Source organism: Muscardinus avellanarius (assembly GCF_963383645.1).
Source record: "Muscardinus avellanarius genome assembly, chromosome: 11".
Taxonomy (NCBI): domain Eukaryota; kingdom Metazoa; phylum Chordata; class Mammalia; order Rodentia; family Gliridae; genus Muscardinus; species Muscardinus avellanarius.
Genome location: NC_137797.1, coordinates 10,727,151 through 10,867,059, shown reverse-complemented (window position 1 = coordinate 10,867,059; position 139,909 = coordinate 10,727,151). Strand labels below are relative to the sequence as shown.

The 139,909-nt window shown below is 56.2% G+C and overlaps 4 protein-coding genes across 6 annotated transcripts; 1 reads left to right on the top strand and 3 right to left on the bottom strand.

The window, feature by feature from the left end:
• Positions 1 to 47,400: 47,400 nt before the first annotated feature.
• On the top strand, positions 47,401 to 63,529 carry PICK1 (protein interacting with PRKCA 1; the record flags this gene model as incomplete). Its single annotated transcript, XM_080706345.1, has 12 exons — positions 47,401 to 47,441; positions 48,734 to 48,845; positions 54,780 to 54,908; positions 56,898 to 56,964; positions 58,059 to 58,148; positions 60,101 to 60,154; positions 60,456 to 60,518; positions 61,042 to 61,175; positions 61,426 to 61,518; positions 62,203 to 62,253; positions 62,767 to 62,911; positions 63,261 to 63,529. 12 exons carry the CDS (start codon positions 47,401 to 47,403, stop codon positions 63,527 to 63,529), a joined length of 1,248 nt encoding a protein of 415 aa, XP_080562471.1.
• A 2,244-nt stretch (positions 63,530 to 65,773) lies between these two features.
• SLC16A8 (solute carrier family 16 member 8) lies at positions 65,774 to 69,611 on the bottom strand (the record flags this gene model as incomplete). Its single annotated transcript, XM_080704785.1, has 4 exons — positions 65,774 to 66,093; positions 67,704 to 68,468; positions 68,696 to 68,839; positions 69,398 to 69,611. The coding sequence occupies 4 exons, from the start codon at positions 69,609 to 69,611 to the stop codon at positions 65,774 to 65,776; spliced, it is 1,443 nt and encodes a 480-aa protein (XP_080560911.1).
• A 2,312-nt stretch (positions 69,612 to 71,923) lies between these two features.
• Positions 71,924 to 102,266, bottom strand: BAIAP2L2 (BAR/IMD domain containing adaptor protein 2 like 2; the record flags this gene model as incomplete). The annotated part of the gene is made up of 14 exons (XM_080706129.1): positions 71,924 to 71,999; positions 72,112 to 72,155; positions 72,624 to 72,831; positions 73,107 to 73,247; positions 75,331 to 75,535; positions 76,192 to 76,321; positions 76,589 to 76,741; positions 85,910 to 86,056; positions 86,492 to 86,608; positions 86,766 to 86,837; positions 99,848 to 99,909; positions 100,271 to 100,357; positions 101,145 to 101,220; positions 102,216 to 102,266. 14 exons carry the CDS (start codon positions 102,264 to 102,266, stop codon positions 71,924 to 71,926), a joined length of 1,569 nt encoding a protein of 522 aa, XP_080562255.1.
• A 1,339-nt stretch (positions 102,267 to 103,605) lies between these two features.
• Positions 103,606 to 137,201, bottom strand: PLA2G6 (phospholipase A2 group VI; the record flags this gene model as incomplete). Of its 3 annotated transcripts, XM_080705131.1 has the most annotated exons (16): positions 103,606 to 103,750; positions 103,902 to 103,975; positions 104,409 to 104,576; positions 105,996 to 106,150; positions 106,497 to 106,633; positions 108,562 to 108,712; positions 110,866 to 111,029; positions 111,901 to 111,979; positions 113,458 to 113,619; positions 114,507 to 114,615; positions 117,805 to 117,987; positions 118,935 to 119,031; positions 125,080 to 125,267; positions 127,779 to 127,962; positions 129,411 to 129,626; positions 136,920 to 137,201. In XM_080705131.1, 16 exons carry the CDS (start codon positions 137,126 to 137,128, stop codon positions 103,606 to 103,608), a joined length of 2,421 nt encoding a protein of 806 aa, XP_080561257.1. The 3 variants fall into 3 exon arrangements, with proteins under 3 accessions (XP_080561257.1, XP_080561255.1, XP_080561256.1); XM_080705129.1 differs by lacking the exon at positions 113,458 to 113,619 and having other exon boundaries at positions 136,920 to 137,128; XM_080705130.1 differs by lacking the exons at positions 113,458 to 113,619; positions 117,805 to 117,987 and having other exon boundaries at positions 136,920 to 137,128.
• Positions 137,202 to 139,909: the final 2,708 nt, after the last annotated feature.

Genomic DNA, 139,909 nt, shown 5'->3' with positions numbered 1-139,909 from the left:
GGCACATGCTTGTATTATGCATCCTTGGGAGGCTGAGACAGGAGGATCGCGCAGGTTCGAAGCCAGCCTCAGCCACTTAGTGAGGCTCTCAGCAACTTAGTGAGACCCTGTTTCCAAATAAAGTATAAAATAGGTCTAGGAGTGTAGACTGGAGGTAGAAAGGCCCCTGGGTTCCATACCCGGAACTACCAAAAATAAAATAAAATAAAATAAAAAGGCTGAGGGTGTCGTTCAGAGGTGGAATGCCCGGGAGGCTGAGACAGGAGGATGGCACAGGTTCGAAGCCAGCCTCAGCTACTTAGGAGGCTCTCAGCAACTTAGACCCGATTTCCAAATTAAATATAAAATAAGTCTGGGAGTATAGACTGGGGGTAGAAAAGCCCCTGAGTTCCACCCCCAGTGCCACCAGAAAAAAGAAAAGAAAAAAAAAGAAAAAAGAAAATATAGAGACAAAGGAACACTGCTGGGCGGCAAGGAACAGGATTTATTTGGGGGTAAAAGTCCAGGAGGGAACAACTGATGGGGAGAAAACCCCCAGTCACAAGCCCAGTCCCCACGGGCCGAGGCTTTTTATTGGGTTGGGACTAGGGGGTGTGCACGGGGTGCGTCAGTCGCTGGCGGGTAGGTTACAGGTGAGGAGTGGGGTAGGGAGAGCGGGGCTGTGTCGGCTACTGGTTGGTTGGTGAGTGTGAACTCACACAGTACTTCGTAAAGCCCTTGGCCGGAAGGCAGTGTGATGCTGAGGGGCATCGGTTTTTGTGCCCACAATTTCACACCACTGCTTTCTCTCATTTCCTCAGTCCCAGGTCTTGGGTAGCCTCTGGCCAGATTCCACGGCTCCCACAGTATGTGTCACTGGGGATTGAACCCAGGGCCCTTTTGCCTCTGAGCTTCTCCAAGCCTTTTTTATTTTTTGTTTTAAAGCAAGGTCTCGTTGAGGGTCTCGCTATGTTGGGAGGCTGTCCTTGAACCTCCAATCCTCCTGTCTCAGCCTCCCAAGTACTAGGATTACAGGCATGCGCCACCATGTCCAGTTTAATTTCCGGTCGTTTGCTGGTAGTATATAACCGATTTTTGTATAATGACCTCTGTCTTGTAACCTTGCTGAACTTATTACTGACGTATTATTTTTTTGTAGATTACTTAGTATTTTCTATGTAGATGATTGTGTTGTCTGAGAATACAGTGTTACTTCTTTCTTTCCAGTCTCGTGACTTTTATTTCATTTTCTTGCCTTATCCCACTGGCTAGGACTTCTAGTACGGTGTTGAATGGAAATGAGGTTGGACATTCTAGATGTGCTTTGAAGGTGGTGTTGACGGCGTTTCCTACAGAGTGGGAGATTAGTGATTATTATGAACCTCGGCCTCCTGTTAGAGAAAGAGTCAGTGCCCACGCGTGGATGGTTTATGGGGAGCAGAGAGGTGGTCAGAGTGCTGTCAGGAGGCCCCTTCTCCCCAGACAGAAGGCGTCTGAACAGGAGACTCTCCTGAGTCTTCCTTCAAACAGTTTGGGATTAAAAATAAAAGGACCAAGAGGATTTTTTAGGAAAGAGGACAGGCCGTAGTCTGTTTGGGATCAGCCCTGGCAGAGGTTGTTAGCATTTCTCTTTCCCGGATTCCTAGCTCTGGGTCCCCCACCCATCCCACAGCAGTTAAATGATCAGGAGATCCCTGGATTTGGGATTTGGAGGCCTGGATCGGGACCTTGCTTTGTTCTGTGACCCGAGGGAAGTCCCAGCCTCCATTGCCCACCTTTGGTCTGTGGTACGGACGGGGTGACGGTGAGAATCCCCAACAGAGAGTGTGCCTGTGGAACCTTACCATGCCGGGCTCTGTTGTAAGAACCCTGTTTATATTCACTCACGGAATCTTCCCAAGCCGGGTGAGATAGGTATTATCATTTCCATTTCCTAACGGGGGAGCTGTGGAGAAGCTCCCAGCTCCTGCGTGGTGGTGGTGGGGGTGTCTGTGGTGCTTTGCTTCCCCACCTCCTCTGCTCCCCGGGGCACTCCCCACCATCCTCCTGCCCACCTCTGCTGGCAGCTCTGAGCCCCTCCCTGGGCTCCCCCTCACCTGTTGCCGGTGCCCCTCCCCCACTGGGGACCCTGCTGCTCTTCCTTGTCCCCCTTGACTCTAGGGGGGACTCAGCACCTGTTATAGCATCATCAGCCACTCACGGTCCCCTTCAAAGGCACGGCTGGGGCGATAGCCTGGCTTGACATCCTCTCCGCCCAACGTGGGCTCTGGCCACACCTTAGGGGGTCACCAGGAACACCTTCTCCAGTGAGACCTTCACTCGTCACGGGACAAAGCCTGGGCCGAAGGCATCTGGGAGCCCACTCCCCCTGCGCACCACACCAGCCGGCCCAGCGCTCCAGGAAGTGCTCCGCCTGACCCCCGCCCCCAGGCGCCACCTCTCAGAGAAGGGACCATTGTGTCCGAAGGGTTAACGAGGGATGCAGGGAAGGGGCCCTTTAGCCATGATGCCCTCTGACCTTTCATAAATCAGAGGGGCTGGGGGCGAGGGGGCTGCTTGGCAGGGCTCGGTGGGGTGGGGGCTTAGAAGCAGCTGCGCGCGACGTTGACATTGTTCCCACCATTCTGAGGGCAACAAATCCCTCTATTGTGTTCCTGGTTTATCTGGTTCCTCTTGTTTATGAGCAGGGCTCCTTTGGCAGCGGTTCCAGCCCTGGGCGGGTGGAAAGAGTGCTGGCACGCACCGCGGGGGGAGGGGCGGAGGGGCCGCCGTCAATGCCCGCATTGTCCCCTGCTTTTGTTCCTACTGTAATGACATGTTGGAAGAGAGAGAGAGAGAGGGAGGGAAAAAAAAAAAGACAAGAACTAGGGAGGGAAGAGGAGGGCAGTAAAGAAAGCCGAGCAAGGGCCCTGGTGTAGATTGATGTCTGGGCCTGAGCGGATGTGCCGGCAGCTGGGCAGCCGGGCTGGAGGGAGCCAGGCCGGGGTGCCTGGGGGGCGGCACGAGGGGCCAGCCAGCCCCCAGCCCAGCCTCTGCCGCCTGGCACCAGGTCCCCCCACAATCCTGCTGCTCTCCTGGGGCAGCTGTGGGCCTGTGCTGGTGCGGGGTGGTGCCAGGGTCTGGGGTCTGCGCCCTGTGCCACTGGAGACAGCCCGCCTCGCCTCCCAGCCTCGGTGTCCGAGGTCTGAGGAACGGGGGTGCTGGGGGAGGAAGGCTGCTCTGGCATTTTGGAAAGCACTGTCTTTCTCAGTACCTCTGAGTTTGGGCAGAGTAGGGGACGCATGCTGGGTCAGAGTCGGAACCGGCCAAGGTGATGGGCACACCTGTAATCTGAGTACTAGGAAGGCTGAGACAGGAAGATCGCGGGTTTGAGGCCACCCTCGGCAACTTAGAGAGGCCTTGTTTCAAAATAAAAAATAACATAGGAGGTTGGGCATGGTGGCACAGGCTTGTAATCTCAGTACTTGGGAGGCTGAGACAGTAGGATCACAAGTCTGAAGCCAGCTTTGGCAATTTAGCAAGGCCCTCCACAACTTAGTGAGATCCTATTTCAAAATAAGAAATAAAATTGGGTTGAGGATCTATCTTGGAGGTAGAATGACTCTGAATTCCATCTTCAGTACCAAAAAAAAAAAAAAAAATAGGACTGGGTTTGTAGCTTAGATGTAGAATGTCCCCGGGTTCAATCCCCAGTCTCACACACACACACACACACACACACACACACGTACACACAAAGCCCTGAACTGCCCCTGAGTGACGGTGTTCACCACCAGCCTGGCTCTGAGGGCCTGGTCTCCCATCTGGGCCTGGAGAGTTGTAGGGGAGGGAGAGAGGAGCCTGGCATGGTTGGGTGGAACGCTGGTCCGGCCGGCTCTGCCCAGGGCTCCCAGGCAGCTCCGGTTGGTGGGTCTCCCCCTTTAGGTGTCCGGGTCCGGGGCCCTTCCAAATCTGGCCACCTGGACTCTTGTCAGATGGGGAGGAAGAGCTCGGGGCCCCCAAGTGAGTCAGAAGCCGCTGGACATCTCAGGACTGGGTGCCCTCCAAGGCCACGGCCTCTCTGCCACTTCCTGTGAGTGTCCCTGTGACACCAGCCAGGCGGTCATCTGCCTCTGCTGGCCTGCCTCCAGCCACGCGGAGCTCACGACTCCTCACACGGCCGGCCCAGCCTTGCCCGCTCCTGGGACACTTCCTGCAACCTGTTGCCCTAATGCTTCTACCTTCCAGCTCCCCTCTACCCAGTGGAGCCACGTGGACCCGTCATGCATCCCTGCGAGGGGGTTTCCTCACTGGGAAAGTGGAATTGGTTGTCCTGCCCTCCTGCCACACAGCCAGGGCCATCCTGTGTATCTCTGAGAGTTCTCCAGATCTTCCCAGGCTTTCGCTAGGAGCTCCTATCTGGGGAACCAGTGAGGCCAACCCTGTAGCCATCCCCCTAGGACCCCTACTGGCTCAGCCCCGTAGGGCAGAGTTTCCTGAGGGGACTGGCTTAGGGTTAGGACTCAGGATAGGCCAAGGCGCGGGCTCAGGTGGTGGCTAGATCAGGGCTCAGTCTAGGATTAGGATCAGCGCTTGATCTGGGGTCAGGATCTTGGCTCGGTCTGGGGCCAGGGACGAGGCTCAGTACATACTTGTAGTAAATGTCCATTCTGGAAGAGAGTGAGGCTTCAGTCTAGACCAGGGCTCAGGCATGGGCCAGGTTAAGGGGCCAGTCTAGGGTCAGGATCAGGATCAGTGTCAAATAGGGTGGAGAACAGGGCTCAGTTTATACAGCGTCAGAGAGGGTGAAGTTTATTCTAGATATAAAATAACGGTTCAGTCTGGGGTCAAGGCTCAAGCTATGACCAAGGTAAGTATTCACTTTGGGGGTCAGGACGAGGGTCCAGTCTGTCACCAAAATTAGGGCTGATGAATGTTCATTTGGGTTTAAGGTCAGGCTGCTGGTTGGGGGCAGGGCCAGGGCCAGGCCTCAGGCTGAGGCTGGGGTCAAGGCCTTTGGCTATCGCCCAGCTTTGACAGACAGTGTCTCTGCAGTGTCCAGGCCCCGGCTGTGGCTGGCGGGGGTCAGAGCTCTGTCCAAGGCTCTCTTTGACTGCTCGGTGATCCGGGTTGAGGTCGAAATCCTGAGCACACATTTTTTGCATCTCGGTCCCTATTGGCTCAGCCCGCGGAGGTTTCCCATGGTAGACTACAATTTCTGGAAGTCACTTCCAGAGCTGGCCACAGCAGAGCATGCTGGGTAGTGCAGCAGAGGGGACAGGATGAAGCCAGGGGACAGGAGAGTGTCCTCATTCCAGGTGGCCCCGGAAAGGCGGGTGTGGCATTTGTGAGGGGATCCTGGGGGTCTGAGCCAGGGCAGGGGCTGGCCCCTGGAGGATCTGGGTGGTGGGAGGAGAAATCCTCTCCCAGCCGGGTGTGGTGGCGCACGCTTGTAATCCCAGCATTTGGGAGGCAGAGACCGGAGGATTGCAGTTCGCAGACAGCCTCAGTTGCTTAGCGAGGCCCTTCGCAACTCAGTGAGGCCCTGTTTCAAAAATAAAGACTAAGGCCGGGCGGTGTATGCTTGTAATCCCAGCATTTGGGAAGCTGTGACAGGAGGATCGCGGTTCGCGGCCAGCCTCAGCTACTTAGTGAGGCCCTTTGCAACTCAGTGAGACCTTGCTTCACAATAAAGAATAAAAAATAGGGCTGGGGGTGTAGCTTGGAGATAGAGTGCCCCTGAAATCCACCCCCAGTACAGAAAAAAAAAAAAAAGAAAAAACTAAAAAATAGAGCTGGTGGTGTGGCTCAGAGGTATAATACCCCTGGGTTTCATCCCCAGTACCACAAAAAAAGAAAGAAAGAAAGAAAGAAAGAAAGAAAGAAAGAAAGAAAGAAAGAAAGAAAGAGAAAAAGAAATCCTCTCCCTTCAGTGAGAACCAGGCCACTGGCTTGTTGATTTGGGGGGACTGGGCGTTGGGGCGCACACCTGTAATCATAGTACTTGGGAGGCTGAGACAGGATGGCAGGTTCGAAGGCAACCTGCCTTACTCAGCAAGTAATGAGACTTTCATTAATCTCACAAGACCTTGTTTCAAAATAAAAATAGAGCTGGGAGTGTAGCTTCAAGGTAGAATGACCCTGAGTTCAATCCCCAGTACCAGGGTTTGGGGTTGACATGGCAGAGGTAGAAAACGGGCCCTGGAGCCGGGCGTAGGGGCACGCTTGTAATCCCAGCATTTGGGAGGCTGAGACCGGAGGATCGCGGTTCGCGGACAGCCTCAGCTACCTAGTGAGGCCCTCTGCAACTCAGCGAGACCCGATTTCAAAATAAAGAATAAGCCGGGCGTGGTGGCACACGCTTGTAATCCTGCGCTTGGGAGGCGGAGACAGGAGGATCGTGCCTCACTGGCTTAAGAGACCCTGTTTCCGAATAAAAATATAAAATAGGTCTGGGAGTGTAGCCCAGAGGTAGAAGGGCTTCCAGGAACCCCAATACCACCAAAAATAAATAAATAAATAAATAAATAAATAAATAAATAAATAAATAAAATAAATAGAACAGGGGGTGTAGCTCGGAGGTCAAATGCCCCTGGGTTCCATCTCCAGACCCGCAAAAAAAAAAAAAAAAAGAAAAAAAGAAAAAAGAAAACGGGCCCTGGAAGGAAGGGCAGAGAGGTCGGGAGGAGAGGAGGAGAGGAGGAGAGGCCTGGGGGACACTGGCCCTGGCTCCGGTGCACGTGTGCGGAGAGGCCTTGTAGGGTGGCACGTGTGTGCTGGCATGATGCCCGTGTGCGGACATTGCTGCGTCTGGGTGATGGTGCCTGCATGTGTGTTTGGGGCACATGTAATGGTGGGTGGGCCGGGTGGGTGAGATGACACCTTCTCCCTCCCCAGGGCTGAGCAGCGGGTGCTGTTTTTAGCTTCTGGGCGCTCTCCATCGAGGGTCTCAGCCATGCCTCATGACTGGCATCTGAACCCTCACGGCCATCAGCTGAGAGCCCGTGACCGCTGCCTGCAGCTGGAGATGTTCCCGCAGCGGCGAGCAATCCTGTGGCCTCGGGAGGACCTGCTCGGGGGCAGCTGGGGGTGACCCTTGTGGGTCCCACATTTCCCTCCCATACTGCCCGAGCAAGTCCCAAACACGGGCTTCAGGAGTCTGCCCAGGGCAGAGGGTGCGTTGGGAGAGGACAGGGAGGGGGCCATGGTCAGGAGAAGCATCCCTGCCTCACCTGGGTGGGGCCCGCACAGCCCCCATCTTCAGTGGCCTTTGAAGAAGTTGGTAGGAGCCTGGCATGGCGGCTCATGCCTGGAATTCCAGGACTTGGGAGGCCAAGTCTCAAAGCCAGCCTCAGCAACTTAGCGAGGCTCTCAACAACCTATGGAGACTCTGCTTCAAAAAATATAAGTGAAAAGGGCTGGGGGGTATAGCTCAGACATAGGCTATCCCTGGGTTCACTCCTCAGTACCTAAATACATAAAAGACTTGAAAGGAAAAAAGGAGTTAGCAGGATCCGACAGGCCCTGTCCCCACCCCCGCTCTCTGACCACCGCTTGCTTCTCCCGGTTCTTTTCTGCTATCAAAATCCAGGGGCTAACGCCGGGCGTGGTGGGCACGCTTGTCATCCCCGCGCTTGGGAGGCGGAGACAGGAGGATCGCGCAGGTTCGAAGCCAGCCGCGCGCGCTGGCTTAGGAGACCCTGTTTCCAAATACAAAATGTAAAAAGAGGTCTGGGAGTGTAGCCCGGAGGTAGAAGGGCTTCCAGGAACCCCAGTACCACCAAAAAATAAAAAATAAAAAATAAAATAAAATAAAATAAATCCAGGGGCTAAAGCCGGGCGTGGCGGCACACGCTTGTAATCCCCGCGCTTGGGAGGCTGAGACAGGAGGATCGCGCAGGTTCAAAGCCAGCCTCAGCTGGCTTAAGAGATCCTGTCTCCAAATAAAATATAAAATAGGTCTAGGAGTGTAGCCCAGAGGTAGAGGGCCCCTGGGTTCCATCCCCAGTACCACCACCATCAAAAAAAAAAAAAAAAAAAAAAAATCCAGGGGCTAAAGCCGGGCGTGGCGGCACACACTAATCCCAGCATTCAGGAGGCTGAGCCAGGAGGATCGCGGTTCGCGGCCAGCCTCAGCTACTTAGTGAGGCCCTTTGCAACTCAGGGAGACCCTGTTTCAAAATAAAGGGGAAAAAATAGGGCTGAGGGTGTAGCTCAGAGGTAGAATGCCCCTGGGTTCTATCCCCAGAACTGAAAAAAAAAAAAAAAAAAGTCCAGGAGTGAACGAGAGGGTGGAGGAGGACCCTGGGAGTCCCCCTCATCCCCCATCACTCAGTCTCCTTCCGCAGCCCCAGGCCGATAGGGTGGGGTTCTGGCCTGAGGCTCAGCTCATGGCAGGTGGGCGCCATGGAAGGTGTTGGCACCAGAAGGGGCCTGAGGGACCTCCGGGCCTCACACCCTCGAGTGAGTGTCCACCGTGTACCACTGTGGGGAGCCAGGGAGCACGGGAAGGCGGCTGTGGGAGGGCCTGGCGGGCGGGGAAGTGACGGGGAGGACTTGGTGGAGCACTCTCCCAGAGGCCTCGAGATGAGGCACGTGTGTCCATGTGGGGCCGGACCTGAGCTGCCGAGGAGGGCACGTGGCCGCGGGCTGGTCTTGCCAAGCTCTTCCGGGAACGGCACAGTCAGGGGGAGACCCCGGTGGTCTCACCTTGCTTCCCAGCCTTGTCCTTTGAGAAGCTTACGGATCTCTCGGCTCCGCTGGTTCATCATGAGCGACGGACAGCAGCTCTCTCAGGCCCCAGGAGGTGCTGGGGCCTCAGTCCTCCTGTCTGTTTAATGGGGCCATACGCCGGACGTGGTGGCACACACTTGTAATCCCGGCGCTTGGGAGGCTGAGACAGGAGGATCGCGTAGGTTCGAAACCAGCCTCAGCTACTTGATGGGGCCATAGACTTCTCCCCACCGTGGTCTAAGCAGGCGTCTCTGATTTAGCTGATTGTCAGTGCGAATGTAAGAACATTAAGCTCCAGAATGTGTACAAATAGTCTTCCTGGGCAGTGATTTGGCTCCTGCGTTTGAAGAAGAAGGATCAGATGCCAGTTTGTTTGTTGTTTGTTTTTGCTCGTTTTCGCAGTGGCGAGGATGGAACGCAGGGCCTCGCACACGCTGGGTGCGTGCGGCACCACCGAGCCACACACGGCCCCGCTTGATTGTCAGATGCCGGTTTGGTTACTGGAGGTATAACTGCAATAGGTTTGGGCCCTGTGCTTTGAACGCTCCACGGACATACTTTGCCGGACACCCATTCTACTGGAGGCACGCAGATGGTGAGCTAGCACACCTGCCGGAAGGAGGCCGGGGCACCCGCTCATCTGCTTCTACTCTCAGGAACAGGCCGCACAGCAAGAATGCTTTCTTAAAATCGATACAAGGGCGCCGGGCGTGGGGGCGCACGCTTGTCATCCCAGCATTCGGGAGGCTGAGACAGGAAGATCTGGGTTTGCGGACGGTTTCGGCTACTTAGCGAGGCCCTTTACAACTCAGTGAGACCCTGTTTCAAAATAAAGAATAAAAAAATAGGGCAGGGGATGTAGCTCGGAGGTCAAATGCCCCTGGGTTCCATCCCCAGACCCACACACACACACACACACAAATCTATAAAAGGGATGGGTATGGTGGCGCACATCTGTTATCTTAGTACTTAAGAAGCTGAGCTAGGAGGATCCTAGGTTAGAGGCTAACTTCAGCAACTTAGTGAGACTCTCTTTCAAAATAAAAAACAAGCCGGGCGTGGTGGCGCACGCTTGTAATTCCCACGCTTGGGAGGCTGAGACAGGAGGATCGCGCAGGTTCGAAGCCAGCCTCAGCTCTTAGGCTGTCAGCAACTTAGTGAGACCCTATTTCCAAATAAAATATAAAATAGGGCTGGGGGTATAGCCTGGAGGTAGAAAGCTCCTGGGTTCTACCCCCAGTACCACCAAAATAAATAAATAAATAAATAAATAAATAAATAACAAAAATGTACTGGGGTTATAGCTTAGAAGTAGAACACCCCTGTTCAATCTTCAGTTTCAAAAGCCAAAACCAAAATCAACTCCCCACTCCAAAAAAAAAAAAAAAAAAAAAAAAATCTATAAGACTGCCTGTGTCTGTTACCTTTTTAAAAGTTTTCAGGCAGCCAGGTGTGGTGGTGCATGTTTGTAATCACAGTACTTGGGAGGCTGAGACAGAAGGATGGTAGGTTTGAGGCCACGCCTCAGCAACTTGTGAGGCCCTCTGCAACCTAATAATTTCAAAATAAAGAATAAAATAGGGTTGGGGGTATAGCTTGGAGGTAGAATGCCCCTGGGTTCCATCCCCGTACCACATACACAAAAAAAAGTTATGTGGCTAGGGGTACAGTTCAGTTCAGTTCAAAGTCTGTGCATAGCCTGCATGAGGGCCTGGGTTCAAGCCCCAGGCCCCACCCCCAGTGTGGGCTACAGATATATAATAGAACATGAACTTTTTTTTTTTTTTTTTTTTTGCGGGTCTGGGGTTGGAACCCAGGGGCATTTGACCTCCGAGCTACAGCCCCTGCCCTATTTTTTTATTCTTTATTTTGAAACAAGGTCTCACTGAGTTGCAGAGGGGCTCACTAAGTAGCTGAGGCTGTCCGCGAACCACAATCCTCCGGTCTCAGCCTCCCAAATGCTGGGATTACAAGCGTGCGCCATCACGCCCGGCTCGAACATTAACTATTTTAACCACACGCTTGTAAACCTAGGACTTGGGAGGCTGAGACGGGACAATCACAGGTTTGTGGCCAGCCTCAGCTCCTTAGTGAGGCCCTCCACTACTCAGTGAGAACTTGTTTCAAAATAAAGAATAAAAATAGGGCTGGGAAGCTAGACGTGGTGGCGCACGCTTGTAATCCCAGCACGTGGGAGGCTAAGACTGGAGGATCATGGTTCGCTGACAGCCTCAGTTACTTTTTTTGTGTGTGTGGTACTGGGGGTGGAACCCAGAGGCTTTTCTACCTCTGGGCTATCCTCCCAGACCTATTTTCTATTTTATTTGGAAACAGGGTCTCACTAAGTTGCTGAGAGCCTCACTAAGTAGTTGAGGCTGGCTTTGAACCTGTGCGATCCTCCTGTCTCAGCCTCCCAAGCACGGGGATTACAAGCGTGCACCACCACGCCCGGCTTTCAGCTACTGCTTAGTGAGGCCCTCTGCAACTCAGTGAGACCCTGTTTTAAAATAGAGAATAAAAAGTAGGGTGGGGGTGTAGCTCGGAGGTCGAATGCCCTGGGTTCCATCCCTAGTACCACACATACACACACACTCATACACACACACACACACACACTCACACACACACACTCACGCACACACACACACACACACACACACGGCTGGGTGTAGCTCGGAGGTCGAATGCCCTGGGTTCCATCCCTAGTACCACACACACACACACACTCATACACACACACACACACACACACACACACACACACACGGCTGGGTGTAGCTCGGAGGTCGAATGCCCTGGGTTCCATCCCTAGTACCACACTCACACACACACACACTCACACACACTCTCACACACTCACACTCACACACACTCACATACACACTCACACACACACTCACACACACTCACACACACGGCTGGGTGTAGCTTGGCACAGTAGCACTGAGCATGTTCACTTCCACTGCGAAGCCGTCCCCGCCGTCACCCAGAAGGCTCTGGCCGCCAGCTGAGCCTCTCGCTGCCCGCACCGCCCTGGGTCCTCCACGCTGCGCCTGTCATCTGCCCGTGCCAGGGAGCCTGTGGAGGTGGAATCACAGTATCTGCCCTTTTGCTTCTGGCGTCCATCACTCAGCCTAGTGTCTTCAAGGCACTTCCGTGTCGAGGCCCGTGTCAGAAGTCCCTCCCTCTTACGGCTCGTAGGTCCGTCGCCCACTGTGCGGACGCGGCGTCGGCTTAGCCGCTCATGTCCCGGCGGGCGCTGGGGGCTTCCTACACGAAGCGTGCCGCGCTGAACTTGTGTGCTCACACACCTGCCTGGGTCCCTGCTTTCCATTCTGGGGGCTTTCTTAGAGAAAAGTGGGATTTTATTTTTGGTACTTGGGGTTGAACCCAGGGCCATTCTTTTTCTGAGCCACACCCCCCGCCCCAGCCCTACTTTTTATTGTTTATTTTGAAACAGGGTCTAATTTGGTTGATGGAAGTCTAGCAGAGTTGCTGAGGCTGGCCTCGAATCTGCAATCCTCCTGTCTCAGCCTCCCGAGTGCTGGGATTCTAGGTGTGCACCATCACACCTGGCCGAGAGACGTCTTTTACGTGTTTTCCTGTGGTGTGGGGTGAGTGGTCGCAGTTCTGTGAACTACAGCCTGCCAGGACCGCGATGGGGAAGAGACCTGGCAAGGTGGGTGCTTGGCGGCTGACTTGGGTCCCTAAGGCAGCCGAGGAGGTGGGGAGGGAGGACATGGGCGAGGGCTGGGGGGCAGGCTGTGTGGGAGGTGACTAGACCTGGCCCCGTGCAGGGCATCGAGGAGCTGACGCCATGGGGGTGGCTGCCCCTGCTGAGGGGTCTGGCCTGCTGCAGGGAAGAGGAAGCCAGGACGATTCTAGAATGTGTGAGTGTGGGGGTCTGGCTCAGCTGCTGGTGCACCGGGAGCAGAGGGAGGGGGCCTCCACCCGCGGTCTCTGCTGTCTCCCAGGGTCCTTTCCGCTACCCTGGCGGCGCAGGAGGACTCCGCAGGCCGCTGTCCCCTCCCTGCACTTGGACTCAAGGCCGGCTCGGTCCCTTTCCAAGGAGCACTCCCAAATGTGTCCCTCCGTGGCAACACACACGTGCGCACGCTCACAGTCACGACACTCACACGTGTGCATGCACCCAGTCACCACACACACATGCCCACAACTCAGACACGCGTGCACGTATATTCACTCATATGCCCGCACACACATGCTCTCATGAACACACACTCATACACACTCGCGACACGCAGACACACACAACCACACAACCCACACACATTCTTGTAGGCAACCACAACACGCATTCGCACACACGTCACACCCTAGCTCATACATACACACAATCAGCACAGACTCACACTCACGGGCACACGCCTGGAAAACTCACACTCACTCTGGCACGTGTACACACACGACTCACCTGCCCCACACCCGCCCGGGTGCTGCCTGCTGGGCCTGAGCAAAGGCTCGGCTCCTGCTGTCTGCGACCGACTTCCCGTGGCCGCCCTGCCCAGTCGGTGCCACCCATGGCACGGGGCGCACGCTGAGCCCGGTTGCCCCGCGGGCCGAATGCGGGGCCCCAGGCCTGCAGCTCACCCTCTCTTGGGCGCTTTCCCCAGGCAGCTCGGCGCTGTGTTCTATGCGGGAAACTTTTCTAAGCCAATGGGCACAACCCGGGTTAGGGTTGCGCCTCCCCCGTGTCTCCTACGCAGATGGACTCGGGATTCTTTAAGGCCAACGAGTCCGAGTCAGGTGTCAAAGGGGGGCTCCCAGGGACCCTGGCTGTGTCCCTCTGCCCGGAAAGCCCCCCACTCCACCTGTCATGGCCCAGCCTTGAGCCCCTCCTCGCGAAGCCCTCCTCCATCCCGCCTCCCCGCGTTGGGCGGCTGCTTGAACTTGTCTTGGGGCCGCGCTCAGTGGGACGCTTTCATTAAGGTCGTTTACTTACTTATCTGTCTCCCCTGAGGACTGGGCGCTCCTTGGGGACAGGGCTGGGTCTGATTCATCTTTGGGAGCCTGGTGATGCTCTGGGGCCCACAGAGAGCTGGTCTAGGATGGCGAACCCCATAGAACCCTGGAATCTTCTCCCCTGCACTGAGCTCCGTGGCCACCCCTGGGAGAAGGCTGGGTGGGGCCTGAGAGGTGGGACAGGTTGGGCGGAGTGGCTGGCTGGGTGGCTTGTCCACCTGCCTGGGCACAGGAACCCTTGGGGGGGCAGTTTTGGGGCTGAGACACCCATTTCTCCTCTCCCTCTTTTCCACGCCCAGGGCAGCTGGCGTGGTTGACCTCACGGACCCCGTGTCCCTCTCCTGCACACGTGGACAAAGCGGCGGGAAGAGATGAAAGAGGCCGAGAGACCTCGCTCTGCCACCAGCCACCACTCACTCTGCAGCGTAAGCTGAGGCTGATCACGCCACGGCTCTGGGCCTCAGTTTCCCCGTCACGCCAGGGCAGCGGTCTCCCTGGCCCCGGGACCCTCCCCAGCTGTGTCCTTCTGGGACTGTGGGATTCTGAGCACAGAGGCGGGAAGGCAAGATGGCCCTTCTTTCCCCACCTCCTCTCCCTGTCCCCCAGGGTCACCCCAAAGCCACCCCTCCCCAGCTTCTGGGACTTCCCTGCAGCTGCAGGCTGGGGAGACAATTGGGTGCTTTAGAGAAATACATTTTTGGGCTAATTTGCCATGCGTAAGTGTTTCTCTTACCCTTTAAAGGCAGAGAACAAAGAGGCCTTTCTGTGCCCAGGCAGGCGGCTGGGGAGGGGACCGCAGCTGTACGGGGCTGGCGACCCTCCTCCCCCCCTCCATCCCTGCGAGCGCCCCGCCACACCGCCCCCAACCCCGGGAGGGACAGCCTGGACTTTCCCAGCCTCCCCCAGTCCCTGCATGGCCCAGCCCCCCTCCCACCAGCTGCCCCAGGCAAGAGGGAAAGTGTGCGTGGGTGGTGGCTGGGTGGGGAGGGGCGGGAGGGTGAGCTCCATGGCTCCGTGGAGGAGCGAGGAGCGGCCGGTGTGTCGGTGTTTGCGGGCTGTGTGCTGTGGTCACGGATGCCGGCTGGCATGGGTCATCGGGTGACTCACTGGCATCTGGGGGCATGCGAGTGACTTCATTCACTTTCTTTCAACTGTTTTTTATGGGGTTCCCCTACATGTGGGTCTCAGGGTGCTCCTATCCTGATGGGAGACAGAGGCTCCCACGAGGATGTAAAAGCTGGGTTCACCTGCTCCTCGGGCAGCGACACCTTTGGGAGGGGGCTGCATGACTGGGACACAGAGGCGGGGACTCATACGTGTTGAGGGGACGGGATCATGGCCGGCTCCCGAAGCCAGGCCTGCCCTTTTGCTGGGCCGTAACTGTTCTCCGGCCGGTGGGCTCCACGGCGCGCCCCCCTGGCTTCCACCTGGAACCCCCTCCTCTCCTCTTTCTGTTCTGGGGACCACTTTTCTTTTTTCGGGTTTCTCATAGCTTCTAAACCTCTGTCAGGGCTCGGCTCCGTGATGGTCCTCCCGGTCTCCCCTGTCCATTCCCACAAGCACATGCAGAGGCCTGGACCTCCGTGTCTGGCCCCCTCTTGGTGAGCGCCCAGGGCGCTAGTGTTCAGAGGCCAGGGTGCCTCCCTTCCATCCTTGTGACGACAGCAGCTAAGACACATGTTTATCGAGCAGGTACTGCAAGCCGGACACTGGTCGGCATCTGTAAACTCCTATCTGCTCCTGGGGGGGGGCACTATTACCTGCCACTGTACAGACAGGACAAGTGAGATGTTCGGATTTGCCGAAGACCACACAGCTCTCGGGGCAGGAGGTGATGGCTCTTAGCCATTGTATCTGCGCGGCCCTGAGAGCCACCGCCCCCTGGACCCTTTGGGGTCTCCTGGCCCAAGCTGGGGCCTCCTTTAACATCCTGCAGCTTGCTCTGTGGGTCTGCATGGGCCCTGACTTTCTGCCCCCAGGCTCAAGAAAGACAAAGAGAGACTGAGGTAGGGGTGTAGGAAGTTACTGCATGAGAAAACGAAAATATAAGGAGTAGTGGGGACAGAGAGGCAGAGCCAGGGCCGGCTCCTCCCTGCTGCAGGATGCGGCCTCTGGGGGGACGTCTGGGGTTTCAAGACCCCGGAGGGATCAGGAGTCTGTGGTCTTGTGGTCAGCACACCTGGACGGGACACCATTTTCTGCCCGCGCTCCCCAAGTGTGGGGGGCAGACATGAGGCTCACGGGTGTGCGTCCATGTTTGCTTCCGTCTCTGGGGTGCTTGGGAGGTGGAGGAAGTTGGGGAGATGAGAGGGGATGGGCCACGGGCCGCCACAGCCTCTCCGTGGGCTGGGAGGAAGGGCCTCAGCGTGCCCTGCATGTGGTCCTCTGAGGTTTGGAGTGAAACAGGCAGAGAATGGCATGTGTCTGTTTGCCCTGGGGGGCTGGGGGAAGCTCCCCCCGCCCCACTGTGATAGGCAGGCAGCTCCTGGGCCTGTCTGAACAGGGACTCTGCCAACTCACCAAAGGCCCTGCAAGCCCGGCCACACCATCACAGCCGGCGGATGGCACTTCCCGGAGCCGTGTCCCCTAGGTGACAGGGCAGGCTGGGGGCGGGCAGGTGGGCCTTGGCCCTTTCAGCAGAGCCCACAGTCTGAGGGAAGGGGGACCCTAAGAAGTGGAGCTCAGGACTCCAGGGCCCTGCGGGTGGGGGTGGGGTGCAGGCAGTGGAGGAAGGGGCGGCCCTTCTGTAAGGCTGGGAGCCTAGGAACAGAGACTTGAAGGTTGGTACCTGGGGGGGATCTTCACAGAATCCTAGGATGTGAGGGGTAGCAGGTCTACGGAGACTACCTAGTCTAAGGCCAGGTTATAAAGAGGGGTAAACTGAGTCCCACAGAGAGGGCATGACTTGCCCAAGACAGTCAACTCAGGATATTCAACAGGCAGTTCTTAAGCCTGCTGGGCACGAGGCTGAGGACTCAGCCTTAAATAAATCTCTGCTTTAATTGGCTGTGGCTTAGCAGGGCGACAGACAGATGAACAGATAAGTGTCTTCGTGCCCTGAGTAAAACGGAGCGTGAGCAGGGCAAAGGCAAGAGCTCTCCGTGGAAGGGCGTCTGGGTTGGGTTGTGAAGGGTGCAGAGGACTTCGAGAGACTGGCCAGGGAACGGAGGGGCCGGTTTCCAGGTGGCCTGGGCGGTTCCCGTTTAGCCACTCCGCAAACCAGCGGCCAGGGGCTCCTCCATTAACAACCAGTCTCTCTGGAGACTGAGCCAGCGAGGGAAGGCGGAGGAGCTTCAGAGCTGCCTGTCCCGAGGCAGGGGCCTGGTTTCAGAGTTCGCCATGGCCCCACCCCCCATCAAGGCACAGGCCCACCCTGGTTATGGACCCTCAATCCCACTCCCCTTCATTCTAACCCGTGAGCTGACCCCCGGCTGTGCCTAAGCCTCACCGGGTGGGAGGGTTTCAGGAGCAAGGCCAGGCCCAGCAGGTGTGTGCCTGACAGCAGCTCTCCTTGTGGCCTGGCTTGGGGGGACACGAGGCCCCTGAACACACGGCTGGAAGCGCAGGCGGACATGGTGTGGGGCTAGAAAGCTCAGGCCGAGAGTCGGGGGCTTCTTGGAGGGCTCAAGTGGCAGTCACTAGTGGATTTTAAGCAACCCAAGACCAGGCTGTAAGCTTGAGAGAGCCCGGAAGCCTCCCGGACACCGGGCATTAGGGACGTCTAGACGGCGGTGTGCTGGGGACCTCTAGGCAGTGGTGTGCTGGGGACGTCTAGACAGCGGTGTGCTGGGGACGTCTAGACGGTGGTGTGCTGGGGACGTCTACACAGCGGTGTGCTGGGGACCTCTAGGCAGTGGTGTGCTGGGGACCTCTAGACGGCGGTGTGCTGGGGACGTCTAGACAGTGGTGTGCTGGGGACGTCTAGACGGCGGTGTGCTGGGGACGTCTAGACAGCGGTGTGCTGGGGACTTCTAGACGGCGGTATGCTGGGGACCTCTAGGCAGTGGTGTACTGGGGACTTCTAGACAGCGGTGTGCTGGGGACGTCTAGACAGTTGGTGTGCTGGGGACGTCTAGACAGCGGTGTGCTGGGGACGTCTAGACAGCGGTGTGCTGGGGACCTCTAGGCAGCGGTGTGCTGGGGACGTCTAGACAGCGGTGTGCTGGGGACGTCTAGGCAGCGGTGTGCTGGGGACCTCTAGACAGCGGTGTGCTGGGGACGTCTAGGCAGCGGTGTGCTGGGGACCTCTAGACAGCGGTGTGCTGGGGACGTCTAGACAGCGGTGTGCTGGGGACCTCTAGACAGTGGTGTGCTGGCAAGTGCCCCACAAGCAGTTCTGTCTCAGGGAGTGGGGTGACAGAGGCGCAGACATGGTGATTGTCACCACGGAAAATCTCCCATGGGGGCTGGTTTCAGGTTTCCAAGGTAATAAATAGTGCAGTGGGCTTGGAAGTTTGCAGAAAATGGAATAATTAGCTCTTGGGAGCTGGTGGGAGCCGACCCCAGCACCCCATGGCATCTGAGTCGTAAGCTGTAGCTGCCCACTGTGGTCGGGGCTCAGAGCTCCTCCTTCCCTGGCTGTAAGTGGAAAAGCGCTGTGCTAGTCCTGCCATGGCCTGAGCCTGGCTCAGAATGCGGGGCCACCAGGGCAGCGCCTCACCCCTGGGGGCCATCTTGCCGAGCAGGACCAGCCTGGGAAGAGGAGTGGGGAGGGTGGGGGGGCGGGATGGCGGGGGGCAAGAAAAGAATGAGGCAGAGAGGTGGGCTACAGACCACCAAGGCCTCTACCTGCCTGAGGGACGGGTCTCTGGGCTTCGGTGCGTGCTGGCGGGGCCCCTCCCACCCCATCGCTGGGAAAACTCCACTGCGTCCGGCCTGTTCAGCACATCCCTTCTGACGAGCTTGGGCTTCAGCGTGGAAGCTTGGGCATCATTAGACCTGTGAGCCCCTGGACGGTCGCTCCATCTTCCTCGAGCTTACCTCTACAGCTTCACCCTTGCAGGAGGGTTGCAAGGATTAAATGAGATGTGCTCGGCACGGAGAAACCTGCTCCCTGGAAACACTGTTCCTCCTTGGCCTCCCTCCCTGCCCCCCACATCCAGTCCCGGCTGCCAGGCCTGTGTGTACCCCTCAGACTGAGTTGTAATTATGGCCGGGTCTGTCTGACCCTCAGAACTGCAGAGTCCTGAGGGTGGGATAGGGTCTGAGTCACCACCGGGTCCCCCAGCCCAGCCCAGGGCCTGGCCTGGCACTGGTCTCACTCCCTGCGCCCCTGGCGGGCCCCCACCCAACCCTGACATCAGGCTGCCCGTCTCCTGACAAGTGTCCTGGCCAGTGGCGCTCAGGCCTGGGTGTCCTGGATGACCTGGGTGACCTCTAAGGTTCCCTCCAGCCTAACATGCCTGCACCCCAAACCCGCGTCACCCTCCTGCCCCCAAACTGGCCCCCACGCCGCTGCCTCATCCCGTCAACAGCCCCACTGTCCTCCAGTGACCTGGCGTGGAGCTGGAGGGACGCCGTGACTCGTCTTCCCGGTCACCCCACGCTAGTCGCCTGCCACGGCAGCTTTTCCTGCGGTGCGTGGCTCACGCCTGCGCCCCCTCCCCAGGAGTCTGGCCCCCTCTTCCTGGCCTCTGCTTTCGCCTGCAGTCTGGACACGCTGTTTACTTTCTTGCTGGCCAGTGTCCCCTCCTGTCATGGTTGGCACCCAGCACAGCTCTGATCCACAGACAGGGCGCCCCCTAGAAGCACACCCGGCTGGCAGGGGCAAGGACCGGCGCCCCTCAGCTTCCCCTGGAGAAGCTGGGCTACGGCCTGGACCATCTCATCTGCGGGGAGGAGGGCCCTGATGAGGAAAGGGGTATCACATCCACACATCACATGTGTGTGTGTGTGTGTGTGTGTGTGTGTGTGTGTGGTACTGGGGATTGAACTCACAGGAATTCTACCTTTGAGCTACACCCCAGACCAATTTTATTTCTTATTTGGAAACAGTATCTCACTAAGTTAATTAGAGTCTCACTATTTACTGAGGCTGTCCTCAAACCTGTGAGCCTCCTGTCTCAGCCTCCCAAATACTGGGATTACAGGTGTGTACCACCACGCCTGGCTCAGCCTTCACCTTCTGAAGGTGTGGTTGCTGGTCTCCGGAGCCAGTTCCTCCTGCACAGGACCAATCCCTCTCACTTCTCTTACACACACACATACACACACACACACACACACACACACACACACACACACACGACTGTGTTCTGCTGCCTCTCCAGGGTGATTAAGATGTGCACCGGAGTAGCCAGGTGTGGTGGTCCACACCTTAATCCCAGTATTTGGGAGGCTGAGCCAGGAGGAGCACAGGTTCAAGGCCAGCCTTAGCAACTTGCCAAGACCCTGTTTAAAAATTAAAAAATAAGCCGGGCGTGGTGGCGCACGCTTGTAATCCCCGCGCTTGGGAGGCGGAGACAGGAGGATCGCGCAGGTTTGAAGCCAGTCGCGCGTTGGCTTAGGAGACCCTGTTTCCAAATAAAAATGTAAAAATAGGTCTGGGAGTGTAGCCTGGAGGTAGAAGGGCTTCCAGGAACCCCAGTACCACAAAAAAAAAAAAAAAATTAAAAATAGCTGGGCTTGGTGGCACACGCTTGTAATCCCCATGCTTGGGAGGCTGAGACAGGAGGATCATGCAGGTTCCAAGCCAGCCTCAGCTACTTAGTGAGGCTCTCAGCAACTTAGTGAGACCCTGTTTCCAAATGAAATATAAAATAGGTCTGGGAGGATAGCCCGGAGGTAGAAAGCCTCTGGGTTCCACCCCCAGTGCCACCCAAAATAAATAAATAAAATAAAATAATTAAAAGGGCTGCAGGTACAGATGTAGCCTCTGGGTTCAATCCCCAGTACCCTGCACACGCTCATACACACACAAGATAAAAATAATAAAATAGAGCTGGGGGTGCAGCTCAGAGGTAAAATGCTCCTGGGTTTGATCCTCAGTACCAAAAACATCTGCATCCAGCCAACACGGCGCTTAGACACTTTGTGGGACGCTGCCAGATACTGCCACATCCGGACAGGGCCTGCACCGCAGACTCAGGGGGCAGTGGGTGCTGCTCCTCGCGGGATGGGGAGCTTGGCAGAGGACAGACGGCAGAGGACAGAAGCTGAGCTGGGCCTTGAAGGGTGCGGACACAGGCTTCTGTCCTGGAGCCATGTTTTGGGCAGGGGAAGCGCTAGGCACGGGGTTATAAGACCCATCGAGGGGTAGGGACGTGCCCAGGGCCAGCTGCTGCAATGGCCCTGGCCCTGGGTCCCTGGGTCCCTGGGCCCCACCGTCTGGAGGCTTGGTGAGGGGTGAGGGAGAGCCTGGTGTCCCAGGTCCCTCTGGGGAGGAGCAGGCAGGTGATGGCCCAGCTTCTGGGAACCCTGGGAGGAGCAGCAGTGCCGCGGGGCCTGGCCAGGGCAGGCCACTGGGCTGGCGCAGCCTCCTGTATGGGGGCTGGGGGGCCTGGCCCCAGGGAGCGGGAGGGACAGGGTGGCGGGTGTGTGTTTCCACTTGATTTCCTCAGTTATTTTCCAAACGTGGTGGCCGGATCCTGAGGGGCGGGGTGGAGGCGGGGAAGGCGCCGGAAGGCGCCAGGGCCCCCATGTGAATCAGCCTTCTGACGACAGAGCCACGTGGAGGGGCCTAGAGGCTTCCTTCCGCCTGGGCTGCCCGGCGAGGGCGCCAGCCCGTACACACGTGACCCACTGTCTGCAAATGGTCTGCCCCTTGGGCACGGGGCCCTTTGATCCTGCGAGATAAGAGTGGTGGTGACTGAGGCCGGGGTCACGGCAGGAGGGGGGAGTGACACCTGGAAGGTTGGGGTGTCCTGAGCCTCGGGGCACAGCCTCCTCTTGGGTCCCTCCCAGGCCCCAGCTGCCTCTTCTCAGCTCCTTCCCGCAGTTGAGGCTCTGGCCCACCATTCCTGGCCTTGCTGTCCAGCACCTTCTGTCCATCCGGGGCTCCCGGGCCCCACTGGTGTCTCTCCTGCCTTCCCGGGCTGCCCCACGGTCTGCGTGGGCGCTCAGCAGTGGCCTCCTTCCTTCTGCTCACTTCTGTATCCTCAGAAGTGGCCCTGCCTCAGGATCTGCTCGGCCACTTCCCGACTGGGCGGCCACTGAGGGTCCCAGCCCTGCTCCGGCTCCCAGCTTCCCCCTCTGAGACGCGTGTGTATGGGGCGAGGGGGCTAGCGACCTCCCAGCAGCAGATCCACAAGCGAGAAGTGCCTGGCCCTGGGCAGGGGATGGGAGCAGGGAAGGGCTTGTCCATGCAACCCCGGACAGCTCTCTGAGCCTCATCCCCCCTCCATCAGATTGAGATGATGGCAAAGCTTCCCCTTGGGATGGAATAAACACATCCCAGGCAGAGACTCCAGCCCAGGCTTCCTAGAGGGGCCTGAGCCTTTGGGGCTCCAATCAGAGAGGCAGAATCAGCCACTGGGGAGATATTTTTAAAAATTAACTGAAGCTGGGTGTGGTGGCACACACTTGTAATCCCAGCATTCGGGAGGCTGAGACAGGATGATCCGGGTTTGCGACCAGCCTCAGCTACTTAGTGAAGCCCTTTGCAACTCTGTGAGACCCTATTTCAAAATAAAGAATAAAAAATAGGGCTGGGGCTATAGCTCAGAGGTGGAATGCCCCTGGGTTCCATCTCCAGTACAAAAAAGAAGGGGAAAAAAAACTGGTTGGGCTTGGTGGCGCATGTTTATAATCCCAGTATTTAAGAGGCTAAAACAGGAGGATTGCAGGTTTGTGGCCAGCTTCAGCTACTTAGTGAGCCCTCCACAACTTCCTGAGATCCCGTTTCAAAATAAAGAATAAAAAAATAGGACTGAGTCGGGCGTGGTGATGCATGCTTGTAATCCCAGCATTTGGGAGGCTGAGACCGGAGGATCACGGTTCGCAGACAGCCTCAGCTACTTAGTGAGGCTCTCCGCAACTTAGTGAGACCCTGTTTCAAAATAAAGAATAAAAATCAGGGCAGGAGGTGTAGCTCGGAGGTCAAATGCCCCTGGGTTCCATCCCCAGACCTGCAAAAAAAAAAAAAAAAAAAAAAAAATAGGACTGGGGGTATATCTTGGAGGAAGAATGCCCCTGATTCAATACCCTGAGAAATAATTCAAACTGAAAAATAATTAATTCAACTCGAATTCAATTCAATAATAAATTCAATTCAAACCAAAAACTAATTAATTAGACGCCGGGCGTGGTGACGCACGCTTGTAATCCCCATGCTTGGGAGGCTGAGACAGGAGGATCGCGCAGGTTCAAAGCCCCTAGCTGGCTTAAGAGACCCTATTTCCAAATAAAAATATAAAATAGGTCTGGGAGTGTAGTCTGGACATAAAAGATTTCCATCCCCAGTACCACACACAAAAAAATTTAACTGTTTTTAATAGGAACTTATTTATTTATTTATTTGGTGGTACTGGGGTTCCTGGAAGCCCTTCTACTTCCGGGCTACACTCCCAGACCTATTTTATTTTTGGAAACAGGGTCTCTTAAGCCAGAGCGGCTGGCTTCAAACCTACGCGATCCTCCTGTCTCCGCCTCCCAAGCGCGGGGATTACAAGCGTGCGCCACCACGCCCGGCTTATTTTATTTTTGTTTTTGTTTTTTGCAGTACTGGGGATGGAACCCAGGGGCGTTTTACCTCTGAGCTATATCCCCAGCCCTAATTTTTATTCTTTATTTTGAAGCAGGATCTCACTGAGCTGCAAAGGGCCTCACTAAGTAGCTGAGGCTGTCCGCGAACTGCGATCCTCCTGTCTCAGCCTCCCGAACGCTGGGATGACAAGCGTGCGCCCCCACGCCTGGCAGGGACTAATCTATTTTATATCAGCATCAGGCATGACAGCGAAATCGAAGCTTATTATCATTTGTGTGTGTGGTGCTGAGGACGGAACCCACAGCCTCATATGCTAGGCCTTCTACACGGAGCCACATCCCCTCCTTGACATTTATTTTATTGGGCAATTCTGTGAGAAGGGTGTCACTACGTCTCCATTTGATAGATAAAAATGACAACAACAACAAAAATTAGCTGGGCATGGAGGTGTATGCCTGCAATGCCAGTACTCGGGAGGCTGAGACAGGAGGATTGCAGGTTTGAGACCTGCCTCGGCAACTTAGCAAGACCTTGTTTCAAAATGAAAAACAGAAAGGGCTGGGGGTGTAGCTCAGAAATAGAATGCCACTGGGTTCAATCCCAGTACCACAAAATGAGTGAATGAATCAATGAATGAATGAAGCCCGGGATATGGTCTGGAGGTAGGATTGTTCCTAGATTCAATCCCTAGTGCTAAAAACATTTTTTTTTTTTTTTTTTTTTTTGGTGGTGCAACCCAGGGGCTTTTCTACCTCCGGGCTATCCTCCCAGACCTATTTTATACTTTATTTGGAAACAGGATCTCACTAAGTTGCTGAGAGCCTCACTAAGTAGCTGAGGCTGGCTTTGAACCTGGGTAATCCCCTGTCTCGGCCTCCCAAGCGCTGGGATTATAAGCGTGCATCATCACGCCCGGCTACAACAAGTTTTTAAAGTCAGCCGGGCGTGGTGGGCGCACTTGTCATCCCAGCATTTGGGAGGCAGAGACCGGAGGATCGCGGTTCGCGGACAGCCTCAGCTACTTAATGAGGCTCTTTGCAACTCAGTGAGACCTTGTTTCAAAATAAATAAATAAAAAGGGCGTGGTGGCGCACGCTTGTAATCCCCGCGCTTGGGAGGCGGAGACAGGAGGATCGGGCAGGTTCGAAGCCAGCCGTGCTGGCGTAAGAGACCCTGTTTCCAAATAAAAAAGTTTAAAATAGGTCTGGGAGTGTAGCCCAGAGGTAAAAGGGCTTCCAGGAACCCCAGTACCACCCCCCCAGAAAAAATTATATATATATAGTAGGTCTGGGAGTGTAGCCCGGAAGTAGGAGGGTTTCCAGGAACCCCAGTACCACCAAAAATAAATAAATAAATAGCCGGGCATGGTGGTGCACGCTAGTAATCCCCGCGCTTGGGAGGCTGAGACAGGAGGATCGCATGGGTTCAAAGCCAGCCTCAGCTGTGAGGCTCTCAGCAACTTAGTGAGACCCTGTTTCCAAATAAAATATAAAAATGGTCTGGGAGTATAGCCCGGAGGTAGAAAGCCTCTGGGTTCCACCCCCAGTACCACCAAAAAATAAATAAATAAATAAGACTAAAAATTAGGACAGGGGTGTAGCTCAGAGGTAGAATGCCCTGGGTTCCACCCCCAGTACTGCCAAAAAAGAAAAAAAGAAAAGAAAAAAGCAAATGAAAACTTAGAGAGGTCAGAGCTTGCTGAAAGTCACAGTTTAGTAAATGACCTAAAATGAGAAGCCGGCAGAGCCTCCAGCTGGGAGCACTGAGCCCGAGGCGGGCGGCCCCGGCCGGGCTTTCCTGGGGGCTGACCCGCTCTGCTCGCGATCCCGGTTCTGCCTTCCCATTTTGGCCCTTCCACCTGTGGGCCTGGCCCTCGGCCTGCGGGTCCTCTGGGTCCATACACATCAGCTTCGGCCTTGCTTCCTGGGGCTTCGGCTTCCTGCCCTGTGCCCTGGCCGTCCCTCTCCTTCCTGCTGTCTCTGCCCACGGCACGAAGTCACCGTGCTGGACTCTTGCAAATGGTGCCTGGACCCCCCAGCGCGGCCACCAGGGTTTTCCCTCCTCCGCTCGTCCACACCGGCTCTCGCCTCCATCTTGTGGCCTGGCCCCTCCTGACAGAGGAGGATGCCCAAGCCCTGGGGGCCAGCAGCTGCCTGAGGGCCCAGAGAAAGTTGGGGGGCAGGCAGGAGCCAGACAGTTCCTTTCACTAAGTTTGGGGCCCCCAGGGTGCTCCACTCCTGTCCTCGGGAGCCCTCCTCTCCTGAGCACTGGCCTCTCTGATGCCCCCCACACTTGCTGAGTCTGGCCTTGAAACTTCAGCCCTCCGGTCTTGGCCTCCCAAGTATTGGGATTACAGGCATATGCCACCATGCCCAGCTAGCTGGTGTGTGCGTATGTATGTGTGTGTTGCTGAGGCTTGAACCCAGGGACATTCTACCTCTGGGCTAAACCCCCAATCTTATTTTATTTTCCAAACAGGGTCTCACTAGGTTGATGAGAGTCTCACTACTTGCTGAGGCTGTCCTTGAACCTGTGATCTTCCTGCCTCAGCTTCCTGAGTACTGGGATTACCAGTTTGCCCAGCTTAGCTTTCTTTCTTTTTTAATGCATCTGACAGGTGGGTGGGATTTTACAGATAAGGAAACTGAGGTTTGGGGGGGCCAGGGACCAGCCTGAGGCGGAAGGTGGAGCACCGGACCCCTGGTCCTCTGGGCCATTTGCCGATGTCGCTAATTTGTGGAGGGCCTTACTAAATTGCTGAGGCTGGCTGTGAACCAGCAATCCTCCTCCCTCAGCCTCCCAAGTACTGGGAGCACAAGTGTGTGCCACCTGGGCCTGCTTTGGACCACCGCTCCAATGTCTCTCCCGTCCTCCTCACTCCTTTGTGTGTTATCCCAGAGCGTGTGGCTGCCTGACATTACCTTGCAGGTTTGTTTATGTCTTGTCCATCTCACTGATGCGAATACCCACTCCCCGAGGGCAAGGGAGGCCTGCTCTGTCCGCTCCTGTAGCCCCGGGGTTGGAGCCATGCCGGGCACAGGGCCAGAGCGCCATCAGTGTTGGAGGACAGAAGGAAGTTCCCTTGCCCTGTTAGCAGAGATAGTGTCTAGGGGCCTGGGCACCAGAGTTGGTGAGTAGAAGGGGGAAAGCTGGCTGAGAATGAAGGGATTTGATTACATTTTAGGGAAAACTTCCTACAGGACCAAATCGTGCAAAAAAGGGAGGGACTTTTTCAGGAAGAGGTATGCTCCCCCTCAGCATGAAGAGGAAGAGGAGGCGGGTAGCCCTGGAGCTGGGACCCGAGGCGAGGAGGTTCAGAGGTCCCCTGGAGGTTGGGGTGGGCCAGGCCCTGGAACTTGAAGGGCATCACCCATCTGGCCAGGCCTCGGCACGTAGGAGCCTGTCCGCGGCTCCAGGCCCCAGTCCAAAGGCTGCTGGGATTTGGCCAAGCGGCCATGTTGGGTCTCTGGTCCTGTCCACCGCAGACCAAGACCAGGAGACAGGAGGTCGCGCTGCTCGGCGGGCGCAAAGGCCCCAGGATGCCCTTGCTTCCCACCCCCCCGCCGTGGCCGCAGGCCCCTGCGCCCGCGCCCATGGGGTTAAATCCCTGTCTCTCTCTGCTCCAAGTTGTTTTCCAAGCGAGGCAGAGAATGGCTCTCTTGTTACCAACATGGCTTCTGGGTATTGGGTAATACGCTCCCTCTTCTCCCTGCCCAGCGCCACAAAGGGACCTTTTGTTCCCCTCCCGGCCCCTCTCTCTGGCTCTTCCCCGGCCCCCCACCCACCCCAACTCCCTCCTCCCCACGCCTCCCTCCCCACTCTGCACCCCTGGGCTGTGAGGACTGACCGTGGCCTGGCCGTGGCGCCCTCCCTCTCCCAAGGCGCCCTGGGAGGAGAAGGGGCCTTGGCGGCCGCGGCGGCCATTTTGAGAGCTGCCCTTCTAGGCTGTCCCTGGCTTTTCAGAGGCCCTGGGGGTCAGAGAGGCCACACTGGGTGTCGCTGGGGCTTAGGGTGGTGACCTGGGGCCTGCCTCCTGTCTTCCAGAGAGAGGTGGGACCCTCCTCTCCCCAAGCCCCCAGCCAGGCCGCCTCCCTGCACTGGCACAAGACCTTCCTGCCGCCATCTCACCTGATCCACACAGCGCCTCCACGGGCCAGTGGGCGCCTGTCTTGGGAGGTGGAGACGGGGCTCAGAGGGTAAGTGTCCCAGGGTCTCGGTGAGCAGGTGCTGTAGCTGGGGCCAAGCCCCGGGTTCCCCCCACGCCAACATCTCCAGAAAGTCTCTGAATAGGCCCTGGCCCGTGGAACACCCACGCTGGGTATAGAGAAAAGCAAGCCAATTTTACTGGGAGGTTTTGTTTACCTCTCAAAATGAAAGAGTATGTCCGAGATGTGACTGTCAGGAAGCTGGACAGACAACGGTGTCTGCTCTCTGAAAAGACGGCTCTGTCACCGTCACCGTCCCCGCCCGTAGGCCCACACAGCCGCGGCATGGCAGGCCGGGATGGCTGATGGTGCTGTCTTTCAGATGAGGAAACCGAGGCTCAGAGGGCTGCACATGCTGGGTGTGGTGGCGCACGCCTGCCATCCCAGTACTCGGGAGGCTGAGATTGGAGGACTGCAGGTTGGAGGCCAGCCTTAGCACACGTTGGCTATGCAGTCAGGGCCTGGAGCTCACCAGCTCTGGTGGTCTCTCTAGGGCCTCGCCTCCCCCGTCCCTCCTTGAGAGGGCGTGGAGCTCAGGGAGGGAATGGACACACAGGCAGGCCATGGCCCCCCAGCCCTGGTCTGGAAACTCAGAAGCCAGAGCCCTGGGGAGGCTGAGCTCGGGCACCCCTACACTCAGAGATCCCCACGTAAACTCAGCCCCGTTAGCGAGAACGTGAGGTGGTTCAGAGTGCGCGCTCCTGTGACACTCACGGTGACCGCTGGGCTGGGCCCAGGACCGGAGGCCGAGGGGATGTGAAGCCCCAAGGCCTGGTGGTGGACGGGACGGAGAGGGAGAGGCCAGAGTGAAAGACCCCTCAGGTCCTCGAGGAGGAGAGACAGATCTCAGGTGCTACAGGATGGGGGCCAGGAAGCCCCAAGGGCTCCAACCCGGGCCTGGGAGCCGGGGAAAGAGGGCTTCCTGGAGGAGGTCCCCGGGAATGGAGCCTCGGAGGAGCTTAGCAGGCAGACACTGAGAGGAAGGCGGGAAAGGAGTGGCCCTGGGGAGGGGCTAGGAAGGAGAAGGTACAGGGTGCTTGCAGGGGGAAGGGGTCCCACACAGCCCTGTGCTGGAGTGGGGTGGGCAGAGGGGGCTCCCGAGGGCCCAGGGTGCCTGACAAGCTATACAGGGGCAGCAAGGTACTCACTGATTTTATTTATTTATTTATTTATTTATTTATTTATTTATTTATTTATTTTTGTGGTACTGGGGTTCCTGGAAGCCCTTCTACCTCCGGGCTACACTTCCAGACCTATTTTATATTTTTGAAACAGGGTCTCTTACGCCAGCGCGGCTGGCTTCGAACCTGCGCGATCCTCCTGTCTCCGCCTCCGAAGCGCGGGGATTACAAGCGTGCGCCACCACGCCCGGCTGGTCACTGATTTTAGAGGGGTGTGACTTGTGTTCTGGAAGGACCACTACCCCTCGGGCTGGGTCTGTGCCCATCTGTCTTCTGGTTGTCTGCCCAGCACCAAGCTCAGTGCCTGGCACACATCCGATAAATGTTTCGAATCGATGCGTAGATGCCCTAAGGGCAGCGGTTACCTCCAGCTGTGGGATGTGGGCCTCAGTTTCCTCATTTGTGAAATGAGGGCACCATGGGAATGTCGTGGCTTAGGGAGCACAGCGGCCTAGCTCCGTGTCCTGCGTACGGTCAGCATTCCACATCTGGGCGCCGTGCACTGGCTCGGCAGCCTCATCCAGGCGAGAGAACTCGGAGCACCAGCGACACTTATCAGGGGCTCAAGCTCTTCATCCGTTTTATTCTTAGACCCCTGCAAACAAGTGAGGAAGAAGGGGCTGTCGTCCCTATTTTATCATCCAGGAAACAGGCTCAGGGAGTGAGTGGGGAGTGGACCTGCATCGGACGCCAGAGCCCGGCTGGCGGCACTGCTGGGATGGAGATGTGGGGCCGCGCTGGGACTGATGGGCCAGGTGGAGGGGCGGGCCCCACGTGGCCAGCTGGACAGCCATTCCAGTTCCCAAGCCAGGACCCAGCAGGGCCGTCAGGCTCGGGGAGGGGCTGCGGGCTGTCTGGTGGAGATGCTGGGAGGTCTGGAGTCCTGAGAGCCTCTGTGCTGGGGAGGGGGCGCGATGAGCTCATAGGGCAGTGGGAAGGCTGTGGCGGGCAGGGCGGCGGGGCCCCGCCCCAGCCAGGGAGGGAGACAGACATTGCATAGTGCGTCCTCGGCCCCAGGCATCGTCCTAAGCCCTTATATAACTCATTCGACTCCTCCCCACAAATCATTTTAAATGGGGGGGACCATTATCACTCCATTTCATAGATGGGGAAACTGAGACAAGAGAAATTAAATTTGGAATGTCTCAAAGAGGCAAACTATAGAGACAGGAAGTAGGTTAGCGGTTTCCAGGAGCTGGTGGTTGTGGGGTGATGGCCAGCGGGTACAGGGTTTCTTCATTCTTTTTGGGGGTCACTGGGGATTGAACCCAGTGTCATTTTACCTCTGAGAGTAAGACCTGGATGTTTCCTGGGGTTCATTGGTCTGCATGCCTGGTGATGTCTCCTAGCCCGGCGTGGGGTGCATGTTGTAATCCCAATACTTGGGAGGCTGAGACAGGAGGGTCACAGGTTCGTGGCCAGCCTTAGGAAATGAGGCCCTTTGCAACATAGTGAGACCCCGTTTCAAAATAAAAGAATATAATAGGGCTGGGGGGCGTAGCTCAGTGGTAGAATGCCCCCGGGTTCCATCTCTAGTACCACAAGAAAATAAAAATTAAAAATTAAAAAATTAGCCGGGCGCGGTGGCCCACACTTGTAATCCCCGCACTTGGAAGGTGGAGACAGGAGGATCTCACAGGTTCGAAGCCAGCCTCGCTGGCTTAAGAGACTCTGTTTCCAAATAAAAATATAAAATCAGTTTGGGAGTGTATCCCGGAGGTAGAAGGGTTTCTAGGAACCCGGTACCACAAAAAATATAAATAAATAAAATTAAAAATTAAAAAAAATTAAAAAGAAAGAGGTAGCGTTCTAATCCCTGCTGGTGGGTGGGCACTTCTGGTGAACGTCTCCTGGGAGAACATCATCTCTGTGCACCTGGGCACTTTTTTTGTGTGTGTGTGGTACTGGGGGTATCGTCCTGGACACTATTTTTTTGTGGCACTAGGGGTAGAACCCAGGGGCTTTTCTACTTCTTGGCTACACTCCCAGACCTTTTTTCTACTTTATTTGGAAACAGGGTCTCACTAAGTTGCTGAGAGCCTCACTAAGTAGCTGAGGCTGGCTTCGAACCTGCGCAATCCTCCTGTCTCAGCCTCCCAAGCGCTGGGATCACAAGCGTGCGCCACACACCCAGCCCAGCTCCGCTGGACACTTTTGTGTCTAGAGAGTCTTCATATCAGAGAACAGTAAACCCTAACCACCAAGTTATTTTATTATATTATTTATATTTTAAATTTATTTTATTAATTTTTATTTTGTTTATATTCTATTATTTATTTATTTTTACTTTTTTTTTTTGCAGTCCTGGGGATGGAACCCCAGGGGCATTCTACCTCTGAGCTACACCCCCAGCCCTAGTTTTTAATTCTTTATTTTGAAACAGGGTCTCACTGAGTTGCAGAGGGCCTCACTAGTTACAATCGCTGAGGCTGTCCTTGAACCCAGATCCTCCTGTCTCAGCCTCTCAAATGCTGGGATTGCCAGGCACGGTGGCACATGCTTGTAATCCCAGCATTCGGGAGGCTGAGACAGTAGGATTGTGGTTTGCAGATAGCCTCAGCTCTTGGTGAGGCCCCCTGGAACTTAGTGAGATCCTGTTTCCAAGTAAAAAATAAAAAATAGGGTTGGGGGTTTAGCTCAAGTAGAATGCCCCTGGGTTGTTCCATTCCCAGGACCACACACAAAAAAACAAACAAAAACAAAACAAAACAAAACAAAAAAAAAAATCAAACTGGGATTACAAGCGTGTGCCACCATGCCCAGCTGTTCATTTTTACATTTTATTGTCTATTCTATTAATTTATTTACTTCTATTGTATTATTTATCCTGTTTATTTGATTTTAATTCTTATTACTTTATCTATTTTCACCATGTTTTCCAGACTGTCCTCAAACTCCTGGGCTCAAGCGATCTACCTGCCTCCGTCTCCTGAGTGGCTGGGGCTGTAGGTGTACCACTGCACCTGGCTTCCACCCATCAGCCTTGTGAGGCCTGCTGCCCACGCTGTGGGGGGGCAGGGGTAGGAAAGGGCCCCGCTGCTCTTCCTGGAAGGACACGACCCCAGCCAGCGGGTCACCTCGCAGCTCGGTACTTCAGCCTCCCCCACTGAAGGACCTCGGGGTCTGCTAGGCTCTGGGCCCCCATGGGTGCTGATGGGAAGCTGGGGATGACGGGCCACCCCCTCCCAGCATTCCTGGTCCTTACAGGTAGTGGCCAGAGGCCCTGGCAGTGCAGTTGTCATGGTTACCATCGGGCCAACACCTGGCTCCTCACTCCACATCCCGACTGTGAGCATGAGCCCGCCTGCCTGGGGTCTAGGCAGTGACTGTCCATGGCGGAGGCCAAGGATGGGCGCACAGGGTGATAACTGAGCGAGGAGGGGACGAGGCAGCCGAGCTGCCTCACCGAGGAGAAGGGCACAGAGGGCGGGGCAGGGTCTGCAGAGCCAGGGTCTGCAAGAGGACTCAGGAGAGAAGGGCCTCGTGCCACAGGCCTTGCCAGAGCAGGGAGGCCCTCTGCCAGGAAGAGTGGGGAGATGCGGGGCGATAGCCTATGGGGTAAGAGGCATGGGGGTACGCCAAGGGGGGGTCCCTCTGAGGTTGGGGCCCCTAAGCAGGGAGGGGAACTGGGGGCTGAGCACACCCATAAATTCCTGCAGGCAGGCTGAGGGCTCCTGTCCAAAGTCCTTTCTGCAGCAGGAGGAACAGAAGGGCAGGGTGCTTAGGGGTCCTGAGGGTTTGTGTCTCCCCAGAAGGCCACAGAAGAATGCCTCGGGGCTCAGAGGGGTGGGAGCTGCTGGGCTGTCCCCTCTCTTCTGAGGGCCCTGAGTGCTGGCCATGTGCCGCGGCCTGGGGAGCTGCTGACCCGCCCTCCGTGGACTTCTGGACAGCTTTCAGAGGTACCCCGCCTGGTCCTCAGCAGCTGTCACCACCCCACACCATGTGCACGCCAGAGAGCCAGGGCAGAGTGGTGCCCGGTGCCTCTCCAGCCCCACCTTTGGTGTGGACTGACTCTGCCCAAGACATTGCACACAGTAGGACCTCAGTCAGGGTTTGCCCTGTGCTTGTGCGCTCCTGGCAGATTTCAAAGTGCCATCCCTCCTGGATCCCCGCAGGACCCCATGCCTCTGCCAACGCGCAGGGCCCCGATCCCAGGAGACTGGCGTGCAGGTGTACGGCGCTCCTTGCCCGTCCTGGCCTCCTGGTCCACGGTCGGGGGCAGCTCTCCTCGCCCCACACCAAAGTCGGGCACCTTCGCCCCAAGAAGCCTCCCTGTGCCTCCTGAGTCCACTCAAAGTGCATTTTTAGATTGGGGCAGAATAAAAGGAAGACCGTTCGAGCGGTGTGCGGAAGCGGGAGGAGCGCCCAGGCTGAGGGCTGAACTGCTCATCATCTGCGGCTCCTGTCACAGGGGCCACGGAGCCTCTATGCATCACGGACGAGACGCCCGCAGGGCGCTGCTGGATGCGCTGCTTGTGAAAGGGCACGTGGACAAGCTGCAGGCTCAGCCCCCGGCTGACCGGGTGAACTGGAGGCTGAATTCTTTCGGCACTGCTGAAACAGGTGAATATAAGACTTTCAAGCCCAGTGGTGTTTGCTGCACACGGGCACCTCTGCTTCCACCAACAGCACACGGCGGTGCAGTTGATAAAAGAGACGCTTCTAGCCAGGCAAGGTGGCACAGGCCTGTAGCCCCAGGACTTGGGAGGCTGAGACAAGAGGATCTCAGGTTTGCGGACAGCCTCAGCAAGTAGTGAGACTCTCATCAACCCAGTGAGGCCCTGTTTCAAAATAAAAATAAAAATAAAATGGGAAGCCAGGGGGGTGGCGCACGCTTGTAATCCCAGTACTTGGGAGGCTGAGACAGGAGGATCACACAGGTTCAAAGCCAGCCTCAGCTACTTAGTGAGGCTCTCAGCAACTTAGTGAGAGCCTGTTTCCAAATAAAATATAAAAATAGGTCTGGGAGTGTAACCCAGAAGTAACTGCCCCCCCTGGGTTCCATCCCCAGTACCACATACTAAATAAATAAACAAACTGATTAATTGAAAAACCCAAAATGTAACTAACATACTACTTAAAAATTATTCTAAGCTGGGCATCATGGCGCATGCCTGTAATCCCAGCCCTTGGGAGGCTGAGACAGGAGGATCACACAGGTTCGAAGCCAGCCTCAGCTACTTAGTGAGGCTCTCAGCAACTTAGTGAGACCCTGTTTCCAAATAAAGTAGAAAATAGGTCTGGGAGTATAGCTTGGAGGAAACAAACAAACAAACAAACAAACAAACAAAAAACCCTGGGCTCCACCCCCAATACCACACACTAAATAAATAAATAAATAAAGCAATCAAGCAAGCATGCTGGGTGTAGAATTTCCCTGGGTTCCATCCCCAGTACTCCCCCCTATCCCCCCAAAAAATGCCATGGGGAGCCGGGTGTGGTGACTCACACTTGTCATCCCCGTGCTTGGGAGGTGGAGACAGGAGATCGCGCAGGTTCGAAGCCAGCCCCGCGCGCTGGCTTAAGAGACCCTGTTTCAAAAAAAAAAAAAAAAAGGTCTGGGAGTGTAGCCCGGAGGTAGAAGGGCTTCCAGGAACCCCAGTACCACCAAAAAAAAAGCCATGGGGAATGTTTTGGGTATAACCAAAGAAAGAACAGAATGTAAAATGATATATGCATATAGGTAATGTCAATAAAAAGCAAAAAACCCACTATATGTTGTCAGCTCAACCTCATTTAATTTTTTGGGTGTGTGTGTGTGTGTGTGTGTGTGTGTGTGTGTGTGTGGTATTGGGGATGGAACCCAGGAACATTCTACCTCTGAGCCACATCCCCAGCCCTATTTTTTATTTATTTTGAAACAAGGTCTCACTGAGTTGCAAAGGGCCTCGCTAAGTTGCTGAGGCTGTCCGCGAACTGTGATCCTCCTGTCTCAGCCTCCCAAGTACTGGGATTACAAGCGTGCGCCACCATGCCTGGCATCAACCTTATTTAAAAATGTATAGAAAAAACTAAAAGACAACACACAAAAATTTGAACTTTAATTATTTCTAGGTAATTGAATTTTGAATTATTTAAAAAATTTTAGTGCTTTGTCTTTTACTGTGTTTCCAATTTTCTACAATAAATGTCCCTTCTTTCCTTCCTTCCTTCCTCCCTTCTTTTTATTTTTGGCACTGGAGATTGAACCCAGGGGCATTCTATCTTTGAGCTACATCCCCAGCCCTTTTTTATTTTGAAACAGGGTCTTGCTAGGTTTCTGAGGCTGGTCTAGAACCTGACATCCTCCTGTTTTAGCCTCACAAGCACTTGGGATTACAGGTGTGTACAACTGTGCACCCTCTCCCCCCACCTCTCTCTTCTTCTCCCTCTCTCTCTCCTGCTCCCTCTCTCTCTCTCTCTCCTTTTTCTTCCTAAACCCAGGGATATATTACCACTGAGCTACACCCCTAGCACTTTTTTCTTTTTAAAATTTGATCTGGGCATGGGGGCACATGCTTGTATTCCTGTACTTGGGAGACTGAGACAGGAGGATCATGGGTTTGCAGCCAGCCTTTGCTACTTGATGAGGCCCTCTGCAACTTAGTGAGACCCTGTTCCAAAGTAAAAGATAAAAAAATAAAAGGGCTGGGGGTGTAGCTCAGAGGTAGAATGCCCCTGGGTTCAATCCCCAGTAATGAAAAACAAAATTGAGCCAGGCATGGTGGTGGACACTTGTAATCCCAGTACTTAGGAGGCTGAGACAGGAGGATCTCAGGCTCAGAGCCAGCCTCAGCAACTCAGTGAGGCTCTCAGCAGCCTAGTGAGACCCTGTTTCCAAATGAGAAGCAAAATCGGGCTGGGGGTGTAGCTTGTAGGTAGAAGGCCTCTGGGTTCAATTCCCAGTATATAAAAAAAATTAAAGCAGGAGCTTAATAAATTACCAATCTGTCCGCGAGCTTGCAGTCTTCCCGTCTCATCCTCCTGCGTAGCTGGGATTATAGGTGTGCCCTATTGCATCTGCCCTTCTTGTTTAATTTTTTATTCTGCAGTGCTGGGGACGGAGCCTCCAGTGCGCAGAGCCATGTTCTACCACTGCGCTACAGCCCCAGTTCCGCTCGCCGATTTTAAAGTCATTGGAAATGAGCCGGGCGTGGTGGCGCACGCTTGTAATCCCCGCGCTTGGGAGGCAGAGACAGGAGGATCGCGCAGGTTCGAAGCCAGCCATGCACGCTAGCTTAGGAGACCCTGTTTCCAAATAAAAATGTAAAAATATGTCTGGGAGTGTAGCCCGGAGGTAGAAGGGCTTCCAGGAACCCCAGTACCATCAAAATAATAATAATAATAAAGTCATTGGAAATGAAGGTGAGGAGCATGTTCCATACTTAAGAAAGAACCTCCTAGCCAGGTGTGGTGGTGCAGGCCTGGAATCCCAGGACATGGGGAGACTGAGACAGGAGGATGGCAGGTTCAAGGCCAGCCTAGCAATTTGGCAAGACTCTGTTCAAAGTAAAAAATAAAAAGTCTGGGCTCAGAAGTAGAACACCCCGGGGTTCAATACCCAGTACTAAAAAAAAAAAAAAAAGAACCTTGTGTCTTTGGGAAGACAGACAGACAAGTTTTTGGAATGTATTCATATGTTTTCTACTTAAACCCCAGCAAGAAAGCCATTTTACTACAGATAACAGAAAACCCAATTCTCACACTGAGGTTTATCCCCCACCAAATCCAGCCGGCCCAGCCCCCGCTGTGTGGAGGTGATCTTTGGGGAGCCTCTGTGCCCTGGGCCTGCGCTGCCTGCTGGCCGGCCTCCTGAGGCTGGGTGCGGGAGCCTGAGCTCGCCTGCCGCTGCCGGACCAGCCTGTGCAGGACTGTGCACCAGAACTGACCTGCTCAGACCCACACTGCTGCTCCCTGAACGGTGAATAGAGGCAGAGTTAGAACCAGGCTCCTGCCTCTGTCCCCACCCGTGTGACAGAGCCTGGCCCTGGGAGGCTACCTGCCTGGCCTCTCACCACTGACCTGCGGAGGCTCACACACACCACCGCTGGGTTTACTCTGTCCCTTTTTGCCTACACTGTTCCCCAGCCTGGAACACTTTTACCCACCGCCCACTTTGGTCTAGCTTCTATCCATCCCCCAAAGAATCAGCCCCAGCGTCATCTCCTGGCCTTCTCCCTGACGTCCTGGCTGGGCCAGGGAATCCTTCTCTGGTACTCATAGTCCTCTATGCTTCTCAAAGTTATTACACTTTCTTCTTGGCGCTGGAGATTCAACCCAGGGCATTCTACCTCCGAGCTGCATCCCCAACCCTTTTTAAAAAAATTTTTGAAACAGGGTCTCCATAAATTGCTGAGGGTCCCACTACATTACTCAGGTTGGCTTTGAACCTGCAATCCTCCTGTCTCAGCTGCCCAAGCTCTGGCATTACCAAGCCTGGTGCAAACTTACCGGGGTTATAGTTTTCAGTGCACACAGCCTGCGAGGCCCTGGAGACGGGCACTGTTTGGTTGGGGTCAGCGTCGCCGTTGCTGGCCCTGTCCTGGTACACTGAGCAGGAAGTCACAGGACCTGGCTCTGCTCCTGGCTGTGTCCCTGACCAAGTCATGCCTCAGTTTCCCCATCCGAAGCAGAAAAGAGCTGAGCCTCACCAGGTCCCTTCCAAGGACCGATTGTGGGACAGCCCTGGCGGGGTCCCTGAGGGCTGGGACCCGGGTCTGACCTTCCTTGTCAGGCCCCGGGGCCCCCGCCCCTCCCCCGCCTTGCAGCCCCCTGGTGCTGGAGAATGGGTGGAGGCGGCAGAGGCGGCGCAGGGCCACCTTCTGGTGTTGGCCTGGCTTCCCTACCGCAGTTCGGGTGGGCCCACGGGGACCCCCTCCACTGACATGGGTGGGAGGAGGAGGGGTCTCCGCTCTGCCACTGACAAGCCGGGCATCCATCAGCCCTGAGCACAATGGGCTTGTTAACCCCTGGCCCCTGACCTCTGACCCTTCTTAGCCACTTCCTCTGGAGGGCGGGGGGGCACTGAGCAAGAGTGGGGGGCACTTCTGTCAAACCTTCTTTTTCAGTGAGGGGCCAGCTGGCTGGTTGGGGGTCCCGGCTCTCAGACGCTGGCTGCCTCGAGTCTGACGGTGTCTCTTGCATGCTGCCATCTCGGAAGCACCCATGGGCGGGCTGCTCCAAGGGCGTGTGCATGGCGGGGGCAGAGTCCCCAAGAGAGACAGTGTAGACTGGGAGATGGCTCTTTTCCGTCTGCAAAGGTCATTCAGAGGAGGAGAGAGACCAGCCCTGCCTAGGAAATGAAGTTCAAGAATCCTAAGGATTACCAGGCATAAATATTACTGCTCATACCTATAATCCCTGTACTTGGAGGCTGAGACAGGAAGATTGCGGCAGGACTTCAGCAACTTAATGAGATCTTGTTTCAAAATAAAAGATAAGCCGGGTGTGGTGGCGCACGCTTGTAATCCCAGCTCTTGGGAGACAGGAGGATCGCACAGGTTCAAAGCCAGCTTCAGCTACTTAGTAAGGCTCTCTGCAACTCAGACCCTGTTTCAAAATAAAGAATAAAAGAAATCAGGCTGGGGTGATTACTGTCTACATTCAATGGATCCTGATTCATGGCCCCAAGGGGTTTTTGTGGCGCTTAGAGCCCCTGGGGAGGGTGGGCTCTAGGCTGGGCCAGGGTGGACGCCCCGCTGCAGAGTTGGACCCCGAGGCCGGCGGGATGGCACCAAGCCTGGCGCAGACCCCGGCCAGGTGAGGCAAAGACAAAAGAGGAAAGGGCCCTCGCATCCATCTTCCCTGTGGCCTCAGAGCCTCGTGGGGTGCCCGGCTTCTAGGTTCTCAGGTCTCATTCCCACTGGAACTCACTGAGGCTCAGAGAAAATGCGCAGTGTCCAAGGTCCTCTGGCTCTGGCCCCGGCTCTTCCCAAAGTGGGGTCCCACCAGACTCCCTAGACCCTGTGAGGCACGCACCCCAAGCCAGATTGCAGATCATGATGTCCCAGAGTGGGGTGCGGGTAGGGTGCCTGGCATTGACCTGGGTAATAACTCCCCAAACTTCCCATTGGAGAGAGAGAGAGAGAGAGAGAGAGAGAGAGAGAGAGAAAGAAGAAGAAGAAGAAGAAGAAGAAGAAGAAGAAGAAGGAGGAGGAGGAGGAGGAGGAGGAGGAGGAGGAGGGAGGAGGAGGGGAGAGGAGAGGAGAAGAAGAAGAAGAAGAAGAAGAAGAAGAAGAAGAAGAAGAAGAAGGAGGAGGAGGAGGAGGAGGAGGAGGAAGAGGAGAAGGAGGAGAAGAAGGAGAAGGAGAAGAGGAGGATGAGGAGGAGAGGAGGAGGAGGAGAAGAGGAGGAGGAGGAAGAGGAGGAGGAGGAGAAGAGGAGGAGGAGGAAGAAGAGGAGGAGGAAGAGGAGGAGAAGAAGAGGAGGAGGAAGAGGAGGAGGAGGAGGGGAGAAGGAGGAGGAGAAGGAGAGGAGGAGGAGGAGGAGGAGAGGAGGAGGAGAAAGAGGAGGAGGAGAGGAGGAGGAGGAGAAGAGGAGGAGGAGGAAGAGGAGGAGGAAGAGGAGGAGAAAGAGGAGGAGGAGAGGAGGAGGAGGAGGAGAAGAGGAGGAGGAGGAAGAGGAGGAGGAGGAGGAGGAGGAGGAGGGAGGAAGAATGCAGGGGAGCACTTGAAAGGCCAGGCCACCCTCAGCCTGTCTGCTGGGCGGGAACAATCAGGCACTGTCCCCCTCACCCCCTGGGCTCACAGCGACTTTCATCGCTGACCTAACCCAGAGGGCAGAGTGCAGGGGGGCGGGGGGGGCAGGGGAAGGTCAGAGGTCAGACCATTACATGCCAAGCTGAGCCAGGAATAGAGCCTATTAGAGGGGCTGGGGCCCACCTCTGCCAGTGAGAAGAGATGAGAGGGTTTCCTTGGACCCAAGGGCGGGGAGGTCCAGGGCTTCCTCAAAACCAGGGCTCTCAGAGGAGGCAAATGCCTGGGGCAGCTCTCATCTCCCCGCCCAGCATGTGCCGCCCCCACCCCCAGGGAGGCACTCTCCTGTCCCTAGGGAATCTGGCCCCTCAGACCCACTGTCCCCGGGGCTGGCCACCTGGCCAGGGTTCCCTTCTTGCTTTCCGACCCAGCTTCCCCATCTTGCAGCCCCAGAACCCTGTCCTCCCCCATCCCCTTCAGCAGGCTGCAGCGGAAGAGACAGTGCCCCCCACCCCCAAGAATGGGCCTCCTGGGTCCCTCAGTCGGATTGTCCCCTCGCTCCCCTGCTAGAGTCTGCTGTGGTTCCCAGTGCACCACGGCCGGCCCCTCCCCGGACCCCTCCTCTCCGTGACAGTTGTTCATTCACCCAGAGAATGTTGCCTGGGAGTTGGGGACAGCAGGGTGACCCCAACAGTTTAGCTTCCTGCCGTCTGGCAACTTTCAGTTTGGTGGGAGACAGGCAAGAAGCTGGCTAGCAAGCAAGCGTCTCGTGCCTGCACACAGGAACCCCCGGCCCTGCCACCTCCCAACCTCTTCTCATTCTGGGGCCCCCAAAGTATCAGGGTGCGTTGGCTGCAGACCTGGCCTTTGAAAGCCAGCTCTTCACAGGCGCCTCCGGCACATCCTTGGAGCGGTCCTCCCAGCCGGCCACAGGGAAGAGCCCCTCCCAGCTCTGCCCGCCCATGATGGTTGCAGTCTCTTGAGTGCTGCGGGGTGGAATTAGCCTCTTTCCTTGTTCATCCATTTTGTGCCCGTCTGTCCTGCTCAGGAGAGCTGGGCAGGACCTCACTCGCCTCCAACTCCGTGTCCTTGTAACCTGAACATGGTAGGCGCTCAATAATATTTTATGGAATGAATGCCAGACATGGTGGCGCATGTCTGTAATTCCAGCACTGGGGAAGCTGAGACAGGAGGATCACAGGTTTAAAAGCCCCCTCAGAAACTTAGTGAGACTCCCAGCAATCTAGGAAGAACCTGTTTCAAAACAACAACAACAACAAATAATAATAATAATAATAATAATAATAATAATAATAATTTTTAAAAAGGACTTGGAGATAGAGTGCCCCTCGGTTGAATCTCCAGTACCACAAAAATAAATAATAAGAAATATAAAAAGAAGCTGGGCATGGTGGTGCACACTTGTCATCCCAGTACTTGGGAGGCTGAGACAGGAGGATCACAGGTTCACAGCCAGCTTCAGCTACTTAGTTAAGCTCTCAGCAACTTAGTGAGACTGTTTCAAAATAAAGAATAAAAAATGGGCCTGGGGGTGTAGCTCGGAGGTAGAATGCTCCTGGGTTCCATACCCAGTACTGAAAAAAGAAAAGAAAAAGAACAGGAAGTGTACTTTGCTGTTAAAACTACCCCCCCACTTTAATCCAAATTTATTATTATTATTATTATTATTATTATTATTATTATTATTATTATTATTATTTTGGTGGTACTGGGGCTCCTGGAAACCCTTCTACCTCCAGGATACACTCCCAGACACCCATTTTTTATATTTTTATTTGGAAACAGGGTCTCTTAAGCCAGCAAGGCTGGCATCGAACATGTGCAATCCTCCTGTCTCCGCCTCCCAAGCTCGGGGATTACAAGCGTGCGCCACCACGCCCGGCTCAAAATTTATTTTTTGAATGAATGTGTCACTCTGAAAGGCTGTCACATGTCAGTGAATGTAAAGAGCCCGCAAGCAGCTCTGCTAGCTGCTACTGTTATTGTTACTGTCTGTTTGATTTGAAAAACCTGTGCTCTCCATTGCTCTGTTGCTGATAAAATGAACCGAATCCTTCCAACCGACCCTTGGTTTCTTGACCTTTTCAGTGGTCTCCGATGGATGGCTGTGGGTCAAATAGTGAGGACCGCAGGCCTTGTCAAGGAAGAAGCCGCCCCGGGCAGGCAGGTCAGGTTCAGCCCGGCGTGCACGTGAGCATCCTCACCCGCAGCCCACAATCTACAGATCTCTGGGCACCACATTCTGCCCCGAGTCCGCGATGGGGACCGCGGCCGGTGGCGGTATTTCTCAAAATTGCCACCAGGTGGCAGCACTTCCCCAGCAAAAGGGTTTAGGGGTGGGGGGTGGGGGTGTGCTCTGCCCACTGAACAGGAGGTGGGGAGCCAGAAAGGATGGAATCCTAGAAGACACAGGTTAGAGAAGGGTTGGGACTAGATCAGGTTCACACAGTTTCAGTGACAGAGATGGATGGGTAAAAGTCCACCCACCAGCCTGGAGAAACTCAGGGGCAGCCGGAGGAGGAGCAGGAAAGGCAGCGGGTTCAGCCTCCTGCAGTGGATCCATGTCCTCACCTGGGTCCATCCTCCAGAATCCCACCCATCCTGAGGAGGGCACTCTAAGACTCCCCTCCGACGCCCCTGTGCCAGGCTGTGATTCCCCAGAACAGGGCCTGGTCCTTATATCCCTACCTCCTGCTCCAGGAGGGCTTTGTACCTGCCCTCCCTCAGCCCGGGCACCACAGCATGTCCCTCAGGCCTCTGTGGAGAAGCCCCTTCCTGCAGGAAGCCTCCCTGGCCTGCAGCCTCTGTAGGAGCCCCTCCTCTGGGCCCACACAACATCCTGGCTCTGCTGGGGATGGCGAGGCCCCTGGACGGGGGTTGTTGGTGCCCTAAACAGGCCCACCCGCGCTGTGCAGATGCTGTGAGTTCTGAGCCTCTGCCACGGGGCTCCCCAGACTGCAGGTGGCATTGATGACACCCACAGATCCCTGTGAGACCGCAGCCCCCAGGGGCTCTCCTTCCCCAGAGATGCGGATCCCACGGGTCTGAGATGGAGCCAGGAGTCTGAGGTAGGATGCTTCCCAGATGAGTCTGAGGTGAGTGCTGAGCGGCGCCGGCCCTGCCTCCGCAGCGTTTGGGCAGAACCGTCATCCCTCGGAGCCACAGTGAGCCCCTTGGACGCATGTGCGGGAGCCTCACGTAGGGGCCTCCGCACCACGTCCCATTTCGTCTCTTGGGGTTCCTTGCTCTCTTGCGGTCCTCACTCTACAGACACCTGAGGCTCAGAGACTTGCCCGATTCCCCAGCTGAAGCCATGGGACTCAGGTTTGAGCAGGACCCCTGGAGGTATAGTCTGTGTTAAAGCTTCCAGGCCTGGAGGATGCTGGTCCCCAAAGCCAAACATTAAGGCCTCTCCCTGGCCTGGTAGAGGAAATTCAAGCCATTGCCATTGTCCAGATCAGACCCTTACCTCTTCCTTGAGACCTCCCCTGAACTGCCCAGATTCTTCTGGGCTCCCCCAAGCTTCTTCTGTGCCCACTGAGAGTCCCATCCCCTGTATAAGTCAAAGGGATTTTTTTTGGGGGGTGTGGTACTGGGGATTGGACCAGGGGCATTCTACCTCTGAGTGACACCCCCAGCTCTATTTATTTTTATTTATTTTGAAATAGGATCTCACTGAGTTGCAGAGGGCCTCAATACATAGCCGAGGCTGTCCACAAACCTACAACCCTCCTCTCAGCCTCCCAAGTACTAGGAAGCAAGTGTGTGCCACCACTCCCAGCCACAGTGATTTCCTGACACATTTTATTAGTGGCCAGGTATGGTGCTAGGCTCTGTGGGCAGTTCCGAGAGGGCAGGGTGAGGTCCTGCCCTCCAGAGGTTTCTTTTTTAGCTAGAGGGTCAAGTGCATGCCAGGCATGGTGGTGCATGCTTGTAATCCCAGTGCTTGGGAGGCTGAGACAGGAGGATCGCACAGGTTCAAAGTCAGCCTCGGCTATTGAGTGAGGCTCTCAGCAACTAAGTGAGACCCTGTTTCCAAATAAAGTATAAAGTAGGTCTGGGAGTATAGCCCCGAGGTAGAAAAGCCCCTGGGCTCCACCCCCAGTACCACAAAGAAGAAGAAGAAGAAGAAGAAGAAGAAGAAGAAGAAGAAGAGGAGGAGGAGGAGGAGGAGGAGGAGGAGGAGGAGGAGGAGGAGGAGGAGGAGGGGGAGGAGGAGGAGGAGGAGGAGGAGGAGGAGGAGGAGGAGGAGGAGGGAGGGAAGGAGAAGAAGACGTCAAAGTGCCTACTTTGCTGATGCAATAAGGTATTCAAAACTTCTTTCTCCTCAGATAAATTATGGTCCCAACCAGACCTCCTCAATTTTCTGAAATAGGTTCCCATGCTGGATGGGCAGACGCAAGTGACCCCCTCTACTAAAAAAAATGAAGTGAGTCATGATATTTTCATGCTAACAGGTATTATCTAACAGCAATTTGATTTTCTTGTGTGTCGTCGACACCTGTTGATGGTGTCCTAGCTGGGATCACCAGGGATTATAAAGTCAGTAAAGAAAGGGAGCCCACGAAAGAGAGGGGCGGGCAGAGCATTTTAGAAGTTGTCAGCATATGGACCTGAAGACCTGGTTTTCATTATTCTCATTTTTGTTCAGTCCTGGGAAATCAAACCAGGGCCTCACACATGCTAAGCAAGCACTCTGCAAGTGAACTCTAAGCCCTGGTTTTAAAGGGGGAGGGAGCCCCTTCCCAGACAAAAAACAAGTATGTAATGAGCCAATCCCCACACAGATGGCTCAGGAAACTATGAAGGGATTTCTTGAGCCAATACATCACAAATTGCCAAATGAATGATCCAAATAACAGTCGCCCCAGGAGCTCAGAGAAAGGAGCACGATTTGTGGGCTGGAGTTGTCTAGGAAGGCAGCTGGAAGAGGGATTACAGCTGACACTGGGGGTGGGGCGAGCAGAAAAGAAGGGAACGGGCATCGCTCCCTCAGCCGGGAGGAGGTACCAGAGTGGGTTTGTGGTTTGGAAGGTCTAGAGACCTTCGCGCCCTGCAAATTACAAAGCACTAATATCTCTTTCTCATCATCATCATCATTATGATGATGACGGTGATGGTGATGGTACCGGGGATAGAACCCAGGGTCGTTCTACCTCCGAGCTACACCCCCAGCCCTATTTTTCAGTCTTTTTATTTTTCAAGAGTTCTCACTGAGTTGCAAAGGGCCTTGCTAAGTAGCCGAGGCTGTCCCCAAACCACCATCCTCTGGTCTCAGCCTCCCGAATGCTGGGGTTACAAGCATGTGCCACCCCACCCGGCTTCTGCTTCTCCTTATAATCATGGCCTTCACAAATATCTGTTGGATAGGTGTCTGAGGCTCAGAGTTGGCCAATGACTTATCCAAGATCCTCTGTTATGAAATGGCAGACCCCAGGCTTGCTAGGGCTGGGTGGGGTAAAAGAGCCACAATTCATGTTAAAGAAGCTGGGCTTGGAGGGCTGCTGTTCTTCAAAACAAACTCTGGCCTGAAACAAGGCTTGGTGGTCCCAGGCCCTGCCACTGAACACCTATAATAAAGGGGAGGCTGTTTTTATGGGCCTCACTTTCCCTGCCTACACAATGTGGCTGACAATCCTTGTTCTAGTCTTACAGGGTGGAGGTGAACCTTCAAATCCTGTGGAAGTGATCTGATTTCAGAGCAGTGGGTGCGGGAGAAGGTTGTTGCTATGGCAATCTGCACATCCGCTGAATGGGGATCGCTCCCTAAGGAAGAACAGGAGGGCTTCCATAGGCTCTGGGACTTGTGAATAATCATCCTCTCCTTCCTTTATGTCCCAGGGGAAGGACACTGGAGAAGCCTGTCCCCATGCTGCCTGATCCCGGGGGCTGCTAGGGCTGAGGACCCAGGAGGGCCAGCCTCCTCAGAGAACCTGTTTTACACACAGTGACAGAGGTCGGTTGGGTGATGAGGTTGGGACTCTGGCCGGGAAGCACTGGTGGTGTCTGAGTCTCAGGGATGTGGGTGCTGGGCCCTCATGAGACCTTGGTCTACTCAGAACTAAGGAAGGGAGGGGATGAGGACTCTTTAACCAAAGGCCATGGAAAGCATCTACTCAATGTCATTCGTTTGCATGCAGGGAAACTGAGGCACATAGGCAAGGTGACAAGTCCAATCTGTCCTTGACATCAGATACACTGAATATACCTCTCCTGGACCCCAGGTTAGTGCAGCTGTTTTATTTTGTTTTTGTTTGTTTGCTTTTTGGCAGAACCTGGGATGAAATCCAGGGGCATTCTATCTCAGAGCTACACCCCCAGCCCTATTTTTTTTATTCTTTATTTTATTTTGGTGGTACTGGGGTTCCTGGAAACCCTTCTACCTCCAGGCTACACTCCCAGACCTATTTTATACTTTTTAAATTTGGAAACAGGGTCTCTTAAGACCTGCTAATGCAGCTGTTCTCAGAGCACAGGAGTAGGCAGCAGGGGTCTCTGGGCCAAGATCTCTTAAGCACAGCTGGCTTCGAACCTGCCCGATCTTCCTGTCTCCGCCTCCCAAGCGTGGGGATTACAAGCCTGCACCACCACGCCCGGCTTTTATTCTTTATTTTTTTTTTTATTTTTGGTGGTACTGGGGTTCCTGGAAGCCCTTTTACCTCCAGGCTACACTCCCAGGTTTATATATATATATATATATATATATATATATATATATATATACATATATATATATATATATATATATGTATATATAAATTTTTTTTTTTAAACAGGGTCTCTTAAGCCAGCACGGCTGGCTTCTAACCTGCGCGATCCTCCTGTCTCCGCCTCCCAAGCGCGGGGATTACAAACTTGCGCCACCCGGCCCGGCTTATTCTTTATTTTGAAACAACGTCTCACTAAATTGCAGAAGGCCTCACTAAGTAGCTGAGGCTGGCCACGAACCATGATCCTCCTGTCTCCGCCTCCTAAATACTGGGAGTACAAGTGTGATCCTCGACGCCGGCTAATGCAGCTGTTCTCAGAGCACAGGAGTAGGCAGCAGGGGTCTCTGGGCCAAGATCTAGAGCTTAAACCAACTATATGTGGTCCCAGACAAAATCGCTTTCTCTCCCTGGCTCTGAGTTTCCCGGTGGGCAACACTGGGATTGGGCTGGTAATCTGGAGCGGCCCTTCCCGCTCTGACAGTATCATTTTAGCTGAGAAGTTACTGGCTTTTTCCGGGACTACGTCATAAGAAGTTCCCGGGTTTGTAGTCCACTGAACTCGGCCGGAGGTAACCCCGGCTCAGGGATGCTCTCGTTGCCAAGGCAACCGCCAGGCCCGCGTGGTCCCCAGCGTGCCGCTGAGGAAGCTGGGAAGAACACTGCCCTGCCCAGGATGGCGGCGGCGCCGGGGCGAAGGGCGGGGTTCAGCGCTGTCATCCTGCCAGACCTTTCCTTTGTTTCCGCTTTTTCATACCCTCGGCGAGCTTCCACCAATACTTGTTCTCTTTCCTGATTCTGAGAGTCCCGGGAGCGAAACGGAAAGGTTGCCTACAGGAATTGGGGCAGATGCCCAGCGGGGAGGGCGGGACTTCCGCGCCCCGCCGGAAGTGACGCGACAGTCGCGGCCGCGCCAGGTGGAACGGCAGGTGGCTTCAGGTGCCAGCCTGGCCGGGGCCGGCGGTGCGATCGGCTCTTCCGGTGAGCGACAGAGGCAGCTCCCCACGGCCTGGAGGCCCGCGGGGTGAGCTCTGGGATCTGAGCCCAGCGCCCTGGCCTGGAGTCCCCCCCCCTGTACCTAGTAAGGACCACCTACCCACCTGAGACTCCCGTGCCACAGCGGAGTCCAGAGGGGAGGAGGGCCTGCTGTCCGAGCCGGGGCACGGGGCGGGGGTGCTTGGGACTGACATCTGGGCACTTTGGTTTTCTAAACCCTATGCTTTTTTCTCCCGGATCCAGTTTCCGTTTCCCCTAACTAGCCGGGCAGTTAACCAGCCCACCCCAACTCTCGGAACCATGTTTGCAGACTTGGATTATGACATTGAGGAGGATAAACTGTGAGTACTTTGTTTCCCCAAGACATGGGAGTTCGAGAGCCCCAGGCCTTCCATTTCTTTGCAGTTCGGGTTCCACCAACCCTTGCCCCTCAGTAGGGGCTCAGGTGTTCGGTTGCAGCAGACATGGACCCTGACCTTGCAGGAGCTCATCTTCTGCAGGGGGCTGTGGATGCATTATTATTATTATTATTATTATTATTATTATTATTAATTATTGTGGTACTGGGGGTGGAACCCAGAGGCTTTCTACCTCCGGGCTGTACTCCCAGACTTTTTTTTTATTTTTTATTTATTTGGAAACAGGGTCTCACTAAGTTGCTGAGAGCCTCACTAAGTAGCTGAGGCTGGCTTCGAACCCGTGCGATCTTCCTGTCTCAGCCTCCCAAGTGCGGGGATAACAAGCGTGCGCCACTATGCCCGGCTGTGGATGCCTTATTAGACAGTTACCGTTCAGGGCCCTAAGGACACTAATATCATGCCCCAGGGGGAGAAAGCAGAGCAGATGGGGCCGTGCTTCTGCTGGGGCGCTCAGGGAAGGCTCAGAGGAGGGGCAAGTGAGCAGGTTTTGAAGAATGAACGGGAACATCATAAATATACCTTCTTCCCCAGCATTAGGCGGTTAGTAGGACAGAGCTTCAAAAATTAGGGTTGTCTGCCCATTAGAATATATTCTCAGAGTGAAGTCTACACCTAATACCTTTCTGTGCCCTAAGCACTTAGTAAGGTTCTGGACATCAGTAGGTGGTTAGCAAACATTTTTGAATGAATTAACTCATCTATGAAACTCTTTACCAGAGACCATAAGTAAGTACTAATCAATAGTGAACACGGAGAGGGTAGTCGAGGGATGGCAGGAGGATAATTGAATAACGGGAAGGCTTCCTAGCGGGATGGCCGTGATGCCCCACGGGTGCCTGAGAGGTGACACGGTCAGAGCCCCGCAGCATCTTTTGAAGGTTTGAAGTCAGGGCCTGGGTTGGCCTCCGTGCCTTCCGTGCACACTTATAAGAACCCCATTAAGGGAACCGCATTTCCATTTTATGAATGAAGAAATGGCGATGCATAGAAGCTGATTTACTCAAGTCCCTTGGGAGATAAACTGCAGCGCTGGGGTTCAGTCCCAACATGTGCCTGACGATAGAGCAGTTCATGTTCGATTATAAGTTGCCATCTCTGACCAAGTGAGGAAGAAAACAGGCTCTCAGACCCGGGGCTTCTTGGGCTTCTTTTGGAGGACTCCCCCTCCGTCATCCTCCTCTGGGAGGCTCGGCCTCACCTGCTTCTCTTCCTAGGGGAATCCCCACTGTGCCCGGGAAGGTGACCCTGCAGAAGGATGCTCAGAACCTGATCGGGATCAGCATAGGAGGAGGGGCCCAGTACTGTCCCTGCCTCTACATCGTCCAGGTATTGGGCACTCTGGAGATGGGGCGGGGTATTGGACGCGGTGAGTCACCTCCTCGGGTATGAGAGAGGCAGGTTCATTTCTTCCTAACGAGGAAGCCCGTTTCTGAGGTCTGACCTCCGCAACGCCTCCCGACCACCCACTCGGGGTGAGTAGGGCCACCCCTGTTTTTCTCTGCCATTTGCATCTGTTCTTTGCCATCTTGGCACTTAACCACTGGCTGGAATCATTTGCCTGCTATTGTTCTACACCTGGCTGTTTTGCCAACGCTTGGCATTGTGAGGACAGGTAGCAGTTTACTTTTTCAATGTAGTTAGTTCCAGGGACAATGTCTTGCAAAGAGTGGATATTCAATACAGATGCATCTATTTATTTACTTTGTGGTACTGAGGGTTGAATCCAGGGCATTTTTTCTCTGAGCTACACCTCCAGCACTATCTACTTATTTATTTATTTCCTTTGGAAACAAGGTCTCACTAAGTTGCAGAGGGCCCTAAGTTGCTGAGGCTGACTGTGAACCTGCGATCCTCCTGTTTCCGCCTCCCCAGTAGTGGGATTACAGGCATGCACCACCAAGCCCTGCTTCAGAATGCCTGTAACCACCAGGAGGGCCACAAGCCTTGGTGGCTAGCCCAAATGGAGTAAGGAGAATCTGAAATAGTCTGAATTCAAATGCAAGCTTCCCTGCTTACTAGCATGTTCTTCAACCTCTCTGGACCTCAGTTTCTGTTTCCCCAAAATGAGTTTAAATTCATAAGTATTGCCAGGCGTGGTGGCGCATGCTTGTAACCCCAGTACTTGGGAGGCTGAGACAGGAGGATCTCAGGTTCACGGCCAGCCTCGGCAACTTAGGGAGGCCCTCTGCAACTTAGTGAGACCCTGTTCCAAAGTAAAGAATATAATAAAATTGGGCTGGAGGTGTAGCTCAAAGGTAGAATGCCCCTGGGTTCCGTCTCTAGTACCACAAAAACAAAGACAAAATCAAAGAAAACACACAGGCATTAGCATCTTTGGGTTCTCCTGGAAATTCAGCACATCGTAGCGTATTGCTTGGCGCTTTAGACCTCACTGAATGGCAGCTGCTGGTATTTCTGGCAGCTGTGCCTCACCCAGATGTTCTGCCAGCCATCATAAACAGCTTCACAGTTCTGCTGAGGGCGCTGCCCTGCTGGTGCTCTGCCAGCTGTGTTAGGAGAGTGGGCACAGGCCGGCTGAGAGGTCCCCTTCACCATGTAGCTGGTCAGTCTGACTTGTCTGAGGCCTTGGGAGGACCGGCTTGCACCTGCCCTAAGCCTCCCAGCTGCGTCGCCATTGGTGGAAGTGGGAGGCCCGCTGGCCTCGCCTCTGTCCAGGGTGCTGCTTTCACGAGCAGGTTGGCCTCCTTGTCATGTGACTGTCAGGCACTCTGACACCGCCTCTTCTTCCTCCTCATCTGTTGGGGTGCTAGGGGGCAGGTTTGTTTAGTGATTATAAAAGAATATAATTTATTTTCTAAAGTTCGGTTGTTTCTCATGCGGGACCGTGTGACCCACCTCTAACAATATTAAGGGCACTGGGGAGGCCTGGGGCCTTGCAGCAGAGCGCTGCCCTGCGCTTCCAGCCCGCCTGCTCAGCCGGTTCCGCAGCCGGCTCCACGCCTCAGGGTGCGCGCCCTGTCCCTTCCTCACCCGTCATTTGCAGCCCTCGCTCCACCTTTCCTGGTCCAGCGGGTGAGAAGTTAGTTCTCTTCCAGAACCACTCAGCCTTTTCACCCCATTTTGTCATCTTGACATTTTTAGCTAAATCTTTACTAGTACAACAGATATTTTGCTCAGAAATTTTTTACAAATGCCTGAAAAGCACTGTTGTAGGCACCAAGGTTCAGGAAAGGAAGAAAATGGGCCCCTACCCTCAAAGAGTTCTCATTCTGGTAGAGACAGTGCTTGGTTTAACTTTTCATGTTTAACTGTGTGTGTGTGTGTGTGTGTGTGTGTGTGTGTGTGTGTGTGTGTGTAGTACTGGGAATTGAACCCAGGGGCATTCTACTTCTGAGCTTTTCCCCTAACTATATTATATTATATTATATTACATTACATTATATTATTTATTGATTTATTTATGGTACTGGGGATGGGAATTGAACCCAGGGGCATTCTACTTCTGAGCTTTTCCCCTAACTATATTATATTATATTATATTACATTACATTATATTATTTATTGATTTATTTATGGTACTGGGGATGGAACCCGGGGGCATTGTACCTCCGAGCTACACCCTCATCCCTATTTTTTATTCTTTATTTTGAAACAGGGTCTCACTAAGTTGTGGAGAGGCCACTGTGCCTAGGCCAGTCAGGAAACTGCAATCCTCAGGCTTGCAAGTACTGGGACTACAGGTGTGCGCCAGCATGCTGGCCCTTTCTGTCTTTTTTTGTTATTGTTGTTCCCATGTACCTTTAATTGACATTTTAGCTCCTTACACTCAAGCATGAATGTCAACTGGGTGCTGTGGCACATCCTGTGATCCCAGCACTTGGGAGGCTGAGACAGGAGGATCATGGTTCATGGGCAGCCTCAGCTAACTAGTGAGGCCCTCTGCAACTTAGTGAGACCCTGTTTCAAAAGAATACAAAATAGGGCTGTGGGTGTTGCTAAGAGGTAGAATGCCCTAGGTTTAATGCCTGGTACTACAAAGTGTGTGTGTGTGTGTGTGTGTGTGTGTGTGTGTGTATTTATTACTTATCGGGCTGGGAGTGCTGCGTGGAGGCAGAATGCCCTTGGTCACATTAGACACTGGATGGCCTCATCCCACTGTCCTTTGCCGTCAGCGTTGTTGCCTCTGTTGTTCGAGAGGCTGCACTTGAGCAGTGCCTGCTCTTGGTCTGTCAAGACTTTGGGAGCTCCTCTTCATCCTTGTGGGTGTCGTGGAGCCGGCTGCTGGTCCAGGCCTTCTGCTGCCTGCGCCGGCCCTCAGGGCGGCTCTTTCGGGAGCAGAGTCCTTCTCCCCCACAGGAGCCCTGTGCCTCGCTCCTGGGTGGCATCCTGCCTCCGTGGCCTCTGCTTTCTTTCGTCTCTCAGTGTTTTACTTGTGAAGATACGTAACAAAAGCAACCATCTTGACCATGTTTAAGTTCACAGCTCATAATATTGGGCGACATCTTCTGTCCTCAGAACTCTTCATCTTGTGAAATTTAAACTCTGTGCCCATTGAACATGGGACTCCCGGTTCACCCCAAGCCACTGGCGAGCCCCACTTTACTTTCTGTCTGACTTTGACTGCTCGAGGCACCTCACGTAAGTGGACTCGGGCAGCACTGGTTTTCTGTTGTTATTACTGGCGTATTCCACTGAGCGTAGTGTCCTCAAGGTTTATCCATGATTAGCGTGTGTGAGAATGTCCTTCCTTTTTAAGGCCGAGTCACATTCCATTGTATAGAAAGACATTTTGTTTACCATTTGTCTGTCAGTGGACATTTGGGTTGCTTCTACCTTTGCGCTATTGTGAGTAGTGCTACTCTGAATGTGGTTGTGAAAATATCTCTTTAGGACCCTGTTTTCGCCAGGCATGGTAGCACATGCTTGTTCCTGGTATTTGGGAGGCTGACACAGGAGGATCACAGGTTTGGGACCCGCATTGGTAACTTAGCAAGACCTTGTTTCAACATAAAAATAAAATTGGGATGGGGATATAGCTCAGACGTAGAGTGTCCCTGGCTTCAATCCCAGTGCCATTAAAAACAAACAAACAGACCAACAAAAACAAACCAAACCCTGCTTTCAAGCCAGGCCTGGTAAATGCCTAGCATCCCAGTATTTGGGAGGCTGAGACGGGATCGCAGATTTGGGGGCTACTTGTCAATGTAGCAAGTCTCTCATTAATCTAGTGGGACCCTATTTCAAAACAAAACAAGAAATAAATAGATAAAAAAAAGAACCGGGGGTATATCTTGGAGGTAGAAATATCCCTGGGTTCAGTCCTCACAACCAAAAGACTTTGCTTTCGGTTCTTTTGGCTATTTACCTAGCAGTAGAATTGCTGGGTCACATGGGAATTCTATTTCTAATCTTCTGAGGAACCGCCATGCTCTCCCACGGCAGCTATGACATTTTACATTACCACCAATAGCGCACGAGGGTTTCAGTTTCTCCACATCCTTACCAACACTGGTTTGTTTTTTGTTTTGTTTTGTTTTGTTGCTTTTTTTTTGATAATAGTAGCCATCCTAATGGATGTGTGGTGGTAATTCTTTATAGCTGTGATTTTCATTTCCCTAATGACTAGTGATACTGAGCATCCTCTGTACTCTTCAGTCGTTTGTATACCTTCCTTGGAGAAATGTCTATTCGAGCCCTTCACCTTTGTTTGTGTTGGGTTGTTTGGGTGTTCTCTGTATATTTTGGATATTAATGCCTTATCAAATACATGATTTGCAAATATTCCCCCCTTTTGTGGGTTGACTTTATATACTACTGATAGGCTATTTGTGTGTGTGTGTGTGTGTTTTGATACACAAAGTTTTATAATTTTTATGAAGTCCAATTTGCCTTTTTCTTTTCTACCTCTTTGGTGTCAAATCCAAGAAATCCTTGCCAGATCCATATGGCGACACTTTTATTCTTTTTTCTCCTATGTTTTATAGTTTTAGTCTTACATTTAGGCCTCTGATCCATTTTGAGTTAGTGTTCTGTATGTGGTTTCAGGTAAGAGTTCCACTACTTTAGCATGTGGATATCTTTTTTCCCTGGAACCTGTTGTTGAAAAGATATTCCTTTCCCCATTGAGTGTTCTGGGCACACTTGTCAAAAGTCATTTGACTGTTAATACAGGGGTTTATTTCTGGGCCCTCATTCTGTTCCATTGGTCTGTATGTCTGTCTTGATGCCAGTGCCACACTGTTTTGATTACTGTAACTTTGTAGGAAGTTTGTAAGTCAGGAAGTATGAGTCTCCTAGTTTTGTTCTTCTTTTTCAAGATTGTTTTGGCTATTCAAGGTTCACTGAGATTTTATATATACTTAAAATAAAGACCTCATTGGGATTTGAATAGTGTTGACATTGAATCTACAGACTGCTTTGGTATTATTGACATCTTAACAATGTTAAATCTTCCAGTCCATGAACATGGGATGTATTTCCATTCATGTATATATTTATTTTAGAGATATCTTATAGTTTTTAATGTACTTGTCTTTCATTGCTGTTACTGTGTTTTTAGTGTGATTCTGGAATGTAGCAGGAACTATTTCATTTTCTTCTTGAAATATTACAAACTTTATGAAGCACTCTTTCCACTGATTTTTGTAGAAAATTTAGCAACTTAAGGCAAGGTAAGGGAACACAGTATCAGAACCACTGATATTGTAGCTCAGCTAATACTTTTGGTATCTGTCCTAGTGGGTTTTGGGATAGTTTTACATTCTCGTGTCTGTGTGCCCTCATGTAACTGACTTTCCCTTCCCTCTAGCACCCATGCATCTGGTCTTGGATAGACACACACAACCTCACAGCCAGGGGGTGTGGACCCTGAGTGAAACATGAGTTCACAGGCATTGTGGGGCTCTTGCTCAGACAGCCCTGGGTCATTCTTTGGGAAATAAGTGAGGTGTAGAAATTGATAAAAGGTGCTTTAGAGCACTGAGTTAGCTTGGAACAGCGCTGTTGGAAAAACCTCTTAAAGAAATTACAGTGGAGGAGCAAACCTTCACGGTGTGAGGTCAGTGCGTTTGCTGTCAGAGAAGGAAAGCCTCCTCAGCTGGGATTCGCGTCCTGACCTCCTCCCCTGCCCTCCAGGATTTGGGGTCGCCCATTTCTGCCTGTTGACTTCTTCCCCTGCCCTGTGCTGGCTCCACCTAAGAGGGCAGAGGGCAGAGATAAGACGGAGCCAGCAGTGGGTGGGTGGAGGGCAGCCAGGTCTCACTTAGCCCTCCTCTCTGACCGTCTCCTTGTGCACCGCAGGTGTTTGACAACACCCCTGCAGCCTTGGACGGCACGGTGGCAGCTGGCGACGAGATCACCGGGGTCAATGGCAGGTCCATCAAAGGGAAAACTAAGGTGGAGGTGGCAAAGATGATTCAGGAGGTGAAGGTAAGGGCCGCTGCCGCAGGGGGTGCTGGGAGGCAGCCAGGCCCACTTCCGGCCCTCTGTGCTGCCAGGCTCGCAGGCCTGGGATTGGGACCACCGCTCCCTCCCCGGGACAGCAGTGTCAGCGGCACGCTCCTGTTCCCCTTGGCCTCCCCCCGTCATTCAGGAAACACTAATTGTGCTGGCCCGGGTAAGAGCCACAGGCTGCAGGGTCCCCGGAACTCAGAGGGGACTGACACCCTTGGGTGAGCCAGGGTGTCCCTGGGCGGGGCGAGAGCCCACGGTGACCCTCCCTGGTCCAGGGATGCCACAGTGTCAGCTGGGCCTGGGGTGAGGAGGAAGAGGAGCGCCCCTTCCTCATCTCTGCGGCAGCTCCCAGGCCAGCTGGGCTCCTGTTCTACAGCCACAGCCCCATGCTGCCTGCTCTGCTCCCCGCTCCCATTGTCCAAGGCCCCTCCTTCCCACGGGCCACTCTTCTGCCACCTAGAGGTCGGCTGCCAGGAACCCTCGGGAATCCAGGGCAGTGAGAAAGCCAGTGAAGGAGACTTGAAGCCATGGGCTGATTTACAGGCTCTCGGGGGGCCAAGTGATTGAGCCCCCATCCCCGCACACATGCCCCCCAGCCTCTTTCTTGCCCCCACCTAGGCAGCCCCTTCTCGGGCTTCTCCATCACACCCTGGCCACTCCCGAGCCTCACCGCTGCTCGCTCCTCCGAGGGAGAGAGTTCCAGCCACAGCCCCTCCTGCCAGGGTCCCTTTAGCGAGGGGACAAACTGGGGCTGGGTCTCGGGGCTCCACTCTGGGAAAGGAAGCGATGAGGTCCATTGAGCCCCGATTCCCCGTCTGGGTATCGCTGCCCCGGGCGTCACCTGCCGGGCACGGCCGCCAGTCGAGGGAAGGCAGGGCAGGGCAGGGCTGGGTTGACCAGCCCCTTGCTCCTGACCAGCGCAGGCCCAGGCCCAGCTCCGCCAGCCCTGACCTCCCGTGAGGACAAGCGCGCTCCTTGTCTGTATAGTCTTGACATGAACCCAAGATTCCTCAGCGCCCAAGTTTTGGTGCCCGGCAGGGATTTCTGCCCCATTTCACTGCTGTCCGGAGCAGGAAATGACCTGCCTGAGTCCAGGCCGATACCCCCCACCCCCAGCATTCTTTCATTGACCCTGGCCCTTCTGGCAATTCTTTTTTTTTTTTTTTTCAGTACTGGGGATGGAACCCAGAGGCATTCTACCTCTGAGCTACACCCCCAGCCCTACTTTTTATTGTTTATCTTGAAACAGGGTCTCATTTAGTTACGGAGGGACTCACTAAGTAGCTGAGGCTGTCCACGAACTGTGATCCTCCCATCTCAGCCTCCCGAATGCTGGGATTACAAGTGTGCGCCTCCACACCCGATTCTCCTGGTGACTGACGCTCTGTGCTGCGCCCCAGGAAGCGGTTCCCCTCCCGCCCTGGATCTGATGGCGCTGGCGTGTTGTATCCCCTTCAGGGCTGGGTTTTAAAGTCCCGTTTTATATTTGGATGGATTCAGCCCCATGTTCAAGAACTTGAGGATGGGCTGAGACGGGAGGAGCACAGGTTTGAGGCCAGCCTCACTTACTTAGCTAGATTCTGTTTCAAATTTTTTAACAATGAAGAAAGTGACTTAAGATGTAGCTCAGAGGTAGAATGCCCCTGGGTCAAATTCCCAGTATCAAATAAATAAAAGGACCTGAGGCTGACAAGGACAAGAGGGGCCGCAGTAGCCTCCTGTGGTCAGGAAAGGCTGCGTGGAGGAGCCCCAGCCTCTGCTCAGAAGCCCCCTCCCAGCCGGGAGCAGCCATTGAATGCAACTCCTGCGACTCCCTGTTCACCTTGGCCACCTTGCTGGACAGGGCCCAGGGCCGGCCGCCCCGTCCATTCTTGCTGTCCTAGCTCCAAGCACAAAGAACGTGCTCACCGTGGGGCCTGGGGTGCAGGAGACTCCGTCGCAGCTCGACCCGTGCCGCTCTTGCAGGGGGAAGTGACCATTCACTACAACAAGCTGCAGGCCGACCCCAAGCAGGGCATGTCCCTGGACATCGGTAAGCCCACACGGCCCGGGCCTGCGCCTGCGATCACGGCCTGCCAGTGCGGGGTCCAGGGCTGCGACCCCGACTCTGCCCGAGGGGCCGGGGAGGGCCTGGGTGCCCGCCTGTGGCTGCCCTGCGTCTCGCCCCTCGTCCCTCGCCTGGCCGCCTGCTCTGGGGCCTGGCCGTCCTAGGGCTGTCCTTGTAGCCGGCTTTGGCTTACCTCAGCCCAGAAAGGGAGGGGCCAGCCCCGGCCTGTGCCTCTCACCCACTGCACCCCTCCTCCTGGCCCCTCTGCCGTCTTCTCCCAGGAAGGAGCAAGGTGGGAAAGGACCTTAGGCATCGGGCATCGGGCCACAGCCCGGCTACCCATAGCACCCATAGGTTGCTGCTGCAGGGGCCAGGCCTTGGCCCTGTAGACGCTTTGACAGGGAGGGCGGTGGCTTTGGGTCCTCTGGATTAGCCCCTCGCCTTTAAATCGAAGCCTGAGGCCTAGAGCAGGCTCGGTGGTCCCTGAGGGGCAGATGCCCAGGGACGCACACTGGACTCAGCACAGCCCTCAACAGCCAGGGCCAGAGCCACCTCTGGCCCCTCAGGAAAGAGGCTAAGAGCTGAACCAGTCGCCCTGGAGGTTCTTCCTCCAGAACCCTTTGGTTCCAACCCAGAATTCCCTCCAAGAACTAAGCTGGTGTGTGTGGTAACAGACTGGGGCCTGACGGCTGTGGTGCTTGACAGTGCCCGGGGCTTTGAAGTAAGCGGCCTGGGAACTGGCCCTCCCTCCTCTGCCTCATAGGGCTCACCCAGGTCCTCATGGGAAGAGAGAAGGCCTCCCTGCTGGCTGCCGGCCATCGCCGGGCCTGGGCAGCCCCGACCTAAGCTTTTGGTATTCACCTCCTCAGCCCACTGACCCCTCTGAGGTAGGGAGAGTAGGACAGGCCCACACCCCTCCACTGGGACGCTCCCCAGTTCATAGCCAGTCCAGCAGCCAGGCCCTGTTCAGCCCCGGTCCCCACGGGTCACTCCTTCCCAGCTAGTCGCCATGGGCTGCGGGCCGGGACGGCCTGGGGTCCTGAAGCAAACCTGCTGGGTCCTTTCTCTCCTGGCCCCAGTGCTGAAGAAGGTCAAGCACCGGCTGGTGGAGAACATGAGCTCAGGGACGGCTGATGCCCTGGGACTGAGCCGGGCCATCCTGTGCAACGGTGAGCCCCCCCCCCCCGCTCAACTCTGGCCGAGCTGCTGTGGGTCCTGCAGACAGTGGGCCAGTGCCTCCCCCTCCCAGGCTGGCCTCAGTTCCCCACCTGCCCCTTCTCACCTGTCGCCCTGAGCGCAGGGTGCTCCCGCCGTCCGCTGGGCCTGCTCTCCTCCACGAGGTGGCGCTGCTGCCCTGGCCTCAGCGGTTCCCGCCCAGGGCCCTCGAGGTGCTGCCCAGGCAGGGGCGAAGCCATGTCTACACACACGCACATGCGCGCACCCTCTCTTCCCAGAGGCCAATAAAACCTGCGATCCTGCTCCTCGCATTGCCAGCCCAGCTTATAAATAGCACTGCTCTGCCGTGTGCGTGGGGGAGATATAAATACCTATATAAACTGTGGGCTCAGCTGGGCAGACTGGCTTTATTGGCTCGGGAGGTGGGGGTGGGGTCTGAGCTTGTTCCAAATGGGGTACAAAAGTGGCGGCTGCTATTTTCAGCCTCTTGGTGCCTATAAATCCTTGTTACTGTAGTTACCGTGCGCTGAGATTAAATTAGAACTGGTTGTTGTGTTTTTCCCCCCAAACCTTGCAATTTCCCCAGCCATAAATAGGGTTTCTATAATTGAAGCTATCATGATGTCCCATGACCCAGCTGAAAAAAAAAAAGCGTGGCGCTTACGTGGCTCCTGTCCTGCGGCTGGCCACGTGCTGGGGCTCCAGAGTCAGGGCTTGCGGCTGCTAGTAGCCACGGCCTCCCCAGACCTCCAAGGTGCTCCCTCCTCCGATAGCTCATCATACAGCCGTCATACCTCCCTGGCCAGAGAGGCTCAGCCTGGCCGTGCCACCCCCGCCCTGCTGCAGAGGCCCCTGGGATCCGCCTGGGACCCGCTTGGGACTCAGGCCCAGCTGTGTGCCTTCGGAACAAGTTGCTTCACATCTCAGACTCTTGGTTTTAACATGAGAAAAGTAGCCTCTGCCCCAGAGGGTCAGACCAAGGAAGGACAGAGACTTCTCTGGCAGGCCTCTGGCCCTGGGAGGCGGAGGGGCGGAGGAGCCGCAGCGTGGGCCCTGCGTGTAGGTGTGTGCGCCTCGACCTCGCCAGGAGCCTGTGGGAGCCCTGGCAGTGGGTGGCTCCCCCTGCGGGAGCCAAGTATCCTAGCTCCCCGCGGGTGCCTTGCTGGCCCTATTTGCCCCTAGTCTCCCTCCCCCAATCTAGTATGCCTGCTGATCCTCAATCCTCGACCCTCGGTACTGGGCTTCCTCCCATTTTGAACCCCTGAGGGAGATAGCTGCCCCACCCATTCCCGTCACTGCCCGGTGCTGCTAGACTCGGAGCCCCAAGGGCAGGACTTGGATCACCTCCACCTCGGTCACTCCCCAGTCCCCCCCGCAGCTGGGCTCATTGGTTGGCACACAGTGGACACCCAGCAAGCACTGTCCAGCCAGCGGCTGTGATCAGGAGCCCCGCCTCTCGCACGCTGTCTCCTTCCCCAAGTCCAGTCCTCCCTCCATGTGCACTGCTGTGGCCCTGAGTGCGGCCAGCTCACCTCAGTCAAGGTCGAGACGGCGCCTCTCCTGTGCTCTCTGCGGGCCCCCTCCCCAGGGTCGGCAGAGGCCGTACATGTTAGAAGCCGCCTCCTGCAGGCGGTGGGGAGCCACCCACGGGTTTGGCTTTGTTGACGCTCAGGTGTTTTGTACTCATGACCTTTGGAAGGATCTGGGCCAGCATTGCCCACCTGCCCTGCATTTGCCCCAGCCAGGGGTGGGGGGTCATCTCAGGAGTGTGTCCCCCATTCTCTTGTTTGTGGGCGGGGCTCTTTACAAATGACCTGGAACCCAGCTGACCTGCGGTGCCCCACGCCTGCCCGGGCGCTGTTCTGTGCTGAGCCAGTTCTCTGAGGCCGCGCCCCCTCCCCGCACCTGCCCTGGCTCGGTGTCACCTGCTCTCTGGACCCCACAGATGGGCTCGTGAAGAGGCTGGAGGAGCTGGAGCGGACAGCCGAGCTGTACAAAGGTGGGTGGGGACCTGGGTCCTGGCTCTGCCCAGGGCAGCCTGGCGCTAAGTTGGTGGCAGGGTCAGGACGTACCCTTGGACATTCTAGACCTGTAAACTTAGTGAGAGTCCCCAGAGACAAAGCCCCTAGGAGACCTTGTCCACCTGCGTCATCCAAAGTCCTGCTCTCTGTCATGGTGGGGTTGGGCTGGTGGAGCTGTGGGAAAGCTGATAGACCCAGCGAGGGCCTACCGTGGCTTGGGAGGGGCCTGGGGAGGTCCCTGATGTGTGTCCTCATCTTCCTCTCGGGTCTCTTCCACAGGAATGACAGAACACACCAAGAACCTCCTACGGGCCTTTTATGAGCTGTCGCAGACACACCGGGGTAACAGCCTCCCCAGACCTGCTGCGTGGACCTGGGCCATCCCGGCCTCTCTCTGGGCTCAGTAGCCCTGTGCAGGGAGGGAGTGTCCAGGGTCCTCCTGGGGCCCTCTCACACCTGCTAAGGCGGAGCCTGGCCTAGTCGGCCTCTCCAGGGCCCGTCCCATCTTGTGTGGCTTTACACCTTACCGGTCCTATGGCTGGGCAACATGGCCATGGGCAGATGGCTGGGGCAGAGCTGGCATCAAGACCCAGGTGCCCAGGCCAGCGCTCCGCCTCCTACGGCATGGCCTCAGTCTCTTCGGCCTCCTCCCATGGTCTGGCACTGGCCCCTTCAGGGGCCCGGCTTGCTGGGGTGTGCAGACCCAGCCCCCCTGAGAGTGCAGGTCAGCTGCCTTGAAGATATAGAATCACCTCCCTGGGCGGAGGCCCCGCCTGCCAGCCCTGCCCTGCTTCTCCCCAGCCAGCCCCCGGCCTCTCCCTTGGGGATCCGGTGGGGCGGCCTTCAGGGCATGCTTGCCATGCAGCCTTTGGGGACGTGTTCTCTGTGATCGGGGTGCGGGAGCCCCAGCCAGCAGCAAGCGGAGCTTTTGTGAAGTTTGCCGACGCCCACCGCAGCATCGAGAAATTTGGCATCCGGCTGCTGAAGACCATCAAGCCGGTAGGTCCCGTCGAGCTGCGTGTCCCGTGCGTGGGGGCGAGGACTCCCGAACTGCTCCTGCCGGGGTGCCCAGCCTCAGCGCTCACCTGTGTGGCTGGCCCTTGGCCCGGACTTCATCTTCCAAGCCTGCAGTGGCACAAGCCACTGAGCAGGGCCCTTCGGCTCCGATAGCCCGAATCAGATGATGCCTTAGGCCTTCTCGGCCCGGCCGCCGCCTGCCGCGATGGCCTAAGCTGACCCCACCCCCCAGATGCTGACGGACCTGAACACGTACCTCAACAAGGCCATCCCTGACACCCGCCTCACCATCAAGAAGTACCTGGACGTGAAGTTCGAGTACCTGGTGCGTGGTCGCAGGCGAGGCCGCTGGCCATGGGACCCTGCCGCGCATGATCAGGCCGGCTGGCGCTCAGCGGCCCGGGCCTCACCTGGGCGCCAGAGCTCTTGCTCTGTGCAGCTCTGGCCCTTGGGAACTTCTTGTCGCCTTTAACAGTGGGTTAGACTAGGGCTGGACTGTTGGAATGAGTGCCAAGGAAGGCTCCCGGGTGTGACATCCTGACTCTGGTCAGAAGGGCCAAGAAGATGCTCCTTGAGCTTTCCTCCTTGGTGCAGGGCTTCTCAGAGCCCAGAGGCGCCTGAGTGCAGCCTGTCTTCAGGGGCCGCCCAAGGTCCTTTTACCAAGGAACTTTTTCTAGAGGGTCTTTTTCTTTGGTAAAAGGGGTGCTTGCGATTGAATCTGGGGCATCAGGCATGCCAGGCAAGACCTCTACCACTGAGCCACAACCCCCTCTCCACGGCACCCCTAAGACTTGAAGGTGGTTGACGGGGCTTCCCAGGCCTCCCGGCTGCTGCCCCCGCTCCCTGGCGAGTCTCAGCGTAGGCCAGCACCAGGAGGCCTGGTGGGGCCGCTGTTCTTTGGATGGGCCCAGCTTCCTGGTGTCGCCCGGCGTGGCCTGGGGGTGCTGGGGCATGGGTGGGGTGGTGTCCAGGCGGCTGCAGCCCTGACTTTGGCTTCACCGCCCTGCAGTCGTACTGTCTGAAGGTGAAGGAGATGGACGACGAGGAGTACAGCTGCATCGTGAGTACCGGCTGTTCTGGGTCAGCCAGGTGGGTCGGGGCAACCAGGGGAGACCAGGGGGCTTGGAGGGCCTCTTGCTCCTGGAGCGTGGGGCCACCCACCCCCACGCCACCCCTCCAGGCCTCGGGGAGCTGGCTGGCTTGCCGTGCCTGGGGCCAGTCCCCATCCTGACCCAGGCCGCCCCCTGCCCGGCATCTGCGAGACTCCTGCAGGGAAAAACTGCCCCACTCTGCCCCAGGTGGCGCTTTCGTGTGTCCAACCTGGAGCGCGTCTGCTGTCTGTCAGGACCCTCTGATGCCCCGTGTTCATGTATTGAATGTGACAGAGGTTTGGGTGTTTCGTTGTTGATTTTCCTTATCCAGACTATTGCCACATGAACAATCACTGGTGTCTCAGAAACGAGGGACCCTGGCTTTGAAACCGCAGCGTGGCGCGGGGCCCTGCGCTGGCGGGCCCGCCCTGCAGCCCCCCCGTTCCGCCCGTTCCACCCAGGCTCCCTAATGTGTCCCCCAGGCCCTCGGGGAGCCCCTCTATCGAGTGAGCACCGGCAACTACGAGTACCGCCTGATCCTGCGCTGCCGCCAGGAGGCCCGGGCCCGCTTCTCCCAGATGCGCAAGGATGTGCTCGAGAAGATGGAGCTGCTGGACCAGAAGCACGGTGAGGGCAGCCACCTTCCACCCTGCTGAGGGTTGGTACCAGCATCTCCCCATTTCAGAGAAGGCAAGACTGAGGCCCAGAGGGCTAAGCACCTAACTCAGGTCCCAGGGCCGGTAGCTGGCAGCAGCCTACCAGCTTCCCCAGAGCCTGGTCTGGGTGCACCGGGGTGGGTCCTGTCCCGAGCTGGGAGCCAGGACACTAGGTCCTCTGGGCTGGCCTGCTGTGGAGACGGGCAGCCCTGGCCTCTCCCAGGTCTGAGGGGTCGGGTTGTGCCGAGCAGGGAGCTCCAGGGTCCCTACTGGGTGGGCCACCACAGCTGCTGGACCTGCCCTCCTGCCTCCTGCCCCAGTCCAGGACATCGTGTTCCAGCTGCAGCGGTTCGTGTCCACCATGTCCAAGTACTACAACGACTGTTACTCGGTGCTGCGTGACGCGGACGTCTTCCCCATCGAGGTGGACCTGGCGCACACCACGCTGGCCTACGGCCTCAGCCAGGGCGAGTTCACCGACGGGGAGGACGAGGAAGAGGAGGAGGACTCAGCGGCCCGGGAGCCGTGCGGGGATGCCCGCGGGGCTGCTGGGCCCCAGGACAAGGGGGGAAGCTGGTGTGACTCCTGAGTGCCAGCGGTGCAGTTCGAAGTGGGGCAGCGGGGGGACCACGGCGGGCGGGTGGGCGGGCATGGCAGGGTGGCGCATAAAGGCCTGCTGGCTCGGGCGCCTGCCTCCCTGCCCCTCTGTCCTCGCACAGCGCCCGGGCAGGCGGGCGGCCCCAGGGCTGTGCCCCCCCCCCAAGCCGGGGAGAGCTTGGCTGCTCGACCTGCCTTAGGAAGGAGAGGGCAGGAGGAAGAGGGGCTGGGGTGGCAGTGTCCAGGACTTGCTCCTCGCAGCACCTCTGCTGGTCCCCGAGCCTGCTGCAACGGGGCTGGATGGACGGCCGAGGCTGGGGCCAGGGCCTCAGCATACCCCACCCCGGGCCAGCGCCCCTAGTCCCCACGCACACCTCGGCGGCCTTTATTTATTTTGTTCCCCAAGCTCAGCCATTTCTGGAAAAGGGCTGGGCACTGGGCCTGTACTGAATAAACAACCCAGATGGAGCCAGACTGCAGTGGCCTCTCCTTGGCTCCGTCTCTCTTCATCTGCCTCTTGGCCGAGGGGCCGAGGGGACTGGCTACTCCCTCCCCACACGCTATTGATCCCGCACGGCGCCCCTGGGATTAGCACGGTTGGCCCCCCAGCATCTTACTCTAGGCCACCCGCCTAGGGGTCAGCGTGGGATCCGGAGCCTGGCCCCACAGCTGCCTCCGCCACACCTGCTCAGGGCGCCCCGCCACGCCCCCTCTTCAACCCTCAGTGCTTCTCGGCGTGAAATGACCCTTGATTTGGGGCCCTGCGGCCTCAGGTGGAGGGGGCGGCATTGGCATCGGTGTGCCTGTGCCCCTGGGGTGGGGACGGGCTCAGGGAGATGCCCCCTGTGCTCTGTGTCCCTGCAAAGTGGAGGATGGGGTGACCACATGTCCTGCTTCGCCTGGCCAGTTCCAGAACACACCTGTGGCCCCTGCACACTAAAGTGCCCTGTTAGGACAATAAACACGGTCATGGGGGGTGCGGGTGAGAGTCAACAACAGATAGCAGGCTCTGCTTGGCCCTGGGCATGCCCGTCCCGCCAGGAACCCCTGTCCCGACTGCAGTGTGGGGAAAGGCACCACCCCACTCGGTTGTTAGGCGGACTCCTTGAATCAACACTTGTAATGGGCTTAGAAGGGTGTTTGGCCCAGAGTAAGTACTCAGTGTTAAGTAAATTGCAGTCATTGCTCTGGCAGCCTGGGGGAGCCACAGATATAAAATAAGCCTTGGCCAGGCACCTGCAGCCTCCCCAGACTCTCTGGGAGCTCCCGCAGGAGCGGGGGGGGGGGGGTCCTTGTACCTGGTAAGATACGGGAGGGGGACCCCTGTGGGGGAGCACTGCCGGGCTCAGTGACACCCAGGCCGACCCCAAAGCACACAGCATCCAGAGCAGAGCCACAGGGCTCTGACCCCAGGACAGCCCAGCTTATCACCTCAGGACCACAGGGCGCGCACCTGGGAGGCCGCAGGCCGTGTGTTACTGAGCTCTGGCCCCCACGCTCCTTCAAGTGTGTGAAGCTGAGGATAAATTGCAGGCATAGGGCAGACTCCGGCGCTGGCCCAACCCTGGGACCTGCGCTTCCTCGAAGGCTGCTCTGGCCCCGCCTGGGAACCCCATCCTCAAGCCAGGAACTGCCACTCCTGGGCACCCTGTCACCTGCGTGGGGAGAAGCAGATGGCCGCACTGGACTTCAGCACACAGCTGGCCGCCAGCCACTGGCATCTCTTGGGAACATCCATCTCTGATACTTCCGCCCTCAGCTTTTTTTTTTTTTTAATTTTTACTGGGCATTGAACCCAGGGACACTCTACTACTGGGCTACACTCCCCCCCCCCCGGCCCTTTATTTTTTATCTTGAGACAGGAGCTTACTAAGTTGCTGAGGATGGCTTTGAACCCATACTCCTCCAGCCTCAGTCTCCCAAGTAGCTGACATTGACGCCAGGTGTGCTCCACTGTGGCTCCAGTGCTCGAGGCCCTGAAGAGACCCCTCCAGCCCCCACCCATCCCCCAACTCGCATGGCAGCCAGGGCCCTGGAGGAAGTGAGGCGCAGGAACAGAACTTGTCTTTCAGCTGAGCTTTATGGATTTGAGTTCCGTCGGTCCACCACAGCTTCTCTAGGACATCCCAGGGCACCCAAGGGCTCAGATGCAGCCTGGACTTGCGGGAGGGATCATCCCGCCCCACCTCCCAGTGTGCCCTCAGAGAGGGCGAGCCACGTCCCGCGGGCCACCCACCTAGGCTACTGACTCCTGGGCCGTTTCCGAATCGGCCTCCCCTCCCAGCTCTGTGGATCCAGCTCGGAGGTTCAGCACCTCCAGGGCCTGGAGGCTGCCCGGCTCCTTGGTGCCAGCGGGTGGGGGTTCAGAGTCACCCTCGGCCTCTGCGTCCTCCGCGTCGCTGGCCCCACCCTCATTGGCTGGGCCTGGAGGTGCGTCCCGAGGGCGCCGCAGGCAACAGTAGGTGGCAACAGCCATGAAGAGCCCGGCCAGCGCCACCTCTGAGCCGGCCAGGTAGAAGATGATCTCGTAGTTCTTGAGTGCGTCCACCAGGCGCCCTGGGGGAGGACAGGTGGTCAGGGCCTTCCGGGGACCCCTTTGTTCACCCCTGCATCCTCAGATAAAGGTCAGTGCTGCCGATTTGGGCCTGCTGGACACACACACATGCACACACGCCCCTGCCTTTATTCCTGTCCCACAGACTGAAAACCCTGTGGGTTCTGCCATTTGAGATTTTAGAACTGGGAGGCTGATGCAGGAGGATGGTAGGTTTGAGGGACAGCCTCTGCAAGTAGCAACAGTCATCAACCTAGCGAGACTCTGTTTCAGAATTAAAATAGGCCTGGAGAGTAGCTCAGAGGTAGAATGCCCTGGATTCAATCCCCTGTTCCTCCCCCCCCCCCCGACCCACACGTGCTGCTGTACTTACTCAACAGAAAACGTGTGTGTGTGTGTGTGTGTGTGTGTGTGTGTGTGTGCGCGCTGAACCAGGGACTCACATGTTAAATGCGCCTGCCCCAGCCCCTGGAAAATCTTTTAACTACAAATACACATTCCTCTAGAGTGTGGGTCTTCCAGGGGGTCCACCCTCTCTCTGGGGCATTCCTGCGGCTGACCACACCAGGCGGTGACCTTCAGGATGTTTCTAGTGTCCCCCAAGCCGCTGTCCTACCTAAGCCCCTCTGAGCAGCCTTCCCCCAAGCATCCTGGTCCCTGCCCAACCAGCCAGCCCTGTCCCTGTGCCCCGCACTCGGCCGTGCAGTGACCCGCACTCGGCCGTGCAGTGACCTGGCCTTCCCAACCCAGGTGCACCCTCCACCCATGAAACCCACCCCAGCACCGTGCAAGAAATGCAGGCGGGCCCCCGAGCCTCTGGAAAGGCGGCTTCAGGCTCTGGCTGTTGGGTTTGAGGGTGCGCACTGTCTTGCTGGGCTCAGGTGAGATCACAAAGCTCGCTGAGGGCGCCGTCTCAGCACAGCCTCCCCGTGGCTGGCAGTGATCCAGCCCGGCCTGACCCCAGGCCCCTCCCTGCTTCACGCACCCCAGGAAGACCCTGTGTTCCTGCCGGCCACCTTTCCGATCTTAGTTCCTGTCTCACTTTAGGGCAGGACAAGCCCTAAATCTCCCTAAGCTGTGCCCTCCCCGGTGGGCTCTGCCAGGCACCGTCCCTGGGGGTCCTCATGATGGCAACTGCCCAAGGCAAGCCTGAGTGGAGAGGCCTAGCAGGGAGCGGCCTCTCCTCCTCAGCTGCCCCGGAGCACCTCTGCTCAGCTCCTGGCCCTGGGGGTTCCCAAAGACACTGTCCCTGTCCCCCTTCCCAGGTGGGGGCCTAGAACATATATGCACTGTTTCAAGGTCTGAGCACTTAGCACCAGCAGATCATGGCTCTCACTCTGCAGTTTGTGCTGGGCCCTCCTGCCTCAGTTTCCCCATCTTCAAAATAAGAATAAGGCCTCCCACTTCTCGAGGAGGCCCTCCATTTCTTCCAGGTACCCTCCGTCCCTCACTTTTGCGACCGGGCCCACAGTGAGTGGTCCCTGCCTGGGGGAGGGGACAGCTGGCCATGAAGGAGGTCCACCCACCAGCTGCCCCTTCTCTTCTCCCGGGACGCTCCGCCTGGGACGGGGAGGTGGCTTCCCTAGACTAAGTGGCACTAGGCCGGTGGCACCTGCAGAGGGCGGTCCGATGAGCACGGCCACGGCCTCCACGAGCAGCACCAGGCCCAGCGCGCTGGGGAAGCGGGGCGCGCCCACCGTCGCCATGAGCACCTCGAACTGCAGCGCGCCCACCATGCCGTAGGACAGGCCGAAGGCGACGCAGAAGGCCACCAGGGCGTCGTAGGAGCGCGCGCGCGCGCTGCTCAGGTCGGTGACCCCGTTGGCCAGCAGGGCCAGGCTGAAGAGGTAGGGGACGTGCGGGCGCAGGCGCGCCAGGCCCGCCAGGGCCCCGCACGCCGGCCGCGCCACGATGTCCACGAAGCCCACGATGGACAGCAGGAAGGCGGCCTCGGCGTCGGGCACGCCCGCGTCCTTGGCGTAGTTCACCAGCAGGATGGCGGGCACGAAGAGCCCGAGCGCCATCAGGAACTTGGTGACCACGTACACGGCGAAGGCGCGGTCCGCGCACACGGCCACGTCCAGCAGGCGCCGGCCGCCAGGGGGCGCGCCCCGGGGCCCGGCGGCGCGGGGCGGGGGCCCGGGCGGGGGCCGCATGACCGCGCCGCACGCGCAGCAGTGCAGCAGGAGGCCGCCGAACAGCAGGAAGCCGCCGCGCCAGCCGAAGCGCTCCAGCAGCAGCTGGCCGAGCGGCGACAGCGCGGACAGGAACACCGGGCTGCCCGCCGCCGCCAGCCCGTTGGCCAGAGGCCGCCGCCGCTCGAAGTACAGCCCCAGCATGACGAGCGATGGCTGGAAGTTGAGGGCCAGGCCCAGGCCTGCGGGCGGGCGGGCGGGGAGGGGCGCTGTGCGGGGCTCCCAGGGCCGCCCGCCCCGCCCCCAGCTGGAGGGAGGGCCCGGCCCCGGGGGCCACAGGACCCCCACCCCCGCAACCCGGCAGGGTGCCTCCAAGAGCATCCCTCGGGAGACTGAAGACAAGAGGTCTTCCAGGAAGCCCCCCCCAGCCCCCCAGCCTGCAGGGGAGAGGGGCGGTGGGCAGCCTCACCTGTGAGCACCCCCGCCGTCAGATACAGCTCCAGGAGGCGCGTGGCGAAGGAAGCTAGGATCATGCCCGCAGAGGCCAGCAGCCCACCGGCCAGCATCACCGGGCGACACCCAAAGCGGGTCACGAGGATGCTGGACACGGGGCCTGTGGGCAGGGTGAGGGATTGGTCCAGTCCAGGGGGTGACCTTCCACCTGGACTGGACCAACCTCTGCCCCTCAGCTCTAGAAATATGGGATAAGGGGAATAAGGTCCCCTCCAGCCTTCTGCGTGCCACCCAGAGGGGGCAGTGTGTGGCCAAGATCAAGCAGCTTAGCCAGGACCCACCAGAGGTGGCGTGAGAGAGGAGGGAGGACTGAGTCCTGGCCCAGGGCCGCCCAGCTCTCCCCTTCTGGACACCCCAGAGAGTGGCTTCTGCTCCCTGTACATCTTCCTGGCCTCCCCCACCCCAGCAGGCCGAGGTGGTTAGGGTGGGGGACTGGCGCAAACCAAGTGGGCGCCCGATGGCAGAGGCCTGTCTGGTGTGCAGGAGGCCCTGGGTTCCACCCCCAGCACCACAAAACAAAAATCACCTGGGCTGGCTCCTCTGTTGCTGCCCCTGTCCTGCCCCTGCCTCTCTGCTTTCTTGTGCCAGGCTTCCCAGAGGAGGGGGCATGTCCAAGGGCCCTGGGGCCTCCTCCTTCGGGACCCCCCCCAGTGCTGACCTGTGCCGTAGAGCATGGCCAGCATGATGGAGGACACCCAGGCCGTGTCGCTGTAGCCGGCTCCGAAGTCTCGCATGAGCGCGCGGAAGAAGACGCTCACGGCCTTGGGGAAGCCGTAGGCGAAGCCGGTGACCACGAAGCAGGCGCCCAGCACCACCCAGCCCCAGCCACCGTCTGGGGGGCCTGCGCCTGGTCGGGGGCCACCAGCGCCCATCGCCTCTGCTGCTGGGGGGGGGGACAAGAGGGAGTGGCGGGTCTGTAACCCAGAGAAGGGGGTTGGAGAGCTGCAACAGGAAACTGAGGCACTGGGCCACCCACTAGCCCCCTCCCCAGGTCCTGGAGCCCGGAGAGACCGTAGGAGGTACACCCACGTCTCCCTTCCCGCAAGGGGCTGGAAAGGGCAGGGAGCTGGAGGTGGTTCCCACCTGGGACGTGACTTCAGGAAGGCTCCCTCTGGAAGGAGCTTCCCCCCGGGACCTAGTGGTGGTGCGAGAGTCTGGAAGCCAGTGGGTGCCCAGCGCTGTGCTTGGAGACCGCTAGTGTCTCCGGCGAGTACACGTGCGATCCCTGGACAAACAGAACACTTGGCAGGACAGGTGCTTCTGCAGAGTGGGCCTGGGTGAGCTTGTTTTCCTCTGGGGCCTTGCAAGCAAAAATTGTTCTTAGCAATCAGGGATGACTATTGTCATCAGAATTAGAGGGGGAAAGCCAGGCGTGGTGGCGCACACTTGTAATCCCAGCATTTGGGAGGCTGAGACGGGAGGATCATGGTTCGCGGACAGCCTCAGCTACTTAGTGAGGCCCTCTGCAACTCAGTAATAAAGACTAAAAAAAAAAAAAAATAGGGCTGGGAGGTGTAGCTCCGAGGTAGAATGCCACTGGGTTCCCAGTACCACACACACACACACACACACACACACACACACACACACACACATGAATTAGAGGGGGAACCATCTTACAACAGCACACCAGCACACCAGCCTTGTCTCTGAAGCCCGGGAGCTGGGGTCCAGCTGAGCCATGCACCTGCTCTGTGAGTGGGCAGAACCCCTCCCTTGCTGAGTGTGACCTCCCCCGTGTAAGGTGTGGTCACCCCTAGGCTAGTGCAAGCCTTAGGGGAGGGGCTCTAGCTCCCACTGGACAGGTAAGGGCTTTTGAGGGGGCACTGGGAGACAGATCTGCTCTCCAAACCCCAGCAGCGCTCACCCCTCCATCTGCAGACAACTGCCCGTCTCCCAAACCTGGAACATCAGCCAGGGTTTCTCCTGCTGCCCCAAGCATCCCGTTAGGTGAGGGAGTGGCCCAGCCTCAAGGGGTGGCAGGAACCCAGGTCTCCAACTGCAACACCAGGACCCCTCCCTGGGGGTGCTGGGACTCTGCCCTCCTCCCCCAGCCCCAGGCTGGCTCTACCTGCCCCCTCTCCAACTCACCGGAGCCACTCTCTGATTTGGGCGCCTGGCTTCACATCTCCGGAGGCTGGCAGGGAGGGGCCGCCTTCCAGACTCCCTGCTTCCCAGCCAGCAGCCTAGGTTCCCCGCCAGTGGCAGGCCAAGGCTTTCCTGAGGACTCCCTCCCCAGAGCCTGGGGCTTAGAGCGTCCTCTGCCCCACCCAGTCTAAGAGGCTTTTGCCCAGGAAGGGGACGGAGCCATTGGTGACCATGAACGCAGGGCCAGCTGGCACCCACAGTGGGATGACCCGTCCCAGCCAGAACAGAAGGACCAAGAAGATCCCCTGCACCTCCCAGGCCCTTGGGTGAACAGGTGCAGCCCTGCAGCAGGGACCTAGCCTGGTGCTGGGGTCCTGGCCCTGTCCTGGAGAGACCCCACCAGCCCTGGGCTGCCCCACATTCCCAGGCCGCATTCCAGGGGCTCCTGGCTTTCCCTGGATAAGGCTAATCCGGGCCTGAGAGCCTGGGAGGGTGGGGGTGGAGGGCCAGAACAAAGGGTACTGTGTCCCTGGCGGCCTGGTGGTCCCTGCCTCGGACCTCTCCCCTCACTCAGGAGCACCACTGTTTCCTGGGCTGCGAGTGGGGATGAGGGAGGCAGCCGTAAAGAGGGAGCAAGAGGGGTCTCCTAGGGGACAGCGTCATTGGGGGTCTCCATCGCAGCCTCCCGCCCTGTCCCCCAAAACAGACACCACAGTCCCGGCTGACACATCTGCTTGCTTTATTTCTCATGGTTTGCTAAGTTAAACAGGGCGACGTGCCCGGGAAACGGGGTGGTACACGGGGCTCCTCCCCACTGGGACAGAGGAGGGGAAAGAAGCTGGGGCAGGTCAGCCCCCCAAGGGAGAGTCCAGGGGCCCCTGGAAGGGAGAGATTGCTCTGTTCCCCAGTTCCACCTGCTCTACTCTGAAGGCCCAGACTGCAGGCCAGTGCCCTGGAGCTGCTCAGGCTGGGGGCGTGGGGAAGGATGGCGCCCGGTGTCAGGGCCCAGCATCTTGGATCCATGGTAGCGCCAGCTCCAAATGGCCTCCGAGCAGGCGGCGTCAGTGCGACCTCAGACCCCGCTGAGGAAGGCGCCTCAGCGGATGAGGGGGGCTGAGCGGTCGTTGGTGACGGTGGGACGCAGCTTCACGGTGGCAAAGGGATTCGTGCCCCTGTGTGGAGGGAGGTCAGGATGAGAGGGCAGCGGCCAGCGCCGGCGTCCACCCCTGCCCCCTCGCCGGTCACCTGCTCACTCCCTTCCACCCGGGAGGGAGGGGGGCTCACCGCGGGAAGAGCTCCGGGGGTTGCTGCTCCCAGGACATGAGCTTCTAGGGTGGGGCGGAAGCAGGTTAGTGGGGAAGGGCACATGGCCTCTAACTGTCACTCTCTCTGCCCCAGGAGGGCAGGGGACTGGCCAGAGAGCCCTGCCGTGCCAAGCTTCAGGGACAGAAAGCCTGGCGTGGCCAAGGCAGAACTCTGTGGTTTCAGGTCTGAGCCGGCTCTGGGCTCTGCAGAGTACCAGGTCTCAGGACTAGCTGCCCCTCCATAGGATTGGTGGTCTCGCGGGTAGTGTCCTCCAGGCCACCCTGCCCACCCAGTGGCCGCAGCCTGCTCTGGCCCAGGCCCCTGGTGCGGGAAGGTGTGTCTTTATCAGTTCTGGGGTGCTCCTGGGCTGCGGCCTGAGGCGGACTTCCTTGGCCTCCCTTGGCCTCCCTGAGACTCGGCCCCCTCCCCTGCAGAGAGGCGGGGTGACTGGTCCAGCCTCCCGCCCAGGCCGGAGGGCAGTCCCTGCTCACCTTGACGTCACTGGCGCCCCCTGTGCTGCCCATGCTGCTCCGGCGGCTGCCGGGCAAGGGTGTGGGCGCAGGGCTGGGGGCGCGGCTGGGGACCCGGCTCGGGGTGCGGGAGCGCGGCTGGCCATCCCAGTACTCCGGGGAAGCTGTGGAGTTGCCTGGTCGGTCCAAGAGGTCATCGAGGCTGTGGCTGCCCCGGAGCGGGTAGGACCTGAGTCCAGAGGAAGAGAGGGAGAGGATCGGGGCTAGGCCCTGTGTCTCCAATCCCATCTGTGGGCCCCTGGGCCTCCCACATCTGGGGAAAGGAGGTTGTTGGCCTCAGAGAGGTCGAGGGGAGGCAGAGGGATGGACACATGACCTTCAGTATAGAAATGGGAGTCCTTGAGTGTGGCTCCCCAGGGGCTGAAGAGGCCAGGCTGAGACTGCACCTCACAGGTGCCTCCCTGGCAGGGGGGACACCCACCGGAGCCCCCCACACCCAGGTACCTGGAAGGTAGCTCATTCATAGGGTTCATGGAGGCCATGGGGCTCAGGGGGGTCATGGAGGTCATGGAGTTCACAGGGGTCATGGGGCTCATGGGCACCTCCTCTACCGGCTTCACATAGGCCTCAGGGAACCAGCCACTCCTGCAGGGCAGAGGGGAGGGTCCCTTGAGCAAGGCCCCAGGGCAGTGGTGGAAAGAGCCACTCCAAGAAGGGCAGAGTCGCAGTGTCCTGTGCACTGCTGTGTGCCTGCGGAGGCCTTGCCCGACGTTCAAGGCCTTTCAGAGTCCAGCACCAGCCCGCCCTTCCAACTTCACAGTCCACCAGGAGTCAGGGAAGCCAAGAGAGGAAGAACTGGAGGCCCGAGAGGACAGCAGTCTGTCCGAGGGTGTGAGGTGACCTGGCTGGAGCGCCACCCTGCGCCAGGCACCGGGCCTCCTCCCCAGAAGCTCCCGGCCTGGAGCCAGATGTGCAAACATGATCAGCCAAGCTAAGGCAAGAGCGACAGTGGAGACAGCGAAGGGGGCGGGGGCGGCACGGGGAGGTGCCCAAGGCAGGGGCCCGATTCCCAGCTCGGTGCCCTTCCCACCCCAGGTCCTCCTGTCCCCGGGGGCCTGCACCCTTGCCCTGGGCTGCACCCTGCCCACGGTGCTCTGCACCTGTGCTCAGTCGCTGTGCCTCTAGAGCAGCGGTGGGAGGTCACAGCCTGCGACCTTTTCGGACTCCCTCCACTGTTTTTTTTTTTTTTTTTTTTTAGAACCAGAGATTGAATCCAGGGGCATTCCATGTCTGAGCTATGTTCATAGCCCTTCTTATGTTTTATTTTGAAACAGGGTCTCACTAAGTTGCTGAGGCTAGCCTTGAATCCTCCTGTCTCAGCTTCTCAAGTACTGGGATTACAGGTGTGCGCTGCCACACCCAGCTCAGAAGCCACAAGATTCTTGCAGGACACCTGGGAAAATGTTCTCCAAAGAGCTGCCTTACAGCTCAGCTAAGCCAATCGGCGCAGGCTCCCCTCTGCAACCCACGGGATAGAACCATCTCCCTGCTCCTGGGTTTCTTTTTTTTCTTTTTTCTTTTTCTTTTTTATTATTTATTTTGTGTTATTTGGGATGGAACCCAGAGGCATTCTGTCCCCAAGCTACACCCCCAGCCCTATACTTTATTTTGTAACAGGGTCTCACTAGGGCCTCACTGAGTAGCGGCTGTGAACCTGCGATCCTCCTGTCTCAGCCTCCCAAGCACTGGGGTTACAGGCATGCGCCACCACGCCCGGCTCCTACATCACCAGCGAGTGCCCACAGGTGACGTGTGTGCTGTTGTCCCTCCCCCTGACCTGGGAGTCACAGCGAGAGCAATGGCGTTTCCAGTGCGCGTGGTTTGACTGCGCTGGTCTAGAAGGCTGTGTTACCAGGTTCCAGGGAGTTCACACCACTGTGGACCTGCAAGGTGGTCCCTGGGGCCCCTGCCAGCCCGTGACCTTTGCACTTAACTCAGGACGGCCCATGCATGTGCAGGCCTGGACTCGCCCACCCATGATGCAGGAGATCAGGAGCCTCCCCAGGCATCCCCAGTCCATGCAGGCGCCACATCCACGTAGTGGGTCTCCTGCCCATCTGCCCACCGCTCACATGGACAGACACACCCTGGCCACACAACCATCCTGATCCAACCTCACACCTGCCCGCCATCCTCTGCCACACAACCATCCGCTGCCCGCCCTCCACCACACACCCACTCATTCCTCACGCCCTCTCCGCCTTCCTTCCTTCCTTCCTTCTGGGGCAGTAGTGGGGTGGGCGCCCACGCTGTCCTGCTACAGAGCCCTGGGGGGGACACTGCCTGGCCCAGCAGCCCCTTCCCCCTCTGCAGGAGGCAGAACACCCTTGGCGGCCAGGGCAGGCTCTGGGCAGGGCAACTCGCAGGAGAGTGGGCCCTCCCCTGGGTGTCAGAAGGGCAGCTGGGGTGCTTTAGGGCTTTCCACCGTGGGCTTCGGCCCCTGCGGTGAGGCCAGCTCGGGCGAGGCTTTGGAGCAAGCCTGCTCGTCCCGTCCACCTCGGGGGACTTGGTGGGGCTCTTCCTACCCCCATGGAAGGGAAACCGAGGCAGCGTGAGGAGAGGAAGAAGGGGAGAGTTGTGGGAGACCCCCAAAGGAGGCCAGGAAACTGAGTGGAGGTCGCAGTCGGCAGGTGCCCGGCCCGCCCGCCTGCCCCCCAGGACCACTCACGCGGACGAGCCCTCCAGCTTGCCGTAGAGCCAGCCGTTCTGGGCCTCGGGCACCAGCACCTCCACCACGTCCCCGGCCGAGAAGCGCAGCAGCGTGTGGTTGGCGCCCTCGGAGTGCGAGACCAGGGCGCGGACTCTCCGGGCGCCCCCGCCGCCCCCGAAGGAGTTGGAGCGGGAGCGCTGGGTGCCGCCGGCGTAGAGCGAGGCTGCGGGCGGCAGAGCGCGGTGGGCGGGGGTCCTCCCCAGTCCTCCCCCATGCCCGCTGCAGCCGGATCCCCCGCCCACCCGCGCACGCCCAGACCCCGGCCCACCCAGACCCCCGCCCCCCCCAAGCACGCCCAGACCCCCTGGCCCACCCGCGCACGCCCAGACCCCCGTCAACCCCAAGCACGCCCAGACCCCCTGGCCCACCCAAGCACGCCCAGACCCCCGGCCCACCCCAAGCACGCCCAGACCCCCTGGCCCACCCGCGCACGCCCAGACCCCCGCCCACCCCAAGCACGCCCAGACCCCCGGCCCACCCAAGCACGCCCAGACCCCCGGCCCACCCCAAGCACGCCCAGACCCCCGCCCACCCCAAGCACGCCCAGACCCCCTGGCCCACCCGCGCACGCCCAGACCCCAGCCCACCCCAAGCACGCCCAGACCCCCGGCCCACCCAAGCACGCCCAGACCCCCGGCCCACCCAAGCACGCCCAGACCCCAGCCCCACCCCAAGCACGCCCAGACCCCCTGGCCCACCCCAAGCACGCCCAGACCCCCGGCCCACCCAAGCACGCCCAGACCCCCGGCCCACCCCAAGCACGCCCAGGCCCCCGCCCACCCCAAGCACGCCCAGACCCCCGCCCACCCCAGCACTCACAGGCCGACGGCGTCCGGGGCAGGGGGCGGCGCTCGGGCTCCAGCTGGGACGCGGGCCTGGCCTCGGTGGGCTCGGGGCCGTAGGAGCCGGAGCCGTGCCGGCTGCGCGGGGAGCTGAGCGGCCTGGGGGGCTGCGGGGCAGAGGGCGGGCGGGTGGGGGGGCGGCCGCCCTAGCCCAGCCCCCACCCCCCGCCCCAGCCGTCGGCGTAGGGGTTCGGGGGCCGCCGGGGCCACCACGGGGGCGCGGAGACGGCGCGGGCCCGCGGGCCGAGGGGCGCGAAGAGCGGGAGCCCGGGGGGCGGCAGGCTCCAGGCGGGGGGCCCCGGGCCCCAGGGCCCCGCGAAGAGCTGCAGGGGCGGCGGGGGCGCGAGGGGCGGCGGGGGCGCCCAGGGCCTCACCATGTCCAGGCGGGTGGGCGTCAGGCGGCCCGAGGGGTGGGGCGGCCCCAGCACCGGGCCCAGCAGGCCGGGGGAGTGGGCGCGCGACGGGCCGCGGCTGGCCTCCACCTGCTCCTTCCACAGCAGCACGCGGTTCTGCAGCGTCCCCCGGGCCTGCCAGAGGGCAGGAGTCAGGCCCCAGCCTCCCCCAGGACAGGGCGGGAAGGAGCCCGCGGCTTCTGGAGGTGCCCCCGGCACCCTGGCGCTGGCTCCTCTGCAGCTTCGCGGGTTGGGGAAGAGCCCGGGCTTGGCCACCCAGAACCCTCCTGGCTCTACCGATGGGCACCAGCGTGGCGCTCTCCCCAACACAGCGACCGAAGAACCCGGTCCAAGTACTTACCCTGCCACAGCTGGGAAAAGCACGCTTCATGGGGTTTGCTAAACAAGCCACCACCGGCAGCTCAAACCTCGGCGACAGGTCGGATCCAGTGGCATCTTTTTGTGCCCTGGATCCAGTTCTAGCTGAAGTTACTTTAACTTGTCGGTGTTCTAAAGTAATGCCTTTTAAGTCTAAGCCAGTTTGAGTAGGTTTCTAAAAGTGACCTTTCAAATACAGGGTTCCAGTTTCTCTCTGAAGCCCTCAAAGCATCTCTTTCAGTGTGCCCCGCACACAGCTGTCTGTCCTCTGCTGCAATCCTGCTGGGCAGAGAGCTCAGCATCACACAGCCCATGCCCCTGGGGTGGGAGGGCTGTCAGTGTCAGACCTACTGTGTGCATGGTGGCTTGGGGGGAGGCTGAGGTCACACCCAGAGGTGTCCTACCACCCAGCACACCCCCAGCCTTTTTTATTTATTTTGAAACAGGGTCTCACTAAACTGCTACGGCTGGCCTCAGATCTGCCATCTTCCTGTCTCAGCCTCCCCAGTACTGTGATTACAGGCTACCATGCCACCACTCCAGGCCCGATGGGTGGTTTTTATTTCCTGTATTGTAGAACCCTAAACTCTTGGGGATTTGCTAATCCTGGAGACACTGCCCCTCCCAGGGACAGTCTGCAACTTGTTGGGAACCTGCCTTCGGTTTGTAAACCAACCATTCCAAACCCACAGCCCCAACCTCCATTGTCTGGGTCCCGCTCACCAAGACGATATCCCCCTTCCCTCAATCCCAGAGCCCTGGAAGAGTCCGCTCTGGCTCAGCTCCCAGGCCCTGGGTGGTACTGGTGTGTCTCTATTTCTTGGGAACTGCAAAGAGTAAAACTTCTTTCAAAGACATTGGCTTGTCTATACTGTCTCCAGTCACCTGCAAACAGTGAGCCCAGGTCCAGTCGAAAAGCCAGTGCTCCCCGGCTCTCCGCCTCTGTCCCTTCTCCAGTCAAGCAGCGGGACCCCCAGACCTAGCTCTAAAGGGTCACTTGGGGAATAAGGAAAGCTGCTCTTTCCTGGGAACATGCACTCTGCCGGGCCGGTGTTCAGGGCTTTTTCTGCATCATCTCACTTGAGTCTCTGGCAGCCCTGGGAGCAGGTGCAGTTATCATCTCTGTCTTACAGAAGAAGATGCTGAGATCAGAGAAATTCAGTGACTAGCTCAAGGTCTCACATCCAGTGAGTAGTGGAGTGGCCTGTAGGGTCCATCTAGCTCCCTTATGAGGGTGTGTGTGTGTGTGTGTGTGTGTTTCTGAGGATCTAACCCAGGAGCATTCTAGCTCTGAGCTACACCCCTAGACCTGTTTATTTTATTTTTTCAAATAGCTAAATTGCAGACGGCCTTGCTAGGGTGCTGAGACTGGCCTCAAATCTGGGCTCCTCCTGTTTCAGCCTCCCAAGTACTGAGCTTATAGGTTCGTCTCACAGTGCCTGACTTGCACACATTTATCTATCATTCTATCTCCTCTCCCTCTCTCCTCTCTCTCTCTCTCTCTCTCTCTCTCTATATATATATATATATATATATATATATATTCTATCATCCATCTCTCTATCATCCATCTATCTCTCTATCATCTATTATCTATTTATTTATTGGCACCAGGGATGGAACCCAGGGACAGTCTACCTCTGAGTTATACCCCCAGCCTAATTTTATTTCTTATTTGGAAGCAGGGTCTCACTAAGTTGTAGAGGGCCTTGCTTAGTTGCCGAGACTGGCCGTGAACCCGCAATCCTCCTGTCTTAGCCTCCCAAGCACTGAGATTATTATGGTGTGCACAGGTGCCTGGCTTGCACACCATAATTTAAGAGGGATTTTTGTCTCCATTTGGTGGAGAGCACCCGGCAGGGAGCAGTGACCACAGCAGGACAGCATCGGCTGCCTCCCCGGCCCTGCCCGGGCGGGCTGGGCTTGTGGACACGGGGAAGGAATGCTGCACTGGGATTTCTAAACCATATTTATGATGGCCGGGCGTGGTGGCACACACTTGTTTGAATCTCTGCTCTTGGGAGGCCGAGACAGGAGGATCGCGCAGTGGGAGGCCGAGACAGGAGGATCGCGCAGGTTAGAAGCCAGCCTCAGCTGGCTTAAGAGACCCTGTTTCCAAATTAAAAAGTATAAAATTAGGTCTGGGAGTGTATCCCGGAGGTAGAAGGGTTTCCAGGAACCCTAGTACCATATATATATATTTCATGATAGCCAGGTGTGATGGCACACACTTGTAACCCCAGGAGGCCGAGACAGGAGGATTGAGGGTTCAGAGCCAGCCTCAGCAACCAAGTAAGGCCCTCCGCAACATAGTGAGACCCTGCTTCCAAATAAAATTTAAATAGGTCTGGGGGTGAAGCCCAGAGGTAGAAGGCCCCTTGGTTCCATCCCCCATCTCTCTCTCTCACACACACACACACACACACACGCACGCACGCACGCACAGCAGAGATCGAATGCTAAATGACAACTGGTGAAAGCAGTTGCAACTCATCACTGACATATTTATATATTTATCCCAGGAACTCGTTAAAGCTCCTACAAGTTAATAAGTGGAAGAGCTGATCCTGCCATGTCCCAGTAAAGATAATCATATGGCTTTGAAATCTGACACAGAGCCAGTCTCACATGTAAGACAGTATGAAGCCGGGCGTGGTGGCGCACACCTGCAATCCCAGCACTTGGGAGTCCAAGCCAGGAGGGTCACAGGTTTAAGAACAGCCTCAACAATTTAGCAAGGCCCTCAGCAACCTATTGAGACCTTGTTTTAAAAATATGTGTGTGTGTGTGTGTGTGTGTGTGTGTGTGTGTGTGTGTGTATGGATGCCCTTGGATTCAATTCCTAGAACAGAAACAAAAAAGGTAATACAAGACACAACTATACTGTAATAGCCTTTACCTTTGTGGTGGGCCAAGATCTAGACGTCTGCCTGCACACCACTGTAGGACACAGAGCCCCAGGCCCATGTCCACTGCCTCCCTTTCTAGGAATATATCCCTTGCAACACAGCACTAAGTGCAGTGGGAAGGGTATTCAGGACCACCTGATTATCAGCCACAAGGGAGAAAGAAGCCTTTCTATGCTCACAGGCTTGCAATTCTTGTTCTGTGTATTCTACTCACAAACATAGTAACAAAAAAATATCTATGCTTAGCCATCTTAAGGGTTAGATCTTAGATGCCCCAAAGCCCCGGTGGTCAGAAGACCTGTCACCTGCTGCCATCCGCTCGGCACCGCTCCTTCCTGAGGGGTGGTCACCGCAGTGGGGAGCGGTCAGCTCTCTTAGCTCAGAGGCTAACTGTTCAGGTGAGAAGGAGCTTCCGCTGGAGCAGATAAGCAAGCGGCCACTAAGCCCAGGAGACGGTCTGCCAGCAGGGAAGTGGGAAATCTGCGGCTCAGGGAGGTGCCCTTCACACCCAGCAGGACGGCCGTGGGCAAAGGACAGCAATAGGTGTCAGCGGGGTGTGGGGCAAGGGGACCCTCAGGGGCTGCTCATGGGAATGTAACGTGGTACGGCCACTTCGGACAAGTGTCCAGAAGGTCCTGAAGCTGTTAAACGTAGAGGCACCATGTGACCCAGCAGTTGCCCTCCTGGATAGGAGAGAGAGAGAGAAGAGAAGAGAAGAGAAGAGAAGAGAAGAGAGAGGGAGGGAGAGAGAGAGAGAGAGAGAGAGAGAGAGAGATGTGTCCACACAGAAACTTGCCCGTGGATAGTCAAATCAACGTAATTCCTAGCAGCCTAAACCACCCAGATGCTCACCACATGGCGACACAACCAAGGGGCCCTCGCCATCTGGCCCTCGCCTGAGCTAGATGAACCCCTTCATCTTTATACATCACCCAGCCTGGGGGACTTTGTTATAGCAGCAGGAAGCAAACTGGTCAGTATGTAAACTACATCTCAGTAGAACTGTTCTGTTTAAAAAGCTGATCCTCTCTAGAGGATCAGTGTGTGGGAGAGAGAGAGGAGGGGGTGAGAAGGCCGAGCTGGGCTGGCATGGTGGGGAGGGGCACACAGCCTGGGCTGAGGTCAGTCACTGCGCCCAGCCATGTCCCTCAGATCAGATACAGACTCAGCGAGGGCCTGGTGGGGAAGGACTCTGAGCCAGTGTGAGCACTCTGTGGGGTTGCTGGAGAGCTCGGGGTGAGTAGCGCCTCTCCAGAGGGAGCCCCGGCTTTTGCCCTGGCAGGGGAGGAGCAGCCCCAGATTTCACTGGGCTCCTTCCTAGACCAGCTGGTCACGGCGTTGACCCCAGGACGATTCGTCCGTGCTAGAATCTGCTGCAGAATGTTGGTTGAGAAACTGACCAAGAATACAAAGAAATAGAGTGACAGGAAGAACAATGAGTCTAGGGGGGCATACATGTTGCATGAGCAATCTGCGGGGGGTCAGGGCCTCATGCTCATGTACAACATAGAGCCGGGACCTGGAATGCCATCTGGGCTAAAATTAAAGTTGTTGCTGGGCATGGTGGCGCACGCTTGTAATCCCCACGCTTGGGAGGCTGAGACAGGAGGATCGCATGGGTTCGAAGCCAGCCTCAGCTACTTAGTGAGGCTTTCAGCAACTTTGTGAGACCCTGTTTCCAAATAAAAATATTTTAAAAATGTCTGGGAGTAGGGCCTGGAGGTAGAAAGCCTCTGGGTTCCACACCCAGTACCACCAAAAAAATAAATAAATAAAATAAAAAAGTTGTTGCTGGGCAAAGTGGCACACACCTATAATCCCAGTACCTGGCAGCCTGAGACAGGAGGATTGCAGGTTCAGGGACAGCCTCAGCAATGTAGTGAGACTGTCAGCAACCTAGTGAGACCCTGTTTCAAAAAAAAGGGGGGTGGCTGGAGGTGTAGCTTGGAGGTAGAATCCTCTGGGTTCAATTCCTAGTACCATAAAAAGATAAATAGTTGAAGCTGGGCGTGGTGGCACACGCTTGTAATCCCAGTACTTGGGAGGCTGAGATAGGAGGATCACAGTTCATGGACAGCCTCAGCTACTTAGTGAGGCCCTTTGCAACTTAGTGAGACCTTGTTTCAAATAAAGAATAAAAATAGGGCTGTGGGTGTAGCTTGGAGGTAGATGCCCCTGGGTTCCATCCCCAGTACTGCAAAAAAGTAAATCAATAATAATTGTTGAATGAATGAATGAATGAATGAATGAATGAATGAATGCCACTGGAGAACTTAAGGGGCAAAGCCATCAGTTCGGAAGGGACTGGAGAGAAGACGGCACCCGGGGCTCCCGGCCTTTCCCCTGCAACTCCCGCCACCCCCTCTGCAGCCACCAGCTGGGTCAGGCCAGATCAGGACGTGTCCCTGTGCCAGGTGGGTGATGGTGCAGCTCCGGCTCCTGCTGGGCTTCTCAGGAGAGAGCAGGTTGTGACCACTGCTGGGCTGGCAGGGGCCTGAGGCCCTCCACAAATGGGGCCAGCCGGGGCTTGGCATGCATGCAGAAACGCCGGACAGCATGACTGTCCTTCTGGAGTGGGCATGGGAGGGGCTGCCAGCTTTCCTGAGCTCCAGGAGCTACTTAGGGCTCCTCTGTGTGATTCAGCATGGTGAATAGACCTGGAGCACACGCCACTAGTGAGAGGATGACCTCTTTGTGCAGAGCAAAGGCGCTCCTTCTCCTAGGCAAACGCAGGCGGCACCGGTGTGTCCAGCCTGAGCTGAGCCCAGCCTCCGCGTTCGCCTGGCACTCTGTGCGGTGCATAACCGGACAGCCTTCCTACAGCCTTGGCCACTGCAGTCGAGGTCAGTTAGCCGTGGAGGCCGAACAGGAGTGACTTGTGATGGGGAGGCAGAGGGGCCCTCCCTGTGCCACAGTGGAAAGTTGGCTGTGGACGGTTGGACAAAGAAGCCCAGTGACTGAGTGGAGAATGCACGTGCATACACACACACACACACACACACACACACACACACACACACACACAGCAGGGCTACCTGAGGTCCTTGCAGCTCCACTCCACCCAGAATAAGGAGAGGGTCAGGCAGACACAGAGGAAAGAGGAACTTAGGAGGGTCTAGGGGTCGAGGAGAACTCGGGACCCTCCTGCGGGGCTGGGAGGAAGAGGCAGGCTGCTGGGGTTTGGCAGGAGGCCTTGCTGCAGAACAAAGGCCCTCTTAGCCTGACAAAGCACAGTTTGGCTTGGTTTGGTGCTGGAGATGGAACCCAGGGGCATTCTACCTTTGAGCTACACCCCAGCCTGATTTTATGTTTATTTGGAAACAGGGTCTCACTAGGTTGATGAGAGTTTTGCTAATTGCTGAGCCTGTCCTTGAACCTGTGACCCTCCTGTCGTAGCCTCCCAAGTGCTGGGATTACAGGTGTGCATCACCATGCTTGGCTGGCGTTTGGGGTTGTTTTTTGTGTTCAATACTAGGGACCAAATCCGGAGGCATTCTACCTCTGAGCTATATCCTCAGCTCTTTTTATTTATATATATTTCATTTTTATTTTTTGGTGGTACTGGGTTCCTGGAAGCCCTTCTACCTCTGGGCTACACTCCCAGACCCATTTTTTTATATTTTTATTTGGAAACAGGGTCCCTTAAGCCAGAGCGCGCGGCTGGCTTCGAACCTGCGCGATCCTCCTGTCTCCGCCGCCTCCCAAGCGCGGGGATGACAAGCGTGCGCCACCACGCCCGGCTCAGCTCTTTTTATTTTTAACTTGACACAGGGGCTTGCTAAGTAGCTGAGGCTGGTCTTGAACCTGCAACCCTCCTGTCTCAGCCTCCCAAGTACTGGGATTATAGGCGTATGTCACCACGCCTGGCTCCACAAAGCATTTTTTTTTTTTTTTTTGGTACTGGGGTTCCTGGAAGCCCTTCTACCTCTGGGCTACACTCCCAGACCTACTATATATATATATATATATATATATATATATATATATATATATATATATATATATATATATATTTTTTTTTTTTTTTTTGAAACAGGGTCTCTTAAGCCAGTGTGGCTGGCTTTGAACCTGCGTGATCCTCCTGTCTCTGCCTCCCAAGCGCGGGGATTACAAGTGTGTGCCACCACGCCCGGCCAAAGCATGGTTTTAAGACTGAAAATTGAAGAAATAAACCAAAAGGGACAACAGGCCCCTCGAGTGGAATCAGCAGCCTGACAGCTTGAGGGCAAGAACTATCTCAACCTGGGTCAAAGATCACTGCGGTCGACAAGGTGAGAGGGTCGTAGAGCGAGGCCCAAGCGACTGGCATCCAGGAGATCACGGCAAGGTGGAGAGGCCATCATTGAAGCAACAGAAGGGAACATCACTCCCTGCCCAGCCTGCAGCCTGAAGGAGCCCCGACCACGGCTGCCACTGAGGCGCCCGGACATGCTGCTGGGTCTCGGGGTCAAAGAAAGACTCCAGGCATCCACGGAGAAAGAGCCAGGATTCAGCCCAGCACCAAACTCCATGTCCACGACGCCAAGCACTACAGAGCAGGGAGTACCATCCTGGAGCGCAAGACAAGGGCTGTAGCTCCGAGCCCTTTGACCAGCCACTGTGCCGCGCTGCAGGGCGGGAGCCAGCCATCTACAGGAACTCGGGCTGCGGGAGGCTCAGGAGAGCTCTCTAGCCAAGCCACTGAATCTGAATAGAGACCTCCGGGCAGGGGAGACGGAAGGGTGGAGGGGTGAGCTGTGCATCCATCACGTGAGCAGTCAGCGTGCTGGAGGGTGACGCTGCTCGGGCAAGGACATGCAGGCAACCCAAGCAAAGGGCGAGGCTGCAGAGGGCTACGAAGGGCCTCTGGAACTCAAGTCCTGAGCCGTCTTGCAAAACCGAGATGAGAATGGGGGAAGGCTGGGAAATACTTCTCAAGGTCTCATCTCACGAGGCACGGGAGCACCACACCGGGGAGTGTGTGCATTGCGCGGGAGTTGGCGTTTTTTGGATAAGACAGTGGCTAGGCAGTATTTGGGAGGCTGAGACAGGAGGATGGCAGGTTTGAGACCAGCATCAGTAACTTGGAGAGGCCCCCGGCAACTTAGGGAGACTCTGTTTCCAAATAAAACACGGCCGGGGAAGTAGCTCAGAGGAAGAATGCCGCTGCGTTCAATCCCTCGTACCACACATACGCGCACACACGCAAATAGCAGATAGGTATATACGTGATCATGGATCACAAACTGAGGTCACCGTTAGTAGGAAAAATAATCGAACTTCCAAATTAGTAAGGGAAAGGGGGAAATATATAGTGACACGACCTACCTGACGAGACTGAGAGTGGAGACGAAGAGGAGATGACGGAGTAAACAGAGCGAGCTCCAGGCAGCCAGAAGGAGCAGAGCCCAGGCACGGCAGCCATCATGTGAACAGCGTGAGAAGCACAGACTGCCCCAAATGGTCAAAACCCAAACCCGGCTATATGTCAGCAGTGACAACGAACATAATTAAGGAGATTAAGCAGATAGAAGAGAAAGTAGGAAGAACAATGCCAGGATGAGGCAAGGCCGTGTTAAAAGCATCGAACTTGACTGAGATATTCAGCACACCAGAGGTGATATGAACAGAGAAGGTAAAATGGTCAAAACCCCATGCACCAAACAACAGGGCAACTAAACACAGAAAGCAAAACGCTTCAAAATCCAACGAGAAATAAGGGAATCTGACTGGTCTGTCAGGTAGGATAGAGGACTTAAATTAATGGATAATTTAATAATAACCAAACACACTTGTCAATTAAAGAATGAATGGCAAGCATACGCACTCCCAGATAAAAAGTGAATGGTTCCTACATGAATGAGTGAATGAGTGAATGAACGAATGATATATGGTGGGGGTGACACAAATAAGCACAGAGACAGAGAAACGACCGGATACAGTGAAATAAGATGAGTTTCTGCACTGAGGAAGAGGAAGGGAGGAACCTTCCTGCGCACCCCCGGAGGCGCGGCCGCCGGCCCCCGGCCCCACTCACCCGGCCAAAGAACTGCAGGAAGGTGTTGGAGAGCAGCAGGTGCTTCTCCGCCAGGAAGCGGTAGCGCCGCTTCTCCTCCAGCTCGGCCGCCCGCTGGCTCTCGGACACGAAGGCCTGCATCTGCGCGTGCAGCCGGTTCACGCTCTCCTGGGGGAGGAGGTTCTGGCTGGGGGGCTGGGTGGAGCCTCATCCCCTCCCTGGCTCAGCCGCCTCTGAGGCCTGGACAGAGCACCGCCCAGTTCGAGCCCTGGAGGGTGTCTGCGTCCCTGGGAATCTCACAGGCAGGGCTGGTGTCCGGAGGTTGGGTTGGTGGAAACACAAAGGAGCAGGTGAGTAATACCCTACTCAGGAAAGAAGACTCTAAAGAGGGGAGCCAGGGACCTGAAGAAGGGGCCAGATAGGAGACAGGAGGAGGTGGAGGGCTGATCCGCGGTTTGGGTTCTGGGGAGGGAGGCTGGGGACTGGCCTTGGCCGGGGGCAGGAGGAGGGATGCTGGCCGAGCCGTGCTCAGTGCTCAGAGCAGCGGGGTGAAGTGCGAGGGGTGCTGGGGTCTGGGGAGGCGGCGCGGGGAGGGAGCTGCACCTTCATCTCCCGCACATTCTTGTCCCTCTTCCGCTCCATGCGCCACAGCTCAGACATGCACCTCTCCAGGTTGGCAGCTCGGTGGCGGTACTCCATCTCGTAGTGCTGGCGGCTGTCCTGGGTAGGGTGGAGAGACGTGGGAGGCCCACATCCGAGGCCTCGGGCTGTGGTGCCAGGGCGCCTCGGGCCGTGGTGCCAGGGCTCGGGGCTCGGCCGGGCGGGCAGCGCTTGGCGCTGTCGCGGGCCGGGCGGGGCCGCGGCGGGCGCCACTCACTTTGATGAACTGCATGTCCAGCTTTGTGTTCTTTTCCATGTGCTGCAGCAGGTCTCCATGGAACGTCTGCACCTGTGTGGAGCGCAGGGTGGGGCCGATCAGGGCCACCTCTCCACTAGATAACTGCCCGCCTTGCCCTTACACCAGGCACCTGCCCACAGGTCAGGATAATCAGAGCACCAGGATGGCAGGGGATGACACGGCTGAACAGGTCACACAGGCTCACTCGTGATCTGAGAGTGCACATCACCTGGTTCTTAGGTTTAGTCTGACTCAGCCTATGCTTTGAGTTTCCTCCCAGTTCTCAAACACCAGCTTCCCCGCCTCTGTCAAGAAGCCTTCCCTGCTCCTGCGCCTGCCCGGCCCTGTGTGTGTGTGTGTTTCTGGAACACACACTCTCCTGCGTTCATGGCTCACTTCCCCAGCTGCGAGGCAGGGTTTATTGTGAGATCCCCCGTCACAGCCCCTGGGAGCTGCTGTGGGTGTGAAGCAGATCCAGCCCTCTCAACCCCCCAGCAGAGGCTGGCCCAGCAAGAGGGCCCAGGACTGCTGAGGCCGTCCAGGGGGCGGGGACCAGGATGAGAAGCAGCCCGTGTGTGGCCCCTGGGGGCTACGGGGAGGCTGCACCCCAGCTCTGGTTCTGCCTCCAATTTGCTCTGTGGCTTTGGGCAAGCTGCTGCCCTCTCTGGGCCATGGCTGTCCCATCCATAATGGGACAGGCTCCAGGAACCTGGCGAGCTTTGCTGCTCTGCGCTGGGTGGTCACCTGCCTTCAGCGCTTCCTGTTTACCAGCTGCCTGCCCTGGGTGCAGGCTGCCCAGGACACAGACACGTCCTCATCCCTCCCACATGCTCACCTCTGCTCACCCCCCTGGGCTGTCCTGGTTCCCACGCTCCCCCGGAGCTCTGTCCCCAGGGCCCAGGGCACCACCCGGAAAAGAAACTCTGAGCTGGACGTGGTGGCGCACGCTTGTAATCCCCGCGCTTGGGAGGCTGAGACAGGAGGATTGCGTAGGTTTGATGCCAGCCTCAGCTACTTAGTGAGGCTCTCAGCAACTTAGTGAGACCCTGTTTCCAAATAAAATAAAAAAATAGATCTGGGAGTGTAGCCTAGAGGTAGAAGGCCCCTGGGTTTCATCCCCAGTACCACCAAAAAAAAAAAAAAAAAAAAAAAAAGGAACTCTGGCAATCAGTACCCAGGGAAAGTCTGTCATATAAAATGTCTAAAGTTTATATTTTTCTCCCATGATTGCTTCCAAATTTTTGGCAATGGCTGGTCTGCAAGGGGCTAGAGGGGCCTCCAGGCATTACCACCACTGGCCACGCCCTAAGGCCCGTTGCCAGCACGCGTTGGGGGACAGGGGTGTCAGTGCTAAGAAGGCAATGCCTTGCAGGTATGCAAACTTCAAGGCTTGGAACGGAACACGTATAATCATAGGCGGTCGGTAGGCGCTTCTGCCAGGCTGGGTAGGATGGAGTCTCCCTGCCCGGTGCCTGTGTGGACCTCACTGTGCTGCCTCCTGCACCCCCATACTTGCCCCATGTGCCTCCTGGCCTGCTTCCCAGCAAAGAGACAGTCCAGGAGTTCTGCTCAAACTCGGCCGGCGTGTGCAGGACAATCCCCACCTCCTGCATAATCGCCCAATATAAATTACACCAGGGCTCGTGGGACATCGGGGTCAGGACAGAGCCTCAGGCCCGGGCCACACCGCACCAGAACACCACTGAGGGAACGCACACACCCACCAGAACCGACTTGCCGGGGACGCAGCGCCTGTGGCAGGGCCGGCCTGCAGACTCCATCACAGACTACCTGCCCCCAGGGTCCTGGCAGGCCTGAGGGCTGTCCCCAAGAAGCCTGGTGCAGGAGCTATTTTAAAATGTCCTTAAAATACAGTCTGAGGAGCTCTTGTTCAGCTTAGCAGAAAAAAAGTTGGGCTCTTTCTTTTTCTGCCTAATCTCGAGACCCCATCCCCTTCCCCACGCCTAGGGAAAACTGCTTATGCACAAGCCAACTGCCATTTCAGGTACTATGCTTTCTGTCAGGTGAGAAGCAAGGCACCATGGGAATGCGCACTGGAGCAGGGCGGCCATATTGTAACGGGGATCCATCCATTCCTTGGATTTACTATTATTACTATTATTGTTATCATTATTTTCTAATACTTACTGGGAATGGAACCCCAAGGCATTCTACCTCCAAACTACACCCCCAGCCCTATTTTATTTTTATCTTGAAGCAAGGTCTCACTAGGTTGATGAGAGTCTCAGTACTTGCTGAGGCTGTCCTCCAACCTGTGATCCACCTGTCTCAGCCTCCCAAGTACTGGGATTATAAGTGTGCACCACCACACCTGACTCTTGGACTAATTATGACCTTGCCACTCAGCAAGCAGGTAGATTGAATCAGGGCATTCTACCTCTGTGCTATACCCCCAGTCCTTTTATTTATTTATATTTTTTGCAGGTCTAGGGATGGAACCCAGGGGCATTCAACCTCCAAGCTACACCCCCTGCCCTATTTTTTATTTTTTATTTTGAAACAGGGTCTCACTAAATTGTGGAGGGCATTCTACCTCTGTGCTATACCCCCAGTCCTTTTATTTATTTATATTTTTTGCAGGTCTAGGGATGGAACCCAGGGGCATTCAACCTCCAAGCTACACCCCCTGCCCTATTTTTTATTTTTTATTTTGAAACAGGGTCTCACTAAATTGTGGAGGGCCTACTAAGTAGCCGAGGCTGACCCCAATGAACTTGCGATCCTCCGGTCTCAGCCTCCCAAGTACTGGGATTATAAGTGTGTGCCACCACACCCAGCTCTTATTTTTTATTTTGAGACAGGGTCTCACTAAGTTGCTGGACTGTCCTTGAACCTGTGAACGTCCTGTTTCAGCCTCCCAACTGCTAGAGTCACGCACCACCATGCCTGGCAGGTGGCATGTTTTAAAACTGACACGGTAACCGGGTATGGTGGTGCATGACTGTAATCTCAGTACTTGTGAGGTCAACACAGGAGAATCACAGGTTCTAGGACGGCCTCAGCAAGTAGTGAGACTCTCACAAACCTAGCAAGATCCTGTTTCAAAATAAAATTCGGCAGGCTGAAACCAGAGGATCGCGGTTCACGGACAGCCTCAGCTACTTAGTGAGACCCTGTTCCAAAATAAAGAATTAAAAATAGGGCAGGGGGTGTGGCTCAGAGGTCAAATGCTCCTGGGTTCCATCTCCAGACCCACAATAAATTAAAAAAAAAAAAAAAAAGAATCCAGCCTCAGCTACTTAGTGAGGCTCTCAGCAACCTAGTGAGACCCTGTTTCCAAATAAAATATAAAAAAAGGTCTGGGAGTATAGCCCGGAGGTAGAAAGCCTCTGGGTTCCACCCCCAGTACCACCAAAATAAATAAATACATAAATAAATACATAAATAAATAAATAAATAAATTTAAAAATAAAATAGGGATGGTGGTATAGTTCAGAAGTAGAATGCCCCTGGGTTCAATCTCCAGTGCCACAAACAACAATAAACAAACAGATAAAAACCTGACGTGTCTTTTTTCCTTCTTCTCCCTCTGTTAACAAGTAATATGTTGTTATCAGTCTCCTGACCACAGGAATGAAGAATGGGTGCCAACAAGTCCAGGGAACTAATCTGGAGAAAAATGCAAACATGAATACTATTTTTCCTCTGATAAGCACATCTGTGCGACCCTGAACTAGCCTTACAAGGGGATTTCCTTTCTGTGGGCTTTGGGGGGAAAAATCAGCTTCTTTTTTCTCAAATTTATGATTTTTCCCCCCATTTGCTAGCAAATCAGTACATTTTTTCCCCCTTCTTCCCAAACACTTGTCCCAAGTATTTGATTTGGCAAATTGGGACCAGAGCCACACTTTTGATTATGGCACTGCAGTTCTCATGGTGGTGTGGCTGTGATTGAGGACGGTGCATGGACGCATCCACCAGGCAGGGTTAATGGGGTTAATGGACAGTCTTTGTTCAGCGCCTGAAGAAGCCAGGTCTACCGGGAGGTTGGTACGTAAAGCAAATGTTGAGGTCTTGGTGGGAGAACCAAGGATGCCGGTCAGTAGCAGGCGGCTCCCAACATAAAGAAGCCACCCTCCCCAGGTCAGGCTGAGGAGGCGTGTGTCCCCTCTGTGCCTGTATTGGGAAAAGGCTTTGGTACTGATTTCAAAATGTATTGGAAAATACCTTTGGTATTAATTTCCAAAATATAGAAAGTAGTCAGAGCATGGGTGTGGCACAGACACGCAGGCAGGCAGGGAGGAGGAGGAGGCAGCTGCTACCCTGCAGAATTCCAGGCACCAAAAGTGATGAGCTGTAGCCCAGGGCCTTCATGTTCTAAAGACGGATTGACATAATAAATAACTTCTAGCAGCCAGGCTAAAACACGCCGAGGATGCGGGAGGACGGCGCAGGTCTTCCTCAAAGGTCACACCATGTGACCCCTGACTTTGATAAGCAAGTAACACATTTTTGGTCATAGCATAGGCTCGGATCTGCACCAGAGTTGAGGGCGGACCCACATTTTCAAGAAGAAGGCTTTTGATCAAGCAACATGTAATATAGTGAATCCTCATAATCCTATCAAAGATAGTGAATCCTCACAGTCATATCAAAAGGCTTAATGGAGTTAATGGGCTGATCGACACCCATGTCGAGTCAGGAAGACTATTGGTATAAGCAAAAATGGGACATAGTAAATCTTTATGAAAACTGCATTTGAGAGGCTGACACAGGAGGATCGCGGTTCGCGGCCAGCCTCAGCTACTTAGCGAGGCCCTCTGCAACTCAGTGAGACCCTGTTTCAAAATAAGGAATAAAAAATAGGGCTGGGGTGGACCTCAGTGGTAGACGCCCCTGGGTTCCATCCCCAGTACTGCAAAAACAAAAACAAAAACCTGGCTATATTCAAAGCCCCAGCGTCTTGCCCTCAAGACGCTCCACTACGGCACTCTCTGATGTAGTGCTTTATAATTTCTGTCCCTTCTTTCTACCTTTGTAATAATAAAAAATTGCTTAAGTTTACAGCAGAACAGTTCCGGTTATTTTTTTCTAAAACTAAGAACAAGAACCCGCAGCTCATCTCACACCATCCACACCCTCACCCCGGGCCCCGCCGCTCCTGGGCAGCACAGGGGGCCGAGCGCGGCGCCCATGGCCAAGAGCACACAGTGACCTCTGTGGGCAGAGCCGTCCCCGAACCTCTCAGGGAACCCTCCCACCATCCATGCAGGATGTCCCCATAGCCAGACATGGTGGCGCACGCTTGTAATCCCAGCATTTAGGAGGCTGAGACAGGAGGACTGTGGTTTATGGACAGCCTCAGCTACTTGGTGAGGCCCTTTGCAACTCAGTGAGACCTTCAAAATAAAGAATAAAAAATAGGGCTGAAGGTGTTGCTTGGAGGTAGAGTGCCCCTGGGGTCCACTCCTAGTACCACAAGAAAGAAAGAAAGAAAGAAAGAAAGAAAGAAAGAAAGAAAGAAAGAAAGAAAGAAAGAAAGAAAGAAAGAAAGAAAAGGGCTGGGGGTGTTGCTTGGAGGTAGAGTGCCCCTGGGGTCCACTCCTAGTACCACAAGAAAGAAAGAAAGAAAGAAAGAAAGAAAGAAAGAAAGAAAGAAAGAAAGAAAGAAAGAAAGAAAGGGCTGGGGGTGTTGCTTGGAGGTAGAGTGCCCCTGGGATCCACTCCTAGTACCACAAAAAGAAAAAAAGAAAGAAAGAATAAAAAATCAGACTGGGGGTGTAGCTTGGAGGTAGAGTGCCCCTGGGTTCCATCCCCAGTACTGAAAAGAAAAAAGTTGTCCCCATCTGCTGACCCCAACTCCTCGCCTCCCCTTTCCTGCTGACCCCCCTCCAGCCGGGCTGTCGACCTCTATGGTACCAAATCCTGTGGCTGATTCTCCGGACCCCTCCGTCTCGTCCTGTCCTCGTCTTCGACACCGCGGACCACTCGCTCCTCCTTGAAGACCCTCCTTTGCTGGTTCCAGCTCCCCAGCCTCACCTGGGCCGGCCCTTCTCTTACATCCCGGCTGCCTTGCCTCCCGGATCCCCAGGCCAGTCCCCAGAGTGCAGGCCCTGGCCTCTCCTCCGTCTCCACCGCTGGGCACGGGAGGACGCCCAGATGCATGGCTCCGCCTAGGCCTCTCCGCTGATCCAGGCTCCTCCATGTGACTGAGCCACCATCTGGTCGGTCAGGCTACACCTTGCTGTTTCTTTCTTTCACACCTGATGTCCATCCATCAGCACATCCTGTTGGCTCCACTCTCTACAGTCTCTCCTCAACAACCCCGCTATGATGCCTCCCTCCCCAGCCACATCTTCCCCATCACTGCAAGAGGCTCTTCGCGGGTCTCCTGTTTCCACGTTTGCCCTCTTGGCACAAGAGCCAGAGTTATCCTTCCTCAAATATAAGCCAACCAATGAACAATTCGAAAACGGAATTGCAGCTGGGCATGGTGGTGCACACCCATAATCCAAGTTATTGAGAGACTGAGATAGGGGATCACAGCTTCGAGGCCAGCCTCAGCAGCTTTGCAAGACCCCCAGCAGCTTAGTGAGAGCCTGTTTCAAAATAAAAAATAGCCGGCGGGGCATCATGGTGCATGCTTGTAATCCTAGTACTTGTAATCCTAGTACTGAGACAGAAAGATTGTAGGTGTGTAGCCAGCCTCAGCCACTTAGCAAGGCCTTGTTTCCAAATAAAAAATAAAATAAGTCTGGAGGTATGTGTAGCTTGGAGGTAGGATGCCCCTGGGTTCAATTCCCAGCACCACAAAATCAGATAAAATAAAATAAAATAGTGCTGGAACAGCCGGCCATGGTTGCACATGCCTGTAATCCCAGTACTTGGGAGGCTGAGGCAGGAGGATTGGAGGCTTGAGTCTAGCTTCAGGAACTTAGATCCTATCTATCTCAAAATAAAAAAAATAAAAAGGTAGAGCTCTACTGGTTGATTGATTGTCCATGCGGAGAAAAGTGGACCTGACTCACTCCATACACAAAAATAAACTTGAGATGGATCATAGGAATAAATGAAAAGCCCAGAATAGAGAGTTTCTAGAAGAAAACAGGAGAATATCTCTGCCACGAGATGGGCAAAGATCTCTTGGCCAGTGCATAAACATGAACTATCTACAAAAACCTAACATTTCTTCTCATCAAAGACAGAAAGTAAGCCAGGCATAATGGTAGTCCCAGTACTTGGGAGGCTGAGACAGGAGGATCACAGGTTTGCGGCCAGCCTCAAAAACTTGTGAGGCCCTCTGCCACTCAATGAGACCCTGTTTTCAAATAAAGAATAAAAACAGGTCTGGAGATATAGCTCAGAGGTAGGATGAAGACTGGGGCGTGGTGGCGCACACTTGTAACCCCAGTACTTGGGAGGCTGAGACTAGAGGATCCGGGTTCACTGCCAGCCTCAGCTACTTAGTGAGGCCCTCCACAATTTAGTGAGACCCTGGTTTTTTTTTTTTTTTTTTTTTTTTGTACTGGGGTTCCTGGAAGCCCTTCTACCTCCAGACTAACTCCCAGACCTATTTTTACATTTTTATTTGGAAACAGGGTCTCCTAAGCCAGCGCACACGGCTGGCTTTGAACCTGCGCGATCCTCCTGTCTCTGCCTCCCAAGCATGGGGATTACAAGCGTGCGCCACCACGCCCAGCCTGAGACCCTGTTTTAAAACGGCGAGGACGCCATCTCCAGTCACTGCTGGTGAGTGCAGAGCTGCACAAGAACCATTGGCGGCTCCTCCTCCTCCTCCTCCTCCTCCTCCTCCTCCTCCTCCTCCTTCTTCTTCTTCTTCTTCTTCTTCTTCTTCTTCTTCTTCTTCTTCTTCTTCTTTATTCTTTCTTCTTCTTTTTTCTTTCTTCTTTCTTCTTCTTGTGGAGGGCTATTGGGGACTGAACTCAAGGGCATTCTAACTCTTAGTTACAGCCGCATGTATGTATGTATGTATGTATGTATGTATGTATGTGCTGGGGACTGAACCCCTAGCCTTTTCTTTCTTTAAACAAGGTCTCTCTGTGTTGCTGAGGCTGATCCTGAACCTGCAGCCCTCTTGTCTCAGCTCGGAAGCTTCTTATAAGGCTAAACACTCATCCATGCTATGACCCTTATATTGCACTCCAGCTATCTGCAGACATACGCCTACAGAACGACAGAGCTGGGTGTGGTGGCGCGTGCCTGTCATCCCAGTACCCGGTAGGCTAAGACAGGAGGACCATAGCCTCAAGGCCTGCCTTGGCAACTTAGCGAGGCCCTCTACAACTTGGTGAGATCTTCCTCAAATAAAATAAAATAGGTGTGGGGGTGTAGCTCAGAGGTAGAATGCCCCTGGGTTCCATCCCTAGTGCTACAAAAACAAAACAAAAATGTAGAAATAATTTGTAAGAAAGGCTATACATAGCCGGGTGTGCTGGCTCACGCTTGTAATCCAGCATTTGGGAGGCTGAGCCTGTAGGATCGCTGTTTGCAGACAGCCTCAGCTGCTTAGTGAGGCCCTCTGCAACTCATTGAGACCCGGTTTCAAAATAAAGAATAAAAATAGGGCAGGGGGTGTAGCTTGGAGGGCGAATGCCCCTGGGTTCCCTCCCCAGAACTGCAAAAAAGAAGAAGGAGGAGAAGAAGAAGGAGAAGGAGAAGGAGAAGAAGAAGGAGATGAGAAGAAGGGTATACAAGGATGTTTAAAGCAGCCCTGTTTATTTTAAGCCGGAAACAACCCGAGTGGCCACCACCAGTGCAGGGATGTCCAGAAAAGTCACACTATGTTCATACAGCTGAATACTCAGCTCCACGACAGAACTGAGGGCTGACGAGTGCAAACCCATGAACTCATCTCGGACCTGAGTCAAGGGGACGGAGCTGAGCACGAGAGGCAGCGAGTGGAGGTCCATTCCTGGGGAGTCCTAGAGCGGGCTGGATCCATCTCTAGAGATACAAGTTAGCGTGTGGTTGCTCCTGGGGGAGGAGACGGAGGGAAGGGACACATGGAACGTTCTGGGCTGATGGAAATGTCCTAAATCTCATCGAGTATGGTGGTTCTGTGGTGTCAACAATTGCCAAAGCTTGTGAAACTCAACACTTAATAACTGGACTTTTTCTTGTTTTTTGGTACTAGAAATTGAATTCAAGGGCATTATTATTGTGGCCAGCCTCAGCTACTTAGTGAGGCCCTCGGCAACTTAGTGAGACCCTGTTTCAAAATGAAGAATAAAAAATAGGGCTGGGGGTGTAGCTTGGAGAAAGAATGCACCTGGGCTCCACCCCAAGTACCACAAAATAAATAAATAAATAAATAAATAAATAAATAAATAATCCCTGGGGGTGTAGGTCAAAGGTAGAATGCCTCTGGGTTCAATTTCCACACACAAGCACACCACACCGTGAGAGAGAGAGAGAGAGAGAGAGAGAGAGAGAGAGAGGAGACACTATCACCTGCCTGCCAAAACTCCAGCAACACTGCTCTTGCAAGCCCTTCCTATGGAAGCTACTAGAGAGAAGGCTTCCAAGGCAACATTGATATTGACACAGGACCCACAGACAAGCATTTAGTTGTAGACTGAAGTTAGTGAGGGTTAATAAGCCAAGAGGAGTGATCCCCATCTGAATCCTAGTATTTGGGAGGCTGAGACGGAGGATCACAGGTTCAAGGCCAGCCTCAGCAACTTAGCAAGACCCTATTTCTTCTTTTTTTTTTTAGTGGTACTGGGGGTGGGACGCAGGGGTATTCTACCTCCAAGCTACACCCCCAGCCCTATTTTTTATTCTTTATTTTGAAACAGGGTCTCACTGAGTTGCAGAGGGCCTCATTAAGTAACTAAAGGCTGTCCTTGAACCAAGATCCTCCCGTCTCAGCCTCCCGAATGCTGCGATTACAAGCGTGCGCCACCATACCCGGCTGCAAGACCCTATTTCTAAATAAATAAAAATAAGGATGAGGGTTTAGTTCTGAAGTCGAATGCCTCTGGGTTCGATCCTCATTACCAGAAAAAATAGATAATAATTGCAATGTTGAAAGATATCAAAAGGGTTTAATCTATGGTACTGATGCTGGTGAAGAACCAAGGAGCGGCCACCTCGGGAGGCGCTGGGAGCACTTCGTGGTCATCTTGAGGGCTGACGCGAGGGAGGGAGCTGAGGCTTTCTCCCGCCTCCCCGCATGGGGCACACGGGTGACAGACGGGGAGAAGTCGCCATCTCTGGAGGTCGCCCAGCGAGCCAGCCTCAGAGGGGAGTCAGGCAGCGCCATGGGACTCCATCACCAGTTACTTACCAAGTTGCTGAGGCTGGTCTCAAGTGTGTGTGTGTGTGTGTGTGTGTGTGTGTGTGTGTGTGTGTTGCTGGGCATTCCACCTCAGAGCTACACTCCTAGCCTATTTATTTATTTATCTATTTATTTATGGTGGTACTGGGGATGGAACCCAGGGGCCTTCTACCTCCGGGCTACACTCCCAGACCTATTTTATATTTTATTTGGAAACAGGGTCTCTTAAGCCAGCTGAGGCTGGCTTTGAACCTGCGCTATCCTCCTATCTCAGCCTCCCAAGCACGGGGATTACAAGTGTGCGTCACCACGCCCGGCATTTTTTATTTTTTATTTTTGAACAGGCCCTTGCTAAGTTGTGACAGCCTCACTAAGTTGCTGAGGCTAGCTTTGAACCTGTGATCCTCCTGTCTCAGCCTCCCAGATACTAGGGTTACAGTGGTGCACCAGCACTCCCAGCAAGCCCAGCAAGGACTGCGGGGACTTTGGCCAAGTTCTAACCTTGGGATGTAATTTTAAGACTGGTCCGCCTTGTAACAAGTCATCAGGCTCTAGTTTGCTCAGTGAGATTCTTGGTATCTTTTTTTTTTTTCATTTGCAATTTTATTTTCTTTTTTTGGTGGTACTGGGGTGGAACCCAGGGGCTTTCTACCTCCAGGCTACAATCCCAGACCTATTTTATACTTTATTTGGAAACAGGGTCTTACTAAGTTGCTGAGAGCCTCACTAAGTAGCTGAGGCTGGCTTCGAACCTGCGCGATCTTCCTGTCTAAAAAGTTGAAAAGAGGAAAAAAAAAAAAAACCCACACATCTCAACCAGACCCTGTCCCTTTGCTAAAAACTCACTAATGGTGTTGCTTTCACACAAAGGAATGGCGGCGATGGCCCTGTTCCCAGGCAGCTGTCTCCCCCCACTGGCCCTCCTGCCCACTGCAGCCCTGGGCCTGTCCACGCTGGCCCCTCGGCCCCCGCCTTCCCTGCGTCTCCCTGGCTGACTCCCGCACCCGCTTCAGCCTTTCTGGACGGCCCGTTTCTAGTGATGTCTTCCTTGACTGCTAAAATCCTGTTTCCAGCCGGGCGTGGTGGCGCACGCTTGTAATCCCCGCGCTTGGGAGGCGGAGACAGGAGGATCGCGCCGCGCTGGCGTAAGAGACCCTGTCTCAAAAATATAAAATAGGTCTGGGAGTGTAGCCCAGAGGTAGAAGGGCTTCCAGGAACCCCAGAACCACCAAAAAAAATAATAATAATTAAAATAAAATAAAATAAAATAAAATCCTGTTTCCCAAACACTTCTCCCCCTGCCCTGTTTCCCCACAGTAGATTCCGCCTCTAACGGGCTGCGTGCATAGCCGCTGACATCCCGTGGGCTTTGTCGGCCCCCTCCATGGAGGGCGGGTGTTCTGCGCGCCGTGGCCCTGGTGCCCAGGGTCACATGACCATGGTGTGCGCGGCGCGGCGGCCCTGGCGCTGCTCTGCCCGGTGCGGCTCTGGCTGGGGCCCTTGCGCAGCTGTCACAGCCAAGTTGCTGGTGCCTGGAGACAGCTCTCCTTACAGAGCAGGACTGGGCGACACTCATCCCTGCCCAGCCCGGCTGTACCACCAGTGAGGGGAGCCACTGGACGAGGACGGGAGGCCACAGGCTCCATGACTGATACCCCGGCCGGCCCCCGGGCTGCAGAGCTCGTCACACCCCAAGGGTCCATGGGAGCAGTACGCATGGTTTTGTGACGATTTAATGCACTTTTATTTTGCTAATAAACTTGATCCCTGTCCCAAGCCAATCAGTGTATTCCAGTGTTCCCCAAAGAGCACCCTGATTTCCAGGGATTCTACCCTCACCCCTGTCTGAGAACCAGGGACTATCACAACTCGCTGAGATTTCCTTCCGAGCCTTCCGAGGCCCCTCACCAGCGGAACCCCATCTCCCCGCTCTGCCAGGCTCCACACTCTGGGCCCCTTCCCCAGCAGCTTGCCTCCTGGAACGCTCTCTCCTCTCCACCTAGCCAAGCCCCTTTCCGCTCCTGCCCTTCATACCCGTGGAGCCCCGCTGGGTACCAGGCCCCTCCCAGGCTCTGGAGCCACAGAGGAAAGAAGAGCCGTCCAGCCCTTGCTGGACCAGGCAAGCTCAGGTAAGGTACCGTGGGACGCACAGAAAACAGCTTGGACATCACTTCACTCCATCCAGAACGCTGAGGCAGGGAGTCACAGAGCCTGCCGCTGCTTGTGCTGAGCTTTGAGCCCAGTGGCTCTGGCTGGAGGGCTCTCTCTCCTAACTGTACAGGGGTGGCTGTAGCTGCCAGGGGTCAGGAGAGTGTTGTGGAGGAAGGACAACTGTGGAGGACAGCTGGGAGGGACTGTGGCTCTAGGCTGGAGAGTTGGCGGGACAGCAGCTTGGTGGCCGCCTCTGCAGAAGCCCAGCGGGGCTGGGTGTGCAGGGCCTGGGGCCCCTGGTGGAGCTCATGTTTGGGTCAGACCCTGAGCCGGCCCCCTGGGAGGCGGGGAAGGAGAGAGGGGCTGGAGCTGCTGCCCCTGGGCCACGGCCCTCCCTGTGCCCGCTCCCTGTTCACTCTGGAATTGTAGGTAATGACATGTCTGAGGTGCAGTTTCCCCCTCTGTTAAATGGGGGTGGAGATGGCGCCAGCCTTTAGACGTGGTCAGGCTGCCACAGGGAGAGTGACCAGCGGAACCTGCCTGGCGGGAGCTGGGGCGGCAGGTGCTGTCTCGCCCAGAGCCGCGGAGGACCACAAAGTGCTCAGAGGAGGGAGGCGCACAGCCACTCTAGGCCGGGACTGGTACTCACCACCACCTCCAGGTCGGAGTTCAAGTGCCGCTGGGTGTCGGACATCTGTACCAAGATCTCCCCTGGGGGCAGGAGGGAGTTGGGGTTCAGCAGGGAGTGTGGCCCACCCGCCCTCTGCCACAGCCCGAGACCAAAGTCCAGGAACCTCCCATATGGCTCTAGGGAATCTGCAGGCCCAGCCCTGGAGCAGCCTGCGGGGAGGTGGGGAGGGACCTGGCTCCCCCCAGGGGCGTGTTCCTGGGAGGAAGGAAGGCAAGGGAAGCCCCCTCTGGATCCTAGAAGGTGGACAAACATGGCCTCATGCCTGGGGGGGGGGGCATCGGGAGCACAGGTGGGGGCCTGGAGCCAGACAAAGGGAGGAGGCCCCTGAGGAGGTGGGCCCCCCAGGCCCAGGAAGGGGTAGGTGGAGGGAAAGAGCCTCACCCAGAATCTGCGAGGTAGAACTCTGCAGAGCCTGCTCCCCAATCTTCTGGATGGCACGGAAGTATACCTCTGCCGCCTCTGACAGGGCTGAGGAGAGAAGGCGCTGTCCAGGCCCAGCCTGCGTCTGCCCCCTCCACCGCCCCCGGAGGCTCCCCTGGGGCAGGAGAGAGTGTGTGCAGGGCTGCTGCAGGGCCTGGCGTGTGTGTGTGTGTGTGTGTGTGTGTGTGTGTGTGTGTGTGTGTGTGTGTGTGCGCGAGGTGCCTGCTCCAGGCCTGGCGTTCCGTGGCCCTCCACACACCAGCTGCAGGTGTGGCGGGGAGGGCTGCACAGGTGTGTTGTGGGATGCAGGAGAGGGAACAAGCTCTGCCTCTGAGGTCCCAAGGCAGGAAGATGGGGGCAGCCCCAGCTTCAGTGTTGGTTGGGCTAGTGGAGGGTGTTGAGAGATGCAGGCGGCCATGATAGGGGTGGGGGTGCCACAGCGTGCCTGGATGGGTGGCCGGTGACCCTGAGGAAAAGCAGCTGGGGGTGGGTGGGGGCTAAAGTAATCCTGAATCTGGGGTGGGTTCCAGGGTGGCATCCAGGAGACACAGATATGTGTGCACCTTGGGGTGTGCCCCAGTCGTGTGGGGCCTGAGACTCACTTTCCCTAGGAGCATTTCCAGGCTTTGGGGCATGGTTGGGGCATAGGGGTACAAACTGGGACCCAGGAGGGGCATGAGGGACCTGGCCTCAGGAGTTCGAGGTGAGGCTGTGGCAGGCAGGTACAGGGCTGAGGGTGAGCCCAGTTCTGGTGCGGGCTGCAGAGAGCATGGGCTGGGCACCAGAGATTGCAGGGGTGGCAGGTGGAGGGGGTGGGCCCGAGGCTGGCACTCACCGTGAAAGGCCCGCAGGTAATTGTTGCCCAAGTACACCAGGTTCTCCAGGGCGGGGTTAAACTGTTCCATGATGCTCTGGACCCGAGGGCAAGGGAGGCAGGGCGTGGAGGTGGAGGGCGATCAATGGATGGTGGCGCCCAGACCCATCCAGGGGCCTCTGAACTCTGGGAGCCCAACTAGAAAGCTGGGGTCACCCAAGTCCCAATGCGTGGCTGTGGGGCCACCTTCTGGGGGCTTTTTGAAGTGGCCTGGGTCCCTTCTCGGGCTCTCTCCTCCTCTCCACCTAGGCAAGCCCCTTTCAAAGCTCTCTCCTGCCCTCCATGCCCAACGGAGCCCTGCAACTTGGTACCAGGCAGAAGCTTGTCTATCAATTGTGGCCCCTTGGGCACAGCCCAGCCCTGCCCTGTGTCCAGGCCTTATGGGGTTGGACACGGGACGGCCAACAGTTCCCTGGGGGGCTGAGGCTACATGCAGGTCACTGTGGGCCGCTGCAGGCTGCCCTGGGCTGTGGCCAGCTGCAAAGCACCCTGGGTAGGAGAGACCGCCTTGGACTTGTATTTGAAATCGGGTCTTGATTCAAATCCCAGCAACACTTCTCTGTCCTTTTGTGACCTTGAACAAGCCGCTTAACCTCTGTGGTTTCCGTTTTCTCATTTATCAAACATGTGGTTCTTTTCTATGTCGCAGGCAGGGTGCTATGAAGCTTGCACATAAAGGGCCCTGCATCGGAGGTGCCCCAGGAATGCCTACGCAGCGACCCCCGTGGAGGCTAGACAGGAGGCCTGAGCGAGCTTAGACAGAGACACAGTCCCCACTGTCCCCATTCCCAGCAGCCAGCTCCTTCGTTGGCATGCCCACCTCCTAGGCTCAACTTAGGGGCCCCTGCTCGAGCTACAGCGACCCTGGGCCCAGGTCCCATCCCGCCTGATGGGAGCAGGAGGTCTTGGGGTCCTGTGGGGCATGCGGCTGACTGTTCCCAGGAACCCACACTGCTGATGGCTCACGGCCCCTCCTTCCCAGGACACCTGCCGGGGACCTGCCCTCCACCGGCCCAGAGGCCCTGCACTCACCTTGTAGATGGCCATGGTGGACCTGTAGAGCTGGTCCATCTCGGGGGCCATGGGACGGCTGCGCTGGTGCCAGGAGCAGCAGCTGGACAAGCAGGAGGTGGGCGGTGGCGGCAGGGCCGGTGGGTCTCCGAGCACCTTGCCGTGGGCCGCAGGAGGCTGGGAGTGGGGCCTGCAGATGGAGGCCTTGGAGGAGGCGGCTGCTTAATTATTCACCAGCCAGGGAAGTCGGGTGCGATCTGGGGCGTAACCGGACCCCGGGGAGGCATCCTGTGACGCGGGGGTTCGTGTGACCCGCCCTTCAATTATTTACCCTTCTGAGGCGGGCCAGTGGGCATGCGTGCACCCCACTCTCTCTGGTCACTTCTCTCCAAAGCCCCTGGCCCTAGGGGACCCATCCTGCCACCTGCCTCTGGAAGGCAGTGCCAGCACCTCGCACTAGAGCACCTCAGCGCACCACGTGGGCCTCCTGCGGACGCATGGGTCCTCAGGCCTCTGATCTTAGCCCCTTTGGCCTGCACCTCAGGGTGGGGTGGCAGTGCTGGGGCTCCCATGCCCACCCCTGCGCCCCACTCCTCCAAGCACGCTGGGGGGAGGTTCAGACTGGACCCACACAGACCTGGGGCCCCTGCCTGACCATGCCCACGTCCTTTGCCTCGACATATCTCAAATGGAGCTTTACATCACACACACACACACACACACACACACACACACACACACACACCCCGTGAGGATCGAGGCCTCTTGTGGGCCTGGCAGCTGCCTCTGGACACCCTACTATCTGGTTTGAGGATAGAGGTATCCTGTCCCCCGGAGGCTCTGGCAGAGGACAAGGGTCAAGGCTGAGGGCACTGGGGTGGGGGCAGGTCAGGCTTACACCACAGGGCATAGCACAGGCAAACTTGAGTCCAAATAATTTATTTCACAGTTTGAGGTGGCCCTGCGCCCCTCCCAGCCCTCAGGTCTTTTCAGAGGGAAGGACAGGTGAGCCTCAGGCGACCTTTGAGCTGGGATGGCACAGGGTGGGGCAGGGGGTGGCCGGCTGTGCTCAGGGCAAAGTCTAAGGGCATCCTGCCAAGTCTGGCTCTCCCCGCCCTCTGAGGGCTGCACGTGTGGGCCCTGGAGAGCCCGTGCAGGCGCCTGCAGATGGCTGAGGCGACAGGGCACTGTTAGTGTTGAGCTGACAGGCGCAGGTCGTCGGCGGTCAGTTGTCCCTCACAGTTAGGGAAAGGGGCCAGGGCAACTGGGCTTTGTCGGCCTGGGCTGACAAGAGGTACAAGAGGAGGGAGGAAGGCCTTCGCTCCAGCCCCGGCCTGGACAGACGTGTTGCTGTGGCCTGGCTCTGCACAGCGTGGGGGCCTCGCCCGGCCTGGCCGGCAGGGCCCGGGACTCAGGGTGAGAGCAGCAGCTGGACGAGCTTCTGGAACTGCTCCCGGTGCTCGTAGATGTAGACCTCGGTCTCCCAGAGCGCGTTGACCAGCACGGCGTCACTCACCTCGTCCAGCATGATATCTGTCCCCAGCTGGGGGTTCAGCCTGTCAGGACAGAGGAGGAGGGGTCACCAGGATGCTCGGCCTGGGTGGGGCCAGAGCTGAGACTGTGGTGGGCTAGGGGAGGGGGAGGGCTGGGGTAGCCGCGGGGGCTAATGGGTTCGACCTGGCCAGGGCGGGCCAGGCCCAGCCTCACCTGAAGTACTGGATGCCCACCATCTCGCACCAGGCCCGGGCCCTGTCCACAGCCCTCCCGTCTGGATCTGTGCACTGGCAGGAAACAGCTTCCGTAAGCCCAACCCACAATGCCCAGTACTGCCCTTCTGGAGTCCCTCCAGGCCCCCACACACCACCATTAGCAGGGTGACTTTGGGAAGCCCCCTCCCCTGGCCAGAGGGGCAGGGTCTGCGTTTCACTCGTGCCTCAGGGGAGGCCATACACGGTGTCCAAGGGGCAGTGGGGGCAGCAGCTGAGTGGACAGCCCTCCAGGCCCCCTCCCACTGAAGCCCTTGTCTGGGATTCCATGTGGGACTTCTTGAAGGACCCTTGAGAACCCCACTGCTGGTGGCCTTGAGACTGAGTGGGGAGCTCCTTCTCCACCCTGGAGGGACAGGATGTCTAGAGCCCCGCCGCTTCACCCACGTGGAGAGGGGGCTGGAGGCGCGGGGGCGGGGAGGAGCGCCCAGGGAGGGCCCAGACTCACGCAGTCCACCACCATCTTGCCTAGTTCCTTGGCCCCAAAAACAGTCTTGGCCAGTTCCCAGGGGTTGCTGGGGCGGAAGACATCCACACAGGTGACGGGCACCTGTGGGGACCTCCCTGTCCCCAGGGAGACAACAATGGAGAGTTTCTTCACCTTGCTGCCCTGACCCTGTGGGGAGCGAACAGGGGGGTCTCAGTGGGGCCCTTCCATGGGTGGGGCCGGGGAAACGAGACCCAGGCCGGACACCTGAGCACTAACCTCCCAATGCTGGCCCTGCAGGCAGAGCAGCAGGCCCGGCCTCTGAGCTCCAGCCCCTCCCAGCGACCCACTGGGAGGGCACCCGGTGCCAAGCTGCGTGGCCTCCAACCCACCGCGAGCGCCCGCCAGCCCAGGCGCTGCCCGCGTGACTCAGGCCGCTGAGGGAGGGAGGGCGCTCCTCTGTTACTTGCCGGCATTTGCCCCATTACCTCACTAATCTTCCACCGCGTCTGTGGAGAGGGCAAGGCTGCCCACTCTACAGATGAGCCTCTGGGGAGCTCGGGCGGGAAGACACCTGCCCAGGTCGCACGGTGGTCACAGGGGCAGCGGCATGAGCCCAGGACCCTGGGTGCCACCCCCACAGGCCTTGCTGCCAGCTTGCTGGTGGCCCTGGGTGAGCCCCGGGCTCTGGGTGCAGCCCCCTCCTGCCTAAACTCCACTGCGCCTGGCTCAGGCTCTCCCACCCGTGTCTCTGACTCCTTCAGGAAGCCACTCTGCCCAGTGCTCCCCAGGGCAGGGTGCTTCCCTCTGACAGCCCAGCGCCTTCTGCGCCCCCATGGCTGCTGGGACTTCCTGATTACCAAGCCAGTGAGGTCTTCTGGCCAGCCTGGTTAGGTGCTGTCCTAAACACTTGAGAGGTAATGCGTGGCCCTCAGGACAACCCCATGGCAGGCAGCCATCGGCCAGCTCAGGGCAGGCAGCCATCGGCCAGCTCAGGGCAGGCAGCCATCGGCCAGCTCAGGCAGGCAGGCAGACATTGGCTAGCTCAGGGCAGGCAGACAGACATTGGCTAGCTCAGGGCAGGCAGAGGCGGGGTGGAGTTCAGCCACCTGCCGGCCGCCTCCCCTGGCATGCTGCCTCCCCTGGCACGCAGGCCTCACCCACCCTGCACCAATTCCCCAGGGTGAGGGCCCCACTTTCCTGTGTCAGTGACTCTGGAGACTCTTTGGGGCTCCCCACCCCCAAAGACCTCAGGACCTCTGTACTGCCGGGACTCTGAGCAATGCTCATCCTCCTACTGGGTCCCACACCAGACATGAAGGGGGGAGTGTCCCTATTTATGGGCTGTCCTGCACAGGATGGGAGTACCAGGATGGGCAGAGTAGAAGGCACGCAGGGCAATGCCCTCCCACCCAGCACAGCTGTTACCCCAACCCTTAGCACTGATGGGCCTCAGAATCCTGCTGAGCACAGGGCTCCAGGCAGATGCCGCCAGCCAGGCAGGCTCAAGCGTGCCAACACCTGCCGCTGAGCGCTGCAGACACCCGAGCCCAGGAATACAAGCACCTGCTCCCCCGCTGGCCTCCTCGGACCTGAGGCGGCTCTCACCTTGCGGATCATGTCCTGGTTGTATTCATGGATCTCAGTCATGGCGTCCAGTGTGGGGTTGTTGGCCAGCAGCCCGCCATCCAGGAAGCGCCCATTGGGCCGGAAATAGGTGGGGGCCGCCCCACTGCTGCGGGCCGCCCGCCACACCAGCTGGTCTGCACAAAGGGGAGGAGGGTGACCCATGACACAGGCCTTATGACCCCTGCACTTCAGATTCCAGAGTGTGCTGCCCAGGGGGTGCAGAAAGAGAGGCAGGCCGTGGGTCCCGCTGCTCCTGTGACCCGGCTCTGCTGCCCGGGGGGGGGGGCAGGTGCCACCAAGGGCCCCCAGGGCCTCCTGAGCCTGTCCAGGGCCCGACAGCTCCCCACCAATGCCTGTCTTCAGCCAGTCGAGACCAGGGCAGTGGGAGCTAGGGCGCTGGCAGTGCCCAATGCCAAGCCTGTACCTCCCACCCAAGCCTGCAGCTGCTCGGGCCACAGACGCAGAGAACATGGTTTTAACCTGAGGGCTGAGTTGGAGGCTTCAGGTTAATGTTCTGGTTGAAACGGGGCTCCCTGACGGCCTCCGGAGCCTCGTAGTTCCGGAAGAGGTGGAGCTCAGCCGGCTGCCGGTCCGAGAGCGTCCCTGTCAGCATCACCCTAAGGAGAGAGCCAGGACGCTGACCACCCGCCCTTCCTGGGCCCCACACTCACACCCCAGGTCCTGGCAGCAGAATCCCCACTCCCACGGGCCCCGGGACCCCCAGTGCTCTGCGGAGGTGGGCTTCGGCCCCCATGCCAGCCTCCCCCAGCAGGCTGCCCCGCAGTGCTGGGGTGCATCAGACCCATAGAAGGCCGTGGAGGCAGGCTGGCAAGCTTCTTCCACACTGCTGACGGCTTTGGCCTCACACCAGGAACCCCCACTTCTAGCTCCTCCCAAGAAGCTGCCGCACTGCACCTCAGGGAGATAGGCTGCACAGGCCCCCATGGCAGTTCTACGAAAGCAAACTGTAGCTTGCATTTACACACATATTTACACTCACATACACAACAGAAAAAGAAACCAGTGAGCCAAGTGTGATGGGACACACGTGTAACCTTCTTACTTGGGGGCTGAGGCAGGTTTGAGGCCAATCTTAGCAACCTAGTGAGACTGTTTCAAACTAGAAAAATAAAATAACATAGGGTTGGGGCTGTGGCTCAGAGGTAGAACTCCCCTGACCCTGAGTTCAATCCCCAATAAAAAAGTATATATACATATATTACATATATGCTGGGAAGTGTAGTTCATTGGCAAAGCGCTTTCCCCAGCCTGGGTGAGGCCCTGACTTCGATCCCCAGCAGTGCCAAAAAATAGATATCTGGGTAGATTGATCATTAAGCTTCTTCATAATCAAAATTCACGCAACCCAATATTGCCCCAAAGTGGCAAAGCACTTGAACCAAACTTTACTTGAGGAAACCCAAAAGGCCACTGAAACATATGAAAAAGTGTTCTACCTAATTAAAAATCAGGGAAGTGAAAATTCAGACCACACCAAGACACCATTTTATACCCACCCCTGGATTTGTAAAGAAAAAGCTGCCTGCCAACCCACTGTGCGCAGGGCTGCAGAGCGGCAGGGGCTCTTGGGCCTGCTGAAGGGACCGACTCTAGACGCGCCCTTGGGAAACAGGCAGGGGCCCTAGAGTCAGGGCCCTGCGTCCTCCAGGGCTCGGCAATTCTGCTCCTACACACGTGCCCAAACAGGCACAACATGTTTACTGTGGGACTGCACAGTCCCAAACAAAACCACCCGAAGGTCCGTCACAGGACCTGGAGAAGCAGCCGCGCCCGAGGCCCTGTGAGCGGCCGCCGACCTCTTCACCTGCCCGTCCCCATGCCTGCAGAGCTGTCCCCACAGATGACAAGCACATCCCACAGGCGCCAGGCACCTGAGAGGTGGTGGCCGCGGCCGTCACCACAGCTCGGCCTGGATGAGGGGGCGGCCCTCTCCAGGCGGCTGGGCGGGAGGAGCCGAGCCAGCCTCTGCAGGGCTCCTGGGTTGGTGGAAAGGGAGCCTCCGGAGAGGAGCCCGAGGTGAGTCCCTGCCGTGCGGCTTCTCTGCCCAGCGGCTCCGAGGCCGCCCCGCCGGTCCCTCATCCGGCCCACGTGAAGCTGGGGCTGCTTCGCGCAGTCCTCTGGGCTCCAGCCTCCAGAGCAAATGTTTTGGACGCCGCCTCCTCTTGGCGCTCTAGCCTGGCTTGCAGGAGGTCGGTGTGTGGGCAGAGCCCGCTCACAGTCGGAGCTGAGCGGCGCTGTCTCGGTGTGAGGGAGCGCTCGTGTACACTGAGGGAGGGAGGCTGAGCGCCCTTCGGCCTGGGCAGCAGGTGCTTCCGCCAGCTGGAGATCGCAGGCCCCCGCCTGGCCGGGCCCTCTGCGTGCTGAGTGGGAGCCACGTCTGTCCTGGCAGGGTGCCCTCTGCTCCAGACCCGGACCAGGTGCTCCTCCCGTGCCCCAGGGGTGTGGGCGTGAGTGGGAGGAGCCGCTGCCCCGGGCCCAGCTTTGGCAGCCTGGCCGGCTGGGCGGGGTGGGGTGGCGGGCTTACTTGGGTTTCTTGACGTCCGTCATCTTGGTGTGCTCTCCGAACTCCCGCTTCAGGAACTCCTCCAGGGGCCCCGACTCGTAGGGCCGCGAGCCCCGGAACACCTCGTCCTTCATGCGGAAGTACACGCCGCGCATGTAGGCCATGGACTTGCCTGGGAGGAGTGAGGAGAGTTGGGGGCCACACACAGGACCCCACAGGACCCCGCGGGAAAGCGGCCCGCACTGCGCCAGCCGTGGGGGCCACAGGCCAGCCTTGGGGGCTAGCCGGCAGGAAATACGGGGTCAAGGGGCGCACAGCTCAACAGCTGGAACAGATTTTATTCTGGAATAAAAGCTGGGAGAGGGCAACTGGGCAGGAAAGAGTTCACGAGTCCGGAGCCCCTTCCTGCAGACTCGGGGCCTTTTAACGGGTTCAGGAGAGAGGGAGGCGAAGCAGCTGGGTATTTCTCCGATTGGTGAGCCTGGCACTGGGCCAGAGCAGGTAAACTCATGGGGCTGGGAGATGGTGAGGGGCATTTTCTTGCCTCTGCTGAAGTCTTTTTGTTCTCAGCCTCCTACAGCCAGGCCTCACAGCCCTCACAGTGCCCACACCACCACCTACACTAGGCCCTTCCCTGCCAACTTCCTCCTGTAAGACAGACCCTCCAGCAGTCTCACGCTCTGGACTTGATTTTGTACTCACAGTTTATATATATCATTTTCCTTACAGAAGGGCCCTAGACGTGTAAAGGCAATTAAAAGCTAGACCCGACCTGTGCCACAGAAAAGAAGGGATACCCTGGCCTCTGAGAAGCTGGCAGGCCCGGGCTGCACGAGCAGAGGGCCAGCTGAATCTAGGCGACTCTCACACCCTGCACACTCCTGGGAGTCTGAAGACTCAGGATGAGGGACACAGCCCCCGAGGACAAGGCAAAGCGGGCCCGGTGATGCACACCTGGAATCCCAGTACTTGGAGTAGAGACAGGAGGGCCACAGGTTTCAGGGCAGCTGCAGCAATTTAGAGAGACCCTCAGAAACTTATCAAGACTGTTTTGAAATGTAAAAAACTGAAAAAGGGCTGGGGGTGTAGCTCAGAGGCTAGCTACTTAGGCTCAACCCCCGGTACCCAAACAAAACAAATAAAAGAAGAGAAGGTGGCAGAGGTGAAGCGGAGGAGCCCTTCCTGGAGAGGCTGGGGCCTCTGCCCACACTGCCTGGCCCAGGCCTTAGGCTTTACGGAGCCAGGCAGTCCTGAGATGGCTCTTCTGTCATGGAAGACCACGGCGGGGCCGTGGCGCCCCTGAGGCCAGGAGACACAGACCCCACTGCCCGACTCACTGTGTGACCCTCCGAGGTCTTCAGTTTCACCTTCTGCCTACCTCTCAGGGGTACGCTGAGAGTCAATAGTAATGAACTGCTGAGATGACCAAGTCCCCACGGCTTTCCAATGACAGCCCCCCCCCCCCCGCTTCCTGCGGCCTCTGCTCTACCCGGCCTCCTCCTCACATGGCCCAGAGATGCCCGTCTGTGTGGAGCTCCAGGAAAGGGAGGGCTCAGCTCTGCACTCCAGCGCCCGGCACAGGCCTCACACATGGGCCCTGATGGTCCCCTCCAGGGCCCTGGGTCCCCAGGATCCAGATTGCAAGGTGCTTTGTTCCAAGGTGAACATGGAACGCGCCAGAGCAAGGGGTGCCAGCCAGGGGTGTGGGGCTGAGGACTGTCCCCCTGGGGTGGCTGGCCCTGACCCACCAGTGCCGTCCCCACCGCACCACACAGTTCAAACAGCTATACGGAGGAGCTGCCACTGAGTTACACATGGCCTACCTGTACCACCCCCTCTGCAAGGCTACGCCAAAGGGGAGAGGGTCAGTGGCCTGTGGCCTGGATTGGGGGTCCAGGGGACCGCCCTGCCCAGCGACACTGGGGATGAGCCACGTGTCTCTGGACCGCCCTCCCACGAAGGGCTTTATTCCCCTGCAGAGCAGGGCTCGGGCGTTCTGCGGGTCAGTGGCTCCTCAGTCTAGAGGCTGCCCACTCCAGCCCTCGAGTGGCTCTGCCACACGCAAGACCGTGAGGTCCCGGGTGGTGCCTTACGGGGTGGGGTGTGGGGTGTGGGGAGGTGGGGCCTTGACCACACCACACTATACTCCTACCCCAGCTGTCTGCTGGGCTGGGGAACAGCTCGGGCAGGACCCACCCACACCCTTGCTCCTTTCAGACCTGAGCCCCAATACCACAGCCCCCCAGAGGGCAACGGGCCCTGCCCTAGCACACCGCGCACGTGTCCTGCAGCTGTGCAGACACACTGGGCCCGGGAGGTGCTCACTGTGCAGAATGGCCAGGGCCAGGATGCCCCCGGTGCTGGTCCCTGCCACCCAGTCAAAGAGGTCCTTGGTGGCCACGCCGGAGGCCCTCTCGATGGCGATGAGCAGCTGGATGATGACCAGGCCTTTCACGCCCCCGCCGTCCAGGCAGAGCAGGTGGTCGTGGCTGCGGGAGAACACACGGGACGCGGAGGGGCTGTGGCACCTGGCCGCACACCCCCGTTCTCCCAGCCGCCGAGGCACGAGCAAAGCTACGAGCCCGCCATGGGGCCCGCGTGTGCAGCATGGGGCGAGGGCGGGCAGGTGCGCGTCCAGGGCACACGTGATAAGATGCCGTGACGAGGGGTTCCTAGGGGACGCTGGCGCCTTCGGGCAAGGGTGGCAGCCACGCTCCTGGGACTAGGAGTGGAGGCTGCGTCTGATGAGAGAAGAGTGCTTTCCCTACAGGAGAGAGGGGAAAGGGCTCGGATCTGGAAGGCCTGGGCGTGGGAGCAGGTCACCTGCCTCTCAGGGCTCAGCTCTGCATCTGCAAAGTGAGCCCGCTCCTCCTCCCTGGAAAGGGGCTGGAGAGGAAAGCTAAGAACAAACACCCACATCACGAGGAAGCAGGAGAGTCCTGGGACCTCGCCTCCATGGCCGGCACCTCGCAGGCACCAGGCCGGTGCCTCGCGCCCTCTGCGCCCTTACCCTGGCCTGCCTCCTGCCGCGCACCAGGTGCACAGCCTGAGAAAGCAGAATCTGCAGGGCCAGGAACTGGGAGCAGCCACTGGGGCCCCTGTGCGGAGGGGTCAGGGAGGGGAGCGCTGAGGCAGCCTTTGGCCCTGTGGCGGCCCAGCCACGTGAGCCTGCACTGGTCCCCAGAGCCCGCACCATCTGTCAACTAATGAACAAGCAGGTGTAGGCCCAGAGACGCAGTCTCAGCTCTGCACCAGAGGACTAGACGAGCTGCCTGGAGGCTGTGTGGCAGGGACACAGAAATGCCCGAGCCCACGGCACCAGGAAGCCCCGCACAGGCCCCTCACCCACACTCCACTTACGTCCGCTTCTCGTCCCTCATGGAGCTCAGGATGAACGCCGGCTTGCGGGCTCGGGAGATGTGCACGAGGTCTTGCAGTTCTGCGAGGCACAGGGCAGGGTGACCCCACATCCCATGGGTCCCCACAGCCAATCCAGAGCTGTGCCCCCATGGCCCCACCCTCACCCACTGCCCCCTCCTGCCTCCTGCCCCAGGAAGGGCTCTCTGACCCCCGATGGCCTGCCAGGGAGAAACTCATGCTACAGTGAAGGCCCCACACTGCCCAGCCTGCTCCCAGCTTCTCCTCGGTCTCCCCCAAAACCCCAAAGCATGGGAGCCCTGATGTGCACCAGTGTTTGTGTGCCAGGGCCAACGCTGTTGGCAGCCCCCTCCAGTCAGAGATTGCTGCTCCTAGCCAGAGCAGGCTCTGAAGAGGCCCTGAGACCAGTGCCAGGTCATTTAGCCAAAAGGGCTGAGGAAGACATGGCTGAGGCTGAACTCCACAAATGAAGGGAGCCATCCCAGCACCCCGGTCCTGGCCCCAGTCTGGAAGCCTCCTCGGCAGCCTCTGGGCTCAGGTCCACCCACCCCCTCCTCTGTGCCCAGCCCACCCTGCTCACCCTCCTGACCAACAGCGCAGCCCCAGGTGCCCCACCCAGCAGTGCCCTGGGAGTCTGGCAGGAGGCGGCTCAGGGAAGCGAAGGGGCCAGGCAGGCAGCAGCAAGGCAGGTCTGCCCTCCCAGGGAGAGGCTACACAGCAGGCAGGGGCAAGCAGGAGACTGGCTGGCGGGGCAGCCTGGAGTTCCAGGCAAGGGGCAGGGGGATGCGTGCGGCTGGGTGTGCAGCGGGAGAGAGCTAGGGCTACCAGGGGGCGTGGCTGGGCTCAGCGGCCTCCCTAGGCCCAGGCGTTACCCATCTGCCGCCGCAGCCCAGGCCCACTGTCCAGCCTGGCTTGGGTGCCTGCCTGCCTGCGGAATGGAGAGATAAGATGGGGTGAGGGGCTCATGGGAGATGACAGGGGGAAGCGGTGGCTGCCTGCTTCTTCAGAGCTCCAGGCCGGACTCGGTGACCCTGGCTGCCTTGTGTACGGACCCCAGTCCCAAACAACCTAGGTCCCTGGGCATCCATTCTAGATGTCAGGGCAAGGGTTGGTTGCCTGGCCTCACTCAAAAGCCTGTAGGTCGCTGATGGGCCAGCAGGGGGCGCACCAGGCCATACACAGGGACAGAGTCAAACATGTGACACCCTGAAGCCAGAGGGCCAGGGGCAGGGCGCCTAATAGCACTGCCCGCCAGGAGCTCCCAGGGGACAAGAAGAGGCCCCCAGAGCTCCCAGGGGACAAGAAGAGGCCCCCAGAGTGCCACGTCTGGGTGCTGGGAGGCCATCCTGTCCTCTTGGGACAATGGACTGTGGGACTCAGCTGGGATCCTGGGCCTCTGGGATGGGGTGGTGGCTACCTGTGCTAGCCGGTGTCTTGCCCATCTTCCCTGGCTCCTTTCAAAGACTTCCACCCTGGGGCCCATTTCTCTCCAGCCTGGGCACAGCTGGCGAGCTGGGGAGCTGAGAGGGCAGCGCCTACCTAGGTTGTTTAAGCTGATCGGTGGGGGCTGAGTTCTTTCCAGGGAGAAGGGCTGAGGAGATGCGGTGGAGCTCTGCTCCGAGGGGACCCCCTGGATGAGGGGGAGGCGGTGGTCGGCCCCCACGGTTCTCAGCAGAGTCAAGAGCGCCTTCCTGGTGACAACTTGTTGTGGTTTGGCAGAGGACAGAGATGGTGTCAACATGCAAGTCTGCGGCCCTCCGTCCACACACGGACCCGTCCCCTCGACCAGGCGCCCTGGGTGTGTGGGGAGCCACCCTGGCGGGGTGCTGCCTCTGCTCGGTTACATTGGAAGCAGCCTCCGAGGGCTGGGGCAGTGCTGGGCTCGGCGCGGGGGACAAGTCGCCCTGCCTGATTACTGTGGGATCCTTGCTTTCCTCCCCTCCAGCCAAGGAAGCAGGGTGACCACCTGCCTGGTTCTCAAAAATGCCAAGTGGACAGTTCCTTTCAGAGTTCAAAAGAAACGAGCCAGCCAGCTGAAGGGCACATGCCCACAGGACAGAGGGGACAGAGGGGACGCCATAGCAGCAGCAGCGCATGCACACGCCCACAAACACACACGCACGCATGCCCATGCAGATCCAGTGCACGCTCGTGGTGACCCTCACAGCCCCCTAGATCCTTCAAGGGGGCTCCAGCCCACTGTGAGGAAGACCTGCCCTTCCCAGCCTGACCAGGCTCAGTGGGCACCGGTGCAGCCCATGCCGGGGGCCTGTGCAGTGCAGTGCACACACACACAAGCGTGCATGGGCTCCTGCCACGCAGAGCACACACTAACCCCATGCCTATTCTGCCACTACGGCCCGGGCCCTGCCCCGCAGCAACCTCAACACCTGACATGGGCTGGGCTTCGTGGAAGGGAGGGGCCCTCGCTCGGCCAGCCCTGGGCCCCTGTGTTGAGGGCAAGGAGCAAGCTCTTCTCTGAGGCCCATGTGCTCCTGGCTGCTCTCAGCACGGGCCTGGTGGCCGGAACTCCTCCTCCGTCCCTGCACCCTCCTGCCCAACTCTGAGCCCCAAGGCAGAGTACGTACGCTTGCTAATCTTGGAGGCTATGAACGCAGGAGTCTCCCCGAAGTCATTCGGGGTGTCCACCTCCGCCCCGAACACGATGAGAGCCTTGATCATCTCCACGTTGTCTTTCTGTGCGGGGTGGAGATGGGGTGGGGAGATACGCAAGAGTTCAGGAACATGGAGATAAAAGGACCCTACCTATCACTAGCCGGGGAGAAACACTGGGGCCCTCCCAACCTCCCGTCCCGGGGACCCGACCCTTGATGTTTGCAGGTTGGAACCCTGCGAACAGGCTTCACAGCGTCCCCAGGCAAGGGCTTGGAAAAACTGGAGGCGACTTAGCCCACCTGCGCCTCCAAGGACACTGCACCCACGCCCCTGGCCCAGAAGCCCTAGGGACAGTGAGGGCCAGCTGCGAACAGCTTCAGGAGGAACAGGGAGAGGGTGGCTGAGGACTGGGAGGGCCACGGTGCCATCTAGTCCAGAGAAACTGGGCACACTCTTCCCCACAGCACCTCTCCACAGTGTCATGCACTTAACCTTCCGGTGGCTGGGCAGAGGGGCAGGGCAGGGCGTGGCCGCAGAGGACAAACCAGGGGACTGGCCCCCTAGAACTGAACGCTGGTCTTGTTACCTCCTTCTTGTGACCCGATTCCCTGCCTAGAGAACTAAGCAGTGTCTAGAATAGGGTTCTCCAAACAGCTCCGCGCCTGCCATTAGAATTAACATGGGCACAAGAAAATATGTGTGTTTCACTTACAAGTTACATGTTTCTTTGGGGGTTTGCTTTCATGTGTGGCACGTGTTTACCACTTCTGTGGTGCTGTAACTGCATTCCTGATAAATTTAAGTAATGTTTAAAGTGAGCCAGCTTGAAGCAATCCTCAAGTACATAAACGAAAGGTGGTTGATGACGGTGCCCAAAACTGTGCCGAGGGTATGGGAGACAACTACACCAGCAGTCCTTGAAGCAAGACCCGTGGTCCCATGAAGCCATGAGACATTTCAGAGTCTTCGGAGTTAAAACTCAAATTAAAAAAAAAAAAAAAAAAACTCAAGATGTCACCCGCTTTGGGAGGCTGAGACAGGAGGATCGCAGGTTTTCGGCTAGCCTCAGCTACTTAGTGAGGCCTCAGCTACTTAGTGAATAAAAAAATTAAGAATAAAAATAGGGCGTAGCTCGGAGGTAGAATGCCCCTGGGTTCCATCTCCAGTGCCAGAAAAAGAAAAAAGAAAGAAAGGAAGAAAGGAAGGAAGGATGGACGGACGGACGGACTGGGAATAGATCTAATTTGCAGAAAAACTGAAGCTCTCCTCAAATAGCTTACGATTTGGGAGCATTTCAGATTTTCAGGTTAGAAATGCCCAAGGGGTAAAATCTATGAAAATATTCCAAAATTCAAAAACTTGCGATCGGAAATACTCTGGTTCCAAGCATTTCAGATAAGGGACACTCATCTTGCCCTCTGTAATGAACAGGTGAACACGTGGAAGCCATGCAAACTCAGTGAACCGATATTTTCCAACAATGACACAAAATCAGACATGGGTAAAAGAGTCAGGCAGAGCACAGGAGAGCCAGTGAATGCTCATGTAACAAAGCACGAAAGGCTCCTGGAGATTGATTCCTCTGGTCTCAGCCTCCCGAATGCGGGGATTACAAGCGTGAACCACCACGCCCGGCTTTTTTTTTTTCCAGTGCCAAGGATCTAACCCAGGGCCTTACACATTAGGAAAGTGCTCTATCAGTCCTGGCCCACAATTATTGTTATTTTTAAATGAATTAATAAATATTCTTTTAAAATATGAAATAGTAAATATAGATAGAAAAAATCCATATAAATAAGTCTCTGGGATCCCCACTATTTTTTTTTGGGGGGGGGGTTACTGGGAATGAAACCCAGGGGCATTCTACCTCCGATCAACACCTCCAGCCCTATTTTTTATTCTTTATTTTATTCTTTACTTTGAAACAGGGTCTCACTAAGTTGCAAAGGGCCTCACTAGTGGCTGAGGCTGGCTTTGAACCTGCACAATCCTCTGGTCTCAGTCTCCCAAATGCTGGGATTACAAGCGTGCGCCACCACGCCCGGCTTCCCTCTATTTTTTAAGCATATAAAAGGACCAAACAGACCACAAAGCTTGAAAATTGCTGAACTAGACCATTCCAAGGGCCCATTCAGTGCTAAAACTGTCCATAGTCTTATTTATATTTTCAGCCTCTTGGGCAACAATCTCTCTGCTCCATGGATGACCTTTGGTACAAAACAGGATGTCTTGACTCTGCTTCTTTTAGACTCCCATGGGTCCCTCCCTAACCCTCTCTGATACTTGCAAAACAGATGTGTGTCCATATGGTTTCCTCGTAGAACACAAGCAGCGTGCCCGAGACAAAATACCGCCCCCCCTCCTCACACTAGCTGTCTGAGGGGACGGAGGGCTTTGAGGGCAGGGGCTGCGTTCTCCGCGTGCTGTGGCCAGCTGGCTATGTGGACTGGCCCTGCCGTCCAGGGGGCGGCCCCTGGGACATGAGAGCAATCTGAAGGGAAGGGGTGCTTCCATGGGGCGCGGCACTCCCTGGCAGTGCCGCGTGTGTCCTGCAGACGCTCTGTGCCCGGCTGACACAGCGTCCTGTGCCCGGCTGACATTTACTCAGGTCAACAAACCTACCGAGCCATTTTCCAGAAGAGGAAATCAAGGCTGGTAAGTGACAGGACTGGCCCAAGACCACAGCTGGCGGCCAGGGCTGACTCTGCCCACACACCGTGTTCGTGTTGAGGCACAGGAGGAGAAGAAGCTGCAGAGGGAGGAGGATGGGGTGTGTGTGTGTGTGTGTGTGTGTGTGTGTGTGTGTGTGTGTTACTGGGGATGGAACCCAGAGGCATTGTACCTCCGAGCTACACCCCCAGCCCTATTTCTTAGTCTTTTATCTTCGAAATAGGGTCTCACTGAGTTGCGAAGGGCCTCGCTAAGTAGCTGAGGCTGTCTGCGAGCCATGATCCTCCTGTCTCCACCTCCAGAATGCTGGGATTACAAGCCTGTGCCACCATGCCCGGCCAGCCCTATTTTATTTTTACTTGGAAACAAGGTCTCACTATGTTGCTGAGGCTGTCCTCAAACCTGTGATCCTCCTGGCTCAGCCTCCTGAGTACTAGATTACAGGTATGCACCCCCACATCTGGGTAGAAGGTGTTATTTGGGACGAGAGAAGACATGGGAGGCTTCCTGAGGGAGGAGGCAGGGTCTGAACTAAGCCTTGGACTGGAAAGACAGAGCCGCCAAGGAGCGGGGAGGGAGCACGCGTGGGCCCGGGCTCACCGACATGGCCAGGTGCAGCGGGGTGTTGCCGTGCTCGCCGCGCGCGCTCGCGTTGGCCCCGTAGGTCAGCAGCACCATGACGCAGTCGAAGCGGCTGCGCATCACCGCCACGTGCAGGGCCGTGTTGCCCGAGGTGCTGGCGCTGTCCACGTCGCAGCCCCGCTTCAGCAGCATGCGGGCCATCTGTGGGGGCGGGCCAGGCTGGTCAGCGCGGGCGCTGGGCGCGCTGCGGCCCTGCCCTCCTCCCTGGCCACCTTCAGGGGTCGTGCCTCTGGGCAGCCCTAGCAACGGAAGAGCCTGGGTGCGGGTCCCAGCTCCGGTGGGGGTGGGGGGCCCAGACCCTGGCAGGAATGCAGGGGCAAAGAGCCAAAGATGTGCTGGCTGTTTCTAGAGGTTTCTAGACCTTTCCTGGAGCTAACAGGGACCCATTCCTCCCTTCAAAGGCCCCACTGGTCCCTGTCCCAGAAGTGCCCAGCCAAGGCCCACCCTTCACCGGGCCACGGCAGTCCACATCCCTGCTCCCCAGAGCCCTGCAGCCAGGGGCCTCGGGAGCTGAGCTTTGCACCAGGCACCCAGGGCCAGAAGCCGCTGGCCTCCTCCCGCGGCCGGCCGGGCGGGCCTGCAGCCCTCCGCACATCGGTGTTCTCTTCTGTGGAAACGGGAGCACAAGTCCCTGCCTCACAGTGCCCTGACAGCGAAGGAGGAACTGTGCGCGGCCCTGACGCAGAGGTGCACAGAGGCGGCCATCTCCTCTGCCCTGGCTGTGCTGGAGCATCCAGGGGACTGAAGAGAGGCCAGAGGCCCATCCTCCCAGGGGGTCAGAGCTCAGCCCGGGGACAGACCTCGGATGCCCACCACCCAACATCACACCCTCACACCACCGTCCCACCCAGCTTCACTTATAAGGCACTTTATAATTCATGCAGAATTCTCTCCTGCACCACCAAAGACTGCACCTCCAAAGACTCAGGCCCCTGGTTCAAGGATAAAGACGCTGAGGCACCGAGGGGACACCCAGCACGTCACCTCCCCCTGGGCCTGACGTCCCGGCGTGCCGCGGGAGCCACCGTGAGCGCCAGCACGATCCTTCCTGCAGGTGCCGGGGACACAGGGCTCTGGCCGGCCCCTACCTCCGCGCTCTTGGCCCAGTGCAGGGGGCTGGCTCCGTAGCGAGGGTCCTTGCTGTGGATCTGGTTGCTGTCCATGCTGATGATCATCTCCGCACACCTGGGGACAGAGAAGCCGCCGTGAGCAGAGGCCGGATCGCCTGCGGAGTATCCGGGAGAGTTTCACCTGCAAATAGCGTTGCTGCGAGACGGACAGCAGGCCTTGGCTGTGACTTTCCTGGGTACCACACCAAAAGCTCAGGACACAAAGGCAAAACAAATAAACAGGGCCGTTTATTAAACTGAAAAACTACCGCACGGCAAAGAAAACCGCCAACAGCCAGGCGTGGTGGCACACGCTTGTAATCCCCCACACTTGGGAGGCAGAGACAGGTGGATCGCGCAGGTTCAAAGCCAGCCACGCACGCTGGCTTAGGAGACCCTGTTTCCAAAATGAAAATGTAAAAATAGGTCTGGGAGTGTAGCCTGGAGGTAGAAGGGCTTCCAGGAACCCCAGTACCACCAAAAAAAAACAAAACAAAACCGCCAACAGAATGAAGATGCATTCAACAGAATGAAGAAGACCCTATGCGGAGGGAGAATTTGCGAGCCCTTCATCAAGTAAGAGATTAATATCCAGGATCTATAAAGAACTCCTGCAACTCAATAGCAGGGGAATATATAACCTGATTGTAAAGTGGCCGAGGGCCGGGCACAGCGGGGCATGTCTGTAATCCCAGGGACTGAGGCCAAGTTGAGAGGACTGAGGCTGGCCTGGGCAACTCAGCTCCTGTCTCAAAATAGCAAATTAAAAGGGCCAGGGGTGTAGCTCAATGGTAGAGTGCCCCTAGGTTCAAATCCCAGTACTGAGGGGGAAGAACGGGGCAAAGGACTTAAACAGACACTTCCCAAAGATGATATAAAAATATCCAGCTTGCCGGGCGTGGTGGTGTACACCTGGAACCCCAGTACTTAGAGTCTGAGACAGGAGAATCACGGGTTTGAGGACAGGCTCAGCAAGTAGTGAGACTCTCATTAACCTAGTGAAACTGTTTCAAAATAAAACTAAAAAAATAGAGCTGCAGCTTGGAGGTAGAACGCTCCTAGGTACCACAGGAAAGAAAAAGAAAGAGAGGAACAGAAAGGTGTGGTGGTGGCACACGCTTGGAATCCCAGGACTAGGAGGCTGCGATAGGATAGGATAGGCTGTCGTTTCAAAGACAGCCTCAAAAAATAGTGAGGCTTTTGTCAACCTAGCAAGACCCTGTTTCAAAATAAAAATAAAATAAGGCTGAGGACATGTTTCGGATGTAGAATGCTCCTGAGTTGAAACCCTAGTGCCACAGGGGAGGGAAAAAAAAAAAAAACTCTATGAGATACGACCTCACAGCTGCTAGGATGGCCATTAGCAAAGGCAGGAGAGATGTGTTGGTGAGGCGTGGAAGAGAGAGAACCCTTGTGCACTGTTGGTGCAGGTTCCTAAAATATAGAAAATACAACATAGGACGGCAATCCCTGTTCTGGCCATATACTCAAAGGAAAAGGAACGCGCACCTCATGAGAACAACCACACTTCACGCTCATTGAACAACAGCAAGATAGAGAAACGACCTGGGTGTCCGCCCCACACACAGAGCGGAATATTACCTAGCCTTTGTGTGTGTGTGTGTGTGTGTGTGTGTGTGTGTGTGTGTGTGTGGCACTGGGGATGGAACCTGGAGGCATTCGACCTCCGAGCTATACCTCCAGCCCTATTTTTTTTAATTCTTTATTTCAAAACAGGGTCTCACTAAGTTGTGGAGGCCTCACTAAGTAGCTGAAGCTGGCTGCAAACCTGCGATCCTCTTGTCTCAGCCTCCCAAACACTGGGATTACAAGTGTGCGCCACCACGCCCGGCTACTCAGCCTTTTTTCAAAAGGAGAGCCTGCCATCTGCCATAACATGGGGTAAATCATACTAAGTAGAGTAAGACAGACACAGAAAGAAAAATAAGCACTGATCTCACTTTTATGTAGAATCAAATAAACAAAACCCTAGATAACTAAAAAACAAAGGTCACAGTCGGATGTGTTGGTGCGCGCTTGTCATCCCAGCATTCGGGAGGCTGAGACCGGAGGATCGTGGTTCGTGGCCAGCCTCAGCTATTTAGTGAGACCCTCTGGAACTCAGTGAGACCCTGTTTCAAAATAAAGAATAAAAAATAAGGCTGGCGGTGTAGCTCAGAGGTAGAATGCCCCAGGTTCCATTCCCAGTACCACACACACACACACACACACACACACACACACACAAAAGTTTCCTATCTAAAGAATGAAACTTCGGCCGGGCGTGGTGGCGCACGCTTGTAATCCCCACGCTTGGGAGGCGGAGACAGGAGGATCGCGCAGGTTCGAAGCCAGCCACGCTGGCTTAAGAGACCCTGTTTCCAAAAATAAAAAATAGGTTTGGGAGTGTAGCCCGGAGGTAAAAGGGCTTCCAGGAACCCCAGTACCACGAAAGAAAGAAAGAAAGAAAGAAAGAAAGAAAGAAAGAAAGAAAAGAAAAGAAAAGAAAAGAAAAGAAAAGAAAAGAAAAGAAACTTCAGCTACTAGGACCAGGGCCAGGACAGCGCAGGGGAAGGAGCAGGGAGATCCAGGTCAGCCATTATGGAAAATGAAAGGACGAAGGAGCCAAACACCAGTGTGCAGCATGAAGATGAGAGTGAGCAACAGTGCGTCGTGCCTGGGGTTTAACTCATGACGTCATTGCTGCTCCTGCCTCGGCTAATAGCAGGTTCTCGGGGGGATTGAACCCAGCGACATTCTACCTCTGAGCCATACCCCCAGTCATTCAAATATATAATTTTTTTTTTTTTTTGCAGGCCTGGGGATGAAACCTGGGGCATTCAATCTCTGAGCTACACCCCCAGCCAGCCCTATTTTTTATTCTTTATTTTGAAACCGGGTCTCACTGAGTTGCGGAGGGCCTCACTAAGTAGCTGAGGCTGTCCGCGAACTGCGATCCTTCACTCTCAGCCTCCCGAATGCTGGGATGACAAGTGTGCGCCACCACGCCAGGCTTATATTTTTTATTTTTATTTTCAAACAGGGTCTTGCTAAATTGCTAAGGGTTACCTCAAACCTGCCATTCTCCTGTCTCCGCCTGCCAAGTACTGGGATTATAGGTATGCACCACTACACCTGGTTTATTCTTTAAATATATGTAGTAAAACTTATTTTTATTTTTTGGGGGCGTTAAAGGGAATCAAACCCAGGGCTTCGGATATGCTAAATAAACACTCTACCACTGAGCTATATCCCCAGCCCCAAATTATGTTTTTAAAAAGACCAAAACTAGCCGGGCGTGGTGGCGCATGCTTCTAATCCCAGCATTTAGGAGCTCGGAGTGAGGCCCTCGGCAACTCAATGAAACCCTATTTCAGAATAAAGAATAAAAATTAGGGCTGGGGATGTAGATCAGAGGATGAATGCCCCTGGGTTCCATCCCTAGTACTGCAAAAAAAAAAAAAAAAAAAAAAAGGTTAAAATGGCAAATTTTATATATATATATATATATATATATATATATATATATATATATATATATGGTGTGTGTGTGTGTGCGCGCGCGCACGTAGTACTGGAGATGGAACACTTCTACCTCTGGGCTACACTCCCAGACGTATTTTATATTTTATTTGAAAACAGAGTCTCTTAAGCCAGTGAGGCTGGCTTCGAACCCGTGTGATCCTCCTGTCTCTGCCTCCCAAACACGGGGATTACAAGCGTATGCCTGGCATGTTACATATATTTTTTCCACAATTTTTAAATTAATATAATATACCCCAAACCACTAAATTGCTTACTGGGGATTGAACCCAGGGGTTTTCTACCTCTGAACTACACCTTCAGCCATATTTTATTTTTATTTTGAAAAACTCTGGCTAAGTTGCTGAGGCTGGCTTCGAACCTGTGATCCTCCTATCTCAGCTTCCCAAAGTCTGGGATTACAAAAGTGTGCCACCATGCCTGGCTTTAATTGCATACGTTTTATAGGTGAATTATATGGCATGTGAATTAATCCGAGAAAGCTGTTTAAAAAATAATAAAAGAGTGCAGTTACTAGGGCCCCTACTCTCCCTAAGTCTTCGTTTTCTCATCGTTCCGATGGGGATAAAGCATAGCTGCTCACTGGGCTGTCGTGAAATCACGCTCACAGAGGCCAAGCCCGGCGCTGGGGCAGCGGTAGTGTGCTCCCGTTTTTACCCGACGGTTGGTCCCTCCAGTGCGGAAGCGGGGCTCGTAGCCCCATCTCCCGCTGGCCCTTACTCCAAGGCCAGCCGCGGCCCTCGGACACTGAGCTGAGCCCTTCCTCCCCTGGTTCTTGGGGCCTCCAGCTCCAGGGCTCTGCAGGCTGGGCTCACCTCTGCCCTCCACAGCCTCTCCTGAACCCGCTGCCTGAGCACCGCTCTGAGCAACGTGGGCAGCCCCCCACCTCACTGTCTGGGATCCTGTCCCCCTCCTCCAGGGCAGGCTTCATCACCTGCGCACAGGCAAAGACCAGCTCTGGGCAAGGCCAGCGGGGCTGAAAGACACTGCAAGCCGGCGCGGGGGTGTGTGCCTGTAATCCCGGTACTTGGGAGGCTGAGGCAGCAGGATCTCAGGTTTGAGGCCAGCCCCAGAAACTCAGTGAGATCCTGTTTCAAAATAAAAAATAAAATAGGGCTGGGGGTGTAGCTCAGAGACAGAATGCCCCTGGGTTCAATCCCTAGCAACACACACACACACACACACACACACACACACACACACACACACACCATGGTAGAGAGAGCTGCTAGCCTAAGCCAGAGGAGAACCGCCCAGGATCACTGAATGCTTCGAGCACGGAGGATTCTCAGAGTGGACCTCCTGGCCACTAGTGGAGAAGCCATCACGGGACCATCATGGCCCATCGACTGTCTTCTGAGAAAATATCCTCTTGTGCCCCAACACTGGCCCCACAGGGGACAGATGGCAGGGAAGGGGGCAGGAAGGGGGCTGAGGGGGCAGAGGAAGAGAGCGGGGCAGTGGGCCAGGCTCCTGCACAAAGCGTGGGGCGGCTGGGCCCCGCCAAGCCAGGCTGTGCCAGTCCTCTGGGTGCAGCTAAGCATTAGTCGCCCCTAGTGCCCACCCAGGTCACAGCGGCACCTAGGTGCTTCCTGCACCCACTGCCAAGTCTTTCTGAAGGTTCTAGTTCATTTGGCTGGGCTCAGCAAAGTCAAGGGAAGAAGAGCTTGTCCAAGCTGGGACAAGACCTTGGTGGGGAAGCCGAGGGAGGGCGGCGTGGCCTCCGCGCCCACTGCAGGCCCTCCCGCCCTGCTGTGGCTCTCTGCTGCCCGCACGCTGCGCTGTGAGGGGCTGGGTGGCTTAGTGACTCCTGCCCTGGAGCCGCTAGGATCAGGCCTCACCACATTCCCTTCTGTGAGGCCAGCGCTCAGCAGAGCTCAGGGCCAAGGGCACAAAGGACACCGTTCACCCATTCAGTCGAGATACTGTTGCTGCTGGGTGATATCTGGCGGTAGCTCATCTCTTTGATTCTACTCTCCTTCTCCGCCCCATATGTAGGAGACTTTTCCTGAGACAGGGGTTTCCCAAGTCTGGGAGAAGGGGAGAGATGAGACAGTGGTCCACAGCAGCCAGGCACCTGCCTCCCAGCAGCGCAGCTGGCAGGATGGGCCGGCGATCTGGGCGGGCGAGGCCCTGGGCCACCTAGCCAAACATCTCCAGCCCCGAGCCAGCCACAGAGCCACTGAGCACTGCGGCCGCGAAGAAGTGGGGCTCTGCAAACCTCAGTTTGCATCAGACTCCAGAACTAGGGCAGCACACGGGGGCCTCAGAAAGGGGGGGGGGTACGTTCAGGGAAGACTAGGACTAAAGGACATTCTCCACTTTGGCAGGAAAGGGTCAGAGTTAAGGTCAGAAATTAAGGTGCATTTTGGGAAAGCTCTGAAAGCTCTACCCCTTGGACAGCTGAATTTGTGGAGTGAGGTTCACACACACCACCCAGTTCTTATCAAGCACCTTCCTGGTGTCAGGCTGGCCCTGGCATGCCCTCTGACACTATCCGATGAGGCTTGTGTCTCTGCTGTGATCTGTGGAGGACTCCTCCCGGGCCGAGGACAGCTGGCGGCCGGGGATGAGGTCTTACCCTTTCTGGGAGAACTTCATGGCCGTGTGGATGGGGTAGCCGCTGGGCCCCATGACGTTGCAGCGGGCATTGCAGAGCAGCAGCACGCGGACCATCTCCTGCTTCCCCATCTGGCAGGCCAGGTGCAGCGGGGTCAGCCCTTGGCTGTTCACCTGGTTCAGGCCGGCTGATGCGTTCTTTCCTAGGAGCTGAGGCAGGACACCAGGGCTGGGCTGGAGCCTCTCGCAGAGGCCCCTGCACGCTCCCCTCTCCAGCACCCACTGGGACCACCCTATCTGGGGGCCAAAGAGGACGGGAAGTGTTATGGGGAGCTGCAGAATGGCCTCTTAAGAGCTCAAGACTGGCGTTTGGAGCTGGTGTAATTGAGTCGTGAGGGTTGTGATCCCAGAGATGGGTAAATCCATTGTCATGGGTTTTCCTAGGTGGCACCTGTAGGCTGGGGTGTGTGTGACTGGACCTTGGGGATTACATAAAGGGCTCCTCCTCCCCCTTCTCACTCGCTCAGGCGCTCTCTCTCTCTCTCTCTCTCTCTCTCTCTCTCTCTCTCTCTCTCCTTTCCTCTCCTCTCCTCGCTCCCTGAGGAGAGGAGCTCAGCCCACGGCCCTCCCTCTGCCTCCTGCCGCCATGCCCTGAGATCCTCGGTCCCCGGCCTCAGGCGGACTGAGCCTAAAACTGTAAGAAAACAGATCTTCTTCCCTCTAAGTTATGGGGTCAGATCTTTAGATTATGGCTGTGACAATGCTGCAGGATACAGGAAGCCTGACTCCAGGAGGATGTTGTTAAGAAATTAGAGAAGAACCAGGGAAGGAGGCTTTGGAGAAAATAAAGCAGCCAGGGCTGGGGCAAGGTGTTGATCTGGAACAACTAAGGGCACATGAAAACTCCTCAGTCGAGAAACGAGCGGCGGGCCGGCTGGGTGGCCCTGCTCCAGGTGGAGCGTCGCTCCCCGTTGTGTCTTCTGCTGTGTTTCAATTTTTCTTCTACATGCAGGTATTGTGTTTTCAATGAAGAACACGGTCGTTCCTTGGTGGCTGCAGATTAGTGCCAGGACACGCAGGTGTGCCTCTGTCTCAACCCTGAACCTGGGTTTCTTTGGCAAACAATGCCCCCAGCCAGGGCACCTTCTGCAGAAGTAGGACACCTGCCACCTCAGAACAGGGCCAGGTGCCATCAGCACTGGGTAAGGAGCAGCCTCCGCACGGGGCTCTACTGAGCGGAGAGCAAGTGCACCCGAGGAGCATCTGCGGCAGCCGTGCTGGGACTCAGCGCCCTCTCAGGGAGGGCGGAGAACTCCCTTCCTAGGAGGACCAAGCATAAGATATGAGCCTACATTGTCTATAATCCTGATGCCAAGGCAGAGAAACAGGTATAACCTTCTGAAGGACCTGGGGCATTCTGAGCTATCTCTCCAGCTCTATTTTATTTTTATTTTGAAACAGAGTCTCTCTAGGTAGATGAGAGCCTCACTGCTTGCTGAGGCAGTCCCTGACTGCGATGCTCCTGTCTCAGCCTCCCAAGTACTGGGATTACAGGCCTGCACCACATGCCCAGCAAAACCTGCTAATTCTAGATATAAAACACAACTGGCTGGTTGTGTGTGTGTGTGTGTGTGTGTGTGTGTGGTGCTGGGGGTGAAACCCAGGGGCTTTTCTACTACCTTCGGGCTATACTCCCAGACCTATTTTTTTTCTTTTTTTTTTTTTCTTTTTCTTTTTTTTTTTTTTTTTTTTTTTGCGGGTCTGGGGATGGAACCCAGGGGCATTCAACCTCCGAGCTATACCCCCAGCCCTATTTTTTATTCTTCATTTTGAAACTGGGTCTCACTGAGTTGCAAAGGGCCTCACTAAGTAGCTGAGGCTGTCCGCGAACCAGGATCCTCTGGTCTCAGCCTCCCAAATGCTGGGATTACAAGCGTGTGCCACCACGCCCGGCTTCCCAGACCTATTTTATACTTTATTTGGAAACAAGGTCTCACTAAGTTGCTGAGGCTGGCTTTGAACCTGTGCGATTCTCCTGTCTCAGCCTCCCAAGCTCTGGGAATACAAGCATGCGCCACCACGCCTGGCTCTGGTTATGTTTTTTATTCAAGATAAAATTAAAATGGGACTGGGGTGTAGCTCAGAGGTAGAATACCCCTGGGTTTCATCCCCAGTACCCCCCCCAAGAAAAAAACAATCCAATACACAAAGTAGCTTTTTAATAACATTACTCCATCTACTTGCCCATGATTTTTTTAATCTTCTGTCCAAGTAATCCAAAAATTAACAGGAGCCAGAATGAATAGTTTGGTTTGCTTTGTTTTGAGTTCCTGTAAAGGCAGTCCAGCTGGACGGTGAGCCCCCAGACAGGGCTAAACTGAGCACCAGCTAGGCGCACGACAGGTGCTCAGGAAAAGCCAGACTACACTGCGTGGCTGGAGCCGGCCACACACGAAGTGCAGTGCGCTGGCGTGGAGTCCCCCGGCTGTCACTGCAGAGGCCAGGGCTGTGTCTCCTGACCAGGGCCAGGAGGGCAGAGTGGAGGGAGGGTGTGCACCTGTGCACACATCACAGAGGAGCTCAGGGCTCAGGCGCACACACACACACACACACACACACACACACACACACACACAGAGTGACACACGCGCCCAGGGGCCTTACTAAAGAGAACTTCAGGTGCAGGGGTGCGGTGAGTGCCCACCCTGCCCGCCTGCTCACCTGCAGCACCTGGGAGTTGTCTCCCTGCACGGCGTAGTGGAAGGCGGTCTCGCCCTTGTTGTCCGTGACGTCCATCTGCGCGTGGCAGTGCTGCACCAGTTCCACCAGGATCTCACCGTCGCCTTTGCGGCAGGCCAGGTGCAGCGGGGTGCAGCCCTCCTCATTCTCTGTGCTGTTGGCGCAGCTGCAGGGGCCGGGGAGGTGGTCAGGCAGGGCGCACAGGCTAGGGTGCCGTGAAGCTCACGTGCAGAGGCAGGGATGCAGGCTGGGACATCGGGGTCCTGGTAAGGTCACCCTCCAGAGCGCTCGTGCCGCCTTCGAGCCGGACGGTGCACACTTGGGGCTGATCACAACTCATTTGTGTCTGGGACAATTTGTACCAGGCTTTATTACTTTGCACACCTTGGTGAGAGATGTGCCCCAGGGAGCTGGGCGTGGTGGCATATGCTTGTAATCCCAGCATTCAGGAGGCTGAGGCTGGAAGATTGCAGTTTGCAGACAGCCTCAGCTACTCAGTGAGGCCCTTTGCAACTCAGTGAGACCCGGTTTCAAAAAAAAGAATCAAAAATAGGGCAGGAGGTGTAGCTTGGAGGTCGAATGCCCCTGGGTTCCACGCCCAGACACGAAAAAGAAAAGAAAAGAAAAGAAAAGGGTTGTAGAACACAGAACCTCGCTGACGTCAGACAAGGCACCAAACCCCCTGGGCTTCAGTACCCCTATCTACACACCGTGCTGTGCCTGCCCTGGGGGAGATGGGCAGCATGGCGTCCAGCAACCTTCCCGTAAACTGTAAAGCACACTGAGGTTTGGAGCTATGGCCCGGGGGCTGAACATCTGGGTGGAGAAGCAGAGAAGGAGTGGCTACTCCAGGCACTGGCCGGCCAGCGCCCTCTCCAAGGGCCTCACCGCCCCGACACAGCTGTTGGTCAATGGACATACACAAAAGGCCCAGCTTCCAGAGGGGCCCCTCTTCGGCCCCTCCAGCTAAGTGACCTGGCGCAGGCCCCACAGCCTTTCCTTGGATGGTGACACTCCATGGGGGCTGGAGGTCGTGTGAGCCAGCTCCCATGGGCTGGGCTCCTAGGAAGCACTCAGAAATGCTACACTCTGCCAGGCGTGGTGGCGCACGCTTGTAATCCCCATGCTTGGGAGGCGGAGACAGGAGGATCACGCTGCTTCAGAGCCAGCCTCGCTGGCCTAAGAGACCCTGTTTCCACATAAAAAAAGTTTAAAAATAGGTCTGGGAGTGTAGCCCGTGGGAGTGTATCCCGGAGGTAGAAGGGCTTCCAGGAACCCCAGTACCACCAAAAAACAAAAAAAGACAGAAAGAAAGAAATGCTACGTTCCTCCTGACTTAGAGTTATGTTCTCTCTCTCTCGGTACTAAGGGTTGAACTAAGAGGCATCCTACCCCTGAGTTATACCCCCAGTCCTTTTGATTTTCTATTTTGAAACAGGGTCATCCTAAGTTGCTAACGTTGGCCCCAAACCTGTGATCCTCCTGCCTCAGCTCCCACGTACTGGGACTACAGGCATGCACCCCTACACCTGGCAATACTGTTCCTTTTGAGCTCACACCGTGGAACCGAGGCAGAGCCGAGAAACCCCGCTTCCCGGCCCCGGCCCCGCTCACCTGATGATGCGGCTGTGGTGGAAACACTCGCGGATGCCCAGCTCCACCGCCAGGTGCGCCACCGACCAGCTGGGGTGGCTGCGGATGAGGTCGCTCAGGTGCTGCAGGACCTCGACGTGCAGGACCTGCTGGGTGCTCTCGTAGAAGGGCGGCAGCTGGGAGGAGAACTGCTGGAAGTTCACCAGGGCATCGGCCTCCGAGTCCAGCTGGAAGAGCCTGCAGGGACAGGGACACATGCCCTGCTGGGCCAGGAGCCTCGGGCCCCACACAGGCGCCTGCCTGACCGGGGCCAGCTGGCCCACACCCCAGAGGAGCTCAGCGGCCCTGCTCGGTGCCCGGGTCCTCCTTTCCCTTTCTGTCCCTCCTCTCCCCTTCCCACCCACCCCCACCTCTCCTTGTCGCTCTCTATCACGTAGAGGTGTGTGTGTCTGTGTGTGTGTGTGTGTGTGTGTGTGTGTGTGTGTGCACACGCGTGTGTTTTACTGGGTAGTGAACACAGAAGCATTCTACCTTCAAGCTATACCCAAGTCATTTTTTTTTTTTTTAAATTTTGAAACAGTCTTGCTAGGTCGCTGAGATCTCACTGAGTTGCTGAGGCTGGTCTCAAACCCGTGATCCTCCTGTCTTAGCCTCCCAACGACTGGAATTATAGGCCTGCACCATCACCCCTGGCTTACCATGCAGTGCTTTTATATTTTATTTAACCAAAAGCTCTGTCGCATTCTCTAATTCAGCTGAGAGACCCAGCCTCAAATCCCTGGCCCCTTGTACACAGTTAAGAATTAAACAGGCACCAGGGGCGGTGGTGAAGACTTCTAATCCCAGTACTTGGGAGGCTGAGACAGGAGGGCCACAGGTTCGCTACCAGCCTCAGCAATTTAGTGAGGCCCTCCACAACGCCATGAAATCCTGTTTCAAAATAAAAAATAAAAGAGGGCTGGGGGTATTGCTCAGAGGTAGAATACCTTTGAATTCAATCCCCAAAACCAATAAATAAGCAATCGAACAAGCTATGCCTAACACAAATATTCGGCAATACACTACCATGTTAATTAGGGTACTTCTATGTAGTGGAATATTATGCTGCCATTAAAACAAGATTAAAAGAACAAGGAAATATGTATCTTGTAATAAGCAAAAAAGGCAGAATAAAATTATACATGATATAATTTGATCTCAACTGTGTAAAAAAAAAATGGAAGAAATGTAAAATTTGGCCAGGCGTGGTAATGTACACTTGTGATCCCAGTACTTGGAAGGCTGAGACAGGAGGATTGTGGGTTTACGGGTAGCCTCTGATACTTAGTGAGGCCCCCTACAGCTTAGTAAGACTTTGATTTAAAGAATAAAAAAATAGGGCCGGAGGTGTTGCACAGAGGTAGAATGTTCCTGGGTTCCATCCCTGGTACCGCCAAAAAAAGTCAAATTTGCGTAGTATTATGGTGCGTAATTTAAATGTTCATGTCCATTTCTAGAGTTTCTGAATGTTCTATAATGAGTATGTATTTTGTAATTGGAAAAAATTGTTTGTTTCTGAAGAGGTGGGTTGAGTCCAAGTTCTTTTATTAAATTGCTATGCAAGGAGCCAGGCATGGTGGTGCACAAGTGTAATCCCAACATTCAGGAGGCTGAGACAGGAGGATCGTGGTTCGTGGCCAGCCTCAGCTACTTAGTGAGGCCCTTAGCAACTCAGTGAGACTCTGTTTTAAAAATAAAAGGACTAAAAAATAGGGCTGGGGTGTAGCTTGGAGATACAATGCCCCTGGGTTCCATCCCCAGTACAGGGCTGGGGTGGGGGATGCTATGCTACTTAACCCGGGTATAGTTCTAAGACACTAAGTTTTGGAGTCATTTGTTACGCAGCAACAGTTAATAATGAGACACACTGTTCAGCATATTATTATGTGGCAATAACGGATACATGTGCCATATTATAACTGCTGGAAGAAAACAAAATGCAAGAAGAAACTGATGAACGCGCAGAGGAGGCGGGGCAGCTCGCAGAGGAGGCGGGGCAGCTCGCAGAGGAGGCGGGGCAGCTCGCCAGGCGCCGTGCGCGCGCGCATGCCCTGCCACTCTCCGCTGTGATGTGGGGTGATGCGAGAGGACAACACACCGAAGGATCTTAGAGAAAGAAAGAGCCAGGCGTCAGGGCTCACCTGTGATCCAGCACTGGGAGGCTGAGGCAGGAGGATCGCAGGTTCACAGCCAGCCTCTGCTACTCAGTGAGGCCCTCTGCAACTTAGTGAGGCTCTGTTTCAAAATAAAATTTAAAAACAGGGCTGAGATTGTAGCTCGGAGATAGAATGCCCCTGGGTTCAATCCCCAGTACCACAATAAATAAATAAATAAATAATAAAACGGGGCTGAGGGTGTAGCTTAGAGGTAGAATGCCCCTGGATTTAATTTCTTGGTACCTCCCCCAAAATCCCCCCCCAAAAAAAAACCCCACAAAGAACTTAAAAGACAAATAACCAAATCAAGAAATGGAAATTGAACTAAATAGATACTTCAGGAAAGAAGATATATACATGGCCAATAAATATAAGAAAAGGTGTTCAACATCGTTAGCAATCAGGGAAATTCAAGTCAAAACTACACCGAGATCCCACCTAACCCCAAATAGAATGGCGGTGTCAAGAATTCTAACAACAATAAACGCTGGTGAGGGGGTGGGGGAATCGGAGCTCTTCTATACTGTTGGTGGGATTGCCAGTTAGTGCAGTGGCCGTGGAGATCAGTGTGGAGATTCCACAGAAAATTGAGAATGGATCCACCATATAATCCATCTGTACCACTCGTGGGTGTTTTTCCAAAGGGGCTGAAATCAGAATACTATAGTAATGCATACATAGCCATGTTCTTTGTTGGTTTTTGTGTGCGTGGCACTGGGGATTGAACCCAGAGGCATTCTACCTTCGAGCTACACCCCCCCCCCCCCGCCCAATTTTATTAGGTTGATAAGAATCTCACTACTTGCTGAGTCTGTCCTTGAACCTGCGATCCTTCAGTCTCAGCCTCCTAAGTACAGGAATGACATGCCACCACGCCCGGCTATAGCCATGTTCATAGCCACACAATTCATCATAGCCAAACTGTGGAACCACCTAGGTGTCTGTCGAAGGATAAAATGGATTACCAAATTACGGGATATACACACGATGGAATTCTACTCAGTCAGCAATAAAGAAGGAAAAAATCATATCATCTGCAGGAAAATGGATGGACCCGGACATTAAGTGAGATTAGCCAGTCACAGAACGAGAAGGGCCATGTGTTTTTTCTCATGTGTGGAAGCTGGGGAGTAATCGGGACACCAGGGGGACTCCAGATAAAGGAAGAAGCCCCAGGGGGGAGTGGAGGGGCCAGTGGAGGGTGGAGTCACGGGCTCGCACCCCCCACTTGCGGCTTCCCGCTCCCGCCCTCCCTCTCTCGCCCTGCAGCCAGCAGCGGTCACCACTCTAAGGGAGGGGCCCAGGCACACAGTGGCCTCCGCACACAGTCAACATTGAATGCAAAAACACAGTCACTCCCTCCACAAACCTGCCAGCTGCTGCGGTCCCGTGGTATATGGTATACAAGAGAGACACAGCCCCTCGGCTCCTGGGGTCTGTGGCCAGCAGGGGCGCAGGCTGCCCAGTGCAGGGGTGGGGTGCTGCAGTGACACACTGCAGAGCCTGGGCTCGGGGAAGGTCAAGTCCAAGTGAGGCAAGGTAAGAAAGGTAAGTTCCCTAGGCCAAGAAGAGCTGGGCAAAAGGTCAGGAGCACTGTGGCCGGAGCTGAGACCCAGTGACCAAGTCCTGGCCAATGAGATTTAGGCAGAACACATGTGCACAACTTCTGAGAACACTCCCTCTAGAGAGTTCTGAAGGCCTTCGGCCTTCCCGCTGGCTGGGGAAGTGGATATGATGGCTGGACCTGGTGCAGCCACATGGGACCAGATGGAGACCTAGAGAATGGAAGCCACACAGAGCAGAGCAACAAGACAGAAGGAGCCTGGGCCCCGGAGGTCTTTGTAGAAGAAAACTAAAGTTCTATCCTTGTCTCCTCGTCAGCCACCATGATGTTGGGCGTTTTAAAACATTTTTTCGGTGCTTGGGATTGAACCCAAGGGTATTCCTCTGAGCTACACCCTGTTTGCTGAGTGGAAATGCTTGGATGGGAACAGGTTAGAGAGGAAGAGATGGACAAGACTCCAGAGCCAAGCGAGGGGGTCAGGAATCGTGGGAGGAGTTAGTGAGGCCCCTTGCAACTCAGTGAGACCCTGTTTCAAAATAAAGAATAAAAAATTAGGGCTGGGGGTGTCGCTCAGAGGTAGACTGTCCCTGGGTTCCATCCCCAGTACCACAAAAAATAAATAAATAAAATAAAAACATGGAAACAACCCAGCAGCAGAGGAAGAGAACTGCAATAGAATCCAGAAGACACAGGCTCCACATCCGCGCTGCACTCTGTGCAACCCAGGATGAGTCACTTATCACCCCTGGCCTCAGTTTCTCCTCCATAACATGGGACACTGTCTCCCTCGCCTACTTTGATAGGCCGGTGGAGGAGGTGCTAATGTAGCTAGCGTAAGTGAACGCATTCGGGATGGAGGGAGCGCCGTAGCTCAGGGGTAGAACACCTGCCTCACATGCACGAGGCCTTGAGTTCAATCCCAAGGGCCAAAACAGAAAAGAAAAAGTGGAGGAATTGTATGGGTGTAGTTAGAAAAACATCAGCAGCTGGGCAGATGGCACACACCTGTAATTCCAGTACTCGGGAAGCTAAAACAGGAGGATAACAGGTTCGAAGCCAGCCTCAGCAACTTAGCGAGGCTTTCAGCAACTTAACAAGACTCTGTTTCCAAATAAAAATATAACATAGAAACTGGGGATAGTGGTGCATACTTGTAATCCCAGTACTTGGGAGGCTGAGACAGGAAAATTGCAGGTTCACAGCCTACCTCAGCAACTTGTGAGGCCCTTTACAACTTAGTGAGACCCTGTTTCAAAGTAAAAAATAAAAAATACGGCTGGGGGGCGCAACTCAGAGGTAAAATGGCCCTGGGTTCCATCCCCAGTGCCAGCCATCATTTGCAGATACCAGCAAAAGCCACGCCCTCTCGGCATCTGCATTATTATTATTCATGCAGTCCATAGGCAGAATCTCAAAGTGAGAAACAGCCCCGAGAGAAGGTGTGGTCGCTGGCCGAAAGTACTCTCCACTTTTAGATATTCTTTCATAACTATTATTCTTTTAATAATGATTCTTTTAACTCTCCGCATGAATTGCTCCGGTGGTGTAAGATCAGGACTGTGAGAGAAACTGAGTCCGTGGAAAATAAAATTTCTAGTAATTTGTCCAAACCTCTAAATGTCCTTGGCTTTGTTCAGATGGTAAAAGAACTTAGAGATTAGATGCAGTGGTAGCGTTCCAGTCAGTAATTACAAACGCAGATTTCCTCTCAATCTCTGACCCTCAACCTAACCACTAACTAACCTAGAGGGGGAGGCGACCCGATGCCTCCATTTACCTCTCTTTGTGATCCTGCCCAGATACGGGAAGACAAACGTTGGGTGTAACATCAAAGCAAACCAGTTTATGAGCAACTAATACTGCCCAATACAATGGAGCTGAAGGCTAGGAAGATTCTTGACCTTTACACCCAGTATGAGCCCTGCCCGAGATGGGAGGGGCGCCACGTGACCCAGGAAAGGATATTGCAAAGGGTCTGGGACAGGAATATGGATTATTTATAAGATGAATAGGTTTCTAATAAGCCTATCGTTTGGGGAAAAGTGTTTTACAGCTAAGGAAGTATATCTGACAACTAAATCTAAAACCTACATGGTATTTCTGGTGTTTGTCTGCCAAACTGAGTTGTGAGTTTGCTTAAGCTTTCAGATTTAGAAGGTAAGATGGCAACACCTGAAGAAACTCTATCACATCCACCTGAATCACCACATCTCCCCACGCTTGCCATACGGACTGAGCCCAAAAGATGGAAAGTTCCAAGAAAGTTAAAGAAGATTCCCCAAGAAGCCTCCAAGCCCTGGGTGTGCCCGTTCCCTCTGGAAGATTGACCTTTAAAACTGCCTGTCTGCAAGATCGGGGAGAAGATCCGGAGTTAATCTCTTGAAAGCCAAAAGCCCAGACCAGCCCTTTTTACCTTTGTTTACATGTTATTCACTATTGTTTCACAGTGATTGCATTCACTTCCTTTTCTCTTACTATTAACTTTACTGGTGAAGGGTATAAATTTTTCAGGGTTCTTGTAATAAAGTGTCATTAGCTCAAAAGGCTCTTGTCCATATCAGGTTCTTTCCAAGAGCGCCGTCATTAGGGACTTAAAGAAATTTAGTCCCTAAAAGGGAAAGAATCACTGCAGATAAGAGGCTGCAGTATTTCACTCCATCCTTCCCCATCTTTGCTGAGATGCTCGATCGCGAGTGGACTTGTGCCCCGATTGGACTAAGCTGGCCTTCAGCAATCATTCATTCATTCAATCAATAAATAAAAAAATAGGGCTGAGGGTGTAGCTCAGAGGTAGAGGACCCCTGGGTTCATCCTCAGTACCTCCTCAGTACCAAAAAAAAAAAAGTCATCAGCAAAGAATTCACTCCACGGGTGTGTTCCCAGCAGCCTGCAGCCCCAAGGGCAAGCCTGCATGGCCGCCGCCTGACCACGCCAGCTGGAAGGTGCTCACCCCAGCCTCTGTGTTAACGCTGGCTTCTGGGATGGCCATTGACCTGAGCTGCTCTCTGGCCCCAGCCTGCCGTGCTCTTGCCACCACACCTCAGTCAGAACCACTCCGATCCCTGCAGCCACATCCTCACCCGAGGCCCAAGGATGTGCCCGCGTCCTCCCCACACAACTGCACAGCTGCAACTGCCTAGCCCACGCAGCCCTGCGGGCCCAGCGCCTCAGCTCCCAGAGCACCTCTCAAGGCTCCGCCTGCCCACCAGGAAGTGGCGCTTCCTCAGTCCCCACCTGGGCTCCAGTTCTGCAGGGGAGCTCCTGCTCCCTCATGGGGTGTTACAACGCACATTCTCCAAAGACACTCACTGTGTTGTCATCTCACAGGCCCACGGGGCCTGAAAGGGGCCACCAGCTCCTGTGCTCTGGTCTGCAGAGCTCCGCCGGGCCCTGCATCTGGAGGCTTGGCTTCACCTGCCAGCTCTGCCGAGGGCCCTAGCCTAGTCCTGGCTCCTACCTCGCCCTGCTTCTGTGGAGTCCAGCATGGGCGGCCCCTCTGAGGATGGCCGCACCTGTAACGACCCAGATCACCTGGTGGACCTTACCTGCCTCGGCCTTCTCAGCCTCCCAGGCCTCCTCCTTCCCTTGGTCGGCAGGGGTCCTCCAGGGAGGAAACAGCCAGGCTTCCCTCCCAGACCCGAAGGTGTGAAAGGAGACCCCCATACACACCCCACAGAGGAGTCTCCCCTCTCCCTCCATCCCACGGCCCAAAGAGGAGACCCAAAGAGGCTGCTTCCCGAAAGGATGCGTGTCCTGCCTGGTGTCACCCACCGGAAGCAGCTCTGTGAGTTCCTGGGGTTCACCAGGACGCAGTCCCAGGCGCGACTGAGAGAGTTCTGGAACAGGACCAGCTGCCCTTCCTCCCGAATTCGTTCACTGGAGCTGTAGTCGGCCAGAGCCACCTCCTTGACGCGGAAGGGGTTAGAGAACAGGTTGGTGACGCTGCTGAGGGTGTTGACCAGGCGGCCGAAGAACTGCATCTCCCACGGGGGCGGGGAGGGCTGCTGCCCTCTGCTCGGCCTGGAAGAAAACAGGGTCTCCAGTCAGCTGGGCCGTCTCCCACGGCCACCACGGTACAGGCCGCACGGGCACCCCAGCGCCCCTCAGTGCTGCGCCCCAGCTCGGGGCCTGCAGGGGCCCAAAGAGGAAGAAAAGACGGAGGAACGGCGCAGAGTGGGAGGTCAGGCTGCCTAAGGGGAGCTCGGGCCGCACCGCAGGTGGCCGTCACCACCAGCCCGACCCAGTGTCCCCGACACAGACGAGGTTTCTTCAGGAGTGTGGGGACGTGCTGACCACAGAGATGCGCGCCCAGGCCGCAGGCAGTGAGGCGCCCGTGAGTGGGGGGCTGCTCGCTCACAAACTAGACACAATCCTTGGCCATCAAGGAGCTCCCATTGGTCATTTCAATTCTAGAAGCCAAATCGCGTCCCCTCCCTCCTGAATAAGAAATAGAACCAGAGCCCATCCCGGCCTGGGGGAAGGGCAGTGGGCAGCAGCCTCTGCTCGGCTCCCCGAGGGGAGACGCCCAGCCTGCGCTCAGCCGGGGTACTCTTAAGCCGCAGTCCAGCCGTAGTTTCTGCGTTTCTGCTAGGGGACCCTGGGTTCCCAGGAAGCACACTGCCCTCTCCAAGGCACTGCCGCCATGTCCCTGCCACCATCAGCTGGAGGCCAGCTTCTGCCTCCCTGCCAGGATGTCACGTGGGTGCCCAGGGAGAGTGGCCATCTCCGCGGACACGGCTCACAGCCCCGCTGTGTCCTGGCCCCAGGGCTGAGGAGAGGGTAGGCCTCGGGGCAGAGGGAGATGAGACAGGCGGCCCAGTGTCGAGGGGAGAGAGAGGCAGGCAGAGCACAGTCAGCCCCTCCCCATATCTGAGGTTTGGCTTTTCACAGCCTCAGTGACTGTAGTCTGAAAACATGACATGGAAAATTCCAGAAATAAGTAATGCCTAAGTTACAAATCCCAACATTGTGAGGAGCGTAATGAAATCTCCTGCAGTCCTGCTCTGCCCGCGCCCTCGGGTGTGAATTCATTCCTTTTCCAAGCGTTTCTACACTGTATACACTACCCACCCATTAGTCGCCCGCTGCTGTCCCGGCCGTCAGCTCGACGGTCACGGTACCGCGGAGCTCGTGTTCAAGTGACCCGTGTTACTTACTAAAGTCCCTGAAGCAGTGAAGAATAGTAGTGCTGTCAACCTGAACACACGACGCTGGATCTTAGCCAGCTGAGAAGCAATGGCAGCTTGGAAATGCCAAAGAGAGCCAGGTGTGGTGGCGCACACTTGTCATCCCAGCATTCGGAAGGCTGAGATCCAGAGGGAGGATCGCGGTTCGCGGACAGCCTCAGCTACTTATTGAGGCCCTCTGCAACTCAGTGAGACCCGGTTTCAAAATAAAGAGTAAAAAATAGGGCAGGGGGTGTAGCTCAGAGGTCAAATGCCCCTGGGTTCCACCCCCAGACCCGCAAAAAAAAAAAAAAAAAAATGCCAAAGAGACGCCCTAGAGTGCTGTGCAGATGGTTTCTGTACCATCCGCAATGTCAGGAATCCACTCGGGCCTTTAAATGCACCCCCTGTAGGTTAGCGGGCACCACTGTAATTACGAGGGACACTTACTGACCACCTATTATGAGTAAGCACTGAAGTCAAGCACTTTATGCGACTGCCTTATTTAATTCTTATAAAACCGTACAGGCAGGTGCACTGCAGGCGCGGCGCATGGGGCCCAACCAAGCGCAGTCTGGTCTTAAAGTCGAGACGGGCCGGGCGCGGTGGCGCACGCTTGTAATCCTAGTACTTGGGAGGCTGAGACAGGAGGCCCGCGGGTACAAAGCCAGCCTCAGCTACTGAGTGAGGCTCTCAGCAACTGGGTTAAGACCACGTTTCCAAGTAAAGAATAAAGAGGGCTGGGGTGTGGCTCAGAGGTAGAGTGCCCCTGGGTTCCATCCCCAGTACCACACGCATGAAGAAAGTAACTCTGGCCCTATCTCTTACCGGCCGTGTGACCTTGGACAAGTAACCTCTCAGTGTCCTTCTCTGTACCATATGGGCCTTAATAACAGTGTCTAATAATAGCACCCTGCAGATAGTAAATGTCCAATAAGTATTAGCCATCTTTACTTGGACCGCCCCCTTTTACAGATGAGGAAACCAAGGCTCGGAGAACCAGGCCTGCAAAGCTCTGAAAACATTCTGAAGCGTCACAAAGGCATCGTGCAAGTGGCCCTAGGCCTCCGCTTTCTCCTTTTTTTTTTTTTTTTTTCAGGTCTGGGATGGAACCCAGGGGCATTCCATCTATGAGCTATACCCCTAGCCCTATTTTTTATTCTTTATTTTGAAACAGGGTCTCACTGAGTTGCGGAGGGCCTAAGTGGCTGAGGCTGTCTGTGAACCGGCGATCCTCCCGTCTCAGCCTCCCGAATGCTGGGATTCCAAGCGTGCGCCACCACGCCTGGTTTAGCTTTCTCCTTCTTTAATTAATTAATTTATTTATTGTCTGAACCCAAGAGGCCTGTGTGTGTGTGTGTGTGTGTGTGTGTGTGTGTGTGTGCGCGCGTGTGGTATTGGAGATTGAACTCAGGGACATTTTACCTCCAAGCTATACCCTCAGCCCTATTTTTATATTTTATTTGGAAACAAGGTTTCACTAAGTTGCCCAGGCTGGTGGAACCTGTGAACCTGTGATCCTCCTGTCTCAGCCTCTCACAAAAGAGGATTACAACGCCCAGCTTGAACCCAGAGGCCCTCTATCTCCAAGCTATA